This window comes from Triturus cristatus, chromosome 7 (assembly GCF_964204655.1).
Source record: "Triturus cristatus chromosome 7, aTriCri1.1, whole genome shotgun sequence".
NCBI lineage: Eukaryota > Metazoa > Chordata > Amphibia > Caudata > Salamandridae > Triturus > Triturus cristatus.
In genome coordinates this window covers 1,731,715,097-1,731,852,847 of record NC_140590.1, presented here as the reverse complement: position 1 = coordinate 1,731,852,847, position 137,751 = coordinate 1,731,715,097, and the positions used below count along the sequence as shown (strand labels likewise).

The 137,751-nt window shown below is 48.2% G+C and overlaps 2 protein-coding genes across 2 annotated transcripts; both read right to left on the bottom strand.

Annotated features, from left to right (window-relative positions):
* Positions 1 to 63,744: 63,744 nt before the first annotated feature.
* LOC146812928 (C-type lectin domain family 2 member E-like) lies at positions 63,745 to 89,969 on the bottom strand. Its single transcript, XM_085615231.1, has 6 exons — positions 89,903 to 89,969; positions 89,698 to 89,805; positions 77,350 to 77,567; positions 72,107 to 72,210; positions 64,703 to 66,235; positions 63,745 to 64,543 (listed from the first exon to the last, which is right to left on the bottom strand). The coding sequence occupies exons 1-5, from the start codon at positions 89,967 to 89,969 to the stop codon at positions 66,115 to 66,117; spliced, it is 618 nt and encodes a 205-aa protein (XP_085471357.1). The 3' UTR covers positions 63,745 to 64,543; positions 64,703 to 66,114.
* A 15,812-nt stretch (positions 89,970 to 105,781) lies between these two features.
* LOC146812927 (zinc finger BED domain-containing protein 5-like) lies at positions 105,782 to 123,079 on the bottom strand. Its single transcript, XM_085615230.1, has 3 exons — positions 121,427 to 123,079; positions 115,353 to 115,405; positions 105,782 to 105,857 (listed from the first exon to the last, which is right to left on the bottom strand). The coding sequence occupies exons 1-3, from the start codon at positions 123,077 to 123,079 to the stop codon at positions 105,782 to 105,784; spliced, it is 1,782 nt and encodes a 593-aa protein (XP_085471356.1).
* Between the last annotated feature and the right edge of the window lie 14,672 nt (positions 123,080 to 137,751).

The following is a 137,751-nucleotide window of genomic DNA, read 5'->3' as shown; positions in this document are numbered from 1 at the left end:
CAAAAATCAGGGGGAGCGTCCTAGAGCTATCTTGATCTTTGTTGGCAACTTTTTGCTAAGGCAGGCAATAATAGACCGTGCTAGACCTGACTCAAAACGGACCTTTGAGGGTCATACCTTCTTTGCTCGGCCCGATTTCTGCCACACGACGGTCGAGCGGAGGTGGAGATTACAGCAGATGATAACCCCATTTCAGGGGGAGGGCTGTGAAGCCTTTTTGATGTTTCCTGCACGGTTGAAAGTTATTACCAAGGGCAGAGCTAGAATGTTTTTCTCTGAAGTTAAGGCTCAAGAATATCTCAATGAGCTCAAAGAAATCAGGGGACAACGGGGTACAGGCTCTCTCACGCAAAGGGGCACTGGCGCTGCTCACTAAGGTCTAATGTGATTATCTATCTGTGATATAAAATATGATACAAAGTATGATTTGTCTGCTGGCCATTTAGTTGGCTATATAAGCTTCATTAAGGGATTGAATTATCACGATATTACTAGGGGTGATGGATAAAAGGGGTAAATTCACTCGGAATTAGAGGTTTGGAGAGGTGGGGGGGAGTCGGCGCTGTCTGAGATGTGTATTCAGCAGTCACATATAGGTCATGCCTGACCTATTTGCCTATAAGGGGCGCGGGGGGGTGGGGGAGGGTGTGGGTGGCAGTCAGGGGGTGGGGTGGGGCACGAGATCAGCACAAATTGGTTTTGTGTACTTTAAGGGGCGGGGGATCGAGGTGGATATTTGGAGTCAAACTATATCTAGAATAAATTCAGAAAGAATAAGACCAAGCTTGGACGTATTAAGGAGAAGCAGGGTGGGGTTTAGTGGTAAGAATGTTGGAAGGAAAACATAATGAGTTTACGAATAGGCACTATTAACGTCAATGGATTCAATGATTTGAATAAAAGGCAAAGGGCTGCAATTATGCTCAAATCATTATATATAGATATTCTTTGTCTTCAAGAGACGCATATAGAAGGCAATAGAAGTCACATCATGGAACAGCTGGGATACAAGCTTATGGTTAATACAACTCAGGGCACTCGAACTAGAGGGGTAGCCATTATGACCCGTAGGAGTGACATAAAGGTTATCAGAAAATCTGCCAACCAATGGGGACGATGGGCGATGGTTGAATGCGCTGTGGCTGGCAAAAAACGTTCTATATGTTCTCTATATGGATCAACTTGCGATGATCCGGAACTGTTAAAATTTCTGGATTCTGAACTTGCATTGTGGCCAACTCCAATGATTGTCTGTGGGGACTTTAACATTAATGGGCTGGGGGTGCATTGGGGCACCCCCGGAAGCAGATACAATGGCAGGAAAAGAAGGGTCTGCGCAGCTCTGACAAATATGATTACAAATAACTGATTCATCGATCTATATATAATATAACTGAAACCCAATGATCTCGGCAGTACGTATTTCTCGTCTCCACACTCGTCTATCTCGAGACTTGATTATTTCTTTATGTCATCTCAGCTTACTTTTAATTCTAGGATTGAGAAGCATCCCAGGAAACTTTCGGATCACAATCCGTTAGTTCTCACTGTCACTCTTTCTGGGGGTGCCAGGCATACTCGAGCATGGACTTTTGAACGGAGGCTCTTATGTGACCCAGAAAATGTTTCTCATATGAAGGGCTGGATAATGGAATTTCAGGATTTTAACAGAGGAAGTACTAGTGCAGGGATTGTTTGGGATGCTTTCAAAGCCAGAGTCAGAGGGGAAACAGCTAGCTACAGCAAGTTTCATCAAAGGAAAGAGGCACAACAAGAGGAGGTGGCTAGAGGTAACCTAATTAAGTTAGAGGAGGCATTGGCCATGGCTGTTAATGCAGGTAGCCCAACAGAAGATATTATTCTTCAGCTGGCTGTAAGTAAAGCTGAAGTGTGGGAAGGTATAGCCGCTAAAGCTGCAGAAACCTATTTGGCAAAAAGAGAGCACTGCCATGAGTTCAGCGAGCGTGTGGGGCATACTTTAGCAGTCAGGCTAAGACAAAAAGCCGCTGAAGGAGAGATAACTGAAATCTATGATGTTAATAGAAGCTTAATAGCTGATGCCCCTGGGCTACGAGAAACGTTTCGTCAATTTTATCAACAGCTCTATGGTAGAGAATCTATAGAGTCACTAATGGCAATGCAAGAATATTTAGATAAGATTCCCAAGCAGCGAGTTGCAGCTATAGATAGGGCGGCACTCGAGGAGATCTTAACACAAGAGGAAATAATAAATGCTCTGCAAAACTTACCATCTAACAAGGCTGCTGGCCCCTACCAGATTCCATTAGAGTTTTATAAAATCTTTATAGATATAATAGGTACAGATTTGATTGAGGTTATCCGGCAAGCTCAAAGGGGGGGTTCAATTCCAGAGTCTTGGGCCAGGGCGGACGTGGTGGTATTTAAAAAAAAAAAGGCAAGCCACCAAAGGAGCCAGGCTCCTATCGCCCTATAACTCTTTTAAATAGTGATGTCAATTTTTTTTCTAACGCTCTGGCCACGAGGCTTACTATCATTTTGAGTAAAACAATCCACCCCTGTCAACATGGGTTCATAGCTGGCCGCGGAACAACGCAGCATGTTCGTAGTTATTACTCTTTTTGATGCAACGGCGGTCTCAGGGGACCCTATGGCTGCTCTGCTTTTGGATGCAGAGAAAGCCTTTGATTGGGTCTCCTGGGATTTCTTGTGGGAAACAATGAAATGGTTTGGCCTGGGGTACGGCTTTATTAAAGCCATACATGTTTTATATAAGGCACCCACAGCCCGTTTAAGGGTAAATGGTGGCTATATGGCTTCATTTATTATTGAACGGGGGACTCGGCAGGGGTGCCCCTGTTCACCTCTGCTCTTTGCTATATACATTGACCCGTTAATCCATCTCTTTGAGACTAATAACGGAATCTCCCCTATCGTCTGCCAGGGTTATGAATCTAAAGTCCTCGCTTACACGGACGATGTGGCTATAGTTACAGCAAATCCTTCTACTGCATTGAGGGCGGTTGAACTAGTTGCACATGAATTTGGCAAATACTCTGGGTATGCACTGAATAGATCTAAAATCCAAGTTATAAAGAATAAGCTCGCTACTATAGATGATCCCCGACTTACAGAATCAGCAGTATATTTGGGTATCACGATTACGTCAGATCTGGGGAAACTTATAGAGAGAAATATTTACCCAGTTATAAAAAAAGGCGAGAGTTGACTTTGACAGAATCAACAATCTGCATTTATCTTTAGTTGGCCGCTGCAATGTGGTGAAGATGACGTTTATACCCAAAATTCTTTACCTATTTAGGGCAATTCCGTTGGAATTTGAGAAACACTGGTTGGTCACACTAGAAAGTATTGTAAATCGATTCATCTGGGCACATGGGAAAACAAGGAGGGCCCTCGGATTCATGTCATTACTATGGGAGAGTGGGGGGTTTGCGGTTCCGGATTTTAGATTTTATTATTGGTCAGCTGCTCTCCATTATATGAGTATATTATTTGGCACAACCACGGGGGACATTGAAGGGGGAATAGGGCTCCCTGATGTATATAAGCTGCTGTTGGGGGACCATGCAGAGAACTGTTTCATGAAATACAACGAGCCTAAATATTACAAAAGGACTAAATTCAAGACTTTGGTGGCTGCTTTTAAAATCTGGGTAGCGCTGAAAAATAAGACTGGATTAGGGAGGTTTAATTATTATACCCAATTATTCAAAAACCCTATGCTTCCTGCAATTGTTTCAGATCCAACCATGGCATAATGGTCGGAGAAAGGGATCCGGAAGGCTGGGGATCTTATACAGAATAATGGCTTCCGTCAGTTCAGGGATATTCAGGCGGAGTTTGGATTAGATAGAAATAATTTTTTTAAATGTTTACAGATACGTAGTCTTCTCAGTAAGAAGGTGGGGGGGCTTAAGTGGTTCGCTAAAATTAAAGTTATAGATATTATCAGGAGTAACATGAAGGGGGTTATTGGATTACTGTATGCCGAACTAACGGAAGTAAAACTAGACGATCTGGATAAGCATGCGGGGAAATGGTCAGAACGGGTAGAGGCTGAACCAGAGTGGTTCATGGAATCTCTTGAACTAGGCCAGGTGGCTCTTTGCTCACCTGGGCGGCAAGCGCAGCATTATAAGACAATTGTTTCACTCTACCATACCCCGGCAAGAGTATCACAGTGGAGGGGATCAGCTGGGATTACATGTCCTCGGTGTGGCTTATTAGCTGCCGACCTGGTACATATGTTTGCATCCTGCCCACACTTGGTAAAATTATTAGAGTCCATCACAAAATTTTTAGATGTATCGTTAGGTCTGAAAGTTACACTTACCCCTGCTCTGATACTTCTTGGAGTTAGTGAGCAGCAAAACCCGGCTTATCAATTTCTTTTCGTGGCAATGGCAGTAGTGCGTATCAGTATCGCTTCGGCCTGGTTGGATCGATTACCCCCTTCATTTCAACAGTGGTTTTCACGGTTACTATCACGGTTTATTATAGAAAGAGCTATCTATGAGAGAAAGGAGAAAAGGGCGAGAGTGATGGGGCGGCGCATCTGGGCCCCCTTAGCAAGGTGGAAGGAAGCATAGGGCTTAATATGCTGAAAAGCCTAACGGAAATTTCTCTGTATATCCTCTGTTGATTACTGTCTAAATTTAATATTATGCTCTCAATAGATATTGGGGGATAGAGGGGCTTTGTCATGGTTGTTTTTGGCTTATTTCTTTATTGTCGTTTTTGATTATTAAGAGTGTTAAGACATCGGCTCTCGCCTCACTATTACTGTATGTGTATGTTTGTGTGCTGATCTTTTTTTAATGTTAAAAAAACGAATAAAAAGATTTAAAAAAAGAAGAAAAATCTATGATGTGGAGGAAGCGGGAGAGCGTGTGTTGGTGCAGTTAGACATGGTTTGGGGAAGTCTGTTGCGTTGGCTGCACGTCCAGAAATAATTCTTAATGGAGCGCGTCAATAGTGCTCGTTATTTTACCTGTATTACCAATATATTTTTTAGGTCTCGCCTACGCAGAGCGCATGCGCTGCTAGGAGGAAACCTCTTGTAATCAATTTGGTTTTTGGGCCAAAAACGTGCACGCATTGCATTGCTTTCAATGACAACGCGTGCACGTTTGGCGATTCCCTTGCGTGAGTGATCTTTGAAACCATCTGTTTGTAATTAACTTTCAAACAGATGGTGCCCTTGCTCGCTCCCGCAAGGGATACGCTGTGTGTGCTCTGGGCCACATTCCCCCCACCCGTCCCACTTGGTTTATTGCCTCCTGTCACATGCCCATCCTCATCTTAACTTGCCTTCCTTCTCCCACGCTTGCCTTCCCCCTTCTTTCCGTCTCTCCTGCTCTTTCCCCTCGCTGCCTCTTCTCTTCTCTCCCACTCCTTTACTGAGAGTTTTTCTCTTGTCCTTTACTTTTGCTTCCCTTTTCTTTTTCGCTGCCTCTCTCCCGTTCCCTTTCTTGTTCTGTTTTCCCCTTTTTAGTTTCTTCTCCTTTCTCTCGTTACCTTCTTTTCCCTCTCTCTACTTTCTCTCTTCCTCCACCCTCTCTCTGTCTCTCTTCTTCCACCTCCTCTCTCTTCCTCCACCCTCTCTCTCTCTACCTCGCTCTCTCTTCCTCCACCCTCTCTCTCTCTCTCTACCTCTCTCTCTACCGCTCTTCCTCTCTCTACCTCTTTAACTCTCTCTCTACCTCTCTCTACCTCTCTCTACCTCTCTCTCTCTACCGCTCTACCTCTCTCTACCTCTCTACCTCTACCTCTCTACCTCTACCTCTCTACCTCTACCTCTCAACCTCTCTACCTCTCTCTACCTCTCTACCTCTCTCTCTACCTCCCTACACCTCTCTACCTCTCTACACCTCTCTACCTCTCTACACCTCTCTACCTCTCTACACCTCTCTCTACCTCTCTCTACCTCTCTCTACTTCTCTCTACCTCTCTCTACCTCTCTACCTCTCTCTACCTCTCTCTCTCTCTACCGCTCTACCTCTCTCTACCTCTCTACCTCTACCTCTCTACCTCTCTACCTCTCTACCTCTCTACCTCTACCTCTCTACCTCTCTACCTCTCTCTACCTCTCTCTACCCCTCTCTCTCTCTACCCCTCTCTCTACACTCGTCTCTCTACCCCTCTCTCTACCCCTCTATCTACACCTCTCTCTACCCCTCTCTCTACCCCTCGATCTACCCCTCGATCTACCCCTCGATCTACCCCTCTCTCTACCCACCTCTCTCTACCCACCTCACTCACACCTCTCTCTACACACCTCTCTCTACACACCTCTCTCTCTCTCTCTACACACCTCTTTCTTCCCCGCTCTACACACCTCTCTCTCTACACCTCTAAGTGGCAGCCGGAGCCTGATAGCACTGCTTGTCTTTAAAAAAAAAAAAGCATTGGCATAGCCAATAGGTCTCACCTTTGGGACCTTATAAGTGTTTAGTTAAATGTACAATATCCTTGGTGCAACAACATCAAGTGTTGCATGGCTAAACACTTAGAAGGTCCCAAAGGCGAGACCTATTGGCTATGCCAATGCTTGTTTTACATTGTAAATTTGTTAGATGTTGTGTGTAATGGTTTACTAACATCTCAGGACAGGCGATACTTTTTTCCCCCACACACGCATAAAATAAATGGATCTATTGTGTTTGGGCAAGTGGGTTGCTTTCAAACTTACCTCTAAAGAAAAAAACATTATGGACAGTGAAACGACAGAGCGTGTCATATTCCAATTACACATGGATATGTGTCGCAAACAGAAAAGCCATTTTATTACGGTTGGCTAAGTATAAGAGTGTTTTATGTTGCACTAAGAGCTAGGCTCTGATCAAAAGTTAACATTAACACACTACAAAATGCCATAGAGTTAGAAAAGCGGAAGAGCGTGTCACGGTGCATTTAGACTACGTTGCTGATGGAAACATAACGTATAGACCAAATTAAAAGTAGAACTGTATGGGAATTTGGATGAAGGTATGAATGGAAGCGCTAGGGCGTGTGAAAACTTTCCGCACATACAATATATAAAAATAGGTTGCTGTAAAACTCACTTTAAAGCAAAGCAAAATTCAGTGTAAATAAATATCAATGCTGCATGTGTACAATATCCCGAAAAGAAGGTGGTCCGTGTGTGATTTATAGATTACAAAGCACCGCCCTGCTAAACAGCAGCTAGCAGGATGAGGGGCGGGGAAGGGGTGGGTTGAGATATTCACAGGAGATACAAATGAGGTTGATGCCAGATTTTCAGTAAGCGTTTTCTCATGTGCAAGGAGGCATGGAGGCGCTATGAAGTAAATCTATCTACATACACTCTTCAGTGGAAAGACAGACATGGGTGCCTTTACGGAGTCATGGCTTAACATGCGGCAGACGGCACCAGAGACCCCTCCCTGAACAGCAGTACCAGGTATGAGCTGGTGGCTGGCTGTCAGCATCAGTAGTGACTATTCACCATTTTTAACTTGTGTAAGCAGCGCTGCAACTGATGCACGACAAGGGCAGCGTGCCATACTGCTCTAATAGCCCAAACCCAGCAGAGGGTAGCCCAATCTTAAGCCAGTAGTGATTCTCCAGGGAAGGAGCTAGAGAGCTTGTAATCGCATACCGATTCTGGCTCCCAGTATCAACGTGTGCTGCTGTGGTATTTTATGTTTAATTAGCCAAGCTCCTCCCTTCACTTATCAGCATAACCCGGTTGGTGATTATATTCTGCCAAATTACCTGCTTACCTTAAGGTTAGACGTATATAAATGACTGCAAGCCCCGCGAACAATGAATGAAGAGGAGCGCTAGGATCTGCATGAAACGACGAGAGCAGCATGCCACCCTGCTTTAATAGCCCAAAACCAGCCAAAGGGTAGCCCAGTCGCAAGCCAGTAGCGATACTCCAGGGAAGAAGTTCGAGGGCTTGGGATTGCACACCCATAAAGTGCTATGGTCGGGCAGCGCGTGTGTACATGGTACAATATTGTATGATGCATGTTCCCCTTGACCCAGTTTTCCTGTGCACTGCTGGCCGCCATTGTCGTTGATGAGGAGAGGCGGCGGAGGGCTGCTTAAAAAAAAAAAAAAAGGAAGCGAGTTTCTGAAGCGCGGCCTCTAAAGTGAAAGTGGACCACGCTGCAAATTAATTAAATAAAGAAGCAAGGATTCTAAAGTGGAATCGAGCCGTTCTGCAAATTAATTAAGAATCGCAGTCGCTAAAGTGAAAACGGTCCGCGCTGCAAATTAAGTAAATAAAAAAGCAGGGCCGCTAAAGTGAAAGCAGACCGCGCTACCAATTAAAAATCAAATACATTCATAATAACAATGTAAAAGCTGGAGGCATAGTCGTGGGTGGAATAGGGGAAGACCATTAATGAAAATAGTGCTCACCGACTAGATAAAGCAGATCGTGTAAGACCACAAGTAAAAAGTCCAGACGTTATGGGGGGTTACAAATGCAGACAAGGCGGTACCAAGGAGGGACTAGTAAGCCTATTCACAAATGAAAAGCAATGATTTGAAAGGTCAATAACAGGAGCCAATTGAAAAGATGGGCGGGAAATGGGCAGAGCTTTTATTCCATTCCTCAATACAGCATGCCACGCAGAGCAGCTGCTGAGGCTCAACCTAAAAAAGGACCAGGAATCAGGCCCGGAAAAAGCACTAGACCCCCGCAAAGGAGACCGGAAGCCAGAAAAACACTGCCCGGAGGAAAGCGGCACCGAAGGCAGAGAAACAAAAAGCAGAAACCCTAGCAATGGAGCACAGCACGCCAGGTCATGGCAGAAATCCAAGCAACGACAGCACAATGAACAGAGCAAGGGAGAAGCAGCCCCCGGGGGACAACAGCCAGCCAACATGGCAGAAGGAATCCACCACAAAAAGCAGCCAGCAGAGAAGCAAACACGCAGGCACCAATCCAGAGACCAGGGCACAGGCTGCAAGGCCAGACCAGGAACCGGCAAGTACGATACCACAGTGAACACACAGAACCAATGAAGACAAGGGCAAGCGTGCAGGAACAGAACGCCCACAGAAAGCACCCAGGCTGAAAGGGACACCAGGCCAGTCACAAGTGCCCCAGGCAAATCAGAACCGCCGCCCAAGGAACCGCAACGAGGAAGGCAGTTGGCACATACACCAGGACAAGCACCAAGGAATGAGTAGGCAAGGCCTCACTAAGGCAGCACAGGCACCAGAAAAGACAGGGGGACAGGTGGCAGCAGACCACCAGGTGAACCACAGGACCCGAAGGCAAACAACCTCCAGGAAAAAACTAGGGCCAGCCAAGAAGAGGAGCCAAAAGAAAACCCAAGGGAAGGTGGCAAGAGCACAACCTCAACTGCCAATGCAGGGGACATCCGAAGAAAACGGGGACCCCAATGGCCACTGAACAGCGCAGTACCCTCAAAAGATAACCAAAGGCGGACATGGAGTACACACAGCCCAAAGCCATCCAACAGGGCACAACTAGAGAAGATGACAGGTCAGGACATCATAGGAGGAAGTCACAGACACCCCCAACAACAACTGCAGAAACAACATCCAGGAAGACCACACGTCGAGACAACTGTACGTGGACAACTGACACACATTCCTGACTGACACAGCCAGAGGCGAAAAACCCCACCCCAAGAAGGAAGCCGGTAACACCCCACATGAGGTAGACTGGGCACGAGACCAGAGGACATGAAAAAGACCCAAAGGCGAGCCACCGGACATGAAGGTAAAAAGCGCCAGGAAAAAACAAGGAACAGTCAATAGGTGGGTCAAGTAGGAAGAACCAGACAGGAAAGTGGCAACAATGGGCACCCTCCAACCAGCGCACAGGGGATGCCGAAGAAACAGAACACCTCCAAACAAAAGAGGGAGAAACCCCACAACGGAGAATCCACCAGAGCAATGTGCAACAGCCCAAATAGACATTGAGGCACCAAAACAGGGACCCTGGCAGAAGTGCAGCAGCCTCGGAGACACCCACCGCGATAGCCCCCGGCAAGCCGAGATCAGCAGAAATGCAGGAGAAGGGTAGGCACGAGACACCACCAGGCACCCACCACTGGAGTCCCACAACCTGGGGACGCATAAGGTCAGCAACCAACATCTTGTCACACCGCGAGCAGGAAAGAGGCACCACCTCACCAGGCCAGCGTAAACAGCGATGGGGCACAGGCACCGCAATGCAAAGGAAGAGGTGCAAACCAGACAACAGGCACCAGGAAAGACATCCCAGAAGCAAGCACAAGCAGAATGATGACCAGCCAGGGTGACACAGGACGACATGAGGAGCCCATGCCCACGGAGGATGGGGAGCAAGGCACCAAAAACATGGAGGGCGGAGAGCACAGGCGACAAGGAATCCCAAAAATGCCACGGGGACATCAAAGGATGGAGCCACAAGTCCAGCAATCGAAAGGCAGGGAAGCAACCAAATAGCTAGGGAGCACGAGAATAAACACGGGCAGAACACGTCACAAGGCGCATCCAAACTCCAGAAGGGCTGAAACACAGCAGGCAGGAAAAGACCCAGAAATCCCAAAAGCGTCAGGCCCCAAGAAACCGCACACCCAAATACCAAACATGGAAAAGGCCGGCAGAAGGCCAAAGCCGCACAAGGAGGACACACAGCCCAACGAGGCAGAGGGCACAAAAAGCACACCAGAGGCTCCAGGAGATGCATGAACATCCAACAAGAAGCCAAACATCAAAGAGGCAGAGGATGCCGCAACCAAGACAGGCATCAGTTCCAAGCCAAGTATGCACGTCGGCCACAGAGACCCAAGAAGAAGCAGGAGCGAAAAGCAACAATGGAAAAGTTTGAAAGGGGCAGGGTCAAATGAACACAAACAAACAACACGCATCAAACAGAAGGACACCTTTAGACACAGGTGGAACAGCCGCCCCGCAAACAACCAGAGGGAGAAGGAGGACCAGGCGAGGTGAGAGGGACGAAGGGGTAAAGTGTGTGACACAAAAGCACACAAAGCATTATTGGTTGCTGCAAGGTCAAGGTGTTGCTGTCAGCGATAGCAGAAGAACTTGTAATGTCTGTACATTATGCACACCACAATGTCATCAGTGTCCAAATCACACACTCGTAACTTCATCATAAGGCGCACTTGTAATTTCATCATAGTCCATGAGGCACGCTTGTAATGTCATCATAGTGTACTCATGTAATTAGATCACTGCTCACAATGCAAGCTTGTAATTTCTTAATGCACCCTAGTAATGTCATCACCTGACACCACAGGGCAGGCACCAAAACAATCCAGTGCGTCCACCCAGGTGCTCAGCAACCCACGGGATGTCAAACCTGCCCCCACACACTGCTGCACTGCATGCAGGCAGGGCCAGACTGCAGGGAAAATTACGCCATGGAAAAGCAACATGACCACCCGCTGCAGAACGCCAAGGAGCTCCAGACACCCAGGCAACCAAGAAAGCGCCCTCCCCTCAGTCGGCCAAAGGTTAGCACAGCAGATCACCGGCGAGCAAAAGGGCAGAACGAGGTGGACCAGAAGTCACTGTAACACAAGCAGACACTCAGTCGACACCCACTGAAGCAGTAGACATAAAACAGGAAGCGCCATCCCACCGCAGCTGCACCGCAGGCCACAGGGAACCAGAACGCCGGGAGAGACCCACACGGCCTCTTGACCCCACAGGCAGTCCGTTCATGCCCTACGGCAGCAACTGAGGAGACACAGCATCTCCGGACACCAAGACACACCCCCATGCCAGCCAGGGGTAAGCCCCACAGACCCCCTGCCCGGTCACAAGAATATCAGATAAAAAACAAGCATTGGCATAGCCAATAGGTCTCGCCTTTGGGACCTTGTAAGTATTTGGCCATGCAGCTCATTGATAACACGATAACAAGTAAAGGCACTCTTAAAGTGAAAGCGGCAGTGATCAGAAAGTGAAAGCAGCCCCGTTCACAAACAATTAAGGCACACTTAAATGTAAAAGCAGCGCCCTTCACAAGCAAAGGTGCACAAGGTGAAAGCGGAGCAATCACAAATAATAAAGGAGTGAGGCCATGCTGTATGGTAAAGCGTGGTGCTCACCTCTGCCACTTCTTACATTTCGATTGATGTTTGCCCGAATGCCGTGTGTTCTTAAACTAGTGCCAAAATCTGTGCACGAATGACGTGTGTTTCTCGAAACTGAAAGCACCGTCATCTGGAAACATCAACATTCCAAACATGAGCCGAGGCAATATAAAGACAAGTCTAAATAAATAAATAAACAAGGAGGCACTGCAGTTGTACAGTTACACACACACACAAGTCGGGGAATGGCAAACAAAAATGGCAACTTCACACACTCACACAATCCCAATGTGTAAAGAACAGACACTACAACACAAGACCCCATCCATCACTACCACCACACCAAAGTCACCAGAAATGGAAGAGCACACTGATGGAGGCCGGCAGGCCCCCACGACACCCCCACCTAAGTTTCAATCCTTACCCCACCTGCACCGCACCCACGCACTTCCCCACGGTCTCCGGAAGTGAAGCCCCCCACAGTGAGGCGCCGGCAGGGGGTCAGAGACCAGGCTCACCTGAGGGTCCCGGGGAGCAGCATCTGGAGACAGGAGGCATCGGCCGGAGGGAGAGCGCCCAAGACGAAGGAGGGAGGGAGGGCTGAGAGCGGGGAGAGGAGTGAGGGAAGTGAAGTCTGTGAGGGAAGTGAACCGAGCCCCACCCTGTCTGACTCACAGCAGTGTCGAGCTGACCCCTGCCTGAACAGTACAGCACCACACGGAGTGGAGGAGAGGCAGGGAGGGCACCCGAGAGCGCAGAGTGGAATAGGGAGAGGGAGGGAGCGATTGAAAGAAGTAAAGAGAAGGAACATGCAGTTAAACAAGGTAAAGTAACATAATAATAATGTTTACTCCATGCGATTTCTTTATTAAATGCGTGAGACAAAAATGAAAGTAACGAAAAAAAAGCCGGGCCGCAAAAGTGAAAGCGACTGCGTTGTCATTAGTAACGTGATCCAAGGGAAGAATGCAGATGCCACAATGCGTGCTACTGCTCGCTCCCGACACCAAAACGCTATGGGAGGGAACATTTAGACAAAAGGTGGGACAAACACACGTCTTTGGCCAATTGCGTGATTTAATTTTTGAAAGCCACACTCAAAGGCCAATAGAATTTGACAACCAGACGCACAAGCTTTCTGAAAGCTTTCTGAATGTCTGGAGTGATTCCAAGAGGCCCTCTCCTACTGCAGCGTATGCGCGCTGTACTAGGCTGGACCTAAAAAAGGAGCTGCAACACCACAGTCAGAGAAGCCCTCACCCAGCAGTCACCTGCACGCCTGCCCCAGAACACCAAAGGCGGCAAGGCATAAAGACTGGGACAGCAACAAACACGCCAGTGCCAGGAACATCCAGCTGAGAAGGAAGGACCAAGACAAACCACAATCCCACCTGCACCGCGCGGCAGGGACCAGAGCTACTAAAATTCACTGAAGCAAGTGCACTGCGCCAGCCCATAGGATCACTTGGAGCAAAAAAAGGAACAGGAAGTCTGGAGGGAGGGGAACGATTTTTATCTATGGGAAAGGATTGTGATTGGAGGCACAGGGGCCTTAATATTTGTGTCATCATGGTGAGAGGGACAAATGGGTAATCATACTTACACACTCCTCATCCATGTATCCTCCCAGACCAATCCACTCACACTCTTAACTTTCAGTCTTTGGCCCCTGCACCTCTGCATCATTTCCCAACCTCCCACCCCGCTGGGCTGGGCTGGCTAGACCCACACCGTGGCTACCATCCCAGGCCACCCAGGAAAACCCAGTTAGATGTTTTGCTTTGTGGTAGGGTAGGAAAACACAGCATTCACCACCATACCATTTCTCCTATAGGGCCCCCTACATTCCATTTCACTCAAGTCAAACAAAGAGTGTTCATTACCTAAAAAGGACAAATAGACACCGTCTGAGCGATACAGGGACAGCTCCTCCTCAATGTTGGTGTGCACCATCAACCGGAAACCTGTCTTCTACAAAAAACTCATGTCTCTACTAACTTTGTTTTAGCTCTGCCCATCGCCACATGTTTCAAAGTCTCTCCCCACTCTCTTCTTGGCACAAATTTCATCCAGACTATACGTGTCAGCTCACAATTGCTTCAAATGCAGCAAGTTCACCGAATTAATTAAGCAGCACAAACATGACAACTGCACTAGATCGTTCTCACCTAAAAGTAGAATTAAAAGCTTGGAGGAAAGTGTTCCGCGAAAACCTCCACAAGGAACGGCACTTATGGAGCAAACTCCACGAGGAACGGCACTTATGGAGCAAATTCCACAAGGAACGGCACTTATGGAGGATACCTAGGGCAACATCCCACACTGATCAGAGCAGTGAGCGGGGATGTTCCTCATATCCTTAACATTGCATACTATTGACTTATTCACAAGAAAATTGTCTATTCTTGTGAAACTGCATTTTTATTTACTGTAAAAGATATACAGTTTTATAGAACCCATCCTTGCACGCCACACATCACGCAGAGCAAAACCCTGCTTTGAGTTCTTTTTTGCTTTCCCAACTCTACAAGGCCCCATTACCTGCTTCTTTGATGACCTAATTCACCATTCATAGTAGCATTAAAATACCCCCAATTACTAGAGGAGCTGCAGAATCAAAAAGAATCCCACTCATGGTGCTGAGGGGGGAAATTTCATCACAGTTTGGACCATAATACCCGGCGCATGTGATTGGGCCCTGCCCCAGCCTCAATTTGGCTGTCACCCATCTGCCCGGGTGATCGGTTCTGAATTCCATTCACTATACCTGAGCTTTCCCTGATGGTGATTGAAGCTCCCTTATTAGCCAGTGATTGATCCGAGCTCATGACCTTGTGCTCCCACACATGACCACTGAAAAGTGCCTTACACTCTGATGCAGTTAGGTGCGTTTCTTGCAAAACTATAATCAGGGCGAGGCTGACCTGCAGAGATCTACTGACCACCTGCTGCTTCTTCCTAGTAGGAAGCCCGTTAACATTCCAGGTCAAGAATCCCATTTCCCTCAGACCTTTACCCATCCCAACCATCTTGCACCGGTTGATGTGCCTCATGCGAAACTATCCTTCCCAAACTAACAGGCTCAGATATACTTGGCCGGCAGGCACCCCTGGAATGCCTTACTACTTTCTCCCTTATCCAGACAGCACACTCTATCTTATCCAGACAACAAATCAGACAATGAAACAAACAGGACGTTTTCTGTTTTTTCCCCCCTACTTTGCTCCCCACACAGAGCCAACCCCAGGTAACCCTACCACTATTTGTGATGTCATTTCACATGTGCCAATTCCGGTTACCACCGTAGAAAAAGAAGCAATAATCTACATACTATCCCTTCTAACTCTACCCCCCATGAAAAGCAAAAAAGGAAAAAAAGACAGAAAGACCATCCAATTCTGTACTAGCCTTCAAGCATAAAAGAGAGAAAAGGGGAGGAGGGGCCCTGGAACAAACCCCCCCTGTTGAAACCCCTGCATGCCTCTACCTTGCTGCCATGTCCCCTTGCCGCCACCCTCCCACCGCATACCAGCGAGCGGGGGGGCTAAAAGGGGACAGCCTAGTAGGGGTCATCCATTGTAACCATAGTTCTCCAACGGCTTTTCCGAACCCACTAAGCCGTGTGTGAAGTTCTTCACTGTGTCGCAACCAGGCGACCTCCATCCATCTGTGCCTTCACTAATCAAGACCCTATGCTAAGATAAAGCCGTACCTCAGTCTGAATGCATCTAACAAAAGACACTAGCATATAATAAATAAGGAGGTGTCCAAGCATCAATATGTACCAGGACCCCGGGTTGTCTCACTAACACTCACCCCTCTTTAGGACCTTCTTTAGGCCGCATCTCTCTATGCAGCATCTTGTGCACATCCACAAATTCCCCTCTCTATATACTTCCCTTTGTTGCACCGGACAAACTAGACCCAGTGGTTTTGCCAGCCCCATATAAGGTGACTTCTTCTTGTAATTAGACCCTTTCTTCCCTTCAACACCCTTTTTGGCACCATTTTCACCGTCACCACCTCTCACATTGTCCTTCGTGTTACCATCCACCGTTGTATTCAGAGCTGAGGACACAGGAGGGTTTTTGCAGGTTCATCTCTACTTTTCACCACTATTTTGACTACAAGGCACTGGTTTAATGGCTCTGAAATGCCCTGAGCCCTGATAATCAGGACTCTGTCCAAGTGCTCAGACCCTTAAAAAAGGTACATGTTTATTGAGGTTATCCCCAATTTGCATAGCTTAACTTACTTGTAAGTTCCTAGTATATGGTACCAGGGGTAACTAGGGCCTGTAGTTTGAAGTGAAGGGACCACAAAGCTAGGGAGGAAGCCCACAGAGCCCCACTATTGTTGGAGAATGAGGTGACACAAATTGGTGGGGAAAAAGATGAGGAGGGCGACAGGACTCTCAGCGACAGAAGAGGTGCAGGGTGGGGGGGGTGACAATCTCCTTGCCCCAAACACCAGGCCAACGGTGCCCTTTAGAGTAAGCAGTGTGAAGAGCTCCCTCTGTGCAGGAGATCACTTCAGGAAGAGGTGGCAGCCCTGGAGCTGGAGGAGACAGCCCTGGCCCTGGAAGGAAAGAAGAGCCAAGCTGGGCATGAGGCCCAAAGAGAATGGTGCAGCAATGAGGCGACTGAGGTATCTGACAAGGGTGGCCAAGAGGTCAGATTGCCCAAAGGGATTGTTCCTAGCTATGTCCAGGGAGATGACAGAGACAAATGAGTAGCACCTCATGATTGAGCTCTTAGGATGAGGAAGGTGGGTACACAGCACTGGGGGACACTATTCTGGGAGTTAGTGCCAGTAGCTGGTAGGGATAGGGTGCTCACATTCGAGGATGAGGTGGCATAATCCTATACCCACATGAAGGCAGCACTTGTAGAGGTGTTTGGTTTCACTCCTGAAAAGTACAGTCTTAAGCTTAGGACAACACAAAAGGGGACAACAGGGCTGACTTTGAGGATGCTTCTGCAAAGGCACTGGATGGTTGGGTAAAAGGGAACAGGGTGGGCACTCATGGAGGCCTGTACAATTGGCGAGCTCTACAATTTGGTGTTTAAGGAGCCATTCTAGCTTGTTGTTCTTCAGGAAAGTTACACCAACACCTAGACTTAAGGTTATCTAGCCCAAGAGAGCTGATGAAGATACCAGATGAGTGGGGCAGGACAAGACTAACCAATAAAATGCAGGGGGGTGATCCCAAGAAGTGGGGTTAGGCCCATGGAAGGCCCATTGAAGGGAGGGAGGTAGTAAGTCAACCAAAGAGGTTGCTTTAGAACCCCAAAGCCCTAAGTAGGGTGTCAAGAACCAGCCGACCTCCAGCAAGCAGAGTAGTGGGGAGCCAGAGTTATAAAAACTCTTGGAGAAGAGGTTGTGTTTTGACTGTCAGCAGCCAGGACATCACGCAGGAGATGCAGCATGCCCCACGGGAAAGGGGACCACTGGGGTGGCTAGTTTAGCCTTCAGTGAGGTAACCTCAGATTAGGAAATCCTTGTAGCTTTTAACTGGGAGAAGGAACGAATGGTATGCTGGTGACCCCAGAGGATGGTAGTAGGCACTTCCACCAGATCAGGTAAATGGGATCCCCACCACTGCCCTGAGAGACACTGGGACGAGTCACACAATGGTGGTGAACCGGTTAGTGTACCGAGACAAGTACCTGCTAGGAGGGGTAGTGGGGTTAAAGGTAGTCTTAGGGCAAGTGACTGACCAGCCTATATTCCTAGTGACCCTAGAAGTAGGGAGGTACCCTTACCATACATAGAAGGGCAGTCAATCCTGACCTACCCCTAGACTGACTCATAGACAATGACCGTGGCTTTTTGCAGGTTGACCCCCACTGTTTCCCCACATTTTGATTACTAGGCATTTGTGTATTTGCTCTGAAATGCCCTGAGCCCTGCTAACCAGGACTCCGTGCATATGTCTGACTCTTAAAAAGGCACGTTTTATTGGCTTATCCACAATTGGCATAGTTTAGCTTACTTGCAAGTCCATAGTATATGGTACCAGGGGTATCTATGACCTGCAAGTAAAGTGCTTCTTGTGGACTTCAGCACTAGTCGTGCCACCACGAGTACGGCAAGGTAAAACATGTCTCCCAGAATGCCACTGCTGACTGGAAGAGCAGCTTTAACTTCTAACTCTACTTTGTCATAGAAGGTAATGGCAAAGCCCAAACCTCTCCTTTTAATATATATAAGTCAGCCCAAAGGTATTCCTATTGAGCCCTGCGGCAGGGTGCGGTTTATAGAAAAGTGGAACATGTGGGTTTACATGTTCCAACGCTAGAAACCCTAGATTGCTGTTTTTTTCTGGAGAAAGGCTTGAAGCCTCATTCGTCAGTACAGGGTTGCAGGTTGACATTTTAGCCCTGCCTTCTACCGAATTGGACAAATGAAGTGCGCACTTCAACGTATCCAAAGAATAAGTGCACTAAATCAGACTTGATGGGTAAATCGAATTTAAACTCACTAATGTGCAAAGTACATCTTTATTAACTTGCCAATTTGGCTGCGCAAGGATTCCAGGGCCATTTACAGTTGCACACAATGACTGTTCACCCAGACAGCCTTCTGCCCTCCTGGGGAGATATGTGAACGACTCCTTAGAAAGGATACAATAGAGGCCTGCCATTGGAAGAGGTGTTACTTCTCCCTGGAAAGAGGCCACATAGGGTGTTAGCTCAAAAGGCATGCTTCAGAAGGGAAGCCGCCTTTGAAGCGCACATGGTGAACACACAGGAGAGGGGCTGCGCACTTGTTCAGGCAGACAGGCTGGTAGGGGTGTCAGAAAGGGGAAACCAGTTGCCAAACTATTTTGTCCATGGGCCTATAGCCCACAGGTAGTGACTCCCTGGGGTGGGCTACCAAGCTCAAGACCAAGAAAGGGGTTCAGCCATCTTGGAAGTGGGCAGAATAGAGCACTCTTAGATAGCTAGATGCTACACTTCACAGGAAGTTGTTTTCTGGCAGGAGGGATCATATTAGCCCATTGGCTAGCGGCCTCAAGCATTCCTAAGGGCACTTTCTGTTCATAAAAGAGGCACCCCTGGAGACCAGAACTCAGATCTTACTTGGACTAGAGAAGGGCACCAAAAAAGAACAGCCCTGCTCACCTTGCACCTGGTAAAGAGGCTGCACCAAAGTTGGACTGCACCTGCTATTCCTAGGGCAGGCAAATGAAAGAACTGTGTCTGATGTGTCCTGCTCGAGGAAAAGATGTCCACGGGATACAGCCAGAAAGAGAGACTCCAACAGCCAGGTGGCCAACTACCTGTTTGCAGCACAGGGCCACAAAAGCTGATGTAGCTTGCCTGACGAGTTGGTAGCCGAGATCAGTGGATCATTGTTACTTGCCTCCCATGCAGCCTACGAAACCAGGACCCGATGCTCAAAAGTTGCACCCTACTCTGCTGGGCCCTTGAGAGTTGTCAAAGTGCGGTTGGGTTGCCCAAAAAGAGAGTTACAGCAACAACAAACAAACTGTTAACTTCACTGTGCTAGGCACTGGTAGTCCAGTGGTAACTGTCCTTCTGCTGAACCTAAAAGGACGTCAATACCTGTGGCCAGAGTCATCTCACTAAGACTAGACTGAAGAGTAGCCCCAGGCTGACCCTAGTCGACCACACAGCATCGTCAGCATCCTGTATCCCTGTACCACTCCATAGATGTTAATGGCAACTGGTCACTAACAAAGTAACTTGCCTGGAGACTGTTTTTCTTGTAGAGATAACTTTTTCTTTGAACCTTGTTGGTCCCTCATAATGGGCTCTCTAACAGAGTTGGTCACCTAAAGTAACTCTAAATAACCACAGTTAAGTGAAAAGTTGTGATTTACTATCTTAAAAAACCTATACCCTTGGAACCATCTGACGGATCTTTTTCATTTTGGTGTCTATAACGCCATACAAATACTGTCTATTTGCATAAATTGGTGCCAGATTTCTTGCAAATCAAATTTCTTACTTCACTAATTGTTTTGCAGCTATTTAAATGCTTTACACTTGTTCCTATGTTGAAACCCAACTGCTCGAAGCCACAGCTGTCCAGAGTTCAGCTATGGGTTGACAAACAAAATCTGACTGGTCTTAAAGCAGTTGGTAGAGCATTACACAATGAGGTCCAACATCCACCCCATATCATACACGCCAATTCCTCACAAAAACCTTCTCCAGTGTCCCCCTTCCCGTATTTTCTAGAAGCATGCCTCCTTTGCCAATGCATCACGCACCCCACCCATCTGAACCTGGTGACTGCTTGCTGCACATGACCACCCACTTTCCATGCTCCCAACCCATTCTCTGTGTCTAGTTCTAACTTCCTTTAAACTCGCACTCCATTCCATGTCCAGGTCGACTCCTTTTATCTTTACCATGCCTCTTTTAAACAGTTCTTCGTTCCCAACCATTTCATTCGCTGTGACTTATAAAACAGGCACTCCTGTTCCAGTTAGCACTTCCCAATACCCTTCTTTATCACCTAAATCCACTGTGGAATACGCTTTGGACAACTTTACCACCTCATACTCCCACTCCATGATATCACCTTCTTCCTAACATTCTTCTTTATAAATGTCCAGCTCAGTTATGTCCAGGGCTCGAGTCGGGGTACCACGCGGGTGGACGGCGTCCCCACACTTATTTTACCGGGTGGATGCCGTCCCCCCTGCCCAAAAGCTGGCCGCATTGAGTGCTTCACCAACGTGAAGGAGCTGTATGGAAAGACTGCCGAGGCTTTCAAGATTGCCCTCTCCGAGGTGCGTATACTTTTACCACTAAGTATGGTGGGTCATGGATTACACTGGGAAGGAGCATGGCAGCTGCCAGGGGGCACATGGTGGTAGCGGGTGTACTAGGCTAAAAGAAGGCCCCTTAGGAAAGTGTGAACTGTGGCCAATGGCCAGTGCCTGATCTGGTGAATGTACTGTAGATTTTGGGAGAGCTGAATTGTACCTGCCCCCATCGCCGTGTAACCTTTCCGGGCCGATTCACAGAGCTTTTCACAGAATCGCTCCCAAAAACACACAGAGAATGGCGCTACATTCCACAGTGTGTTAACTTGCCCCCCCCCCCCCCAAGTGAAGCGGGTCTCCCTGTAATAAGAGGGGACTACCTTTCGTGACGTCACTTCCTGTCGTGACGTCACTTCCTGTGACCACCTAACTTGGAGCGTTCCCCCACTTCTTTTTTTAGGACTTGTGCCCTGGTTATGTCCAATTCGAAATCTCCCCCTACACTCCTTGTACACAAATTCATCTCAGGCAATTCACCATCTCATACCCCACTATCTTGCCACTACCACTCTGCTGCTTTATAAAGTGGAAACCTTGCATCAACTTCATTTTCCCAGGCTGTCAGAAATAGTGGTGGGTGGTGAACTCCGCTCCACCATCATAGTTTGCAGAGTTTTGCCAACTCCGCACTCCATTGGGAGCGCATAGTTCAGCAAAAAACTCTGATTCTGCCACATGGCAGAGTTTGCCCCAACAGCCCACCGCTAATTTCAGGGCAAAACATACATAAAAGCTTCCAGTGTTATGTTAATGGAAAAGCCATGTCTAAATGCATTAGGCACATAGAAACAGAGCAGTGGCCCTTTGACCCAGCATGCCTGATGAGTTTAAATATTCGTCATGCAACGTGATTTACGGCTTCCGAGCAGGAAAGCTGCGTGGACTCTTTCCATGAGCCAGACTATAAAGTGCAAACAGGCAAGTGTTTAAAATCTTTGAAAACAGTGTGTGGTGTTACTTCCGCGGGGTGGGACCTTGTCGTTCTGCATCTTTAAGATGTGACCCAGCATAAGTTGTGAGGCAATCTGCAGAAAACAAAGGGGTAACCCAGTATCCCTCAGAACCTGGGCAAGTATATAATAACAAACAATGGTTCTGTCGGGTGTAGCTATTTCTTTGTAATTTACAACGCTCATGTGAACCATGAATCAACTTATGGCGCAACAACGCTGAAAAAATTCAGCATTCATTTATGGTTAACGGAGGAATGATTTGCTTAGATTTGAAATTTTCAAACAAAAAGTTTAATTCAATGCAAGAATTCCATAAGAAAAGGCTGTTTAAATAATTCAATCAATGGAACGGCGCAAGTGATAAATTTTTACAGTGACAAGGTGAATAAAGTGCACAAGTGACAGAGTCAGTGTATAACATGTAAGTGACACAATAAGCGAATGAAATATATTTACACGTGGAGAATTTGAAAAAGGTATCCTATTTCAGAATGTATTACAAGTATCTCTAGCTCAAGGATTGATCCACATTCATTTTGTAAGCAAAGAGACCTATTGAGGATTGGACTTTCAAAAACCATTGACGTTTCGACCCTAACAGAAGCAATAATATGGAATTGTCAATGCAGGTCTTCTTCAGGACAAAATGATAATCAGACAGCCGATTCTTCAAATTGAATCAATGCCAAAGATATAATGTTGAAGGGTTAAACTGAATGTCCAGTCGACCCTGATTTCAGATGGGGCCCACCGTAAGGTTGATGTAATAAATATGAAACATGGTAACTAAAAAGGGATTTCTGTAACTCACAGTTCCGCAGGATCAGCTTTGTTAGGTTTCAGATATAAATTCCAAATGTACTTGAGAACGTTGGACTTGTAAAGCTCATTTATGCTTGCAAAAGTTAGAGCGCAGTTGCCTTCTATTTTTATGGCGTTCCACGATGTCACTAATAAATCGTGAGTCTCATGGAATGGCTCCTTCGTTGTTGCTGGACGGCAGGATCCTGCCATCGTACTTATTATATCAACCTTACAGAGGGCCCCTTCTGAAATCTGAAATCCGGGCCGGCTGACATTCAGTTTAACCCTTCAACGTTATATCTTTGGCATAGATTCAACTTGAAGAATCAGCTGTCTGATTATCATTTTGTCCTGAAGAAGACCTGCACTGACAATTCCATAATATTGCTTCTGTTAGGGTTGAAATGCCGACAGTTGTTGAAAGTAAAATCCTCAATAGGTCTCTTTGCTTCCAAAATGAATGTGGATCAATCATTCAGCTGGAGATACTTGTAATATATTCTGAAATTGGACATCTTTTTCAAATGTTCCACATGTAAATATATTTCATTCGCTTATTGTGTCACTTACATGTTATATACACTGACTCTGTCACTTATGCACTTTATTCACCTTGTCACTGTAAATATTTATCACTTGCGCCGTTTCATTGATTGAATTATTAGACAGCCTTTTATTATGGTAATTCTTGCATTGAATTAAACTCTGTTTGAAAATTTTAAATCTAAGCAAATCATCCCTCCATTAACCATAAATGAATGCTGAATTTTGTTTGTGTTTTTGCCCCATTAGTTGATTCATGATTTACATGAATGTTGTAAATTACAAAGAAATAGCTACACCCGAAAGAACCACTGTTTGTTATTATAAGTTGTGAGGCATGCACACACCTGGAATGCCACATGCACACAGTCCCCACCTCAACGTGACTCGGTGAGGCTAGGGTCCTCACAGACTGACTGATGAAGCAAGGGCCAGCCCAGACACGCCCCTAGGTCTGTTTCGTGCGGAGGAGTGGCCACCTGTGACGGACACACTTCCCTGACGAGGTGTTGTGCTGTTGCTTCTCCTGGCACTAATGTGCGTTTTGACCACTGAGGCACAAACAAGTCCATCTGAGCCCACGAGTGCCTCTTCCCAAGCCAGCCTGTGCCAGGGAACGAGCCCTTCCTTTTACCCCCACCCTAGCTACCTCCCAAGCAGTGAGCCATGAAAGCCACGGTCTGCAGCTAGGCCAGCGCATTCATCTTGTGCCCGGTGTGCAGCTGCACCAGCAAGTGCCAGTAGGAGGTGGTGAAACACCAGCTGCAGGGGTAATCAGCAGAAAAGTGCTGCTTTATGCACAGTAGTATAGAGTGACTAACGTAAATATTTACCTTATTTACGCGATATTTAACACATCAAGTAACATGTTAATTAGTGTGCCAAGTGTAGAAATCCCTGTGGACCTGCTTGTGACATTTGCAGATGGATAAGACTCTTTTTACTGTCTGCAGCATTCTTTCCTGTAGAATGTTTGATGGGGTTATGGATGATGAGTCTGAGTTCTTTGTTTGCCTCGTTTTCTCTGTGTGCACCGGTGCCCTGTTTACGGTTCCTGCTGTTGTTGAATCTCTTGGTGGAGTTTCTACCTTGGAGTAGGGCGGAGCAGAACTCTGTGGAATCCCACTGAGTTTTTATGCAACTCTGTGGAATTCCACATAATGCAACTCTGCCCACCCCTAGTCAGAAGGACAGTTCAGGATCATCTCCTCCCCCATTCAAACGGGCGACCTGAAGCCGCACAAAACTCCACCGGTGGCAGGATGCCTTCACTGGCCTCTAGTGTCTCCTGAAACCTTGGGTCACCCATGCCCAGAGTCTCCACTCCAATGGGCCCCATGAACCCATTCAAGCTTCTCTGAACCTTCACCACTATTCTGCCCTCCAGGTATCCACACCCAGCGACCTCTTTGTTCATCCTGAAAACCTACATTCATGATGCTCCTTTGCACAGCCTCCCCTCCCCCGCTGTACCTAAGGTCCCTCTCCCCCTCAACTACAGGCTGCATGCCACTCGCACGACTCTTCTCACTAACCTCCCAGGGCACCAAATCACCTGCTTCCAATACAATCTTCTTGTTATCTGTAGTTACCAGCCTTGGCTAGAAATAATCAACCAATAGTCTTTTGGCAGGTACCACGTAGGCCAACTCTGCACTTTTAATACCCTTCCTCTGCACTGGCGCCTGAATGATAAGTTGTCCTCGCCTGCCATACTTCCTTTACTAGGGCCATTCCTTCCTTCTCCTTGCCTTCTGGTTGTAACAGATGCGCTTGGCACCCCCTGCTGGCCCCAGCTAACCACTGCCCTCCCATTCAAGACCTCCCCCTCCCATGGTGGTCCATGTGGTACTGCCTCCTTTACTCTACGCCTGTGCTAGCTGAGGTGGCCTCCACGCGCTTTAAGTGATCTTCATCACTGGCCCTCATTAGAATCAACTGCTGAAGAGCCACCATCCTGACATGGCTAGCCTTTATCCATGACTTGACCCCTTTTAAGTGCAGATCCTGTCTGGATTCCCCAGAGGACTTTTTATTTATTTATTTTTTTAAAGAAAAAGTTAAAAAGTAAGACAAAAAAAACCAGTTCCCTTTTCTCCCTGAAGTGGTGGTGGTGGTGGACCACGGCTCTCTTTACAAATAACGCCCGTAGGCCCTCCTTTATGCCCACTCTCTTGGGAGAATCCGTGGGTTCAGGTGTAAGGATGAGACCTGAGTGTGGAAGAGAATCAAGGTCTGTCCAATAACCTTTTGTGATTATATTCACTTCCCATCTACACTGATCAATTCTTTGATCCCTGTGCCTACTGGTCCTGGATTGAAAGCGTTAGAGTAATCGTCACAATTTGTATTTCGATGATCCAGAAACTCTAGAGGGGTCATGAGTTTAGGCATCTTCGGCTGTGTTAGCTTTTGTTTACCTGAGGGAAGAGCTTAGAATTTCAGATGCCATTCAAGGCACCATTACTTTAGTTTTGATGCTGCGCTGCCTCACGGTGTCTTCCTGGTTTGAGGCCGCAGGGCTCTGTGCAGCGCGTCCTTGGAGCGTTTGTCTCCTAGCAGCAGCGTCTCAGTAATGTTGCATACCATGAGGTTATTATCACCTGCAGCGTCTCGAACGCTGCAGCTGTCGATGACTAGGGGACAATGTTTAGTAATGCTTGTCAGATTTCCTTCTATTGATTAAACTCTCCTCTTACACAAATGTAGATTTTGAATTGATCATAGGGGCTCTTCGAAACGCTTGACACACACGGACATTGGTGTTGTTCCTACCTGGTGCTTCTTCTTGGGGGCTGGCGAGTCCTCGTTGCTGCGCAGGCCCTTCCCCTCCCGCCGTCGCAGTAGTGAATCAGGCGACCGCTGAGCGGAGGGATCGGCGGACTACAATCCCCAGGCTCCTTTGCCATAGCAACCGGAACCGGACACCCGACATTTCGCGCCAGAAGGCGATTTAAAAATAACCCTGCCCTCCGCATCGCGGGACCGCGCGCGGGCGGCACCGGGCTAAGCCCGGGCAAAGGGCGGGCCGTCTGTGGCCGTCAGGGGCCAGAAGAGGCCGGGCTGGGCCACCCCTCTTAGCAGGACACTTTGTGGACTTTCACTTTTAACTTTGGCGGTATCATTTCATAGTAAGTGCTATTTTACAGTCGGTTATTGATTTTAGGTAGTTTATTAAGTTGATTTTTACAATTTATGCAGCATGTCTAAAACATCAGGGACCCCTCGTTTAACTGGATCTACACTCGACAATTATCTAGTCAAAGTTGTAGATAAAATCAATAAGGAACGTAGATTATCCTTAGGTTTGACAAATACTTGTGGTGCTGAGAAGACAAGCCAATTAGTTTCAGCTGAGATCCATCCATTGGAGGAAAGACAAACATTGGCACCTATAACCCCCCCTTCGAGTGTGAGCACCTGTATTATAGACTGTACCTCAGCCCCCCTATCCAACCCAGACCCGCTCGTGGATCCCGATATTAGTATATCTTCCAATGTTACGGTAGCTTCAACCCCTGCACCCCATAAAACACATAGAGTGCTAAGATCAGGCTCACATGCCATCAGATATGTTCAGCCCAAGAAAGGGGTTCGTAAAAGTAAAAAGAATACGACCATCAGTGTTCCACTTGAACATACTTGTTTAGATAATGGCAATAATTCCACACCATTGACATTAGCACCAGCACAATTTGATATGTTAATGGGTATGATTGATAGTAAATTAGACAAAATCATTACACCGCTTTTAGATAGACTTGAGGTTGTATCCAGGGAGGTGAATAGACTGGGCGAATTGCTACAACAAGGTCATATATCACGTATTAGCTCCCCTCCAATTGTTATCGAGGCGGAGACCAGGGGTCAAATGGCTAATACCGTGCAACAATCTAAAACCCTACAAACTTTTGGTCAACCTTGTATGAGTCATAGTTCTGAGAACAAGTTAATTAATGGGACTACACTAAGTGATAACCAGCGGGGGTCTGTAGGTAATGTAATACAACGTGCTTCCGAGGTTATCCATAGTGCTAATTCTGTTATCGGTCCCCCGAATAATATAACTACCGTTAATATAGCGACCCTAAATAGGCCTTTAGGAGGAGGGAGGGCTAATAATCCCCGGCTCCCCCAACCTAACCTGCCACCGGACTGCGCACCTTACGTGGCAGTTTTAACAAACGTGCCAGGTATCAGTCAGGATGGGTCTAATTACCCTGCGGAAACACATGATTCCCTCAAAAACAAAACTGTTGCCTGGCTAAATCGAGAATGTGGTTTTCCGGTGGCTAAGGCGGACCAGATTTTGACCACTATCAGAACAAAGTGGATTGGATTCTCCCCGAAAAATATTCCTGGTGATTGTGTCATCATTAATTTTAGTAACCCCCATTTAGCAACAACAGCATTGATTCATGCAATGTCCCGCCCTAGTACCAACCAGGGAATCGTACTTCGCCCCCTTGGCTTCTTCTATAGACAACAGATTGAGCACCCCCCGTCACAACAGAGGGAAAGGGTAACGAGGGGAAACGAGGGCTTTGGTCTGATCAACACCGAGGTAGCAACCGCCAACCGCTATCAATGTTTGAGCGGTTTGGACCAAAACGATTGACATAAAATGGGTAATGTCACAGGTTACATAGTTGATACCCCAGGTAACCCAGACCAACAAACAATGGACTTGATAAATGGTCGATCAGGGCCGTTGGCAGAAACTACGGTAATTCGTCTGCCCCCAGCCCCAACGGGAAACAGTAAAGGTAATACTATGCCGGAAGATGAGAAGCCATTGGCTGTCCCCTCCCACAATAAACCCGTTATAAACTTGGAGACAGGGGCACATTCCTCGTTTGATTGTCACATTGCAAGTTGGAATATTGCTGGGATTCGATCCAAAACAGATAGTTTGGGCTGGATGGAATTCATAAATCTTTTTGATATTATTTGTCTGCAGGAAACCTGGTGTACCGATTTTACAGGATATAATGGTTTTAATTCTTACCAGGTCCCTGCCATTGGCTCGGTCTCTGGCAGAGCCAAGGGTGGTTTACTTGTCTTGATTTCAGTCAAAGCTCCTTTGACTGTTATCAAACACGTACAAGTCGGGGTTTACTCGCAGATTTTATGGCTGCATATTAACGGAGGTAGGAATATTCTTTTAACAAATTTTTATAATAACTGTTTTAATGACTCCAGGGATCAGCCGGTCAAAGACCTCTCAAAAGCATTAGAAGAGTTCTATATAGACTCTAACGAAGTCTTTGACTTACTTCTGGTTGGGGATTTCAATATTACTACTTGCCCTTTTTACGAGGATAATGTTTGCGGTCTAGTGGACACTCACGAGGATGGGATTCTCCATTTTAAACATAACTACTATGGAGATGCCCTAAATAATCTCCTCGCTTCCTTTAATATGCTCATTATGGTCAATGAGAAAAATGCACAAGGGGAAATTTGTCCCACTTTTATAGGCCGTGGTTTGAATTCTGTAATTGACTTTATTTGTATTTCCTCGGGCTTGGAGATCCTGTTTAGGGCCCCAAAGGTAATAGACATTCAGTTAGGTGACCACAACTGTTTGGAAGTAACAGCTAGGTTGTGGGAAAAGGACAATGTCGTAGCCCCTGGTCGCTTTATTAATAGCATTGAGGTAGAGCGCCCCAATGGTATTAGACTTAGGTGGAAAGGGGACAAGGCTCTTATCACGTCCGATTCGATCATAACCAATTCCCTGCCACATATTACTGCGATACTTGAGGATAATCTATTTACCTTATCATCAATTGACCATTTTATTAGTATTAATGCGGCCATTGATTCTAAACTCACAGGTACTTGCAAACATATTGGGGATAAACCACGGGGTTGGTTTAATTCAGCCTGTACCTTGGCCCTGAAAGAGCTGAAATTGGCCCTATCTGTTAAACCTAGAGACAAGGGATTAGTCACAGACTTAAGGGCTAGATATAATGAAACCCTTAAGATTAGGAAGGCGGAACTTCGGCGAGAAGCCTGGGAAAATTTATCCATGGCTGCCGATACGAATAACTGTACCCTATTTTGGAAAACGGTTAATTCACCATTCCTTAAAGACGAAAAAATCCCAGACTTAAACTCTCACGTTATGCAGGCCGACTGGATTACACATTTCTCTAAAATATTTCACCCAGACGGTGGTGGGCAAACTTCAGGGAAACAATGGCCGCATATTCCATTAAATTTTAAGCTTGTAGAGGTTTTAGATAGTATACGGGACAGCAAAGGGGGGAAAGCACAAGGCCCAGATGGGGTTCCAATAGATTTATATAAACTAGTCCCAGAAATTTGGGGGCCTCTGCTTACAAATATTTTTAACGCAGCTGTTAAAAATAAGATGCCACCGACCTGGGAAGAATCTATTTTAATCCCTATATTTAAGAAAGGTAACCGCAGCGAGGCTAAGAATTATCGACCAATCTCACTGTTGGACTCTTCTGTCAAGGTTATGAGCCGAGTGCTTATGGTGAGATTGGAGGAATGGGCTGAAGAAAACGGCATTTTAGCCGAGAGCCAATTTGGCTTCAGGAAGGGCCGCGGAACAATAGAACAATGCCTTAACTTGAACCTATTGGTGGGTAAATATACCCTGGCGAAAACTGGCACTATCTATCTCTGCTTCGCAGATCTTAGTAGTGCATTTGATCTGGTGGATCATGGTATCCTTTGGGAAACTTTATTGGGAATGGGTGCCCCGGAGGGTATTATCTTCTTCCTAGCGCGCCTATACTCTAAACTAAGAGCCTGTGTCCGTTATGGGCCACAAGGCGAGTGTACACCTATGTTCAAGATTGGGCGTGGAATTCGTCAGGGTTGTGTGCTAGCCCCACTGCTTTTTATTTTGTTCATTAATGAAGTTGAATCCTTCCTTAAAACCTTGGCAGTGGACGCCCCCAAAATTAATAACGAATCTGTTCCCGTGTTACTTTATGCGGATGACGCGGTTTTAATTTCTCGAACACCATATGGTCTACAAGTGTTGTTGGAAGGTTTTATGCAATTTATTAAGGGTAGGAAGCTAGTCTTAAATAAATCCAAAACTTTTATTATGGAATGTGGTAATAGGATGAGTAAAAAACAACCCTCCTTTTTTATTGAGGGTCAGAAGGTCCAGGTTGTTGATAATTTCTCCTATTTGGGGGTCACATTCTCGAACAAAAATACTTGGACAACAGAGCTTAAGAATGTAAGGTCTAAAATGGCCAGGAGTGCCTTTGGTATTTTTACTATGGCAACTAAATTAGGCGATAGGCGGATTAAGGACATGCTTAAAATCTACCAGTCCCGGTGTGTCTCTATTGCGCTGTACGGAGCTGGCATTTGGGGCTATGCCTCGACAAGTAGTTTGCAGGTTGAACAGAACACCTTTCTAAAAAAACTCCTGTGTTTGCCAAGCTCTGTTTCAAACACACTTGTGCACAACGAACTGGGCATTTGTCATCTTTCCGATTCGACCCTGCTTAGACCTTTGCTCCTGTGGCGCTCTATTTGGTCTAAAGAAGAGACATCCATGTGTAGAGCAATTATCTCGGATTGTCTTAATCTGGACCATTTCACCAGGATCCCGTGGCTGAAGTATGTTATCGACAACTTTCGGGCAGTCTTTAACATAGACATCCTAGTGGACCATTATGCGGCAGAAATGTTGGCCAAAAATGATCTTAAGCAGCGTTTTTTACATGAGGCCGCCATTAAAAGACATCAGATTAGCTCTAACCTATCCACATATACATTTTATTATGACTTGAATGAAATTGGGGGTTTTCAACCTTATCTGTCACAAATCACCTGGAAGACACATCGGTTTGTGTTGACTAGATTTAGAATGGGAATTGTCCACAACCTTGTTGCCTTCCCAACCATGAATTTACATCCTGTTGGTCCCTGTTTATGTGACAATTTAACTCCCCAAAGCACTGTGCACTTTCTCCTACTTTGTCAATTGTATAAACACCTCCGGATTGCTTATTTGAAACCCCTGTTTTTAAAATTTAAAGTTAGAACAATTCGCGACTGTATGTGTTTACTTTTTAACTTACATCATCCGGTAATATGTTTTTATACGGCTACTTTTCTCCTTAAGTCCATTAACGCAAGGAAAAGTATGCTTTTTTAAATAATAATGTTTTATTATGATGAACTTTTCTGCCTCTGTATTTATATTATCATCTATTTTGTTGTATTGTGTGCTTTTATGAACTTATTATATGTTCGAATAAAGCCTTATGAAATGAAAAAAATGAATTGATCATAGTATAACAAACTATCACTTCTGGTTTCTTTCCAGGTGCTCATTGCTTTTTTAGCTATAAAAGACCAGACCTGCTTCAACTTGATTCACAATTATGTTGTTTCGCTGGTTTTCCTTTGCGTTCTGCTTCTCACTTCAAGATCAACCTTCTTTACAGGTAGGCCTCCCCGGCTTGGAGATAAATATTGAATCCCCGACGCACACTTATGCAGCAGCCGGGTCTTCTTGGTGCTGAGAGACTGCAGACAAGTTGTGGGTACCGGAGTCTGTCACCCACACCATTTGCTCTGCCTCATTGATTTTTCTAGGTTTGACTTCTAGTGGAGGGTCAGGTGAGCCAGATGAGTTATGTTCACTTGTCTAAACTAGCAGAAGGTGAAGAGGTCACTTATTGTAATGTTTGCCAAACGGTTTGCCCTGGGTACTGAAATGTTTAGAAACATAATCAGACTGTTGCCGCTGCTTTCACTCCAAGAAAGACTGGGCATATTTGGGAAGGAGGGATGCCCTTGAGGCTATGCTCAGAGGCAACAATTTATTATTGAACTAGAACACAATGCACCATCATGTGTGATCCTCGTGTTATAAGTACTGCAGAGTGATGGGGTAATTGAAAAGGATGGGCCTGTAGGGAATGACACACTTCTGCCTACACAAAATGTAAAGATTTGCTGGGTTTGTGTGTTAACTGTCCAGTTCAGCACCCCGCATAGAGTTCGTAAGTGCTATATAAATGCTGCAATACAATGGGGTGTAGTGGACTCTTTCTGCTATAGGAACACTTATGTTCAGAACGGTGATAAGGAGCACTCCCTGAAGGGTAAAGATACTGAAACATAGCGAGCCTCTCTCGTTCTGGGTAATGTATAGTTTTAAAACATGACTGACAGAAAGTGCCAAGTCAAGAGTCGCACCTTCAGACAGTGTAGGCGCTTTAGCCATCCTCACTGTATAAATTCGGATTTTTGAGACCATGATTAGAGTATTAAAGATGAAACTTCAGATCCCAGAATGCACCGTGGTTTAGAGTAAAAATCCAAGACCGCAGATCGTGTCATAAATTGTGGGGCTACCTGGAAGACTTGCTAGAGAAAAAAAGCAAATTGAATGGTTTTCTGTATGTTTTCTTTGTGGCAATTAATGGTAATGTAAATTTTCAAAAGAGGCGCGAGATTTACATCAGGTTTGTGAATCTACAACCGCCAGAGTCGGCTGTAGGAATTGGACGACCTTCTGTGAAAATGGGTGTCTTTACAGGATTAGGGTGTGGCCTATGGTATCGGGGGTCTCCGTATGCGCTGGGGGCGTGGCCTATGGTACCCGCGGGCCCCGCCCCCTGTGCGCTAGGAGCGTGACCTAGGGTACCCGGGATCTCCGTTTGTGCTGGGGGTGTTTCCTATAGTACCCGCTGGCCCCGCCCCATGAGCGCTGGGGGCGCGCCCTATGTTACCCGCGGTCTCCCTGTGCGCCGGGGGCATGGCCTATAGTACCAGCGGGCCCCGCCCCGCCCCGTGTGCTCTGGGAGCGTGGCCTATGGTACCCGTGGACTCCGTGTATGCTGGGGGCGTGGCCTATTTTACCCGCGGGCCCCGCCCCGTGAGCGCTATGAGGTGGCCTATGGTACCCGCGATCTCCGTGTATGCTGGGGGCGTGGCCATCGTACCCGTGGGCCCCGCCCCGTGAGCGAAGGGGCGTGGCCTTCGTTACCTGCGGTCTCCGTGTGCTCTTGGGGCGTAGCCTATGGTACCCGCTGTCTCCATGAATGCTGGGGGCGTGGCCTATTGTACCCGTGGGCCCCGCCCCGTGAGCGATGGGGGCGTGGCCTATGTTACCTGCGGTCTCCGTGTGTTCTGGGGGCGTGGCCTATGGTACCCACGGTTCTACGTGCACTGGGGGCGTGGCCTATGGTACCACGGTCCTCGTTCGCACAGTAGCAGTGAGCGCTCACAGTCCCTGCCTCCGGGCCTGTCGGTGACTGTGGACAGCGCACTGTCTTCGCCCGCTCCACCGCCGGAAGCGCTACCCTCCGAGGCGGCCCTAGGACAGAGCCCCTGCTCTCTGGGATACTCTCCGAGGCGACCCGCTCCTCCCTGGTGATTCACTGCTGTCACTCGCTGTATAGCGCTTCAACAAAACTACAGAAGGGCAGAACAGCACTAGAATAAATAATAGGCACCAGGTAATCCCACCCACCAGAAACCGATCCCTCTACCACTTCTTTCAATACAATAACGTACAACATGGGGGAAGTCTCCGGAAAGGCGGCGGGCAGAGAGCGAAACCAGGAATCTAATAAGCGCTATGGAAATGTAAAATGCAGAGAAGCTTTTATTAAGGGACGCGGCCCATATATTTAAGGGTGTGGCTTACAGTGAGCACAGCCTGCTTCCCGGCCAACAGCTGGGTGCCTCTCGGACTGTTTATTTAGAATACGCAGACAATAAACGAGCGTAAAAACAGCCATATCTCCTCATGCTTTGCTGTAGAATGTACATGAGTAACGACAGTTTGTTGTGAATAATTACAACTGGTGAAGTTTAAATTCTGAAAATATCAGAATGGAAATAAAACGTCACTGAACCTGTGAAAGTGAGAGTAGACTCGGAGTGCCTCAATCACTCACTTCCTCTCCCCTCACCACTTTCCTCTTCCGTCTCGCCCTCTGCGCCCCCTCTTCTCGCCACACCTTTTGGAAATCCTGCATCTTTATATTTCACGTGTCATCTCTTTCCTGCAGTGAAACAGAACTCCAATGCAAATAATACAATGACCTCGAAAGGACACATGGACACCTTCTGAGTAATACAGGGACTGCTCCTCCTCAATGTTGGTGTGCACCATCACCAGAAACCTACTTTCTACAAAAGATTCCTGTCTCTATTAACTTTCTTCTAGCTCTGCCCATCGCCACGGTTTTTCAAAGAATCCACACTTCTTCCCACAAATTTCAACCGGCCTATATAGGTCAGCTCTGCGGCTTCTTTGCCAGCTAAATCTCCTAGTTTTTGGTTTATCTTCATCAGGACTTTCTTTAGTCTTCCAGCGTTAAGTCCTCCGTTAGCTTTTACAAGAAGAACCATAGTGTGCTAGGTCCCAAGGAAGACCCTTAATGTGTGCCTCTTCCGTCATATTTTGATTTTTGCAAACAGGCCAACAGGTGCCGGACCGGGCATTCTTGGATGGATCTTTCGAGTCCCTTCCTGGTATCCCTGCCCATCTTGAATAGAAAGGTGATTCGTTCAGGATCTAGATTCGGGGCGAGGCAGACTTTATTATGAATGACTGCTCTAGCGCATTTGGCTTTTAACACATTCCTCACCTCCTTCTCCAGCGGATTCCTAATCCACCTCTTGATAAAATTGCCCACATGTTCTAAGGGCCCCCATTCTGCACTTCCAGAGTGTTTAATATTTTAGGGTGAGAACATTTCTTCCCCAAGGGGTTCCTAACACTATGCTTGGAGGCGGAAGGAACAACATCCCTAGCAAAGAGGTCACCCACCCCCTCATCCTCCTGTTGGAGGTCAAGTATGTATTCGTCATATGATTCCTCCTCATCTCTTTAACATTCATCCTCTACAAACCCAATTTCTTGAGTATCCATCTCTTGCGTGCCTCTCAGGACACGCATCTCGTGCATGCCGCATAGGACACCTCTCTTTTTAGGTAATATGCTGCATAGGGCACCGTCTTTTCAAGAGTATGTGAGAGTATTTGTCCTTTTCCAATATGCTTTGTCTTTCTTTTTTCTTCCCCCTCTTATCTCCATCAGAGTCGCACTCTGAAAGTGACCCTCTTTCTCTTTTGCATGACCTTATCAATGGTTTCTTTCACACTGCTCCTCATCTCATGCTGAATCAGCTCTTTAATAATCTCCTCACTAATTTTTCCTTCAGGGACCTCAGGAGATTCTCTCTTTTTCTGGCATATTGGTAATCGGAGGCAGATAACCTGAATAAAGAGGACTAAGATATCAGTATATTCTCAAGATAAAGTCAAGAGTATCCGCCTTTTTATGTTTTTCAGAAATTAGAGAGAAATTCAATAAAGAACTCTCCACTCAAGGTGTTACCAACCTCTCAGATGTTCGAAAGAAATACTGTAACTGTCAGAGCGACACATTACAGATCTTGAAAAAACAGCAGCTTGAAACCAATGCATTATAATTAGCGCTCCCGGTTTTCAGTTTTTACGGATTTTTACATATAAATACAGACAGAAAACAAGTTTTCCTTTATCTGTATTTATATATAAAAACGGGGAAAATACTAGTACATTTTGCTGTGCTGCCGTGCTCCAGCAGACCTGCCTACAGTAACACAAAATGCTTTTATTGATGCCCCAGCCATTTCCTGGCGCTCCGCTCCGCCCTTCGAGTGAGGTCTTCATTGACATAAATAGAATCACACCCCAACCATCTGGTGTCTCCCCCTCTTTAGAGGGTTGAGAGGTGTCAGCCGGGCTGAGACAGCTTCCAGGGCCGACACAGAGCTGCCAGCCGCACCCGAGTACTTCACAGGTCTTTGAAAGACCATGTACTTGTTAATGAGGCCTTGTTGTTCTTTCAACCCTTCTAAGAGCCCCTGCCTCTTCACTCTTTTTTCTTTTTTTTAGGTCAGTTCTAAGAGCACTTCAAGACAGTCTAAGAGGTAGTCATCACTTGCTTGCAAGAAGCTCTCCCGCTTGCCACCGTGGTCGAGGGAAGGAGTGCAGAACCTGGGTCTATCAGTTACAATAGCATTTTCTGTTTCAGACTGCATTTATTTTTTGCTGGTGGACAGCACCAAGCTGTCATTTGCTTACTTGAGTGACTGCGCCTGTCAGGCATCTTTTAAACGTATTCAAAGATGGGACTGTATTCAGTTCTGCAAATGTTTGCAATAGTGGTGCTCCTGTAACTGGAGAAGGACTTTCAATCTTAAACTAAAAAGTCTGCCATTACCTCTATGGCACCACAAAACACTTCCTACAGTTCCTGCGTATCCTGCACACCTCCAGGAACACCTGCCTGGTTCCCCAGCACCCTGCAGCTCCGAGTCAGACCTGGTCCCCCACAATCACTGCACTAGAATAGTAAAAGTAAAGTTTGCATACAACATCCCAAGCAGCTATGATTCTAGGGGGCGCCACCCACCCTTCACCGATGAAGGGACTGAGCACCTCGTTCTGTGATAAAGGACTCACGCCCTGCACTCTTCATGTCGGTGTAACAAAGGCACCCGATGGAGACAGTGCACAAGTGGACCCAGGCTGAGGTATAGCTCGAAGGCTGAGCAGAGGGCATTGGAAGGGACACTCACCTAATGCTGGGATGAGTGGCACCTACACAACATTAAGACAGGGCCACCCACTGGTCCAGAAAGAAAAATCTCAGGGGCAAGGTGGAAGCAAGGACCGCTTGCATGCTCAAGGGAGGGCGTGCTGATACAGTGAAGGGCAGGAGGGATCATAGTACAGGTTGCAGGGGGCCTCTGTCAGAAGTACCCTTACACTTGCATGCAATGTTCAGAGCCTGGAGCAGGCTGTGACCACCTGCATAGTGCATTTCGTCCCAGGGGGTAAGCTCCCCCACAGTGATGCCACTACTAGGGAAGAGGGAGGTATGGCATGGGTAGTAAGTATTGTAAGTACCCCTACGAGGAAGTCCCCTGGTGAGGGCAGTACCCCCCCCCCCCCCCCACAGAGGAGGCTGTAATACCCCAAGCCCATGCACGGTGCAGTCAATCAGCCCCCAGCCGGTGGGGTTCCCCCAGGCCCCAGTTGGACTCCCCTGGGCCACTTGCTGCTGGCCGAGCAGATGAGCATCATCGGCAGCCGCAAGAAGAGCGTCAACATGACCGAGTGCGTGCCGGTGCCCAGCTCTCCGAGCACGTCGCCGAGTTCGTGGGCCGGCAAGGCGAGTACCGGGAGATAGGCCTGCCTCTTCACTCTGCCGATTGCTGAAGAATTAGGCCCCCCCCCCAAAATTTTTAATAGCCCCCTACCCCCTAAAATTTCACTCTAGTTGCGTCTCTGAATGTGGGTCCCTTCCAAACTGTTTGATTTTGATTTTAATTAAACCCAGAGCTTCGACAAAGACTGGCAAAGGTGCAGCTCTGTTTATGTTTATCGCAGGTTTGAAGCTACCACCAACATCAGGGCCTTAGAACCGGCCAAATTATCTGTTTTCTGCTCATTTGTAATTTGCAAACACAGTGAACGCTTTTGGAAAGTCCTTCATATGTGTCATCGCTCACTTACGCCCTCATTACGAGTGTCCCAGTAAGTTCCAGTATCTGTGGTAACTCCTGTTACTGCACATATCGGATTATGAGTTTTGCATTTTTTATTGCATCCAGTACATACTGGTGGGATAGAAACCCATTAGCTGGATACATTTCGGCATGCCAAACCAGCAGACATTTATCAATGGGAAAATGGCAGGTGAATAATGGGACATGTAGATTTTGGCGTGTACACTCCAAACTTGCAATATGTGCCCCATTTTAGGGGCAAAACTCGGAATAAATGATAATTAATGCACGCAATAAATCCGCGCACCTCTGTGTCGGTTTTTATCTTCTACACACACAAAACATCAATCCTCATAATGATGGCCAGGGACAGCTTTAGCGCTGGTGGGGCACAATTGGGTTGCAGCTGAAGGCCGTGTGAGTTTCTCTCAGTGGGGCAGTATGGTGTTCAGTGGGGGAGAGGATGTGGCACTCTGCTGATGACAGAAACTGCATGGCTCTGAGATAAATGGATTGTGATAGCACTTTTAAGCATATTTGGGACATTCTGCAAATGGCACAGTTTTCAGATGAATGTATAGTGTTGACCAATAACAACCGAGCGCATGTGTGCATTGTCAATTTAAATAAATGTGGAAAAATACTAGCTGTAGCGTCGTCTTTTGCTTGCGGCAAAAATAAATGTGGACAAATACAGACGGAAATGGCAAAAAAAATAAATACCATAAAACCGGGAGCCCTAATTATAATTTAGGCTCCCTATCTTCCGTTTTTACTGGTTTTTTTACAGATAAATACAGACAGAAAACATTCATTTTCTTGTGTGTATTTATTTTGAAATGTGGATAAATACGGAAATTGGATTGCTTTTTGAGTAATTCTAAATACTGTCTGCCATGACTGCTAGGCCAAAAGATGTGTGGGTTGATAGAAAAGGGGGTAAAAAAATAAATAATTTTAGTGAAGAGGCTTTAAAAGCAGTAGATATGCACAAGGTTGATACTGAAATTTGCATATTTTCATATAAGTGCACTGGTTTATCTTCTGCAGCTGTTCACAGCACTGAAACCTGACAGACATTCAAAATGAGTGCATATTTATCAGTTAAATGTGGAAATATACCAATTTCAGCTTAATTTTTCAACAAAACCCAAAATAAATATTGATAAATACTGACAGAAATGGCACACAAAATAAATATCAGAAAACTGGGAGCCCTGATTATAATGGGACAATGCCCAAAGCAAGATGACAGTCAAATCTCACGTTGGGTCGGCTTCGCGCAGTTTTCCCCAATGCTATCCTTTAATCCGCGAGCTCTGCCGGATGCATCCTTTGCCAAGACCCATCCAGCAGGCTTCGGCAATAATGGGGAAGAAAACTGAATTCCCTTTGTCTGCCCGTCTGCCTAGGGAACCATTATGATAAATGGGATAACCCAGTGCACTGTCCATGGACCTGGGTATCGATCGGCAAAGACAACAAATGGTCCCAGACAAAAACTAAGTACAGTTGAGCTGTAGACAATTTGAATAATAAGACTGTACATCAAAATGTGATTCAATCAACACATGCAAATGAGAAGTATTTCCTAATCATTCCTCAAACATATAAGCACATTCCACTAAATAGCTCAAAAATAGAAGATACTCAAATTTACTTCAATTGCAAACATTCATTTATTTTATGTTGCATTTTTTCATCAAATGAAAAACATAGACAGATACATAGTGTTCAACAAAAAATTTCAAAGAGGTTACTCCAAGGTGGAGGAGGTGAGTAACAGTTAGTGCTTGTGTGTGGGATAGAAAAAGAAAAGGAGAGAAATCATAAGGAAACATCCAAGGGATAAATACCTTAGATTCTTAACAAAGAAGAATCTTGCTAGGTTGTAGGGCAGGGTGTGCCAGAAGCCTACGGCAGCCACACAGACCAGAAGCGGTCAAAGGCCACAAGGGGGCCTATTCCTGAGACTCCAACATAAGCAAGACAGCCACAGTGCAGTTTAAATGCGACCTTGCCTTCTGACAAATACGGTGAGAAAAACGAGCACCAGAAAGGAAAAGAGCAAGTAAGTGCTCAAACTAAACATAACATAAAGTGTATTTGTAGAGCGCACGTTCACCACTATGGGTATCTTGGCTCTGAATAACAGATGTTTGTTGTTACCCAACTCAATGATACTCATTTTATCGACCTCCGATGGATGAAAGGCTGAGTGGACCCGCCGGGATTTGAACCTGTAGTCCACTGAGCCACCAGACGCGACCTGTAATGTTGTTTAAAGTGCTGCGTGGAGTAGCATTAAAAGGATTCATGCATAATGGTAGCATCTGGTCTTGTAATGAAATCAGGTTGGGTCCCTCAGTTGGTTAAAAGTGCACATAAAATACTGTGCTGCATCTTTAAATGTTAAGGTAAGTATGTTTATCCTGTAGGATGTGGGAATCTGAATAGATGTGGATTTTTCTACTGTCTTCTAATCAAATAGGGGAGTGAGAAGCTCTGATCCATTCGGCTTCCATATTAGTAATCCGGGGATAATGGATCACTTGTCCTGTTTTTACCAAGGTCGGGGGTTCTTACTGTCTAAAAAACCCTCATTCACACGTTACTCGTGGTAGCGGTATATCTTGGTTGTCCGGTTTTGTTTCATACATGAAAAGCATCATTGTTGGGTCTTATCTGTGCTTTCCTCCACCAGGAGGGAGACCAACTGGTTATTCGCAGTAGTGATCACGGATGGTGATCAGGAGTGGTGAGGGTGGGAGTGGAGTGAACTTAAAATTACCTCCTTGCCCCTGTTTCAAATTTATTTAGTCTGGGGTGGGGCAAGATTAAAAAGAATTGTTGTGCGTGAATAGAAGGGCTACTGATCTATAGCACCTGTGTCAAGAAATGGGTGGTCGAGCGGTCGACCACCACTCCTGACCAGGAGACACGGAAGACAAATGACCACAGATGACGGAAGATGCAGGAGAGTTGACGGTAACCTTGTCTCTGCAGCTGTGAGGACCAGGCGATGCTGTGGAAGAACAGGAGCTGTTCACGAGCTGTCCCACAACGTAAGAACCAGGGGGGGCGATGTCTGGCGAGAGCACCAACAAGCCTTGGCAGCAGCAGCAGAAGAGGAAAACAAATAAGGTTCAGTGTCGGGACCAGCAAGGTTCAAAAGATTCGTCAAGTGCAGGAGAGTCAGAGCAGGTGAGATCATTAAGGGGAGTAATAATGGACCCATGTCCCTTAACAAACCTCTGTAGTAACCAGTCAGGTCCACAAAAGCTCTGACCTGAGTCTGGGTAGTGGGAGCTACCCAGTTCTTTATGGTCTAGATTTTGCACTCCAACGTTTGAACTTGGTCTTCACCTACCAGGTGACCCAAGTACACAACCTTACTCTGCCCTATCTGGCATTTTGTGGTCTGCCTTTTGCAGGTGCCTCTAGAACATTTCTGAGGTGGGCCAGGTGATCCTCCTAAGTGGAACTAAAGACAGCAATGTCATCTAGATATGCTGCACTTTAGGCTTCCAGACCCGTTGGGACTTTGTTCACAAGCCTCTGAAATGTGGCAGGTGCATTTTTCAGACCAAAACGCATTACAATAAATTGATAATGCCCATTAGGGGTTGAGAATGCTGTTTTTGGCTTTGCCTCCCCAGAGAATCTGATCTGCCAGCTGTCCGGTTAAATATACTCTGATACTTGGCTGAGGCCAAAGTATCAATAAGCTCTTCTGCCCTTGGAATTGGATGGGCATCAGTCCTAGTAACTCATTGTCCCCTGTAATCCACAAAAACCTAACCTCTCTCTCTTACCATCTTTGGTGTGAGGTTTTGGCACAAGGACTACTGGACTAGCGTAGGCTCATTGACCCCCCAACCCCTGCATCTTTTGGCCCTCAGTCCTGATGCAGTCTCTGACATGGTCAGGCTGTCTGTGAACGTTGTGTACAGGCAGACTATCACCTGTGTCCCCTTCATGGGCACACCAGGTGGTTTGACTGTGAGTCAGAGATAACGTGGTAGAACTGATTAAGAACTTTCCTGTGATCAGCTTGCTGCTGGTCAGTGAGGCTGCCTGCCTAGGCTACTCCATCAGTTGACCCATCAATAGGGTCCTGAGAGGGGAGATGAGGGAGAGGGTCACTCTCTTCCTCCTGTCCCTCATCAGTGGTCATGAGCAAGCTCATGCCAGCCCTGTCAACAATAGGTTTTAGGCAGTTCACCCGAAGTACCCCGTGGGGACTTCTAGGAGTACCTAGGTCAACCAAATAGGTGATCTCACTTGTGTTGGAGAGCTGCTGGGGCCACATGCTCCAACACCCACACTTTATGTACTGGCTGTTAAATAGCCAGTATAGCCATTTGGTCATGACAAGCTTTCTGAAGCTCCTGGCAGGCCTCAAGGTTTTTGCTGGCCTTCTTCATGTACTCAGCCAGACATAAACGCAGGCCAAGGACCTATTCCACAATATCCTGTATAGGAGGTTTGAGAGGTTGCTCCTAGCCCTCCTTAGCCAGACACAATGGAGCCCTAACGAGATGTCCAAACAGGAGCTTAAATGGGCAATAGCCAACCCCCTTCTGTGGAACCGTTCTGTAGGCAAAGAGAAGGCAGGGTAGTAAGAAATTCCTATTGTCACCTAAGCTTTTCTGGTAGCGCCATGATCATATTCTTGAGGGTCATGTTGAACCTTTCACAATCCCATTGCACTGTGGATGGTAGCGTCAATCAATCAAAGCATTTTTAAAGCGCACTACATACCCGTGAGGGTCTCAAGGCGCTGGGGGTTTTGGGGGGGGGGGGGATGCTACTGTTCGAAGAGCCAGGTCTTGAGAAGTTTTCTGAAGGTCAGAAGGTCTGCGTAGGCGGATGTGGAGGGTGTTCCATGTCTTGGCGGCGAGGTGGGAGACTGATCTGCCACCGGCGGTCACTCTTCGGCTGCGGGGGACGGTGGCGAGGGCGTGGTCTGCGGAGCGGAGCTGGCGGGTGGGGGTGTAGAGGGTGAGGTATGCTGGTCCGGTGTTGTGGAGTGCCTTGTGTGCGTGGGTGAGGAGTTTGAAGGTTATCCTCTTGTTGACAGGGAGCCAGTGCAGGTGTCTCAGGTGGGGTGTGATGTGGCTGCGGCGAGGGATGTCGAGGATCAGGCGCGCGGAGGCGTGGTCAACTTGTAGTTTACTCCAGATGCTGTTGTAGGGTTTAAAGGACCAACAATGTCTAGCCCTACCTTCTCAAATGGAACCTCAGCCACTGTAAGTGGAATTAAGGGGGCCTTTGTAGTGCTACCTGACTTAGCACTGGTTTGGCAGGTGACAGTAGCGACACAACTCCTTGGTGTCTTCAGACTTGTGGGGCCAGTAAAAATGAGGGACAAGCTTGTCCCAAGGCTTGCTTTGCCCATGATGTCCTGCAAGGGGAATGTCGTGCCAGGGAGAGAAGAAAACCTCTGAACTTCTGATGTATTACCAACCTCGTGGTAGCACAAGACTTGGGATCTCTACACTCAGAGAACACAAGCCCATCTTCCCAGTAGATCCTATGGGACCCACTGACACTCCCTGCTTCCTCAGCAGCAGCTTGGAGATCTTCAGTGAAGATGCCGCTGGCGAAGAAGGCGAAAGAGTCCGATGGAATCCAAGGGTGGTTTCTTGAAGAGTAGTACCTGCAAGCAGAGGGGACAGAGTCTATGCCACTCGGGATCGACCAGGAGGCACAGAAGACCAATGACCACCGATGACAGAAGATGCAGGAGAGTTGACGGCGACCTTGTTGCTGCAGCTGTGAGGACCAGGCGACGCTGTGAAAAGACCAGGAGCTGCTCACAAAGTGTCCCACGTCGGAAGTCGAGATCCAGGGGGTCGATGTCTGGCAGGAGCACCAATAAGCCTTTGCAGCAGCAACAGATGAGGGAAACGAAGAAGGTGCAGTGTAGGGACCAGCAAGGTCCAAGCGACTCAAGTGCAGGAGAGTCAGGGCAAGCCACACGCAAGCAGGGGAGCCCACAAAAAGGACCAACAGGCCAATGGCACAGGAGTCGCAGCAGGACCTCGAGCAGCTCTCCAAAGATGCAGGCCCACGGTGCAGAGGATGCGCTGAGGCGGAAGATCTTGGTGAGAAGATATGCTGGAGACTGGAGCTTCTTGGAGCTTGAAGATCTCTGGATAAGAGAGCCAACAAGCCTTGGCAACAGCAATGCAATGCACAGTGGTGGTGCTTCAGCAGTTCATACGAGGGGTACTGGCTTCAAACTTGCAGAGAAGACGGTGCAGGTCTCGAAGGACTTGCAGAGCCACAACCTGTGTTGCAGTCTGTTTCGAAGTCCGGAGGACGTCAGGAGTAGCAGACCGGTCAGCTTAGTTGTGGTGCCTGCAGATGCAGGGGAGTGACTCCTTCACTCCAAGGGAGATTCCTTCAGGTGTCTTTGATGTTCACAGGGCTGGAGAAGAACCTGGATGAAGCCCAGGCAAAGGCGACGCAGAAGACTGGCAGGAGGACAAGACCTGGAGCAGCAGGAGTCTTCCAGATGCAATCTCTGTTCCCAAAGTTCAGTTCAACCAAGTTCAAAGTGCCCAGACGGTTGAAGTGGTTTCGGATCTGAATCTTATCCCGCGATGAATCTGAAGAGCCACCCACAGTTAAGCTCTTAAGTACCCAAAGGAAAGGGTTGGGTTTAGAGCGATTCAGGGGTCCCTCCCAGAGGAGGGGCTGGACAGAGGGAAGGATAATTGTTGTAACCTTCTTGTATTGATTGCTGTACCCTACTCCCTTCCTTGGTTTCCTCATTCCCCTTACTCCCCTTCCTCCCATCTCACATTGGAACGTTCCACATGAGTTGACAGTAGAATGTTGATAATCTATGCTCAGTGAGGAAAGTGGATGACCAGAATATAGAAGCTTTCAACTTACCTGTGGTGGACCTTCTTTAATACTTCTACTTCTAACACTGGCGACCAGGATGGGATTTGAAACAATATTCCCATGTCCTTTGTCCAGTTTTATGCCAGAGCCGGCTCCCTGAACTGGTTTCAATTGGAGTATGCAAGGAGGGCACCAAATGTGTGCTTCAGAGCAGTCTGGTGGCGCCGGATCGTGCTCATTTCGATTCATAACACCTAACGGCTCACTTGTGATCGGCAAGCGCCTCGAACTGCGGCGGACGCCTTTGCCGGGATTTCCTGCTCCACCGCCGCCGCCCTTCATCCACGCAATGGAGTTACACCTTGCAAATTAAACAGCAACCGCTACCTCTACCCTTACCTCCCCGCACTCGCTAACCAGGCACTGTGTGTTTCAGGCATCGTCCTGATGATGATCTATGTATCTTGGTATAGATCGAAACGTCGTCGACTCTTTTAAACAGCATGCACGTTAAACTCATGTGTTGAAGCCAGTGCATTTCTGTTTAGTTCCTAAAAAGCTTGCCTCTCTTATCTGCATTGGCGTTAAGCTTGTTTGTTTTGCCTGAAAAATGTCTATATATATATATGCGATTGTCCTTAACTGTTCTTTGTTGAATGATACAGCCCATTGAGGGGGTATTCTTTCTCTTGGTGACCTGCCTACCTTGCTGGATTGAATGTAGTGGGACCCACCAGGAGAAGTTCTGTAGAGCACAGAGGGAGTGTCCAATCCTGGAGCGCATGAGGAAACCGACTAAAGCTGAAGAAGCAGGTGATGTCTTTGGAGTTCTCCCATTCACTAGAACGACAACCCCCTTTACAGTGAGACTAAGGTTCCTTCCCGTGGATGGGACAGTAAGGCCCTGGTGGTCTCCCAATGCTACAGGCACTTGGGCCAAAGCAAGACATTTGTACGGCTTCTCCCACACTTTTTGCCCAAGATGAGGCCATCCTCAGATACATTCTGCAGGACTTGTGTTACCTGCCAGGCCAGTGAGAAAACAGGGTAGAGGCTGAAAGTTCTCCTTCATCTCTTGCCTGTTGTTGGTACACCTTTTGAGAGGGTGGGCATTGACATTGTTGGGTCTATAGATCCGCAGACTGAATCAGGCAACAGGTTTATCCTGGTTCTGGTGGATCCTCCGGTAGGTACCCAGATGCAATCCCTCTGAGGACCACTACTACACCTGCAGTGGCAAAGGCCCTGATAGGGATTTTTACCTGAGGTGATTGAGAAGAAGGGTAAGGCCACCTACTTAGTAGACCTTCAGACCCCCAGACAACCCCACAGGGTACTTCACATCAATCACCTCAAAACCCAATTTGAGAGGTCCGAGATCACCAGATTGTTGGTGACAGATGAAGAGTGGAGTGAACCTTTCCCTGACCTTTTAGACTCTTAAGGAGAAGGATGGGTCTGTGGAAGGAGTAATCCTTTCTCCCACTTTACCTCCAAAGCAGCAGAGGGACTATCACCAAGTGTTGGGATAGTACTCCTCTCTGGACCCCTTATTGCTGGGGCTACCCACCTGTGTACCCATGATGTGAACACAGGGGACAACCTCCCTGTTAAGAATAAATCTTACAGGTTGCCAGATAATGTGAGGGCCAGCATCAACAGTGAAGTGTCTACGATGTTGGAATTGGGGGTGCTAGAACCCTCTAGTAGCCTGTGCTCCATGTCTGTGGTTCTGGTACCGAAAGCTGCCTCACCAGGCACAACACCTAAATTGAGGTTGTGTGTAGATTATAGAAGGCTAACTCTGTGACAAACACTGATGCTCATCCCATCTCCTAGCCTGCTGAGCTCATTTATAGGTTAGGGGCTGCCAGTACTTAAGGACCTTTGATCTTACATCAGGGTTCTGCCAGGCAACCCTAACAGAAGATGCAAAGGAGAGGTTAGCCTTCTCCACTCCAGAGGGCCACTACCAATTTCATTTGATGCCTTTGGACTCAAGAATACCCCTGCCACCTTCCAGAGGTTGGTGAACCAGGTACTTGCTAGTATGGAGGCCTTCTCAGCTACTTATCTTAATGAAATGGCTGTCTTCAGTTGCAATTAATAGGACCACCTTTTTCACCTTCAGAAGTGTTTCAGGCTCTGCAACAGGCAGGCCTGACTATCAAGGCCAGTATGTGCCAGATAGGGCAGGGGTGTACTTGGGACACCTGGTGGGCAAGGGTAAGGTGCAGCCCCTTCAGGCAAAGAGTGGGACTATCATGGCTTGGGAGCCCCCAGAACACAGACTGCGGCCAGACATTCTTGTGCCTCACTGGGTATACAGAAGGTTTTATAAGGGATATGACACCATTGTTGCCCCTTTGACATAGCTGGTGTTTAAGATGCAGCTCAGAAATGGGATTTGGACAGAGGCGAGCCAAACTGCATTAGCGTTCCTGAAGCAAGCCATGGGCATAGCCCCTGTGTTCAGGGCCCCTGTCTTCTCCAAGGAGTTTATTTTTCAAACAGATGCCTCAGAACATGGCACAGGGACAGTTTTATTGCAGCTAAATGAAGAGAGGCTGGACCAACATATAACCTTCATCTCTGGGAGGTTATTGCAGAGGGAAGAGGGGTGGAGTGGTATAGAAAAGACAAGATTGTGGTGTGGTCTGGGCACTGAAGAAGTTGAGGTTGTACCTGCTTGGTACTCACTTCCTGATTTAGACTGACTATGGGCCCCTCAGGAGGCACATGCAAATGAGGGGAGAGAATCCAACATTTTTTAGGTGGTCAATTTCTCTACAGGGTATGGACTTCAGGGTGGAACACTTACAAGAAATACTTGTGCTTTACTTTATTTTAGATATAAAAATATCTATTAAAAGATCACCTCAAAGTTACACAGCAAAACATTTTAAAAACAGAACCTTAGCATAAAAACAGTAATTAATAGAACTTCAAAACACAGTAAAAAACTTCACCAGTCTATCAATGGAAAAGGACTTAATGTGCAAAGTGCAATGACCGGTATAACATTTAAAGTGCATTTAGAATCAAGTCTTTGGCAAGGACCATGATTACTGACAATGGACCATAAAGTGACAGCCAATTGTGCAAAGCAACAGTCCAATAAAAAGGTATAAGCAGCAGTTGAGAAATCACAAAATAGAATGAAAAAGCATAAAAGTGAACCAGCCCGTAACTACTTAAGAGAGCGGTAAGCATTTCGTATGAAAATTGTAAAAGCAATGTTTAGACCTATGTTTTCTGGCATTAATGCTGCAATAATTGCTTGTCTGCACGTTCGGATTCCCAGCCTGTTCCACTCAATTTTCAATTTATGTCTACGTTGTGACATAAAAGATGGGCAAAGACAGACTATATGCTCCATGGTTTCGGGAGACAAGCCGCACCCCCTGCAGATTACGGCCTCTGACGGACGGCGCCAGACGGGAAGATCTTTTAGAAATTGCCATTCGCCTAGTCTGGCGGCCATAAAGCTAGTTTTTAGGTGCAAGGAGTAGGTGCAGGATAGGTAAGAAGCGGGAGCTAACCGACCATATGAGGACATTGTAGCCCAGGCGTGTCTGCGTTTGGCAAATTGGGCTTTATCAATAATCAGGGACCTCATGCGAATACAGTTCTTACAAGAAATAGACCACACCAATGCTGACGGTCTATCCAGGTTTTTCTGCCTTAGTGATGAGAGCTCCCTAGAGGTTGGGTACATATCTTCACTTTCAGCTGATGGGGGAACATATGTTAGACCTTTTATTCTTAGGGTGGTCTTCCACAAACCTTTTGCCTGCTTACCTCCATTTTTTGCTGTATCTTTTTGTTGGCCATAGGACTCTGAACGCCCTACTACTGCTACCCAGCACTAAAGTGCATGTGCTTTTGCCCTAAATATGGTGACAATTCTATATACCAGATTACCATATTTAGTTTACTTACAAGTCCCTTGTAAAGTGGTATACCATATACACAGGGCCTGTAATATAAATGCTACTGGTAGGCCTGTAGCACTGGTTGTGCCACCCACACAAGTGGCCTTTCAAACCCGTCTCAGGCCTGCCAGGGCAGGTCTGTGTGCAGTTTACTGCCACTTCGACATGGCATTTAAGACCACTCACCACGCCTTAAACTCCCCTTTTATTACACATTAGTCACCCCTAAGCTAAGTCCTATGGGCAGGGTGCTCTGTAAGTAAAAAGTAGGACATGTACTTTTTCACTGCTACCAGGACATGTAAAACTTAAAACGTATTTAGCTGTTTGTCACTGTGAGACCCACTCCTCGTATAGGCTAGCATTGGGAATTCCTTAAAACACTTAAGCTGTAATTTCGGTTTAGAAAGGAGTAGCTAAGTCAGGTTTCATATCTTTGGAATGGTAATGACAAATCCTCTTTACTGATAAAGTTGGATTTAACATTACTATTTTAGAAATGCCACTTTTAGAAAGTGGACATTTCTCTGTTCTTAACTTTGCTCTTTGTGCCTGCAGCCTGCCTACAATACACTTTGTTCGGGCTGGACTGTTTCCATTGGGCGCAGGGTCAAGACTGATTTGCATATGACTGGGTCCAAACTGGAATGGCATGGTGAGCAAAAAAACAATGGATTTAGGCCCAGATCTCTAAACTGGGGTGAATGTATGACATTGTTCTGCATTCTGTCCATCAATTGTTCTTTTTGCATTTGTCACCCCGAGTGGGACGGGTATGCCCAGACGTGGGTCCCATGCTCTCCATGCCACTGGAGTCAAGCTATCCTGGCAGATGAGGGCTGAAAGCCCGAAACCGGTCCTAGGATACTTGTTTCAGGGAGGACCTGGCCTGGCAGTTCGGGCTGGACTGTTTCCATTGGGCGCAGGGTCAAGACTGATTTGCATATGGCTGGGTCCAAACTGGAATGGCATGGTGAGCAAAAAACACGATGGATTTAGACCCAGATCACTGTACTGGGGTGAATGTATGATACTGTTCTGCATACTGTCTATCAATTGTTCTTTTTACAATACACTTTGTGGCTGTCTACAGGGAATGCACAAACACGGGAAGGGCGAGTGTGACAGAGCACTCGTCTGCATTCATCTACATTTGGATAGCCTTCATGGGCAGGAAGGTGGAGAGGGAGCTGACAGTTACATTCCAATAGGCTGTGTCCTATCCACCCACAAAGGGCTAATTACCCCGTTCCCAACAGATATCCTGGCAGAGAGGGTTGGGATGAAAGGGGTCCTGTGCACTTCAAGGAGCTGCTTTCAAGTCACCCCCACTTTAAAGGTGCATTTGGGTAGAAGTACTGGGGCTCTGAACATAACAAATCATTACTCTACTGGACCTGTGATGAACTCTTACAGGAGTAAGGACTGCTGTGCTACAAGGTTTGTCACTCTGCTTGGCTGTCTGTTCCAAGGAACTGTTTCACTGCAGTGCTGAGCTGCCCCTACTGCCTGTTGATCTCTTCCCTGCTGAGGACTTGCACTGGACCCACCTCACTTGAACATAGAGTGACACCATGGTTTGCCTCCTGTTTTCTGAAGTCTCAGGGTCATAAAAGACATGTTGCAAATCTCCTGGTGCTACTGGACTCTGCCATCTCTGTGTCCTTCCCTTGCCTGAGGTGCCCCCTGTAGTCATGGGCTGCAGAAGTGGGTTCTGCAGTTGTTTTGCTACAAAACAAACTCATCATCACTACTGCAACGATCAGAACAGATGCAGTGCTGATCTGAGGATATCTCTGTGCGGTTCGACGAAAAGCCAATCCAAGGTCATGCCAGCGAGGGCCGACTCAGGCGTAGCGCTTGGGTCACGATTGCGAAGCTCAACTTCGATGCATTGACTGCACTTCGTGAATCGGAACTGACATATCGGACTCATGACGAGGGTTTGCTCCATTCAAAGTACTTTGTTAGAGAGACCTGTTCTCAGAGTCATATACTATCAAATAATTCAGATGGTATTTTGCAAATTGTCTTCTTTATTGCTCAGTGCCTTACCTTTAGAAGCCAAATATGTAGAGTATTTAAATTGATTGTATCAAATATTCTATTACTCTTATCCCACATGTCTCCCTGAAAAAAAACAATTGTAACCCACTTGTTTGCAGCCTTGCCAGGAAAGGCCCCATAACACAAAGTAGAGGGTTTTCCCCTTGGTGCTCCTATAGACTAAGAACTCTGCCTACATTAGCCCACTGGACTGGGGGGGTCCTAGTGTCTGTTCAGGACCAGTGAAGCTGGCTCCCTTAAAGCCCCTAAGGACCAGCTGGAGATCTGGACTTTTGTGCCCCAGCAGTAGGAGCAGAGAAGGAGAGCAGGTACAAGGAGCCGGTAAAAACCGCTCCCTTTAGAATGCGCCACTTTGGAGGCAAGGAGGTGTCCTGAAATAGCTCCTGTTGACTAGAGCTGATCAAGAGGATAAAAATGGGCCCAAGATCTTTAAAATCAGCCCATCGGGCCCGAGATATCCACATTTGAAGATTCTTGCCCCCACCCCTGAGCGACACAGCAAGAGGAAGGAAGGGACCCAGGACCCCATCTCCCGGCACCTACTGAGCAATAGATTAGGGGGCGTGCCGCCATTCCCCCAAGTGGCAGTGGCCTCGCTCCTGCGCTTTAATTTTGTGGTTCGGGAGGGGGAGGGGGGATAGGGAGCCACCGCAAACATTTAATTAGCCTGCATGAAGAGGAGAGAGATTGAGGAGGACGGCTCCCACTCCGGCAAGGGTGGGGTGCTGACTGGACAGGACTAGGCTCCCAGAAGAGTGTGTTGGATGAGATCACACCCCTGTAAAAAAAAGTGGCCCTAGTCAGCAATATAACAAGCATTTACAATGCAATAGGTCTCGCAATGACATTGTTTTGAGCTATTGGCATTGTTTTTTTTTCCCTTCATGAAGCATTAATCAAATGGTTTAATGCAAAATGGCAATAGCTCACTTTGTTGTAATAGCTAAATCTATTGCATTGCATTTGTACTAGTGTGAGTTTTGCATTGTAAACGGTACTGGCTTTTATAAAAAACAAATTATCACATTTAATCTAATGCATTAAAAATGTTAATTCCCCAGACCGTGGCGCCGTCATCAAGTGGCAGGAAGGAAGCCTTGGTGGTTCCTGGAGGATTGTGACTGCTGCCTCCTTTTCATTGGCTGATCTTGTTATGCCTCAGTCAGGTAGAGGAGGCAGCAGTCAGTTACTCGTCACAAAGTAGGATGGTGTCTGTGAGACTGCTGACCCCATCCCACTCTGGGCACTTTGGGCTTCAAAATGGAAGCATCCAGGCCCCAGTCTATCTATGTTGCCCCCCTCATCATGAGGAGGAAGACCTCTGAGCACTTTTCACAGTGCTCTGAAATCTTAAGCCTGGCAGACTTCGGCTCAGGCAACCAGGCGACTGCGCATTTAGCGCATGCGCAGCACCTGGCAGCTTGGCCCACACATGAAGTGTCTGTCAGGCTGGATTTTTTCCCGCCTGACTCACACTCTTCATCCACCCTTAAGGACAGGCCTCAACTGCTTTATCCTATGGCATTAGCACCTAATATTGACAAAATAGGACCAGGTGGAACTGCTGTCATCCTTTTGAACATCCTTAACAAGGCCAAGCCTGTGTGTGACTAGGGGCAAAACGTGTTGGCTGCGATCTTCTGATACTCAAAAAACAGGAACAAAATAACTCCACCAGCAAATCTTTGATCTTGTTATCACGTACTTCTGTTGTATATATTGATTTGTTATGCTATTATTTAACTGGACATTTTATCTAAATAAAACCTTTCGAAGCACAGTCATCCCCTCTCTTGCAATTCACCCACAGGACAGAACAGAGTGTAAACTTCACTCACTTGTACTTAGAGTCACATGCTCCCATACATAAAGGTACCACTTCTAACATAGGCAGGAGCAGGGGATACTTGAGACACGTGCACATAGATCCGCACACTCTCATACAGCAGACATGCTTTCCTCGTACCCCAAACAGGTACAGCAGAGACAAGAAGCAGATACGCTTAGTTTAACTCCCACATTAAACAAGCACAGCCCAGGCAGGAGCAGTGTGTGCTTCGCTCACACAGAAAAATGCAGTTTGGGCAGCATCAGTGCAGGCTTAATTCGCCACACACAGAAAAAGCAACACAGACAATAGCGCATAAGCTTCAGCCACTAAAGCTGCATTACAGCACAAAAGTGCAAGCTTCCATTACTCTCAGGACATCATACATGGAGAACAGAACATTGCAGGATTGTGGTAGAATGTGTGTCTGTCGTGGGCTTCTTTGTCAGTGTCTGTGTGGTCTGTGCCTTGGTGTTTTTGTCCCACCCTTGTTGTGTGTGTTTCTTTGTCGACATATATGCCTGAATGCTTGAGTGTTGTGGTTGGCCCTGATTGTGTATTTTTGTGCCTTTGTGATTGTCTTCTTTGTGTGCGTGTTTGTGCTTGTCCATATGTGTGCATGCCTTTTGAATCTAAGCATGTCTCCGTAAATGTATGTTTCTGCGGTTTTGCATGTTTGTGTGTATAGTGTGTGTCTGTGTATATATTTGTGTGTGTGTTCGCATTCTATGAATGTGATGGTGTTGCTGTGTCTTTGCAGGTGTAAGCACTTGTGTGTTTCAGTAGCGAGCAAGAGTGGGCATGTGTCAGTGAGAGATGCACAGAGATAGATTTCTGCTTGCTGTTACGTCTACAGACCGTCCCATGTCGGACGTCCTTGCAGTGTCCCGGCACAGTGTTTGTATTCGCACGTGCCGCTTGTAATGAAAGAGTTCCAGAGGGCACCGCCTCTTGTTGCCTATGTCACAGTAGACTCTAGAGGCGTTAAAAATATCTGCTAGTGCCTTGGGCTTTCCCGACTCAGCCCCTTGGTTCGGCCCCGCACTCCCCAAGGGAAGGGGGGTAGTGGCTGGACCGGGGCCCTTAGTGGAGGACACCCCCAAGGAGCAGAACCCGGACAGTACTGGGTGGGGACAAGGGAATGACCGGTTACTCACCGGTAATATTCATTACTCCGAGTCGTAGCCCTCCCTGTCCCAGTCCTAACTACATGAGCATAGCTCCTCCCACCAGCAACTCCCAAGCAACTAAAAACCCATCCCTTCCCTCCAGGCCACACCCACACCCTAAGGCATATAACCATGTGACCCGCCCATCCACATCCTGTACCACCAAGCACAAGAAGCCGAACAGGGAGGGAGGTATGGGAACCTGGACTGGGACGGGGAGGGCTACGACTCGGAGTAATGAATATTACTGGTGAGTAACCGGTCATTACCTCCTCGTCAGCCCTCCCTGTCCCAGTCCTAACTACATGAGCAGATACCAAAGCAATAATCGGCTTCACCCAGTAGTACATACAGACGTAAACAGCACAAGCCAAAAGTCACACAACCTGAGCAGAACACAGCACCACGTCCCCAAACCCAGGAGACACAGATCCACTCACCACCCAATGAACATGGGACAGAAAAGAGCGAGGAGAACACCAAGCCGCTATAATGCAGAACACGGCCAGGGAAGCCCCCCGGAAGCAAGCCCAGGACGTAGCCACCGCCGAGTCGAGCCACCCTGAAAAGACCCAGGAGCCAACACCCCACAAGCCCAAACGCCGTCCCCACAGCCAACACAGCCACTGACAGCGAGCATCCACAGAATGCCCCGGACCAAGAACAGTCAGCCCAAAGGAAACAAAAAGGGGAACCCCCCCCATGAAAAAGGCACAGCAGGAAGGAAGCACCCCACCAGAGCCTGTCCAACGGCCAAACAGAGCAGCCGCACCAAAACTCCAGAAAGAGGAATAGGACAGAAAACCGGCCAAACCAGAAACTCCAACAAGGAGCAAAGGAACGAAAGACCGGACTCAGGAGGAAACAACTCCACAACCACCCGGACATCAAGGAGCCCACCGGCAAAAAGCCCGAACCCCGAACGGCCCACACAGCCGCCCACAGAGCTCGATGGGAGGACACAGCCAGACCCAAGTCGAAACCAACCTCCCAGAATCCAAGACACGCACCGGAAACCAACGCAAACCCCCCCCCCCCTGCGTCGCCCAGCAAACCAGCAAGTAAACCCCCTGACTTGCATAGGACAGGAGAGTCGAAGGGCGCCCGGACCGAGGAAAAAACCCAGCCACCGAAGGAGAACACCCCAAAGCCAATAGGGCCAGACACACCACAGCCCCAGGACACACGAGGCCCGACCCAGTCCGACCCGCAGCAGGACCCGTGGAGCCAGCGCAATCGGGGGGAAAGCACACACCAGGCCCCCGCACAACAGAAGGACCCGGCAACCACGCTCCAGACAGCGCCGACCGAACCAGAGAACAACCGCACCCCAAGGCGAACCCAGGAGAGGCAAAAGTGGGACCCCGAACCAGGCCAGGGACAGGCCCAACACGGATAGCGAGGGAAACACCCCGCGCAAGCGAGCCGCCACCGAGCACAAAACCCCCGGCAGACGTAAAGCCCAAAGGGACCACAAGGAAGAACTGCCCCCCCCCCCCGCATAACAGGAAAGCCGCCAAGGGAGCCAACCCTGCACGCCAATGGCGGAAGACAGCCGAACGAACCACCACGAACCTCAGGAGGACCCAAGGCAGAAAGAGGCCAGGCCAACCGAACCGACCACGGGACACGTAGAAAGCAGAGGCGGGATTCAAACCCAAGACCAGTGCAAACCTGCACCACCAGAGGCACCAGACTAGTCATCGAGCCATAGCTCCGTGGGCCAATGTAAGCACCGCAGGAACCAATACCACCACGGGATACAAAGAAAGCAGAGGCAGGATACGAACCCAAGTCCCACGAGAGACAGTGCCAGCAGAGGCCCACGACAAACCACCGAGATACAGCGCCCAGGACAAACAACTCCGAACAAATCCAAGAAAGTCCCAGGACCAACCGCTCTTCGGACACAAAAGGACAGCCCTGCAAGAGGATTGAACCACCAACCATCAGGGCAACCCGCGGCCAATGGCCACACCCCCCGGAAACAACAGCCGACAACCCAGAGATGCCAGAACCCAAAGCCCCAGAGCAAGACACACCAGGGGGAACAAGTGCCTAAGGGCCCCAGGAACAAACCCCACAGCAGCGGACAACAGCTGCTGAAGAAGGAGCCACCGGGGAGAAGAGGAAGACCGAGCCCCCAACAACCACCCCAGTGCGCGCAACAGAGCCAGCCTGCGGGGCACCGACAGGAATACCCTACCCGAACAGTAGTACCCGAGTGGTGCAAAGCTTGGAATCCTCCAAGCGTAGAACCGCCCAAACCAACGAAGGAGCCCGCAACCAACCAGGGAAAGGGCCGGAGCCGGAAGGAAAAGAGGATGAATCCACCAACCGCTCAAGGAAGGGAACACCCAGAGCCCCGGAACAGGCAACAAAACCACCAAAGGCGGCAAAACGGCAGCAAACCTACAAGGAGATGCAGACCGTCCAAAAGGCAATACCCAAAACAAAAGAACACAACACACACCGAAACGCAGGAACCCGCGCGAAGCCACGTGTACCGGCACATGAAAGCAGACGGCCCGGAAAACCAGATAAGCCAGGAACTCCCACGCCAACCCCCAGGAAGGGAAGAAACCACTGAAGAGACACCATCATGAAGGACCGAAGAGGCAGACACAAGGGTACAGCCGTCCTAACCAGGGCAGGACTGCAATCCCCATACGGGCCCCAGAACAGAACCAGGAACGAGTAAATGCCCCGACCGAGCCGAATCCACACAACACAGCGGAAAAAGACCCAAACACAGGGTAATAGAAGCCGACACAGTGTCTGAGAACTTGGAAAAGGGGCCGCACCGAACACAGCCAGTAGCCCAGCACAACCAGGAGGGACCAGAAGAAGAGAAAGCACCCCGTCGACCCCAGGACAAGAGGAAGGAAGGGACACCCAGGCCTCGATCCACACCATGATAGGGTTGGGCCGCCAAATTAGAATGAAATGCCGCCCAAAAGCCCGTACGCAATCCAACGGAACCCCAAACAGTATAGAGCCCGCGAAGGGAAGCTCCAACACGGTATCCAAGGCAAAAGCCCCAACTGCCACCGAGCAGCCACAGAGGACCCAGCCGCCAACGCCGCCGAACTAAGTTAATCGGAGGACAAAATCGCCAGGAAACTCAACTGCATTCCCAACCCGGAACAAATGATGGAGGGAACCACACCCAGCAAGACTGCACAGAAATAACTGGACAGACACATGAAGCGACTGAACCTGAAATCCGGGGCAAGCCGCAGCCTGAACCGCAAGACCAGAGTCAGCAAAAGACTGCACCAAGGTCCCCCATCCCGCAAGACCACAGGAGAAGAAGGAACTGCAACCACGGACACCACCAGGCTCAGAGAAGCCACACCAGCCAGCAGGGATCCACCAGCACTCCAGCCAGGATACCCCCAGCGAACTACCGTAAAATAAACCCTACTGCCAGAAACCGGGGAAAGGCATGTCTAACAACATACCCCCACACCCCTACCAGCACAGCACTCACAGAGGAGTAGGAAAAGGGAGGCCTACAAGCCCCACCAACTGGCGAGTGGCTAAAAAGTCCACTGACTAACCACCCACCAAGGGCCATGGAACCCAAAAGCGCCCAGACCACGGAGCAGAACACCGTGAAGGCCTGACCCCGCTCTCAACCGAAACCAAGCCCAGATCCACGCGGCAGAGGCAACCTGCCCCTGAACAATGGAAGGAGCAGCGGAAGACCCAGCAACCACCACCTCCCCAGTATTGCGGAACTCACTCACGCACAAACCACACACCTCCAAGATGTGAACAGCACAGTAATCCTTCCACAGACCAAGCAATGCAAGAACCATAAGGGCCAATCAGGGAACGCCAAACCCCACAAAGAAATAAACACCAGGTGATAAAGAAAGAGTGCATACACTAGTGACAGAAACCCACAAACAGCGATGCACCGGAATCCGAACCCATAAGTGTGGAGGAAGAGTCAGGAATCATAACCACTTTTAAAGAAGAGTTTGAAATTTTGCCATCTCATGACACTGTGACAGCGTTAGCGGGACTCGAACCCTTGTCCCGTGAGATCCTTTACAAGCACAGGCCTTACCATTGAGCTGTAGCTCCTGGATTTAAGACTACAGAGACTCAAAGTCCAGGAGGGACACATCAGAGACACACGGAACGACAAACAGAACGCACCCTCAAAAGTACAGGCAGCCCTCAACATGAGTCAAAGAGAGCAGTGTTCACCAGTACATGACCTGCCTCAATACCGAGAAGGGGACACAAACCCCTGAACTGACCATCGACAGCATACAATCACTGTAACTTGAGTTACCACAACGGATTGCCGCCGGAAACCAAAGCAATCCCCTTCAAAAGGGGCAGGGAGCGGCCCGCGGTGCATAGTCAAAGAGCGCGAACTCGACCTGAAGGTATCGGAGCGCGTTATACAGCACCGCAGTTACATTACACAGGCAGGCACGGGGAGACTAAGTGACTAGTCCAGAAACACAGCCAGGGGACGCAACCCGAGGCCCGAACCCTGGTTCCCCGCACCTAGTTGGCAGCGCAGCTGATGGACCACGCAGCCGCTGCACACAGAGTCCCGGCCACCCAAAGCACCGGCCCCAGGCCAGGGTCACTCTCAAAATTCCATCTCAGAAACCACAAGAATAGAAAGCAGAAATTAAAATAAAAAGGGAAACGTGGGCCCGAAACGAGCACAGAGCCCCCAAACACACCTCCGAGAAGGAGCCAAACCACCACGCCCCAGGCGCGCAGAGAAGCCAGCCGCGCCCAACACATCTCCCCTCCCTCCCCGGGTGTTCCCGCTAGAGCAGGGAACGTACCCGGAAGAGGGGAGGCCGCAGCAGGGAGCCACCACCCCACATCAGGCAGTCCGGACCCCCCAACCCCATGGTCCCGCTAATGCAGGGACTCAAACGTACATGAAACAACAGGTACTCAAGGGGATTAAAATGGCCGCCAAGCAGACCATCACACACACACCCGAAAGGAGGCCAGGACCGGCACCCCCCACGACGCAGCTACCAGGAAGTCAGTCCGCAGAAAAAACAAACAGGATGTGGATGGGCGAGTCACATGGTTATATGCCTTAGGGTGTGGGTGTGGCCTGGAGGGAAGGGATGGGTTTTTAGTTGCTTGGGAGTTGCTGGTGGGAGGAGCTATGCTCATGTAGTTAGGACTGGGACGGGGAGGGCTGACGAGGAGGTAATGGAGGCAGGGAAGGAGCTGGACCAGCAGATCACAGAGCTGGGTCAGCTCAGTCATAAATGTAATCTTAGGAGAGGTGGGGTGTATTTATGTGGAGGCGCCTGGCACAGGGCCCTCTTTCTCCGGGGAATTTTACAAGAGAAGAGGTGCTGCTGCTATAGAGTGTGAGGTGAGGGGGGGTTGGCAGGGAGCAGTGGGCCTTGGGAGGGATGAAGTACCGTTAAACAGAAGGGTAGGTGAGACGTGTGCTGCAGGTGGTTTATGGCTGGGCCATCAGTATTAAGGACACGCAGACAGCAACCTAGTTTATTTAAGTTTGTGAGAATGCTAATGTTGTGATAGGCGGAAATGTAGGATGTCACCACAAACGTATGCAAAAACAAAACGTGAAGGCAAGGAACATCTATACATAAAGACTATAGTGAACATAACCAGAAGAAGTAACGCGATGACGCCAGGGCACACGGAATTGCTGACACGTTAACTGTGTTTAATGTACAATGAAAGTGATAAAGTATACCACAATGCGCATGTACTTGTACAGAATTGACAGGATTCTGTAGCACTGCAGACACTGGTGGAAGTATAAGTGGGAATGAGGGCTTCATTAAGCGAGGCAACAACGTGTCCTACACCTTGTTTGGAGTCAATTCGGGGAATTGGATGGTGTTGTTTTGGGGGTGGGCTGGGTTGAGGGTGGCTGCAAATGGGCAGAGTGGTGGTAGTGGCACAGCAGGGATTCGGGTGCCATTCGTTGGCGAGGGATGGGTGCGGGGCTTTGGCCGCCAACATGCAGCGACGCGCAGGATATACGGTGGGGCAGAGGATGAGGATGGTGCAGAGCGGTGAAGTGCCAGTGGATGGCAACGGGGACACCAATGTGGATGGGGGGGTTTTAATGGTCGTTGCCCAGTGTGGCATGTGTGGGGGGGGCTTGGGGGTAGGGGTGGTGCTCGTGGGGGAGGTGGGGGCATCTCGGGATGCGGGAGGCTTGGTGTAGGTTTGCGAGCGGTTGGTGGGGCCCAAATGGACCACAGTGGGCAGTGGCAGAGACCAAATGGGGGAGCGATGTGGCCTTATGGGCAGGGTGGCCGACGGGAGTTCGGCTTGACATGCGGTGATCCTGGGCAAATGGGTCAATGTCCTCAGGCGACCACGGGCGGGGGTTTTTGGCCTGGGGCTTATGCACTGAGTATTGGAGTGGGGAGCGGCGTGAGGGGATGGAGGAGGTCCATTTTGTTCAGGTTGTGGGGTGGGCGCTGGAGCGCAGGGTTGTTGTGCAGGACAATAGCAATGGATGGCAGGGTAGAATGGGGAGCTGGGTGGGGGCGAGGCTCGGACCGGCTTGCTTTGCAGCAGGGGAGTGGAGTCTGAATCTTGGCATGGCTTAACATCCTGTGAGCCTGGGCTGTGATGTGTCTCCCAGAGTGCCGCAGGGAAGGTGTTGGTCCGGGGGTGACACAGCATGGGCAGCATAAGACACTTCAGTGTCGGGGCGGGTTGGAGGGAGACGGAGCGAGGGAGTGGGGGTAGCGGGGGGAAGGAGCATAGGGGCCCTCATTTTGCCAGCTTAAGACAGGGCAGTTAGGGTCTAATTACAAAGCTAAGGCGGGGAACCAGGTTGCCATGGAGGAGGTTTTCTAAGATAAGAAGTATGGAATCTGGCTGGTCAGGTTCCATTAGGCGGTCCTCTGCATCTAGAAGGGGGGCAAGGGAGTTGCGGCACCAGCCGTCAGGCATTATAGGGCGCAGCAACCGGAGAGCATGGGTTGGTGCCATTCTTTATATGGCGAGATTCCTTTGCACACAGGGGGCGACATGGGGGGAGGGGAAGGGGCACCAGTCCTGCACGGTGAGGGAAACACTGGGGGGCGCACATATGGGCACATACAGACTCCACCCCCCCCTTTGTTTGGTTCACAGCAGGCAGAAGGTGGATTGGAGGGATGATGACTGGTACCTGAAGATAGCCTGCACCATCCTGGGGGGGTACTATTACAAGGAGACCGGAAGTTAGGGGAGGCTCCACAATATCACTATCAAGTCAGTCACGGGTACATTAGGGCTCTACCACCGAAGGTACGGCGAGCAGCAATTGGCAGGGATAATGGCGGGGTTAGCCCAATTGATGCTCGCTGGCTGGGGCTGACCTACGGGAGGGTTGGCCGCTTATCGAGCAGAGCAGTGCCCCCAAGTGCCTGCAATTGTGGTGGCGCATTGATGTGGAGGGCGCGGATGAAGTGCTTTCGGCTTGCAGCGTAGAGTTTCCAAGTGGATAGTGTGCCGCCATGATGAATTGGTACAGGGCATAATTTTTGGTTTGCCAGCCGGTGTTTTGCTGTGGTACCGATGTGCCCATGGCAGAACATGGTGGGATGCGGTAAGGAGTGTAACGAGGATGCAGTGTCATCGGATGGTTGGGGGTGTTGTTGCGGCATGGCAGGAACAGTGATGCGTCGGGCGGGGGGGGGGACGATGGGGCAAGGTTCCATATAACCATGGTGCCTATGGTGGCGCTCAGGAGAGCTTGGCCTGGGAGGGAATAAGGACCGCGATGCAGGTGGACTGCAGGGGAGGCTGGAGGTGGTTTGCGCGGGTGGTTGGAGGCGGATGGGCACCTTCGGGAAGGGGTGGGGGCATTTGTGGCGCCAGGCAGTGGGGATGCACAGGTAGTTGCTACGGTCCTGTGTTGTGGGAAAGAAATAAGAAACAGCATATGGGCGTGGGGGGTGAGCGGGTGTGGTTGGGAATGTGGGGTGGGGGCAGGGGTTTTGCGCAGGTGGTGCAGAGCAGATAGTCACCTTTAAGGCTGGCATGAGGCGTAGCAAGGGAGCTGGGCGGTACGGTGCGACTGCACCCGAGGCCCGGCCAAGGTGTTACTTTGCGGACCAGGCAGTGGTGTGAGGCAACGGGTAGTCCTGGGACAGTCCCATACACACTCATTAGGATTAGAGGGAGACGAAAGCGCACCAGGGGGAGCGGTGGGGGGCAGGGGGCACCAAGTTGGCCAGCTGGGGAAGAAGCAGTGACTGGTCTAGTGCAGGGTTTGGGTAGGGCCGGGGGACCAGGCCGTCCAGGAGAGGGAATCTTTCAGATAAGGAGAACTTGGTGGGGCTGGCTATGAGCGATTTGGCGGTCCATCGAATCTGGTCTGTAGAGGGGTGGGGGCGAAGGGGTTGCCCCAGCAGCACTGCGGTGAGGGCTTCCCAGAGGGAAGGGGTTGGCGCCATTCCGTAGTGGCCAGAGTCCTTTAGTGTTGCAACAAGATAGCACAGGAAGATAACGTTTTAGGAGATAGACTCGGCCACAGCATTGGTGGTGCGTCTTGGAAATGTGTTGGTGACCTCGGAAATGTCCAGAGGAATTGCGTTGTATTGTTTTCCCTCTTTGAAGTGCAGCATGTTCTTGATGATGAAGGGACATGGAGGCAAGGTGTGCTGTGTTGAGGGAGTGTTTTTGAGGGTCAGAGTCTTAGTTTTAGTCCTGTGTGGGAAGCTTTTCCTAGCCTTGTCATGATGGAATGTATTGGACTGCCGCTGTTTCTGCTTTGCGGCCATCATGGGATGAGCATTTGGGCTGAATAGGAGACTATGTGTGGAGACTTTGTTGGTACTTTGAGATATGGTTGCAGCTTGTATCTGCGCCAGGTTACTGACAATGCATGATCCGGACAGTGGGGTTCTGTACAGGCGGGCTGTGGAGACTGTTGTGTTGTGAGAATTTGGAGTGTGGTGCTTTGGATTGGCAACATACATTCTGGAGGGTCTGGGTTCCGGTGCTTACATTCATTGGTTCAGTTGTAGAGGACTAGACTGCCCCGAGGGACAGAGGGTGTTGAGTCACGAGGAGGAGGACTTGAACGGTTGAGAGCAGTGTTTCAAACGTAGGCGAATAAATCAGACTGTGCTGTTTTGAAATACAACTCACAGGATGATTTTGCTGAGTGTGGCTGAATTGCATCACCCTTGTTTTGCGTGTACATCCAACATTCCATTGTGGGCCACGTGGGGAACCAGGAGTCCACGTTGTTCTCGTCGTTTTGAGAGCTGTTGCTGGAATTGCTGTGTCCTTACGAACGATGGCGGGAACTACAGTAACACTTGGCAAGCATGCCACGGGGGGCAGGAGACGCTGTCTGATGGTACAACGGGCATTTATACAGTAAAAGATGTGAGGGAGACCGAACTTAATTTGTACAGGTGGAGGCAGAGTAGACTGTCACCTTCGGGAGAGGGGTGCCCTCGAGGTGGGGGCGGTTCAGACGCATGGGGGGTATGAGGCAGGCGTGCACGCCCATTAGTCTCAAGGGGCTTCTGAAAGTTAGTTCTGTCAGTGCTTCCTTGTTACCGCCCTGTCTTCTTTTCGGACGGCCCATCCGGACTGGATCCTTTGATTCACGGCTTGTTGATATAACACGCCTCCGTTAGATAAGAAATTGCTTCACGACAGCCGTGAAGCAAACGATCCAGTCCGGATGGGCTTTCCCAAAAGGAGAAAGGGCAGTAACAAAGAAGCCTCATTTTCAATCGGATGCCACCGTTTACCATAAACGATGACACCATCCAATGAAAATGAGGGGCGGGGCTTCAAGCCCCCTTCCGAAATCTCCTCTCTAACAATATTTCTCGCCACCTGAGTAGCGCATGCGCGCTGAAACGCTAGGCGAGACCTAAAAATTAACGGCTCCTTGAAGGAGCGCCCCATAATGACCTGTGCTGGGCTTTTTCAAGTTACCCATTTTATTTTAGGAGGCAAGCAGTCACCCCCCAGTAACATTTCAAAACTAACCCTATGTTTCTAAAGTCACAAAATCTATGACCCACCCAGGATTCACCACTATGTAAAGAACTCATTAGGCTAGAACATTTGATCTTTAGCTGGGAGTGCAGCACCCTCCAGGGACTGGGTCTATGGTTGCATTTTGTGTGGCGTTAAGATGTTTGTACATATAAATATACATATATAAATTAAAAAATGCACAGACACATGTTCATTTCAAGTACTTTATTGATGGTATAATACAGACAGTGAGTTTGATAAATGTTGAAATGCTTTATTGACAATTGATGGTATTTATACATGGCTATGAATCACAATAAAGTACAGTGAATTGCTAGTGCTTTTTTACATGGGGATTATTTCTCTTTTAACTAGTGCCCTGGCTACAAAACCAACAGGCTTGCCTTGTATGTTGTTGTGAAGACCCCTGACAAAGCCAAAAGGCCTGCTTTATATACATACCCCCCTATATAGTGATCTGCTAGCTGGTGTAGGTGAGAGGGTATTGTGATTTTGGGGCCTATGACCCATTAGGTGATATCAAATGTCATCTGTTATTTTCAATCTGCAAGATGTATATATTTGTAAGTTAATGCGTAGTATTTAGTAGTGTGTGTAAAAATAAAGTTCTTTTACCAAAGAAAAAGCACTGACTGAACAATCATTTATTAGTGGTTCCCAAACTTTTTAGACCTACGACCATATATTTGGCCCAGCAAACCTCTGCGACCCACCTACCTTTAATGGACCCGAGTTGGGCTGATTTTTTTAATCCAACTAAAGCATTGGTAGTGCGCTGTCATTTACAGGCAGCACATTTTCCATTTAAATCGCGACTAATTTTCTGCAGACATTCAGTTTTACTGAAAAAACTATATAGCACACAAATGATGTGTGTAATTGGGTTGTATGTGAATGTTTATTAATTGTTCATTATAAGGTGAGATGTTGACGTATTTTTACCCTATTAAATCTGTTTTCAGCACACCAGAGATTTACAAAAAATATGCTTCTTCAATTTATATTTCCTAACTGTATACAGTTCATTTACAGGTATTTACATTTTGTTGTGTGTTGCAATAAAGAAAAGGGTAATCCTGCAGTCACTTTTCAAACTACCTGAACTCCAGATAGATTGTCACATAATTCATGTTAAAACTCCTCTCACTTTCCAATAAGGAAAAGTAAACACCAATCCCCTGTTAAAAGACGAAGCAGTCATTTGACAGAAGTCCTAGGCTGACATTCGATCTTTGTCTTTGATGCAACAGGAGCTGTGACTAGATAAACACACAATTTAAAGGCATCTTTACTGCTCCATTTTTTCCGACTCACCAAAAACCGGCTCGCGACCCACAGTTTGGGAAGCTGCTTAGAGTATCATTGAGTGCCAGTGAATGGTGAGTGCTAGCCCATTCTGCACCATGCCACCTCCCCTGAGTAGGCCTTGGACTGCTCTGCTTCGCTACCCTGAGAGTCGTGCACTACCATTGGGTCCTTGATTTACAATAAGGGTAAACTGTGCACCTGTTACTGGCGCAGGCCGCACATCCTGCACAACCAATAACACAATCTCTTACAAAGCTGAGAGACATCCTGCACAACCAATAGCCCAATCTCTTACAAAGCTGAGAGACAACCTGCACAACCAATAACACAATCCCTTACAAAGCTGAGAGGTAATGCAATGCTTATGACCTCACAATCTCTATACCAATAAATAATACCCAAGAACAAAATGTTAAATATCAACCCATAATTAAAACATAAATATTATATATATGGTCATCTTTTTCAAAGTGTTAAATATAATGTAGTATGTCATTTCATCTGTAAGATTATTCAACATTTGCGATTGCATCTTCACATAAAGGGGGAGATCATGAAGGTTTCATTTGTGTCCCAGTTATGGTGTACATGGTTGGTTATTGAGGTTATGTATTGCAATCCTAATCATAACTTGGAAATGTCAGGCTTTTTTCCAGTTTTAATTTGTAACCGTAACTGCATTAACTTTTTCTCAGTGCCATACAACTGTATAATGTAAACAAGTCATTAAAAAAATTATTTGCATATTAAAAAACATGTGTTTTTTGCATTTCCCAGGTTGCAAATATGCAGGAGACAGCATCTATAGTAACAGTCCAAGCGACGTCGAGTCGATGTTGAGGTCCATTTAATCATTCATCTGGACTTTATTAGCCTGACCTCCATTCTGGGCTGTCCACCTAATAAACTCATGTCATTTTGAGGCATGAAACGCCTGTGAACCAGGCTTAGCTTCGAAGGCCGAGTCCTCCTCACACCACACTGCAGCACATAACATGGGACGCAACTGTGGCCACACTGCGATGGCCAACATGGAACATAACTAAGGGTACAAATAGTTAATACCTTGTGGTATCACATCCTACACACTGCTGAAGGGCTCTAGCATCATGTTATGTGCTGTGACCACTGGGCACCTCTCACAAATCCAACATCCTTCCATCAGTACATTATCCATGGCAGACTTCCTTGACAGGGTCTTTGATAGTAACTCCACTTGCTTTTACGGAGGGCCGGACTATGTGCTTTAAATTAGATCTTTACGCAGTGTGCTGGTTTGGTGCAGATATGTCTCCGAAGAGAGGAGCACTTGGCGCTGCTGAAACCCACATGATTTAGATAGACGCAATCTGAGCCACCAGCTATCTCAGTCCTAAAAATAAAAAAAGTCAATGTTAGTACAATGTTTAAAATGATCACATTTTTTTTAACGAACAGCTACATGATATATGCATCCACAGTTACAGACTCAGGTTATACAACCTATTAGATACCGGCCATGCTATGGCATCTCCTTGTGGGGAAATAAGATAATGGCACAGGGAGGATATCCAGTGTGTAACTGGTCATCAAGCAGTGGCAGCAGGGATCCGGTCTGCCACACTAAGGGAGGAAGACCACACAGTGTAGGGCAAACGTTAACATACACAAGCAGCCTACAAAGCCCATAGGTTGCAGTAAAGGAATCGTCCTTGGTTCTCATTTGGTAAACAGGCCAGAGCAGCAAGGCACCTTTACCAGCAGAGTGGTGCAGGTGTGCGAATAGAAGCTACTAATCACCAGCCACAAACAAAACGTGAAATGTGAACACCAAGATGAGACAAGCATTGACAAATCCAATATATCTGCGCCTTTTTTTATTATACACAATTGCACACAGGCAAAAGACATTAAAAGCACACAATGTCTTGCACACACATGTCCACATCCCCCTGTCTCTCACATACATATACAAAACACTTTCAAACACACAGGCAAGCACAATGTCCTTACACATACCAAGAACGGTACGAGTTGAAATTGAGAAATGGATCCGCACTGTGACTGCTAATTGCTTGAATTCTTCATTACAGAGATAGGGATGGCACACCAAAAGAAGCCCGCAAACAATCACCGCTCTGTTTGACAATTTCCTCAAGACGCTCTTTGCCAACTTTATTATTGCTGTCCAGCACAAAAGAGCATCTTACACTGCAGTCAAACACAGGCTATGTGAGCTAAATCTCACTTATTCTCTTCTGTTCCCTGCCTGGCTTAGAGTGGTCCAAGGCAACAACTCACTTTTGTTTTTAGTATCCTACAACTGCCTGGGACTGGCTTGACTAATTTTACGATTCCAATTCGACAGCCCTGTCGGTGCCTGCTCCCCCGCCCAGAAGACACGAGGCGCTCCGGGAAGTGTCCTTGAGGAAGAATGAGTTCACCTGCCTCATAAAAAGGAGGATCGCCAGTCTGCGATTGAGGCTGGGTCCTCCCTCTGTGGCCCTGGTTCAAAGGGAATTCCTTGGAGTTACCTAAATTCTCTGTGGAATTCTGCTCTGCCCTATACACGCAGCAGACCTGGAAAGTTCCTGACCCCCAGATTGCCCCCTGCTTTATGGCTTACCTCAGTCTGCCGTGGCGGTGATCAGCGATGTTTCTCCAGTCCTTCCTGGGCCATAATGAAAGTGAAACCACTTCGCTGCAGGACCTGCGAGGACTGCGCATGCGCGATCATGGGAAGTGGAGACATTAAACCGGTCTTTACTCTCCATGCGTGCGCATGCACAGTCCTCGCAATTCCTGCAGCATAGGGGTTTTGCACCGGCAAGGAGACAGGAGGAGGACAACCTGGGTATGGAGAATGCCAGATTCAGGTAAGGAGGACTCAGGCACAATCTGTCTTCGCTAGGTCTGACCTGCCCCAGCATCCGTCTCCCTCACCAACCAAGCGTTGCCCCCTTCTCGCCCCTCAGCGCTTGCCCTGTCACCACCCATAATTTACTAGCACCTCTCTCTCACTGTTTAAACTCTGCAACCCTCTCCCTTACCACCACCCTTCATTCACTGTCCATGCCTGACAGTTCTTTCACTCTCCACCAACCCTCACTCACCACACATCCCTCACTGTCAAGCATTCGCAGCCCTCTCTCTTCTTCACGGTCTGTCCCCGCAGCCCTCTGCCTCACCGCACACCTGCCGTCCAACCCTTACTGTCCTCTCCCTTAAAACTAAGGGTGGGCGGTAGGGGCAAACTCCACCACGCAGCGGAATCTGAGTTTTTGCCGAACTCCATGCTCCCAACCTAGTGTGGATTTGGAAAAACTCCCCACACTCTGCTGGCAGAGCAGAGTTTGCCACCCACCCTTACCTAATTCATCTGTGCTCGATTTGCATGACTCAGCCAGTGAAACGGACTTCCATATCGCACACTCCGGTGCCAATATCGTGGACTCCCCCGGATGTTACTCCACAAACTGCTGATGACTTGATTTTACTAATGTAATTTGGGACGGGGCCCACATGTCTGGACCTGAGCTTGCAGACTGGAAACCTTTTTCCACATCCTAGTGTTTGCCCGGGAGCCCAGATTTGGGTGAGGGCAGGGGTCAGTTTTCAACCCCACAGAGTAGAAGTAAATGGAGTGGGCAGATATGCGTTGTTAGAGTGCATTTTAGATAGTTAGCCATTAGTAATGGGCAGCATATATCCTCCCAAAGTGGAAATGTAGCCTTTCTTAGCTGCTTGAAAAGTTCTCACTCGCTGGCCTAGGATGCCCTGAATATTGGGTGGCACGTCAATGGTCCAGCACAACAGCTTAAACCGTTCCTTTCCACCACCACACCATGCAGTTGTGACATCCACTTGACTCGCAGGCTTCAGGATTGGGTTCTAGAGGACATTTGTTGCAAGCATTACTCACTTTCCTGCAAATATTCTTTTTGTATTCCCTCCCCCCTTATAATATAGTCTATATGTGCACCTCATTGGAAGAATTTGTCTGGGTTTCAGGGACGGGAGAGTTAGGAATTAGTATTTAAAAATCCTTAGAAATTCATGGAAAAAAACAAAGGTTACAGGGACGTTATAGTTAGGCTGACATTTTACTCGTACAAAACAAGAGAAATTCAGCCATTATAGTTAGCTGAGCTAACTGTAACTCACAATCCCGCAATGCACTGCTTATGACATCACATATTACATCACTCATGACATGGTCAGTGACATCATTGATGACATCTTTAATGACATCACTGATGACATCATCCACAGCATCTGACACACCCACTCAGACCCCTATAGAATCTTTTATACACCCACTCTCACACAACCATTGCCCTGCATCCATCTGTAGCTCATTGATAGGGGTTAATTAGATACCCTCAGGATCCAAGAGCAGCTCATCATCTTTCAGCAATCCACTATACACCACATCCATTATGCAGCCACCATCATCTGAGCCCAGAGCGGCTGTCTATTTAATATGTGTTGTTCTGATATGCTTCCCAGCCCTCTTTCTTTGGTTCTCAGCCTTTACTTTTGTTTTTTGTGCTGCCATAGTGATCTAAGGCCCTCTATTACTCTGGTTTAGAGGAAGAGGTATGCAGTTCATATAGTTAGAAGGATGGAGGCAGAGGTTATGTTGGTAAAACACCCTTACCGTAAGGTGGAGATGGGGCGTCTCCTAATTTGGGAAAAGGGGCTTCGTCATAGGGCAGGCTTCTCGTCAGGCCGGTGAAGCAATGCCTGACGGGCACCCTATGAAGGGCTCTTTGTTGGAGATCTTTTTCCCAAGCTGTGAGGTGTGGTGCAGGTGTGGGGCCTCGTGGTGTAGATGTGGCCAGGGTGCGTGAAGGAGTGGTCTGGGACGGGATAACATGGGGAGCAATGGTGCTCCAAAATCAATTTAATCTGTGAGCCCACTGGCCCCAAGTAAAAACAGCAAAGGTGTCACCGCTGATATAATAGTCAGAGGTGGCTACAAGTTAGTGGTCAACATGTTTCTCACCTTGTGTGTCAGGGATCATGTGGCGATTTGTCACGACCAAAGGATATAACTATACTATCTGCACAGTGGTTGGTCCGGTGATTCTCTCAGGGGTGAACCATGCACTCAGAAACCTAGCATTGAGGTACCCGTTTATGAGATGGACCGACCCGAAGTGGGTGGTAATAAGACTCCATGGAGTACAAGCAGAGGGTGTAGATTACATTTGTTAACGTACGTTCAGACGAAATCCATTGTCGTGAACCTACCCATCACTCCAGCCGCTCGGACGAGTCTAATCCGTCTATTATTCTGGCCAGTTCCTTCAATGGTTCAGTATTGGCATCGTACTCTAATTCCAACTCTGAAGAGCATGACAGAGTGCTGATCTCTGAAAAGTCGAACAATGGTGTAAAAGAGCTGAGTCTAGTGTACCCTCTGCTTTGAAGCCATCCAGGCCACCCAAGAGGGCAGGTGCCTGGGGTTAAAAAATATCAGCTGTAACTTCATCCAAGAGGTCAGATGATGGCAGGAATCAACCATCCTTCATAGGTTGTTCACGTCTAGGTAGCACATGCCTGCCTGGGGTGCCATTCGGCACATCTTCCCACCCACCTGCCAGAGGTATATTTCTTTGATATTACAGTAGCGAGGTTAGATAGATTGACCAATTAGCTATGGGCTAATGGCGGCAGTTATTGTGTATGATACACTACAGTACTGTCCCTGCTAAATAATGCTGTTAAACTGCTCCGGGAATTCTGTAAATGATTATATTGTGTATACCTTAAGGAGCACCGGTGGATGGGGAGGGTGGGGGGAGGGGGGAGAGTTTGAAATAGAACAGCGTGAACTATAATTTGCTGGATAAGCTGCTGTGTTATCGAAGCTGCATGTGATGGTATTATTGGAAATTTAATAAAAATATTAAAAAAAAAAAAAAAATTACAGTAGCGAGGTTACGGTGCCTGACATGCACGGCTACAAAGGGAAGCTCCAGATTACAATGCATGTTGGCATGAGCTGGTCTTTCTTTATTGCCTTAAAAACACGATTAATAACAACTCAAGACTTACGAATGGCTGACTGTACAATCTCCGGGCTGCCAGAATGAGATTTAATAATTTACTTTAATTTCTTTTAATGTACTTAAATGTTCACCGATTCTGTATATTTAATCGTGTTACCAGACATGTGACAAAGGAATTTGTGTTTTTGCTTCTGCTGGAATTCCTACTGCATCAATGTATTGTCAATGAGCTGTAAAAGATAAAGCTTTCTTTTGATACTATCCTAAAAAAAATATGTAAGTACAGCCTGGGGGGTGCCTGGTTCCAGAAAGGGCTTCAGATGCTGCTTTTGGTGCTAAGCATCGCAAATGCCTTTGAAAACTGAGTTTCATTTTGACCTGCTGACGAGTAATCCAGATGTGAGGATGGCACAAACTATACTACTAAGAGCCTATTCCAGAGTGAGACACCACCCACTGATGAGGCATGGCTCCAGCCAATCAGCATTGAGAAAAAAAAATAGGAAGTGCAGAGTGAGAGACCCACACACTCAATGTATCCCAAGATGGAACCAGATGCCACCTGTAGAGCTATTGTTAAATGTTTGAATCGAGTATGGCACCTAGTAAATAATCTAAAAGAGGAGGAATATGCGGAAAGGAGGAGACTACGTAGAGCCATAAAATTGTAGTGTCAGCACGAACAGATCTGGGGATAATGAGGCAACTGAGGGTAAATTGAGGGGAAGCAGCAGGTATTCTGATATACATGTATTAGATGTTCTCCCTATTAGGAACCACTGAACACCCCAATGAGTGTGCCACACATTCGAGGAAGTATTCTTAAAATAGATTTTGTACCAATTTCAGACTAAGGTCACATGTCAACAAGTGGGAGATGAAATGTACAATAAGGCATGTGGAAGAGATGGTGACTCAACTACAAGGTAGCAAGCGATTTATTTTTAGATTTGCTCATGCACGCAGACACCGGCTCTGGAACCTTCAAAAGGTGTGAATGGTGTACTTCAATAGGAAAACACAGTGCACATCTGATAAATCATAGCACATACAAGAAAAACAGAGGATATCTGATCAGCTCCACTGATTGGTATGTACACAGTGCTACACCATGCTGAGAGGCTACAAAATAAATACTTCCACTGTATAAATTAAAAGGGATTTGGATTAAGAATGAGAAATTTTACCTTCCTAAAAGTAGTTGAATTTTACTAGGAGATTTTTGAGCTCACAAATGAAAAACATACCTATTGTCCATTGTGCTACCATCAGACCACGTCCATGGCCGGTTTTGTCCTTTTCGCAGGCCGACCCAACGATCATTTAACCCCTTCTTAGACCGGGCAAAATCCTAAAACAAAAAAAAGAAAAACACATGTAAAAAGTTGCAGACACTTTCTCGTTCCATGGGTCCCATTTTGTTGGTTCACATTCATTCAATTTATCTTTGGTTCTTGATATGCCACGTGAAGTCCATGGGCGGCAGAGTGGTTTACAACATAGCATGGTAGGGTAACCCAACCGATAATGGACAAACGGATACTAAAACATGAATGAGGTCCACGGGGCAGTAACAAGCCCATCGTCAAGGTTCTAGCAGGTAATTGTACATTACCAACCTGAACCATGACAAGTGACATGTACCGATTAGGTAAGGCCTTTAAGAAGAGTTTTCTGGAAATCCTACTTAATGACAGAGACTGGTGCTAATTTTGGCATAATTACAGTAAAAGCATACCACATCCATAATGCATTCCAGCATCACTATTGTATGAGAGTGGAGGACTTTCTGAACCGTGGAGTGTCCAACTTGAGCTTATACAAAAATTATTTAAGGAAGAGTACGAGAGCCTCCAAACAAAAGGTGTCAAATTGTGAACTGTTCCCAGAGAATGGCTGGAAATTTGAACTGGAAGAGTGTAAAAGTAAGTGTAGCCACCACTTGACATTAATATGATGTCACAGTTTTAACCAGACATCAAGGAGGATTCCAGAAGCTTTTAAAAAAGAAACTTGTCGGAATTCCTAAGATGTGGCACCCTTCAGCCATCATGGCTGAGTCGCCAAGGCTGGTGCCCCTTAGATACCGCCTCATAGGTTCAACCAAAAGAGGGCTTTGGTTATTAAACTCAACATGACACAGATGAATGGGCTTCTACTGAATAAAACAACACTGCAGATAGGGTCAGGAACCCATCTCCCTAAGCAAGGAAGCTTTTGCTCACAGATACATCATTTGACTTTTGATTCTGAAGGAAAGAGGTCTACACAAGGGGCCCTACTGCGAATGGTCCAGTTATTCTAATTAAGATGGTTGATGTGCAAAAGCAGGACTGCCTGAACTTAAAAGACTTCGTATAAGGCTAATAAAAACCCGACTGAGACAAGGTTCCAGGTTAAAACCTCATGGGTTTATTAAACAATATGAACATTACAGAAAGCAAAAAGTAATTAGCATAATAAAAATAATCAAAGTCTAATTCTAATTTCCTATTGACCAAGTCAGAATCAGCAAGAGGACTAACAAAAGGTCTGCCTCTGACGAAAGCTCAAGAAAGAACTAAGTTAAAATCAGTAAACAGACTGTCAGAGTCTGCCTACAAGTAAAGCTAAACGAGTTCAAATAGAGAGATTATTACAGAGTCCGCTCAGTTAGAAGCCAGGAAAGCCCTGGCTCATCTTGAGATGGACACGGCTTTTATGAAGTTTCAGGGTACAGACGCTACACTCATTAATGGTATGTGAGATTACATGACAGGGTTGGACGAGCAATGGTACAAACTCCTAAACCAGTAAGAGTCTTGTGAACAAGATACTTCAACACCTACTTCCCAAGGGATGTCATTGGTCAAGCTACCAAACTGAAGCAAACTGGCATTTTATGTATCAGAAATACAATGGCTAGCGCAGCCAATGAATGGCAAATACAGGCATCGGGGCAACCTTGGAGAGCTACAAAAGCAAAGAACATCCTGAGCATTTCTTCCTCGCGAGAACAGAAATATTACACTTTCTATTTGTACCAACACCACAGTTAAGGTTCATTTTCAATGATTTTCACACACATCTGTTGATGCAGCTGATTGCGGCCTAGGCATGCTAACTAAGGCATGTTTAAATTAGGTATTATTTTCTAAGATGTAAAAACTCTCCCACAATCCAGTAAAGAGAAAAGCTAACCTGGTGTGCATACCACATCCTGGGAGTAGTGGAGCGGCCTCCATACTCATGACTTTCGGGTGACCGAAAGCGGATATCCATGCACAGTTCACTCCTCGAGTTCGACTGACATTTCACGCTACAGAGGAGTTTGCAACTTTTGAGAACTGTCTTCAGTTGCAATGTGTCCTGGTGCAGATTGGAACATTGTGGCTCTAGATTCCTGGGATCACTCTGGCTTTAACTGCATTTTCTTTTCCCTTGATTCAGACCTTTAACTGTTATTTCCATGCTGGGTGGTGGGGGGGAGGTGAGGGCTGGAGAAAGGGTGGGCGGGGAGACTGGGGGAGGGTGGGGGGGGGAACCTGCACGGCGCATACAGGTCATAGTAGCCCCTTTACTCTTTCAGTTCAGAGTCTCATGGATCTTCCATAGTGTATCAGTTCCATTTAGGTTTCAGCTTCCATGAGAGTTATTTCACTCCCCAGGATTGCCATGTGCAACTCTTGAATTTGGAGGCCTTTTAGGGCACATCTTAAATACACAATACCAGATTTCAGACTGCTTCACCCTAATCCTGGATTATGCCACTATCATCCTGTGGGGTCCCTCATTAAGCTGCATTTAAAGGGGCAGCTCAATTCCTGAACCCTGGCCAGGCTTCTCAGTCACTTACAGCCTGTTCTCTGTCCCCTAGCGGTCTAAATAACACCCTTACGGCCACGTGACAGAAGCACTCAGCCACATTGGTCTGTTCATGGAGGCCCCTAAAGGCATGCGCTGATTGTTGCATCTGAATGGACGCAGGAGCAGTAGCGGCTCCTACGAGACGGGGTGGTAAGGCGGGGGGTTAATTTATAAAAATAAAAAAAAACACTTGCCAAAGAACGGCCAGCCAACTGCCACCTCCCCTGTGTCTGCTTCCTTCTTCCTCTGCAGTCCAGCCAGCAGCAGGAATCACCCGGCACACAGGCTCCGCTGAGCCAATCACAATGCTGCAATGCAGCGTTGTGATTAGTCTGAGAGCTGTGGATCTGCGCTCAGACTCAAGCAGGGAGCCTGTGCATGTTCCTCACCAGGCTGTGTAATGCATCCTGGTAGGAACATGTATAGTGCGCATGAACGGTTTGGTTGGCCCAAGAGGGCCGGCCAAACAGTTCATGCGCACTTTGGGAGTGCAAACCTCTCCTCCCCCTACGCTGCTCAGCCCCGACCGCCCCACACTGCACACAGGCCACTGACTGCATGCAATAGGAAAAATAAAACGGCAATAACGATCCTTCCTTTCCTTTTTGCGTAGTGGGGCAACGCTCCTCCGCCTTAGCAGAGGAACGTAGCAGTGATAGGCTGTCAGCAGCGCACCCCTCAACCTGCATTTGCACTTCTTGTGAGCTAAGAGATGAGGATGAGAATAAGACCGAGATAAGCACGGCTCGTAAAATGCTTGGTTACCCACTGGGTGTCTTCAGTCTTCTAAGACAGAGGCGTCAAATAGGGTTGTAGTAGTTTACAGAACAAGGTAGGTGATTCTGTGTGAAGCGCGTTCAATTGCAAACTAATGTCAGACGGGAAACAAAACCCTGCACCCAGAAAGGGTGCAGCGGTATTTGTGTTGCTTGTAAAAAGGCAAGAGAATGGTAACACCGGGTACAGAATTGGGGGGGGGGGCGGGGGCCTTACTAAAACCTACGGAGCAGGCACAAGAGCGGGTCACAGACTAGATAGTAGCGAGAGATAATATTACTTGAAGGCAACAGATGTATTGTTACCAGCTTCTATACATACAGATGGGAGGAGGACTTGTTAGGGGTATCAGGCAGCATTATTTCAAATGCTGTGAAGCCTTCCAAGAAGATATAAGAAATTGCAGCAATTGAGAAAAGATCAGATGGGTAATTAGAAAGAATTAAATGGGGTTCAGAACTGTAGGAAAATGGTTGCAGGTGGAGACCAGTTTGTTAGTTTGAGGCTTCGTGGACAGGGAAGAGTCCAAAAAGGCCAAAGTGCTTACTCTGTCTACAGACACGGGTCGGTCTCCTAAGCAGGGAGACAACCAAGCCAAGGGCCAGGTCCATGACAGGCCCCTCGGAACCAACACCTCAGGTTTACTACAGTTGAGTTTAAGTCTTCGTGAGCATCCGACTGAAGATGAAGAACATTCAGACATAGGAATGATGGTGCCAACCAGCCTACCACCCAAGGGTGTCATGATCCGAGCACGGATAGCATATTAACAAAATGCTACAACGAAAGGAGCAGATGACCATGTCCAAAAGAGCCGTAGAGGTTAGAAGGAGGTGAGCAAAGGGAGGAGTCCGAAGGAACACCACACTCATGGTCACAGATGGAGCACTGCCAAGGATCACTCAGAGCTCATCTAAATAATAATAATAGTAACAATAAGTGAGCTTGTAAAGCGCCTGGTTACACTCACTAGTGTGTCTCCCTGTCTGTAGCAGTAACTCTGAGAAGGTTAAGTGGTGAAACCTATCCACATCTTTTACTTCAGTGCATGGTCTTTGAGCCCATCCTTGTGGAGTCTGGACACCCTTCTTTGAGGGAGAACTGATGCAGGTTCAGGATACATTGTACTGAATCAAGACTGCAATGCAGCTTGTACGAAAAGTGCAGAACTAAAAGTACAAACATGATACAAGGATAAACTCCATACCGTACTCTGTCGAAACCCGGCCTGGGAAGTACAAATCTACCAACTTATGATTCTGGTTTACCGTGTGAGGTGGTGAAAGAGGCACTCGGCCCTCGACAATCCCTCAACCTCCTCTAACTGAGGAAAAGGGGCTGCCAATGTCCTGGGGTGTTTTCACACCCTTCACAGCCATCGGCTGCTAACTGCCGCCAAAGACAAGCTGGAAACCGCTTTGTGCAGCAGTTTCCAGCTCCTCCATGTTACCGTGAGATTTTAGCTCCTCATCGGGTGACCGTTTGAAGAGAGATGAAATCATGAGACACTGTAGTGGCACCCTGTGAGGTGGCAGGTCTGGAAGAGTCGTCTAGGACCCAATATGGCTGTAACTGAACAGGGTGTTCAACAATTATCACCCATCACAGGCAAAAGCAATAGTGGATGATAACCAAGACCAGAAGAATGCCAGAACTGTTCTGTCTTTATATTACACAACTAGAACAATACATTTGAAACTCGCCGGTAGACTGACCAGAGGACAAGCGTGCAGGACATCTAATAAATATTAAGATGGGATCTTGCACAGTAATTGGGTGGGGTGAGGGCCAAAGAACACTCATAGGTTATCCAGAGGCAGAAGAATCACAGAAGACAAGACTAGTACTGGACTTTCAAACAACTTACCATTTCTTCTCTGCTTTTAATCATAGCCAGATGGGAAGAGAGTGAAGCACATGTATTATTGGCGGATGTCCAGTTTCCTTCATCTTCAGAGACAAAGAAACACGTGCTCTTGTTCAGGAACCATCCATCCTCACACTGGCAGTGTATATGACTGCCCATGTCTTCTGCTGTGCTGCTCACATCATTTGCAGGGGAAGGCCCTGGGACGAGCTTTACAACTATTGAAAAGAAAAGGGAGGTAGCAATTAATAAACAAATACAACTAATATGTTAGCATTCAACACTATACTTCACTGTGCAGAGATCTCCGACTCGACCGCAGAGTCTCCTTATAGCAAAGTAAAGGAAACATGAAAATATAACTTGAAAACAATGAAATAAATTAATATAACTTCATTTTAGATGTTTTAAATTTAGAACAGAAGAATTACACCACTTAATTCAATTTTAAACAAATATTTAATGGAATGAATAAAATTTTTCTAAACTTTGATCAAAAATTAAATTCCCCATTTGATATGGGAATGTCCATGGACAGATATATTGGGGTACAATAGGAAGAATCATGGCGCAGGTAACAGACGTGGAGGTCTCTTGGAGCCAAAACGGTTCCTGTTACTGATCCCAGGGGAGGTGGCGTGGCCATGACATACCAGGACCTGGCTGGCGGCAGTGGTAGCCAAGCGTAACCTGGCTAGGAGTTGGGGTGCCCGTACCCTACCAAAGGTTGTTGAATGGAAGAGGGATCTAGACTGGTGCTGGTTGGCAGAGGCTGTCAGAAAAAATAGGAAAATATTTGGGGACACTGGCAGCCCTAGCCCCCCCGGAACCATAGACTTACTGAGAGGTTGGTGTCACATTGTGGGGGGGGGATACTCGCTTCAATAATAGTAAAGAATAGATAAATCGATGTTCGAAATATATGTACAATGGTACCTAACTGATATACTGCTATTATGTTGGTTACAATAAAAAGAATATTACAAAAAAAACATAAATATAAATATATTATGCATGAATTATTATTAAAAATGATGCCTAAAGTTACTTAAAAAATAAATTTAATTATATTTTAATAAAAAGTGTTCCATTAATTTTTAATTCAAAATCGGGTATTGATCTATTTTATAACCAATAAATGTTCTATTGATATATTTGAATGTTAAACTTTATTAGTTTACATTTCAAACTATTTTAAATAATTTAATTATTTCCTATGGAATTTTATTTTAATTCCCTGCATCTAATTATTTACTATGGGAGGGTGTAGCAATACCTGTGGTAGGTCATATGCAGTGCCCATCTTTTTTTTTTTTTTTTTTGTAGTAACTTACATTCGGATTTTGTCAATTTTCAAAAAGTGGTAAACTTACACAAAAGTGTAAGTTGCTCAAAAGTGCAAGTTACCTTTGTGAATTTGCCTCTACATATACAAAATTACAAATACCATCTCTCCTACGAGGGTCTAACAAGGAATGTGAAATTACAAATCTTCTATAGTCACGGTTTGTTGGAGGGAGTAACCAGCACCAAAACCCTTGCTTAATATCATAAGTGTGTGCCTCTTGCCACTAAAAATTCAAGCTCCGGCCGCTGTATAAATAAATAAAATGATCACCGATACATGGAGGGCAAGCGCTTTTTTGTGGCAGCACAGACCTGCTGCCCAATCAAAATATGTACTCAGTGGCTTTAGTGGTGCTGGATCTCAGTGCGGCATTCGACACTGTGTCACATAAGACACTTCTCGGATCCCTCGCAACCATGGGGATTGGTGGGAAAGCCTTGAAATGGCTAACTTCCTTCCTTTCAGACCGTACTTTCCAAATCTCTTCGCATCCTTCGAAATCCAAAATTTATCCTTCACCTCACGGGGGTTCCCCAAGGTTCTATCCTTAGCCCTCTCCTTTTTAACCTTTATGTTGCCCCTTTAGCCCTTGTTGCACAACGTTCCGGATTAAATTTATTCACTTATGCTGATGATTCCCAAATAGTTTTTTCCCTTTCCCAAGCAGACCCAACTCTGCCTTCTCCCTTACAGACAGTGAGATATCTGATTGGATGTGCCTTAACCTACTTAAACTTAACAGAGATAAGACTGAGGTTCTGGTGCTTGGCAACAAACCAGAACTTTGGAACCCCAGGCATTGGCCAGCTGTGATGGGCCCTCTCCCTACTCCCTCAGAGCACGTACGGAATTTAGGTGTTACGATTGATAACACCTTGTCCATGAAACATCAAGCAAATAAAGTTGCGGCTACCTGCTTTACCATCTTGCGGTGGCTCCGGAAAATTTTCTGGATGTTACCCACGGACGTGCAGAAGTCCGTTGTGAGTGCCCTGGTGACCTCGAGGTTGGATTATGGTAACATCCTCTACCTGGGGGCTTCCAGGGGAGTCACTCGTAGACTCCAACTAGTGCAAAATGCAGCCGCCCGCCTCTTCTGTGGCTGTAGGAGATTTGACCACATCACCCCCCGACTTCGGGAACTCCACTGGCTTAGAGTCGAGAGCCGCGTGAAGTTCAAGGCATTGAGCTTCATGCATAGGATCAGAACTGGGGTCGCTCCTGCGTACCTTCAGTCTCTTGTCAAACACTATGCTCCCTCGCGTTCCCTTCGCTCCTCCTCTCAGCATCTATTCTCTGTACCTAGGTACAGGCTTTCTAAAAAAGGAGGTGCCGCCTTTGCTAACCTAGGACCGCGACTATGGAACTCACTCCCCTTTGAAATTCGTAGCGAGAACTGTCATGCCCGCTTTCGTAGAGCCATTAAGACCTGGCTCTTCGACCAATAACTTCTGCTGGTGTTTGTTTAGTTCCTCCGTCTTCTAGCGCCGGGAAACCCTTTTGGGTAGCTGTTGCGCTTTATAAAATTATTAAATAAATAAATAAATAAATAAATAAATAAATAAATGTACTCCTGAGTACCAGCATGTCGGCAGAGCCAATACCCTCTCTTGGTAGGGCTTCTTAAAGTACTTTTAAGTTGTTAACATAATGTCTAGCACCAGCTGCACCGTCAAGCCAGACCTAAAAAGTGCAGTTTGGAAAATGGTCTCAGGTTTGGAGGTCATTGTGGCCCTTGCATTTCATTTTCAGCAGAGGGTAATCTGACCATATTTGAGGAGGGTCAATGCCATTGACGAGTTAGAAGTGGGCCGTTCTAGGGCTAAAGAGGCAATGTCCTGCGCGGAGGTGATCAGTTTCCCCGGATGGGATGGTCACTGTATGTAGGGGTTTTAGTTGAGACAAGGATTTGTAGGGGCTAAACCATGTCCGGTTGTTTAAATGTCGCCAGTTTTGAGATATTGTTAAGATCCTCAGAGATATGAAGGACAGATACTGTTTAATTGTAAACACAGAATTTATGCCTTTGGTTTGCTTCTGTGCAAACTGCTGCAGTGATGAGGAAAGGGGAGGGGTGCATGAAGGCCATGACAATTATTTTGAGTAGGGCCTCTGGCCTGATGGTATTTGTGAACTGGGAGATTCAGGGTTCTGGTATTTCCTTTGTGGGTTGATGTTGAGAGGTTCTTGTTGATATTCTAGGGCAGTGGTTCTTAACCTTTTGACTTTCGTGGACCCCCACTTAATCATTACTGGAACCCAGGGACACCCATTGAATCATTATTGGAATACGGGGGAACCCCAATTAGTTTTTTTTTTAAGCTGTGGACCATGGCCTAAGCATTTTTGATTATTTGAACCTCTAAGGAATACACTAAAAATACAGAAACAATCAATAATTAAACAAATACAAAAATGATGATTTTTTCACTAATATAAAAAAAGTTCATTTTAATGGGAAGGCTGGAGCTTTTCTAGATTGAACTGAGGTCACTCATCGTATGTGCTATATTCTGTTAACTTAAGTTTTAGCTTCCAATTTCAAATTCCTTTACTTTTTACAGAATACTTTAAAAAATGTGCATTTTTACGGTGAACAACCTTTACAACGCAACTGTTACAACGCACTACACTTACAACAAAATTTTTACAACGCAACATCCACTACAACGCATTCCATTACATAGCATGACACTACAACGCATGTTTAAAAACTACCTTTACAACACATTCCATTACATCGCATACTACCTTTACAACGCATACCATTACAACGCAATCCAACACTTACCCTACTGTTGCACCCCCTGGAGTTAGAATAGTAATTTTTACCCCTATACTATGCGTTGTAATGGTATGCGTTGTAAAGGTAGTATGCGATGTAATGGAATGCGTTGTAAAGGTAGTTTCTAAACATGCGTTGTAGTGTCATGCTATGTAATGGAATGCGTTGTAGTGGATGTTGCATTGTAAAAAATGCGTTGTAAGTGCATGCGTTGTAAAAGTGTGCGTTGTAACGACATACATCCCATTTTTACATTTTGCTTCTTTAGTAATCTGTTAATTTTTTTAAGCAGTTGCGGACCTCCTGAGTAGGCTGTGCGGACCCCTGGGATCCACGGATCACAGGTTAAGAACCACTGTTCTAGGGAAGCCGAAGTCACCAAGAAAATGGTTAGTGGATAACTGTTTAGGCATAATATTAGTAAGGTAACCGCAGTGTCCAAGGAAGGGAAGTTATTACATGGTGGGCGGAAGATGGTAAGATAATTTTCTTTTGGTTTAGTTGATTAGTGTTGGACTTGGCCCTTTTTCCCTGAATTTTTTCGTTTTTGCAGTGTTAAGGTGCAGGTGCTCCCTTCTCCCAAGATGGCTGCCACAGACCCCTGCTACTGCAGAGTGGTCTTTCATTGTAGCACCCTAGCTGCCAGGAGCTGGCTGGAACCCCACAACAATGTTGCGACACCAGCCCGCCTTTTTTGTCCCATAGGTAGGATGGGGAAGCGCCTGGAATGTGCTGGGACCTTCTAGAAGGGAGGTGTGGTTTTACTTTTGCCGCCTTGGCTAGAGGTCACCTGACCTAGGGCTACTTAAGTGAGGGAGGGAACTTTTTGTGGTGAGTTGGCCAGGGGGTAAAGCAGAGCGGGAGAATCCACGCAGGAGTGTAGGCGGTAGGGCCTAGCCAGGGACTTATGCCTCTGAGAGTGACAGGATTTAGGTGCTGCCTCTTAAGTGAGTGAGGGACCCTGTGAAACCCACTGATCTTGCCCAGCAGTAGGAGGACCCCGGACACCTCTGCCCAGCCTGACTAGGAAGGACCTAGTCGCCAACTCACTCCCTACCCCCCTTTGTAACAGAACCTCTTAAGGGCACCAGATACATCTGCGCCATCAAGACTTCATACAACAGCGGAGAACAGACGCTGAATGCTGACTGCGTGTCCAGTCTGAACCCTGAAATCATATGCCAAGCGCTGAGACTGCGTGTCCAGACTAAACCCTGAAACCCTATGCCAAGCAGATTGAGGAATCGCTGGGGATCGACCAGGTATTAGCGCTGTGACCCCTGCGCTCCCTGGCCTGGCCTGGGACCCCCGGCAGCGTGCTCCGCTGAGCGCGGAGCTCCCCAACTTAATTTGAGCCCCCCCTGTGGCGTGGAAGAGAAGCGCGCTCACCGCTGCGGCCCGGAGGCCGGAAGAAGTGCCCTTCAGTGTCACGAGGCCCGCGGAGAAGCCCGGGGCCCCGTCGCTGCCGTCGCAGCTGTGGGAGAAGGTGCGCGAGGCCGTGGACGAGTTCCCCCGTCGCCGCCGGAGCGGACGCCTTCCGACGTCGAGATCAAGGTAAGCCCGGAGGCTGGGATTGACCCCGGTGCGCCCCCTACTGGTTGGGAGCCACACCGCACCCTGAGCCCGGGTTCCCTCTCCGTGGGAGTCCCCCTGGTTACCACGACAGAGAGACCCCGCCGAGGGATCCTTTCCTTGTTCCCCCTTGACTGTACTGGAGCGTGGTGCCCTACGAACTGCACCGGAGCACGAGAGACTCGCTCCGCAAGACCCGTTGCGCTCCATGCTAAATGCTCCGTGTTGAAATATTCACTGCTACTGATTACGAGTAGCGCCCCATTCTAAATGCTCTGTGTTGAAGTATTAACTGTCATTGATTACGAGCAGCGCTCTGTTCCACATGCTCCGTTTTGAAGTATTAATTGTCATTGATTACGAGTAGCGCTCTGTTCCACATGCTCCATTTTGAAGTATTAATTGTCATTGATTACGAGTAGCGCTCTGTTCTACATGCTCCGTTTTGAAGTATCCATTGTCATCGATTACGAGTAGTGCTCTGTGCTAGATGCCCCGTTCTGAGGTAGTCACCGCTTAGCGCGCATAGCGCTGTAATCACCCCTAATGCGCTACAGGTAGCTGAAACCGCGGCAAGCCCGCGAGGTCTGTCCTGGCTCCCTGCACGCCCCCAGGAGTGGCGTTACGTTCCCCACACCCTACTAAGGGGAGTCAGACGCACGAGGGTGGCCTAGGGCCTTCAGCGAACCTACTAGTGAATAACGTGCTGGGGAAAGTGAAGCTTGCATGTACATCTCATTGAATTTATATCTCATGCAGTGCCGATATATTTCATGAATTGCATTTATAGTATGAACTGCATTTAGATCTCATGACTGGCATGTACATCTCAATGAATTGTATTATAAGCTTATGAATTGCACTGATATCTCATGAACTGCATCTACCTCGACCTGCTTGGATAAACTTGAGTATTTGCATAATTTATACAGTGTGGCGTCACTTATTGTGTGTGTTCCCCGTTCCATGAGAGGTGCGTGTTGTATGGTTGCTTTACACACAGACCTTTGGGTGCCCAGCCGCTCGTGTCACGTTACCGCCATAGGGACTGGTGACCCTGGTTTCCTACATTGTTGGCGAGCGGTGGGATCTTGGGACCTGTGACCATACAGCACCCTTCCGTGAAGCGGAGGGCGCCACAATTAAACGCCTATTTGTTCCAAAGCTCTGAAACCATTGATTGCTGCATTAGTGTTTCCACTGTCCAGGCTGAGAGTGCAAGAGTCCTGGTTAGCTGGTAACTGTCACCCAGATCCTAGGAATTTTCTCCTTAGTATCTAGGTCCCCACCTGCCAGAATGGAATTCCGGTTAGCTGACCTCGAGGGGTACACTGTAAAGCAACTGAGGGAGTTCGGGCAGGGGATGGGGGTGCCTGGGATGCGGAAGGCCAAAGGACCGGGACTCTGCACCGCCATTAGGGCATGGGTAGAGGCCCACCCAGAAGGGAGAGGGGATGAGGGACAGGAGGCGCCAGATGCACCTCAGGAGGAGAGAGCCCAGGAAGTAATCGACATATTAAATGTAGATGTGTCTGAAAATGTGCCCCCAGGGAGACGTTCTGGGGCCAGTAGTAGGACAGGGTCGAGAAGGAGTGCGTCTCCAGAGGAGTACGAGGACAGGAGGGAGGAGAGGCAGTTAAAGTGGGAGCTGGCCAAGTTGGAACAAGACAAAGAAAGGGAATTGGCCAAATTGGAACAAGAAAGGGAAAACAAGAGATGGGCAATGGAGGAAAAGAAGCTGGTGCACGAGCTTCAGCTAAAAGAGCTGGAGCTACGCGCCCTCCAATTGAACGCGTCCAATAAGGACGATGGTGGCAGCATATCGAAAGACCCCCAAGAGCCAAAATTACCCAAGGATGATATCGCCAGGGTGTTTGAGGAGGCATTGGGGTGTGACCCTGAAGGGGGTGGTGCAGGGATTTTCCAACCCAGCGAGGTGGGAGAGGTTGCAGATAGCCCAGCTAGGTCCCAGGAAAGTGAGAGGGGTGTTGGGCCTCACGACCTATCCATAGGAAGGAGTGAGACGGGGAGGTGTCCCGAGGTGCCCCAACCGCAGTCTCAGGGCCTGGAGAGTTCCATAAGTGAGCCCCAGGTTGGGAGCCTAGGCTGTCCTGATGTGCCGCACAGTAAAAGGGAGCCCCTAGTGTCAGGAGGACCCAGGGCGACTGTAACCAGCGCGCCTGAGGTTCTGGGGTTGACTTAGTCCTAGGGTTTAGATCCTGGGCTGGGATGCCAGGTTCAGGGGCTGCCTGACCTGGCGGGTGCGACGTCTGTTAACCGTGTCCCCCCAGGATTGACTTCCAGGGGTACTTTTCCCGTTGGGAGGGTGCGGAACTCTGGAAGAGGGTGCAGAGGGAGGAAGGTCTTGCCTCGGGCACCGGCACATCATAAGGGTTTAGACCCTAGGTTGGGGAACCAGTTGAAGGGTCAAGGCCCTGGACTGGGGAGAGAGTGGTGGTCTGTGGGTGCCTCGCATGGGAGGAAGGTGAGGAACCCCAGAAGGAGAGGTAGGGGGAGGAGAGCCTCGCCCCTGAAGGCTGGTCAGCCTGAGGGTGCGGACCCCAGGTGGAAGGACCAGTGGAAGGTTGGGACAGTAAGAAGGAAGAGAGGAGTGGTCAACGGGCACTACAGGCCTGGGGATACTGCCCCCCACTCTGAGAGACCACACGGGCCAGAGACATCTGGACGGCCCGGGGGCCAGTCCTGGCCAAAACTAGCTAGGGAGCCCCAGTGGGGTGGTTTCGTTGGTCCAGGGAGGTTTGAAAGGGAACCATCGGGTTCCAGAGTGGAAGAGAATCTGCAGTTGCGGGCCTGCGTCCACCTTTTCTCGCCCCAAGCAGGGAAGACCATCAAGGCATTGATCGGTCTACCCTGGCTTTTTGCTGGAAGGGGGTTATGTTGGACTTGGCCCTTTTTCCCTGAATTTTTTCGTTTTTGCAGTGTTAAGGTGCAGGTGCTCCCTTCTCCCAAGATGGCTGCCACAGACCCCTGCTACTGCAGAGTGGTCTTTCATTGTAGCACCCTAGCTGCCAGGAGCTGGCTGGAACCCCACAACAATGTTGCGACACCAGCCCGCCTTTTTTGTCCCATAGGTAGAATGGGGAAGCGCCTGGAATGTGCTGGAACCTTCTAGAAGGGAGGTGTGGTTTTACTTTTGCCGCCTTGGCTAGAGGTCACCTGACCTAGGGCTACTTAAGTGAGGGAGGGAACTTTTTGTGGTGAGTTGGCCAGTGGGGTAAAGCAGAGCGGGAGAATCCACGCAGGAGTGTAGGCGGTAGGGCCTAGCCAGGGACTTATGCCTCTGAGAGTGACAGGATTTAGGTGCTGCCTCTTAAGTGAGTGAGGGACCCTGTGAAACCCACTGATCTTGCCCAGCAGTAGGAGGACCCCGGACACCTCTGCCCAGCCTGACTAGGAAGGACCTAGTCGCCAACTCACTCCCTACCCCCCTTTGTAACAGAACCTCTTAAGGGCACCAGATACATCTGCGCCATCAAGACTTCATACAACAGCGGAGTACAGACGCTGAATGCTGAGACTGCGTGTCCAGTCTGAACCCTGAAATCATATGCCAAGCGCTGAGACTGCGTGTCCAGACTTAACCCTGAAACCCTATGCCAAGCAGATTGAGGAATCGCTGGGGATCGACCAGGTATTAGCGCTGTGACCCCTGCGCTCCCTGGCCTGGCCTGGGACCCCCGGCAGCATGCTCCGCTGAGCGCGGAGCTCCCCAACTTAATTTGAGCCCCCCCTGTGGCGTGGAAGCGAAGCGCGCTCACCGCTGTGGCCCGGAGGCCGGAAGAAGTGCCCTTCAGTGTCACGAGGCCCGCGGAGAAGCCCGGGGCCCCGTCGCTGCCGTCGCAGCTGTGGGAGAAGGTGCGCGAGGCCGTGGACGAGTTCCCCCGTCGCCGCCGGAGCGGACGCCTTCCGACGTCGAGATCAAGGTAAGCCCAGAGGCTGGGATTGACCCCGGTGCGCCCCCTACTGGTTGGGAGCCACACTGCACCCTGAGCCCGGGTTCCCTCTCCGTGGGAGTCCCCCTGGTCACCACGACAGAGAGACCCCGCCGAGGGATCCTTTCCTTGTTCCCCCTTGACTGTACTGGAGCGCGGTGCCCTACGAACTGCACCGGAGCACGAGAGACTCGCTCCGCAAGACCCGTTGCGCTCCATGCTAAATGCTCCGTGTTGAAATATTCACTGCTACTGATTACGAGTAGCGCCCCATTCTAAATGCTCTGTGTTGAAGTATTAACTGTCATTGATTACGAGCAGCGCTCTGTTCCACATGCTCCGTTTTGAAGTATTAATTATCATTGATTACGAGTAGCGCTCTGTTCCACATGCTCCGTTTTGAAGTATTAATTGTCATTGATAACGAGTAGCGCTCTGTTCGACATGCTCCGTTTTGAAGTATCCATTGTCATCGATTACGAGTAGTGCTCTGTGCTAGATGCCCCGTTCTGAGGTAGTCACCGCTTAGCGCGCATAGCGCTGTATTCACCCCTAAGGCGCTACAGGTAGCTGAAACCGCGGCAAGCCCGCGAGGTCTGTCCTGGGTCCCTGCACGCCCCCAGGAGTGGCGTTACGTTCCCCACACCCTACTAAGGGGAGTCAGACGCACGAGGGTGGCCTAGGGCCTTCAGCGAACCTACTAGTGAATAACGTGCTGGGGAAAGTGAAGCTTGCATGTACATCTCATTGAACTGCATTTATATCTCATGCAGTGCCGATATATTTCATGAATTGCATTTATAGTATGAACTGCATTTAGATCTCATGACTGGCATGTACATCTCAATGAATTGTATTATAAGCTTATGAATTGCACTGATATCTCATGAACTGCATCTACCTCGACCTGCTTGGATAAACTTGAGTATTTGCATAATTTATACAGTGTGGCGTCACTTATTGTGTGTGTTGCCCGTTCCATGAGAGGTGCGTGTTGTATGGTTGCTTTACACACAGACCTTTGGGTGCCCAGCCGCTCGTGTCACGTTACCGCCATAGGGACTGGTGACCCCGGTTTCCTACAATTAGTCACGGAGGGGAGCTGGAAAGATTAAAGTAACACAAGTTGCCTGTACAGGGCCATCTTTTCACTTGAATGATGGCAATTCGACCCCCATTTCTGCAGAGTGTGTCTTTATGTATCAGGACCACGCCTTGAGGAATTCAGCTACTGAAAGGCAGAGGATGTTGGGGAGAGTCATGTTTTGGTGATGAACAGGAGGCTTAAGGAGCAAGATGTGATCAGGTCCACAATTTCTCCGGAATGTGCAAACTATACCAATTGTAAGACCCCATTCAGGGGGCCAAAGTGCAGACTGGTCCTACTGGGCACCAACTGTGGTACTTGATGTTGTTTGCGACCCGTGTCGAGAGGTACTTCTTAATATGCCTGTGCAAACTAGACAAGTACAACCTTTTCCAACAGTGACTGATACATTACAAGTGAACGTTACATTACAACTTAAGTTCAAGTGAGTAAATTCAAGCCATATACGTCCTATGATTAAGGAGTGCAACTTAGCAACAACGTAGCCATCTAAATGTGCCTGATGGCTCCATAGTCTAAGCTGCTATATATGATGGTTTAATGGCTTCAATATTTGATTAAACTTTGACTACTGGCAGGGCCACTGGAATTCTGGGACAGGGGAGAGCCAAATTATGTGGCAGGGATGAGTAAATCATGCAGCAAGAAAAGGCAAATTATGGGGCATATTTTGTGATAGTATTATTTCATTGTTTTGTCATTTGTACACTTGTTACACTGTCTGGGCATTGATTGCACCTCATTAGTACCAGTTTTACAAATAAATGATTTTATAAGTTGCAGAAAGGTGATCAGTCAACCTTTGCAAAGGGCGTTCCACTGCACGGCATCAGGTGCAGCTGCTTTTTTTGTAACTTGTGAACGGGTTGAGCTAGAAACCATTTTTTTTGTTAAAACCTGCAAATTATACAGCCATATGTGGCAAATCTACAACTATACGAATAACACTATGCCCACACAATTCCATTGGCAATCACTGATAGATTCCCTCTTAATCTGGTGGGCATTGGATTAGAACATACGACTTTGTAAAGCATGTTCTACTTGCCCATGTGTATAACCTGGTCCAGATTGCCAAGGAGTGACCTTGCCGTGGCAATGAGAATGGATGACATTTGATTTGCTCTTGGAGTTCAAAGTGCTACAGAATATTTTTAAAACAATTAAATGCAGAATTTCACGCACTAGAATTTAAAGTCCAATTCACGAGGGGATAAACTGATCATGCTCCACTGTGGAGCTCTGTTCATTCTCTAGATTTGCCTGCATTGACTTTCATGAATTTCAAGGCAGACACACTACAGCTTTAAAAGAAAAAAATAATAATAATAATATTTATATATATACATATATACACACACACACACACACACATACACACACACACACAAAAGTGCGTTCACCACAGCACCCCACGCCCCTTTGAAGATCTTGCATACATGCACAACATGACCCTGTCTCCCCGTGGGAGAATATCCCACGCACTGTTCCTTCTTCAGGGCTGAAGCGCTGCTTCAGTGCTTCAAGGCTTTGGAACATGCAGGCTTCAAAGATTTAATTTCAGAAGTTGATATTAACTTACTCAAAGGGACCACGATGACGAGGATGACCAAAAACACCACCGCAGCAACAGTAAACAACCGCCAATGATCTTTGAAACTTTTTTGCAACTGGTGTGAAAATCTGCCAGCTGAAATAAAAGAAAAAAACACCTTAATGATATACGTTTATGGTGATTCCGTAACTTTTAGCAGTGACGCTGCCCTCATTTATTAGGTCTCGCCTACGCAGGGCGCAAGCGCAGCTTTGGGGACCTTTTGGAATTGCTCCAGGCTTTTCTTCAAACACGTGCATGTTTTGCACTGTTTGCTATTAGTCCTCGTGCATGTCTGGCATTTACCTTGCGGGAGCGAGCAGCGGCCCCATCTGTTAGCAATTGTCGCACCTGCTGCTACTCGCTCACGCAAGTTAAATGCCAGACATGCCCTCAGTGTCTACAGGCATTCAGTATCCTCTTACTAATGAGTTTACTGCCCTCTTCCCTGTCGGGGCACTGTTTTCTGTACAGGAGAGGGTCTATTGATGGCGCCGTGCAGATTTTAAGCACTGGCCACTAGATGGCAGCAGTGCATTGCCCGTTACTATTTGGTTTTTGAAACCATTCTTTAACATGTGCCCTGTGTGAAGTTCTGGGGCCGGGCCTATGGCGGGGCACTGGGCGCGCAGGCTGACGCAGCGCCGGGGACAAATACCAAACCACACCACTGCTCTGGTTGGCGACCTCGCCCCGAGCGGGCCGGCTCCCTTATTGGTTTCCGCAGGCCACGCCTGGCCTGCGGATGACGTGTGGTCACTGTAGCATGAAACACTAGAACTGTCAACTATTACATCCCTATCCAACTTCATCCAAAACAAACTTTTTCTTTCTTACTATACATGACAATAACATTACGTTCAAATGTGCACAGTCATATATGTGGTGCTACTTGCGTGCCCCTCGTCCGCTGCTCCTGGACACTCCTCAGCAGGCAAAGTCTCTCAGTCTTTGGCTGGGCCCTGGATTGGGTCTCAGGTTGTATCTTCTGGGGGAGCTTCTCAGGCATGGGCTTGCAGGGGGTCCGCCGGCTGGGGTGGGACTTGCCGGGGGACTCGCGGGGTTCTCTCCCCCCCCCCCGGTGTGCCGGGGGTGGGGTGGCTGCCTGTGCTTCCGTGGCTGTCCCCGGGTGGTCCTGGGGTATCTCTTTGAACCACGAGATGTTGCGGGACCCTTCTTCGCCTCCCCTTCGGGCAGAGACCATGGTTCCTTGATTGGCGGTGACTGTCCAGCTCCCTGGTTCGTAATTGGTCCTGAATTTTCCTCCTGGGCGGCGGTCCCGTAGGAGAACGGTGGCCCCCGGGCGGATTGTTCTCTCGGCGGCACGCCGCCGGTGGCTCGCGTGGTTGTTGCGGCGGGTAAATCTCGTCGGGGCCCATTGAGCATCAATGCCCACGGGCTTCTCTGAGTGGTGCAGTGGGGAGAACTTCTGTACTCTCGCAGGAACTCGTGGAGGCGCTTTTCTGGGTCTGCCTGTTCCACCTCGGCAATTCAGAACACCTTGTTCAGTGTGCGCATGAAACGCTCTACGTCTCCGTTGGCCTGCGGCCATTGGGGTGTTATGCGTCGATGGCGTATCCCTCTCTGTGCCAGAAAGGTGGCGAACTCAGCTCCCTGAAATGGCGGTCCGTTATCGCTGCGGATTTCCTCTGGGAACCCAAACATGGCAAATGTCTTTTCGAGGATGGGTGCCACGTGTACAAAGGCTGTGGACGCCACGACCTCTACTATGGGGTATTTTGAGAACCCATCTACTAAGACCAGGGTGTGTTTCCCCCCCGGGAAACTTCCGAAGTCGATGCTGACCCGTGACCACGGGGCCGGGCATGCGTCTTCTGTGATCACTGGTGCCGGCCGTTCTGCGCCCCCCGTCAATTGACACAGCGGGCAACGCCTCACGTACTCCTCAACAATCTTCTCCAGTTCCGGGAACCAGATCTTCTCTCTCATCCGGGATTTCATTTTCGTGATCCCTTGATGTCCTCCGTGGGCTATTTGTGTGGCCTTTTGTCGTAGTCCTTCGGGTATTACCAGCCAAGGCCCTCGTAGCAGGATCCCGTCCGGAGTGGCGCTGAGTTCGTGCCGGATCTGCCACATCTTCGTCGTCTGTTCCCTTTCTCCTGGACCCCAGGAGTTGGCTTGCCTCAGGAAGTGTGCCCATGACCCTTCTTGCACTGCCTTCAGCGTTCGGGTGTACACCCCATCGGTCAGGGCCGCCACTTTTATGTCTTCCAGGGTCATGTTCCGCGGGCAGGCTACTTCCGACACTAGCTGCACATACTAGTTGGTGTCGTCTTCGTCTTCTGACATGACCGTCTTGTCCGGATGGCGAGATAGGAAGTCCGCCGGGTTCTTGGCGCCAGGTCGGTATACCACTTCCATCTCGTAGGGCTGCAGTTGGACCGCCCATCTCTCGATGCGAGGTGGGGGACTTGGTGAGGTTCCTTTGAAGAGTGACACGAGTGGCTGGTGATCGGTCACCATCGTGAACGGCTGTCCTTTGAGGTATAAGTGGAAATGGTGACAGGCCCACTTGATGGCGAGGGCCTCCCGCTCTATCTGGGCATACCGTGCTTCGGTGGGCGTGAGAGACTTGCTGGCAAATGACAGGGCGACCCACCTGCTTGGTTCACACTCTTGCGTCAGCACGGCGCCAAGCCCAACGGGGCTGGCGTCGACCAACACCTCTGTCCGCTTGGTGGGGTCAAAATACGCAAGCGTCGCTTCTCCCAGGAGGGCGTCTTTGATACCTTGGAACGCCTCTTCTTCCTTCGGTCCCCACTGCCACTGGGCATCCGACTTGGTAAGGGCTCTGAGGGGCTCTGCCCGCATGGCCAGACCAGGAATAAACCTCCCGCAGTACTTCGCCATGCCCAGGAAGCTGCGTACCTCTGTGGGCGAGGTGGGCGCGGGTGCGCCTTTGATAGATTGCGACTTCCGAGGGTCTACCTGGATGCCTTCCTGATTGAAGACGTACCCGAAGAATTCCAGGGACGGTTGGAAGAATTGGCACTTCTCTCTGTGAAGTGTGGCCCCGTGCTCCTGGAGCCGCGCAAGAGTGCTGCGGAGGTGTCGGTAGTGGTCGGCCGCTGTCGCTGAATGGATGAGGATGTCATCACTTACGTTCAACACTCCTGGGAGCCCCGACAGCATCTCCCGTATGGTGTTCTGGAATACCTCCGCCGCCGAAGATATCCCAAAGTTTAGTCTTTTGTACCTTCGGAGTCCCAGGTGGGTGCTGAACGTCGTGATGTAGCGGCTCTCCTTGGCCAGCGGGAGCTGGTGGTACCCCGCGTTTAGGTCAATCTTCGAGAACCACTTGGATCCATTTACATCGGCTATAATATCATCCATCGTCGCCGTGATGTGCCGCTCCCTTTTTATGGCCTTGTTGGGAAGCCTCATGTCAATACACAGCCGTATCGCTCCAGGCTGTTTCGGTTTCTCTGCTATGACCATCGGGGATACCCACGGTGTGGGGCCCCATACTTTCTCAATAACGCCGAGTCTCTCGAGATTTTCCAGTTCTTTCTCCACTAGTGGTCGCAAATGAAACGGGACTCTTCTATGCCTCAACGCGACCGGGACGACTGTCTTGTCGATATGTAGCTTCACGGGGTCGCACTTGATGTGGCCAAGGCCTCGAAACAGCTCCGGGAACTGGTTGAGCAGCTCATCCACTTGATTGTTTGCACCCTGCGTGCGAACGATATTAACCCTAGGTCTTCCGCCGTGTGACTGCTTATGAGGGTGTCGGCTTCCCTGTCGATGACATGGATTGTCGTAATCACTTCGTGGTCATCGGCCTTGACGGGGACGGTCATCTTTCCTTTGAGAGGCAAAGGGGTGTCGGCTCCGTAGGCATAAATCTTCGTTTTGGACGGCTGCACCGGCGGGCGAGGCTTTAGGCGTCTGTACTGCTGGAGGCCCATTACATTCACCGTGGCTCCCGTGTCGATCACGGCGTGCACCTCCGTCCCGGCCACGTGTACCACAAAGGTCGGTTGGGGCCTGCGCCGTAACTTGAGTTCCCTCGCAAACGAAATCAGGTGTACCTCCTCCTCACCATCACTTGACAACTCTTCACTCACATCCTGGTATCTCATCCCTCTCGTCTGCTCCACTGGCAGCCTCCTTTCCGTTACAGACAGCTGTCGCACCGCCTTGGTTGGTGGCTTCCGGCTTTGGAACTCCCGGCCTCTCGTGCGTCTCCGGCATACTGACGCGAAGTGATTGGGGATTCTGCAGTTTGTGCACGTCTTCCCTTGCGCAGGGCAGTCCTTCGCTGCGTGCGGTTCGTACCCGCAATATCCACACTTTTGCTTCGATCCTTCTTGACGTGAGGCCTTGTGGTGGTCTCCTCGCAGCCTGGTACGGAGGGCGTCCGCCCGCTCCGTCTTGATGGTCTCCGTCTTCACTGGGACCTTGACCAGCGCTTGCTCCATTTCGTTGGCCCGGGCTGCCGACAAGTCGTGCGACCTTGCCAGAACTAGCATGTCCTCCAGCGTGATCTTCGGCTGGCGCAGGATGAGGCCTCTTAACGTCTTGTCTCTGCACCCTTGTATGAGCTGGGCGCGTATTTCCTTCAGTTGGTCGTCTTCCGTACAGGTGCTCGCCAGCTCACGCAGCCGCGCGTAGAACACGTCCATCGACTCCCCTTCCCGTTGCCGGGCCTGGCGCAACTTGAAGCGCTCGAAATCTGGGTTGAGTTGTGGATCGAAGTGGGCATCGAGAGCGGCCACTGCAGCGTCGTAGTCTGCGGCTGTACCCGTGTTGGGTAGATGCTTGAATAACTTGAATATTTCATCCCCTGCATAATGTAGTAGCAACAACCTCTTTATTGCGCTGTCGGTTTCTCTTGTGACGACGAAGTAATTGTTGAGGCGCTCAATCCATATTTTCCAATGAGGCGCCGTGGTAGCCGGGTCTTCCAGCTCGCTGAAAGGGGGTAGAACCCCCGACGCGGCATGTTGAAAAGGGGCATGGGCTGGCGCAGCCGCTTGCCCGGGTGCCGCTCCAGTGCCTGATGCGGCCGCCTGGCCATCATTGCTCATTGTGTCTGCTTGTGCGCTTGTGCAGGTGAGGTGGAGCCGTGAATCAGGAGGTATCACACCCCCCCCTGTGTCTCTGTATAACTATCCCTCCTTCTCTCCCTCGGGGCTGAGAGTGTGAGTGCCGGCTCTACCGTAGGGCGAATCTCCCTTGGGTGTTTCCCTGGGTACCGTGCCTGGCCCCTGTACCGCCTGTAGGTAGGAGATCCATTCCACGTGGCACCAGATGAGAAAATTATAGTCTATGGCACTGTCTTTGAGTTTTGTTTGCTGTTCTTTTTTTTTTTTCTTACTTGGAGCTACCAAGGCTTGATGGGACGCAGTGATTGCCTCCCCGCTGGTGGCAGCAGCAGCTCAGCAGGGAACACCGGCGCTTCGGAATCCGCCTGAACCACGGTGTGACTGGGAGAAAAAACGGCACTCGGCCGGCGGGTGCTCCCACGTGGTTGAAGGCTTCAGCCTCGTCTCCACTCCGCGCGCGGGGCACCGTCGCGTGGCTGGGGAAGATCGGGTGACGGATGCTGCCGGGAGAAGTCACGGGGGCACGCAGTGAATTCTGCCCCCACCCTCGTCGCCAGTGTGAAGTTCTGGGGCCGGGCCTATGGCGGGGCACTGGGCGCGCACGCTGACGCAGCACCGGGGACAAATACCAGACCACACCACTGCTCTGGTTGGAGACCTCGCCCCCGAGCGGGCCGGCTCCCTTTATTGGTTTCCGCAGGCCACGCCTGGCCTGCGGATGACGTGTGGTCACCGTAGCATGAAACACTAGAACTGTCAACTATTACACCCTGCGTTCCCGCTAAGCAGTCTGCCATATGCAGTGTCCATTGTGGTGGAATAGTAATATAAATACACTGCTATACTCGTGCAGGACACTTCCCGTCCACGCACCGCACTCAGTGAGCCCTGCGTCATTGGCACTCAGTGAGTCGAGTATCAGTAAGATGGCATTATCATAGTATAGGCTACCCTCGTTGAGTCCTAGATAACTGTTACATTATTCATAGTCCACACTATGCAGTCACTGAGCTCAGCGTCCATGTGAAAGTTTTGTCTACCTTTTAGAGCACTTTCAGTGAGTCATGTGTCATAAGAGGTCATTTTCGACCGATACACTATATTCAGTGGGATAATTGTAACCGGACTGCACACTTGCTCTTTACACCACACTCAGTGACTTCTGTGCAGAATGTATCCTTCATCCCTGGATCCAGCTCCAAGAGTTATGTCAATGGAGGGAGGTGGGGGTGTGGACGTATTTTCTTGAAAGTTATGCCACCCACACTGAGTGCAGTTTGAGCCAGAGGGTTAGAGCGCACTCTGCGGTCTCACGACATATACTCTTGTCTTTTCTGACAGAGCGGAAGAAAAGTGTAAACAGGGAGGGGGGAGGGGGGGGGGGGGGTTGGGAAGGGGATTGCCTGCCTGGACCCTGAGGTCTCAGCTGTGCCCGGCCAGTCTTGGGCACGCGGTGCAAGTCCTCTCCCAGCCTAGGCAGCCCGTCGTCCTCTCGAGCAGACCCCCCTTGTGCCTCTAGACTCTCCTGGCTGCCTGCCTCTTGCGCTCCTGCGGCATCCCTAGTCGGATTCTTTGTCTATACCTTTGAGTTAAACTATATTGCCATGACAACCCAAATCAGAGCAGCTTTGGAAAAGCGAGGCATAACTGCATCTGATATACAAATAGTTGGAGCTGTCAAAGAGGACCAGCTTCTGAATTTTAGGGGCATCAAGGATAAGAAGGGGTACATGTGAATAATGCCGCATAAATGTGCTGCATTTACCTAAAATAGTGCTGCCTGATAACTCTTGTCACCTTTAATATTGTATTTAGTTCCAAACATCACGAAGAACAAACGGAACACTTTCTCTCCTCGGGCTACCTCTGCATTGTATCCATGTCTTAACAGCTTACTCCTCCCCATCTCTCTCTGCGTCTATGTCTGCACCTCTCTCTTTCTCCCTCACTCCCTCTCTCGCTCCCTCACTCCCCCTCTCTCTCTTTCCCTCTCACTCCTGTTCCGGTTGTATTTCACTTTGACTGTCTTCCTTTCCCCTCTCACCTGCGCTCTTTCTCCTTCTTTGGCTTGTTCTCCTTCCTTTAGTCTTTGCACCTCTGTCTCTTTCTTTACATCTCCCGTGCACTGTTGTCCCTGTCACGCCCACTCGCTACCTCATCCTCATCTCGGTATCTCATACGAGTCACGGTCTCTCTCTCTCTATTGCATTCCCTCTGCCTTTCTCTCTGTTTCACAGAGTTTGACATTTCATTCCTTTCGCTGTGTTTCTCTCGCTTTAAGTTTGGCTAGTGCCCAGTGGCGTAACGAAAGTTGAGGGGGCCCCCCTGCAAAGTACACGGAGGGGGCCCCCTCCCCGGGCCACCACCTACCACTTTTGCAGAGGAGGTCCCCTGGAGCTTGAGGGCCCACCCTGCACCGAGGGGGCTGCGGGGGCTTATTTTACGCCACTGTGAAGATGCCAGACATGCCTCTTATTTCAGTAATGGACCTATCTCATTAGAAAAACAACAGACCTACAACTTCGGGCCACAAGACATCCACTTTAACACCAGGTAAAAAACAGAACAAATTCATTTTGCACTGACATAGCAACAATAATTAGCCCATAGTAAGATTATTCTATTTTGGCCACAGCCCAAAAAATAGAAAAACGTTCTCATATGCCCCGGCAGTGAGGTCTGTGGGACTAGCAGGTTTCTGTGCCCGGGGAGGTCTGTGGGGACTGGCAGGTTTCTTTGCCTGGGGAGGTCTTTGGGACTGGCAGGTTTCTGTGCCCAGAGAGGTCTGTGAGACTGGCATGTTTCTGTGCCCGGGGAGGTTTGTGGGACTGGCAGGTATCTGTGCCCAGAGAGGTCTGTGGGACTGGCAGGTTTCTGTGCCCGGAGAGGTCTGTGGGACTGGCAGGTTTCTCTGCCTGGGGAGGTATGTGGGTCTAGCAGGTTTCTCTGCCTGGGGAGGTCTGTGGGGCTGGCAGGTTTCTCTGCCTGGGGAGGTCTGTGGGGCTGGCAGGTTTCTGTGCTTGGGGAGGTATGTGGGGCTGGCAGGTTTCTGTGCCCGGGGAGGTCTGTGGGGCTGGCAGGTTTCCGTGCCCGGGGAGGTTAATGGAACTGCCAGGTTTCTGTGCTTGGGGAGGTCTGTGGGACTGGCAGGATTCTGTGCCTGGGGAGGTCTGTGTGGCTGGCAGGTTTCTCTGCCTGTGGAGGTCTGTGGGACTGGCAGGTTTCTCTGCCTGGGGAGGTCTGTGGGGCTGGCAAGATTCTATGCTTGGGGAGGTCTGTGGGGCTGGCAGGTTTCTCTGCCTGGAGTGGTCCGTGGAGATGGCAGATTCTGAGCCTGTGGAGGTCTGTGGGACTGGCAGGTTTCTGTGCTCGGGGAGGTCTCTGGGGCTGGCAGGTTTCTGTGACCGGGGAGGTCTGTGGGACTGGCAGGTTTCTGTACCGTGGGAGGTCTGTGGGGCTAACAGGTTTCTGTGCCTGGGGAGGTCTGTGGGACTGGCTGGTTTTTGTGCCTGGGGAGGTCTATGGCAATGGCAGGTTTCTCTGCCTGGGGAGGTCTGTGGGACTGGCAGGTTTCTCTGCCTGGGGAGGTCTGTGGGGCTGGCAGGATTCTGTGCTTGGGGAGGTGTGTGGGGCTGGCAGGTTTCTCTGCCTGGAGAGGTCTGTGGGGCTGGCAGGTTTCTGTGCTAGGTGAGGTCTGTGGGGCTGCAGGTTTCTGTGCCTGGGGAGGTCTGTGGGGCTGGCAGGTTTCTATGCTTGGTTAGGTCTGTGGGGCTGGCAGATTCTGTGCCTGTGGATGTCTGTGGGACTGCCAGGTTTTTGTGCTGGGGGAGGTCTGTGGGGCTGGCAGATTCTGTGCCTGTGGAGGTCTGTGGGACTGGCAGGTGTCTGTGCTTGGGGATGTCTGTGGGGCTGGCAGGTTTTTCTGCATGGTGTGGTCTGTGGGGCTGGTAGGTTTCTGTGCCCGGGGAGGTCTGAGAATTATGCTGCAGGTACTCAATTATGCAGCAGGAAAAGGCAAATTATGCGGTCTAATGCCGCACATTTTGTGATACTTATACTTAATTTTTTGTAATTGCACCTTTTAAGACTGTTCTGGCAAATGTTTCAACTCAGTCTCAGTTTAACAACCAAACAACAAGGAGTAACTGAAAGATGGCCTGTCAATTTTAGCGAAGGGCATTCGACTGTGCAGCAATGCATGTTGCTGTATTTTAGTAACTTTTAACTGTTTCAGCTAGAAACCATTTTATCTGCAAGCTGCAATTTATGTAGCACCACTGCCACCACAGCCCCAATCCTCCCCCTCTCTGCCCCACTCACACCCTGATGTCCAGTTCAGCTGGACCTGCCCCTTCAGAACCGACATCACTTGACAACTAGAAATCAGCGACAAGAAATCGGGTCAGTTTTGGGGGGAAATGGGTATCACTTTGCCTTGACAAAGTCGGGCGAAACCGGGAAACTTCTCCCAAAGTCACAAACTAAGGTGTAAATTCATAGGTGAAGGGTATATTTTCTTGCGCCCACAAACTTCAATGACGATTTTTGGGGAGGTTAATGGAACTGCCAGGTTTCTGTGCTTGGGGAGGTCTGTGGGACTGGCAGAATTTTGTGCCTGGGGAGGTCTGGTGGCTGGCAGGTTTCTCTGCCTGTGGAGGTCTGTGGGACTGGCAGGTTTCTCTGCCTGGGGAGGTCTGTGGGGCTGGCAAGATTCTATGCTTGGGGAGGTCTGTGGGGCTGGCAGGTTTCTCTGCCTGGAGTGGTCTGTGGAGATGGCAGATTCTGTGCCTGTGGAGGTCTGTGGGACTGGCAGGTTTCTGTGCTCGGGGAGGTCTCTGGGGCTGGCAGGTTTCTGTGCCCGGGGAGGTTTGTGGGACTGGCAGGTTTCTGTGCCCGGAGAGGTCTGTGGGACTGGCAGGTTTCTCTGCCTGGGGAGGTCTGTGGGTCTAGCAGGTTTCTCTGCCTGGGGAGGTCTGTGGGGCTGGCAGGTTTCTCTGCCTGGGGAGGTCTGTGGGACTGGCAGGTTTCTGTGCTTGGGGAGGTCTGTGGGGCTAGCAGGTTTCTGTGCCCGGGGTGGTCTGTGGGGCTGGCAGGTTTCTGTGCCCGGGGAGGTAAATGGAACTGGCAGGTTTCTGTGCTTGGGGAGGTCTGTGGGACTGGCAGGATTCTGTGCCTGGGGAGGTCTGTGTGTCTGGCAGGTTTCTCTGCCTGTGGAGGTCTGTGGGACTGGCAGGTTTCTCTGCCTGGTGGGGTCTGTGGGGATGGCAGGATTCTGTGCTTGGGGAGGTCTGTGGGGCTGGCAGGTTTCTCTGCCTGGAGTAGTCTGTGGAGATGGCAGATTCTGTGCCTGTGGGACTGGCAGGTTTCTGTGCTCGGGGAGGTCTGTTGGACTGGCAGGTTTCTGTACCCTGGGAGGTCTGTGGGGCAAACAGGTTTCTGTGCCTGGGGAGGTCTGTGGGACTGGCTGGCTTTTGTGCATGGGGAGGTCTATGGCACTGGCAGGTTTCTCTGCCTGGGGAGGTCTGTGGGACTGGCAGGTTTCTCTGCCTGGGGAGGTCTGTGGGGCTGGCAGGATTCTGTGCTTGGGGAGGTCTGTGGGGCTGGCAGGTTTCTGTGCCCGGGGAGGTCTGTGGGGCTGGCAGGTTTCTGTGCCCGGGGAGGTCAATGGAACTGGCAGGTTTCTGTGCTTGGGGAGGTCTGTGGGACTGGCAGGATTCTGTGCCTGTGGAGGCCTGTGTGGCTGGCAGGTTTCTCTGCCTGTGTAGGTCTGTGGGACTGGCAGGTTTCTCTGCCTGGGGAGGTCTGTGGGGCTGGCAGGATTCTGTGCTTGGGGAGGTCTGTGGGGCTGGCAGGTTTCTCTGCCTGGAGTGGTCTGTGGAGATGGCAGATTCTGTGCCTGTGGAGGTCTGTGGGACTGGCAGGTTTCTGTGCTCGGGGAGGTCTCTGGGGCTGGCAGGTTTCTGTTCCCGGGGAGGTCTGTGGGACTGGCAGGTTTCTGTACCCTGGGAGGTCTGTGGGGCTAACAGGTTTCTGTGCCTGGGGAGGTCTGTGGGACTGGCTGGTTTTTGTGCATGGGGAGGTCTATGGCACTGGCAGGTTTCTCTGCCTGGGGAGGTCTGTGGGACTGGCAGGTTTCTCTGCCTGGGGAGGTCTGTGGGGCTGGCAGGATTCTGTGCTCGGGGAGGTCTGTGGGACTGGCAGGTTTCTGTGCTTGGGGAGGTCTCTGGGGCTGGCAGGTTTCTGTGCCCGGGGAGGTCTGTGGCACTGGCAGGGTTCTGTACCCTGGGAGGTCTGTGGGGCTAACAGGTTTCTGTGCCTGGGGAGGTCTGTGGGACTGGCTGGTTTTTGTGCATGGGGAGGTCTATGGCCCTGGCAGGTTTCTCTGCCTGGGGAGGTCTGTGGGACTGGCAGGTTTCTCTGCCTGGGGAGGTCTGTGGGACTGGCAGGTTTCTCTGCCTGGGGAGGTCTGTGGGGCTGGCAGGTTTCTGTGCTAGGTGAGGTCTGTGGGGCTGCAGGTTTCTGTCCCTGGGGAGGTCTGTGGGGCTGGCAGGTTTCTCTGCCTGGAGTGGTCTGTGGGGATGACAGAATCTGTGCCTGGAGTGGTCAGTGGGGCTGGCAGGTTTCTGTGCCCGGAGAGGTCTGTTGGACTGGCAGGTCTCTGTGCCTGGGGAGGTCTGTGGGGCTGGCTGGTTGCTCTGCTTGGGGAGGTCTGTGAGTCTGGCAGGTTTCAGTGCCAGTAGAAGTCTGTGGGGCTGGCAGGTTTCTGTGCCCGGAGAGGTCTGTGGGGCTGGCAGGTTTCTGTGGCCGGAGAGGTCTGTGGGGCTGGCAGGTTTCTGTGGCCGGAGAGGTCTGTGGGGCTGGCAGGTTTCTGTGGCCGGAGAGGTCTGTGGGGCTGGCAGGTTTCTCTGCCTGGAGAGGTCTGTGGGGCTGGCAGGTGTTTGGGGCAGGATGCTGGGTGATCTTGTCACACCCACAGAGTCAGGGATTTGGAGCCATTTATGGACCAGAAACATTGATCCTTTTACTGCTACTGAGTGGAGTACGACGGCTTCAGGGCGGGAAAGTGCATGGAGCCCCCCACAGTTCAAAGGTCGCAAGTGAGGTAGGTTGTGCTGGTGTTAAAAAAAAAGTCCAGAAAGAGAAGAGAGTTACAAACGCTGGTGCCTGTTTCCACGAAAGTCACGTGCAACCTCTGGTAGAACATGCTTCGTAACATAGAAAGGCTGTAAATGTTATTTTTTTCCTTTCATATCAATGGGGTAGGATTGGTGGCTCTTTGTGACAGCAGTAAACAGAGGGGAAGTACATGGTATGCAGTGCCATGAGAATTATGCTGCAGGTACTCAATTATGCAGCAGGAAAAGGCAAATTATGCGGTCTAATGCCGCACATTTTGTGATACTTATACTTAATTTTTTGAAATTGCACCTTTTAAGACTGTTCTGGCAAATGTTTCAACTCAGTCTCAGTTTAACAACCAAACAACAAGGAGTAACTGAAAGATGGCCTGTCAATTTTAGCGAAGGGCATTCGACTGTGCAGCAATGCATGTTGCTGTATTTTAGTAACTTTTAACTGTTTCAGCTAGAAACCATTTTATCTGCAAGCTGCAATTTATGTAGCACCACTGCCACCACAGCCCCAATCCTCCCCCTCTCTGCCCCACTCACACCCTGATGTCCAGTTCAGCTGGACCTGCCCCTTCAGAACCGACATCACTTGACAACTAGAAATCAGCGACAAGAAATCGGGTCAGTTTTGGGGGGAAATGGGTATCACTTTGCCTTGACAAAGTCGGGCGAAACCGGGAAACTTCTCCCAAAGTCACAGACTAAGGTGTAAATTCATAGGTGAAGGGTATATTTTCTTGCGCCCACAAACTTCAATGACGATTTTTGTGTTTTCTGTAAAATCCGCAAATCAATATAAATCGCAGGTGAAACTGATGACACGCACTTTTAATCTTTAATGTGTAACATAACCCCCCCCCCCATATTTTCCAAACAACCTTCATGTACCAAAGGCGCCTTTCTTTTACTAAATGCCTTCACACTAAACTGGAGACCTTACGCACACAAGTGGTGGTCGCAATTAATTTTGGGTGAGGTGCACTTGTCTGCTGGGGGTGGCATAGACTGGGCAAACAGACAGACTCACCTGCGCCAGCCGCAGAAGATAGGGCAAACAAGGCTAGCCAGAGAAATAATTAAATTATGGCAGGTAGTCGCCGCCGCACGTTACCTCTCAATTGTCTCCACTCTGGGATGCCTCCTCGCTTCACCAGTCAGCAATGCGCATGACAATTGGTCACCAGCCCCACCCTAAGGGTGAAGAGTAAGACCGCGCAGATGCGGCGACGGAGACATCTGCACGCTGCGCAGTGTGCACCATTACCATTTTTTAAATGTTACCATTTAATTTATAAAGAAAAGTCTAGAGCAAGCATAAGTTACATAACCTACCTATATTAATTAATTACCTATCCCAGACAGTCACGGATTTGTGGTGCTTGCTGGCACCGCTGAGGGGGCCTCTGGAGCGCTGGGGCCCCCCCGCAACACGGGAGCTGTGGGGGCCTGTGTTACGCCCCTGGGGCCTGTGTTACGCCCCTGCTTATAAATCCACACTGCACAATTCAACTATAAATAATTTAACCCTACAACATTCCATACCACATAATTACAATCCAAAAAATACACATATTTCCACTTCACTCCATACCACATAATTCCACATCACAGAATCACATTCCACAAAACTTAATACCACTCCCAACCACATAATTACACTCCACTCTAAAACACATAATTACCCTCCACAAAATACAACTCTGCAACATGTTGCATAATTCCACTGCGCATAATTATACACCACACCATGCCACATAATTCCACACGTCACACAATTCCACAATTCATCCCCACACAATTTATCACACAGCATAATAACACTCCACACAATACCACTCAGCTCCACATAATTAACCTCCACATAATTATGCTCTACTCCATACTGCATACATACACTCCACATAAATTCAGTCTATGCCACGTAGCAACACTCCACATAGCTACACTTCACACCATGCCTCATAATACCACTCAACATAATTTCACTCAACACCACAACTTCCACGTCACACAATTCAACTCTACACATTTCCATTCCACACCACATAATTCACAACAAACTACATAATTCAGACTGACACCACAAATGCACAACGCACTACATACATCCAATCTACACTACAAATTCCACATCATGCTATAATATTTTAACAGCACACCACATAAGGAAACTCCACTACATACCACTCCACAACACAAAATACCATTCCAGATAATCCCACTCCAAGACACACAATCCCACTCCACTCAATACCACATAATTGCACTGCACACCATGCCACATTATTTCACTACACAGATCCAACCCACGCAACACAATTCCACAACCAACAATTCCAATCCAAACCATATATGTCCAATTGACACCACACACATTCCCTCCACTCCAAACAGAAAACGCATAGATAAAATACATTGTCCATTACAACATCAATAGCTCCAACTCTCACCTTCTGATGTGTCCCAGCAGATCCTGTTTCTGGAGCTGCAAACTTGCTGGCTGAAGTCAGCTCTGTGCTGCCTCAGAGGAGCAGTGCCTGTGGAGAATGCTGTCTCTGGGGCCCCACCCCCATCCTTTCCCCTGTCAGCTCTCCTCTGTGCTGCCTGCTGTCTCTGGGGCCCCCACCCCCATCCTTGTCCTCTCCCTTCGCAGAGGCAGTGCCCTGTGGGGAATGCTGTGCTGCCTCCTGCTCTCTCTGGGGCCCCCACCCCCATCCTTTCCCCTGTCAGCTCTCCTCTGTGCTGCCTCCTGCCTGCTGTCTCTGGGGCCCCCACCCCCATCCTTGTCCTCTCCCTTCGCAGAGGCAGTGCCCTGTGGGGAATGCTGTGCTGCCTCCTGCTCTCTCTGGGGCCCCCACCCCCATCCTTTCCCCTGTCAGCTCTCCTCTGTGCTGCCTCCTGCTGTCTCTGGGGCCCCCACCCCCATCCTTGTCCTCTCCCTTCTCAGAGGCAGTGCCCTGTGGGGAATGCTCCTGCTCTCTCTGGGGCCCCCACCCCCATCCTTGTTCCGGGACTGGCTGGTGGCTCTGACTGAAGAGATTGTTTCTCTTCAGTCCTGGGTCAGCGCAGGAGCTCGAGCTCCGTGCAAGCTGCTTTGTTAGAGAGAGGAGGCTTGATTTAGAGCAAGCCTCTCTCTCACAGCTCTCTTCATTTACTGAAGAGTGGGGGCCCCCCGCACCGCGGGTGCTGCGGGGGTGTTTGTTACGCCCCTGCTAGTGCCGGGACCTTGCTACAAAGCAACACTGCGGTGCACGCGATGGTAGTTTTATACCAAGTGGTTCAGACTAAGGCGGGTCGCTGGAAGGAACATCTAAAGTAGGGGTTCGCAGTGAAGATAGAGATTGTCCTGGGGAGAGGCTCACACGGAGGTCTGAGCGATAAAAGGAAGGTCCGAGCCCTAGGTGGGTGGAGCGGCACCAGGTGTTGCTCTGGCATCTAGGGGGCTTCCCTGGGGGAAGTGTTGCCTAAAGATATGATTTTTAGGTTTCACCTGAGCCAGCGCTTTAGGTTTCGCCTGAGCCAGCGCTTTAGGTTTCGCCTGAGCCAGCGCTTTAGCGCTGTTCTGGCGAGAGTTGTAGTAAGCGGGATTTGGAAGTGCAGATTAGTGGCTTTTCAGGCCTCCAAATACAGTGCATGTGCGCCGGGCGCGCGCACCATTTGTCAGCCTGCCTGATCACTTTCGCGGTCGCTTTGATGTTCTCAGTGAGCCGCGCGGCCACAGAGAACATCAAAGCGGCCGCAAAAGTGCTCACCATTTGCCACCCACTCCCTTATCCCACTTCCTGCTTGTTCTTTACAGTCGGATGCAGTGCGCATTGCACGCTTCCCAACAATGACACATTTTCAGACATCTATTTCTGCCAGCCCCGATCACTGCTTTGTCGCTTCGCTTCCATTACTGGCATTATTTTTAAGAGTGATGATATCTGGTAGTTCTTGTTGTAACCTGCAAAAGTGGTCAACAGGCGCAAACATGCCTGTTTATAATCAACCGTTTGCTAACAGTAAACCTTCATGACAACCGCTGCAAATTTACTCCTGACAAGGACAGAAATAAACCTGTTTTAAGGGTGGGAAAAGGAACCACCCCTGCCACACTCTTTCAACCTTCTAAACATTGGTGGGGGAAAGTTATTTCTTCATGGGGACAAATATTTTACCTGGGGTGAAAAAGTAATAAAGTATTCAGTGCATCTATTTATTTTTATGCATGCGAAAATCTAAACGTGCCACATTTAAGAGTACATGCATGTTGACACACATGACCGTTTCGACGCTCGCAGCTTCCCAGTGGTGCTTCCGGAAGTGCTTTACGAATTCCGGAAAGTTCGAAACTGGCTTCACAGAGATGAGTCTCTCCAGTGCTTGAAATGGAAAAACAGAAGTGCAGGTACGGACCAATGTATTTATATGTATGTAAATGCGGTTTAGGAATTCGGGTTACTCGGTTTTTGGCTTCACGCACAATGTCGTATTTATAAACACAGAGGATGGGAAAGATATCACTATAGAGATGGTGCATCCAAACACGAAGGCACAACAGCTCAGAAATGACGTTATTTCTATGTATCTTCTGCACGACTAGTACGTAAACTACTCCCTGCATATGATGATGCAATGGCCCCATCTTGTGGATGAATGATGCATACCAGAAAATGTTGTGTGGCGGGAATGCAAATTGAATTTGTCCCCTCTGCCGCTTGTGTTCAATTAGTACAGTTATTATTGTTTTAAAAAAAAGACAAATTTGGCATAAAAAAATGTCACGATACTACTGGTCATTTGCAGAACCCTGGGTACTCGGCGCCTCTTTGCCCCCGGCCTTTTCTAGTGGTGCCTTCGCGTGCTGGTGTGTGGTCAGGGTTGGATTGGGATAAAAAAACTGGCCAGGTACGCAAATAAAAGTGGGCCACATTTGCATATTCCTTTTCCGCTGAAAACTGCTTCGGTGATTTTTTTTTTTTTTTATTTTTTTTTTTAAATAATAAATACGGAGGGGGGTGGGGGGGTGGGGGGGAATGCACGGATTCGATTACTCTGGTGAAACACACCTGAAAATAAGTGAGGCAATTTCTGCTTAAGCCCCCTGCCCACGCTTAATATGCATACATTAATGGGCCGGCTCAGCGAGAGAAAGAGCGACACCTCCGCCCCTTCATAAAAGGGAGGTAATTGACGCTTACCTACCTCCAGAAAGGCCACTCAGGCACTCACTGGGCCGCTGGCGACATCAACCAACGCAGAAACCACCCAAATCCCCCCCCCCCCCCCCCACTGCAAAAAAAAAAAAAGAAAAAAGCAGCCCAAGGCTAGGGTTCGGATACCGGCCCCTCTGGCATTGCCTGGGTGCCCCGTTGCCAGGCGGTCACCGGCTGCGCTTCACTAACGTGCAGTGCGGCGCTCTGGTGACACGCCTGCAGTCGGCAGTGGTTTGTCCCATACCCCTGGGGTCTGGCACCCCCTCTTTTCCGTGCCTGCATCTGGCAGTGATGCCCCGCCAGCAGCAAAGCTCACTTGGCATGAAGTCACACACGGCAAGGCCGTGTGTACTCAGTGTGGCTCCAAGCGGCACAGCCCACGCAAGCACTGCTTTCCATGCCCTGAGCCACTCGCGAATATATATCTGGCAATGTTTGCAAAAAGTGCCCCCTCCCTTCAGTACACACTCGTATGGAGACGAGATCCACACCTTCTGCGTATTTTACAACTTGTTTACAATGCAGAGTTGCAGAGTTCAGATGAGAAGGGTATACATCCTTAATCTGTCGAAGACCTAGAAATCATGGCTAAATAAAGACATTTTGCCTGCAGGGTGCACACGCATGCCCTCGTTTGCTGACCGTGGGCTGCCATCCCTGTCACAGGTTTAGGAGGTAGAGCAGTGATGGCAGCGTACTGTGTTATTTGAATCCATAGTCATGACCGAACCTTTTAAAGTTGAGCCTACGAGAGCGTAAGCTTTAGGTTGCAGAAGACCTATTGTGAACCTTCACTGTGCTTACATACTGATCATTGCTTACCATTGGTTGGCTTTATTGTCACTCATTTGCATATTTCTTATTTGATAGCTTGCCTTCCTATTTTTGTGTTTGTCCCTCCCATTGGTACGCCTCTTTACGGTCCTTTTGATTGGCAGACTTGTATCCTTGCACTGCTTACATTCAGGTAAGTACTTTTTTCTTTTTCCTTCAGCACTCTTTGAGAGTGCATGTGTTTTTTACCTCTCTCCCCATGTAGTGCTTGCCTTCCCTCAAGCCCCTCCCTGCGCTGTGTTACTCCCAACCCTTCCCAGGCTGTCTGTAAAATCACAGAGTTGGTATTTTTGCCTGGCTATGGTAGAAAGCAGACTTTAAGAGTTGTTTCCGTTTTATCTCCTGCATTCTAAATATTGTATGAAAGCACGAGCTTTGACACACAAAGGCTTTTCTGGCACTGGGGGAAGAGCCATCTGCTGCACTTACTCAGCTGGTGTGTGAGACAGAAGGTGTACTTAGCATGATGCTTCTCCTTGAGGCCCATACATCGGCTCCCAGGGCTACTAGAGAGTAAGAAATGGCTGAATCTTATGGGAAATAAATTGGGCCCTGGGAAGCATTTCCCTTTACATTCTGGCACTTCCTTATTCTTTATAAATTCTGTTCAGAGATTCCTGAGGGAAAATAATTTGATAAATAACTCGTACCATTTAACAGTTGAAAACACTGAATTCAATGTATAGTTTTGTAATACAATAACCGTCTGCAGGTCGTCGTGCCAGCTCCCCCTGCGACAGTTCTCCTGTCCAGCTTTCCCGCAATCCACTACCCTCTGCTGCCTTAGATTTGTGCCTCCTCTGCTTGCTTTCTACAAGTTTTTTTAACCCACTTCTGCCCTCTATTTTTGCCTCACTCTTTCCTCTTTCTGCTCGTTTATGCCCTTTATTATTTGCTCTTTAGGCTAATTTCTGCCCGTTATTTTTGCTCTTTCTTTTCATTTCTAACCTTTATTTTCCCTTCTACTGCTCGTTTCTGACCTTTATTTTATCTCTTTCTGCTCTTTTCTGACCTGACTCATCGGGGAAATCACATCCACAGCACCCCGATACCCCTAGGGGTGACAGTGCTGCATTACACAAATGCTGGTTTATTGGTTCCCTCATTATTTGGATTTTTCTTTTCTTTTGATGTTTTTTAAACAATACTTTACAAACATTGGCAAAGCCAATGGCTTGGCACTTGCATTAGAAAGAATAGGCTTATTGGCTTCACCAATGCTTGTTATCTATGGCACTGGAATGGAGCCATACCAGCCCCACTTGGGTAAAGTTCCACTTCAAAGTGCGAGATATGTGCACTAACGTCCGTAGCGCATGTTATGCATGTACATGTATGCGGTCTTTTTGGTGCATACAGTGTGTAAGAGGGAGCCAGAGTAATGTGGGGTCACGGGTTCCATTCTGGACGCCTCTATGCTGTTCCTCTGCACAAGATGGAGGTGCAGTTGTTTTCTCAGACAGAGGGAGATTTATGTTGATATTAATGAAGCTAGAAGGAATTCTAGGGACTGAAGTGGGGACATGTGCTCTATTAGAAGTGTATTGAGGCCCCTTTGTTGAGGAAAGCTGCCGATTAATTACACTGAGTTCAGCTATTTGGCAGATGGTGGAGGTGAAGGGTGGGACTGCAGTCAATGCCGAGGGTGCAAGGGATCTTATAGTTGAGGCATCTTTTTATCTTCTCCAGGGTCTGTTCCTGGTGCGGAAAGCTCACACCTCTTTTTGCCTCTGTTGTGGGTTCTCCACGCTGGAGAGTATCCTGCTGTGAGGAGCATCATTCTACACAAAGGCTGTGTCAGAAGAACAACCTAGAGTACACTTGAAAGAAGCGCTCAAAACCCTTTCTGGGAGGCCGATGGATAATCCACACCCCCCATCTGCTGACCCACTTATTGTTCCAGTTCCAATGGTTAATTTGTTAAAAAAAAGAAAGTCCCAGGGCTCTTGTCTAGAGGCAGCTTGCACCAGCCCATTTCTCCTGTTAGCACCGCCGTAAACAGAACCAACTACTAACCATGAGAGTGGGGAGAGGATGCGGCGTAATAGCCAGCGCGGCCAACTTGGAGCTGGGGAACCAGGTTCGAGTCTCAGCGTTGGCATATAATCCTGCGATACTAGGCAAACCACTTAATCACCCTGTAAATGAATGTGCCCTTAACTCGTGCTTATGAAAAGTGCTGGTGCTGAGGATTAAGTGTCGGTGCTGAGCACCGTAAACCACCGGCTCAAATTAAGCACTGTCCAGTTTCAAGTTCTCTTTGACCAAGGAAAGGAGTGCTCTGCAGAGGATTCAGATGACTGCTGTGCAACCAAAGCTAGTTTCTGCCTGACAGCTAGCTTCCCAGCAGTAAGGGGGCATCACTAGAGCCTGACATGAAAGAAGGAGCTGTACTCCTGAATTGTCATTCCGGTCCCCCTTCCACACCAACTCACAGCTTCAGTTCACTCTCCTCAACTGCCCCGGTTTGCCCACCTTCAATTCCTGTCTCCCACAGCAGCCTCAGCCCACTCTCCACCCTGGTACCAGCCCCTTTATATAATTTCTTCAGAAGCAGCAGGTCTGGCCACAGGTATTCCCTCCCATCCTCGCTCCACAACAGCTGTTATGAAGGCCAGCAGGGCTCAGGTGCAGGGTTTTTAAGTACTGCTGGAGCCTGTGATCAATTCCCACACCTGCACCGCACCGTCGGCCTGCGGTCCCCACTTTATTCCCACACCACCTCAAATCCTCAGTTGCAGTATTTGACCTCAAAGCTTATTGTGCCTTCTCCCCCTACTGTAGCCTTTGCCCTCCTGTACCACATCAACTTTCCCTCCCGTTTCGGACCCACAGCCTAAGTCTGATCCCACACTAGCTTCTGCCCAATACTCCTTCCCGTACCATTCCACATCTCAGTAGATTTCCACTTTTGGACTAACCCCGGCCCTGTAGTTGTGGATGGACATGGATAGGTATTTAGAGTACTGCGGGAAGAGCAGATTTTCGGTGGGTTCATTTGTAGATATATGTGCATGTTCATAAGCGTTGGGTAATTTTATGCCGGCTGTGCGAGAGGCGCGTCTAAGTGCTGGATGACGGTGAGTGGTGTGGGTGGAGGAAGAACAGTGTGAGTGCATAAGAAAGGTGTGTGCTGTAAGTGTGGGTGAGATTTGTGAGTGTAGGGTGAAAGGTGTGTGTGTGTGTGTGTGTGTGTAAGTGCAGGGTGAGTAGTGTGCCTGTGCGTGAAGTGGGTGATCAGTCTGCTTGTGTAAGTGGAGGGTGAAAGTGAAGTGTAAGCTGTGTGAGTATTGGGTGAGCAGAGCACCCATGTTAGTGCAGAGTGAATTGTGAGCCCAATGTAAGTGTAGGGTGAGCAGTCACTCTAAGTAACTGACCATGCCATTGATGGTTGGGATGTAGAGTTTCAGGTGTAGCTAAACTTTTTGAGGTGTCAATCGGGGATTTAAAGGAGAATAAATAATCAGGTGATCCTATAACAAAATGTGAACCTTTTAGACATGTGTAAAGTTACTTTTCTAGAGGTGGCGAGCCGCTGAAGGCCAGAGACTGATTCTGAGCTGCGGCTCAGGAAGAGCTTCTTGGCACCTTAAGTCAAATATCCATGAGGCTTCCACCCTCCACCATATATCAGTCTATAAGCCCCTCCAACTTCACCTGGTGACTAAATTGTGTGACATCAAAGCACAAAACCTGGGATGAAATGTGGTTTACCGGTTTGCCAAAACTGTGTGACCTTAGGCAATTACCATATTTCCCTGTGTCTCCTTCACCTTTATTGTCACATGTGATAATGCCTTTAAAAAATAAACTCAGTTTAAGATGTACACTCTTGAAAAACCTCATTTGTATACGTTTTCACAAACTTCAATGTAGGTCTATGTGTTTTAAAACCCTGAGCAGGGCAAACGTGACAACTGACTGGCCTCTTGGTTCACTACGTCGTCATCAGGGGAATGAATGCTATAAAGTTTAGAAACTGTGACTTCTGATAATTGCCACTCAATGCAGCCAATCACTTGTGTTTCTGGGGTATGGGGGTGATAAGTGTGCCCTCTAGCGTGCTGAAGTTAAACGCTTTCACATTAAAGGAAGATACTTTTTGGATTTTGTTGAGTCTTTAGCACATTTTACTTGAAGATGTGATTTGCTTTTTTAGCAAATTTGGGTTGGGGGCTGCCCGAGATGGACATGCCAATGCCCCCACTCCTCTGCCTAATTCAACAGTCATTTTCCCTCCCCTGAGAGGCAGGTGGGGGCAATAGCCCCTCAGGGGCAGAAAGCACACTAGGCACCAGGGATTTTTTGTATGTATACAGGGGTGGGGCTGCCCAAAATGGGCTTGCCAATGCCCCCACCCCCCAAAACAAATTCCAGTCTTTCTGCCTCCAGAAGGAAGATGGGGGCAATAGCCCCTAATCTGCATTTTGGGGGGCAGAAAGCTCACGAGGCACCAAGGATTGTTTTGTTTATGGGTGAGGGCTGTCTAAAATGGGCATGGCAATGCTCCCAACCCCCCAAAAAATAGTCAGTCTTTATGCCACTCCCGGGAGGCAGAAGGGGCATTAACCCCTGATCCCGGGGGCAGAAAGCACACTAGGCACCAGGGATTGTTTTAAAAAAATGTATATAGGGTTGGGGGCTGCCCAAAATGGGCATGCCAATGCCCCCACCCCCCCTCCAAAAAAAAATGCCACAGTCTATCTACCTTCCCCAGGAGGCAGATGGGGGCATTAGCCCCTTATTGCCCATCCGGGGGCAGACAGCACACTAGGCACCAGGGATTGTTTTTTATTTTTCAATGTATATAGGGGTGAGAGACTGCCCAAAATGGGCATGCCAATTCTCCCCCCCCCCCACAGTTCCACAGTCTTTGTCCCCCCTCAGGCACATGGGGGCAATAGCCCCTAACTTGCCCCGAGTGAGGGCAGAATATACTTAGAAACTCTGCACAACTTATGGTGGAGACATCAAAATTACCAATTACAAACCGACCTGGTTTTGCAAGGGTTGGCATCTGAATTTTTAGCCCCAAGGTCGGTGGCCATCTAGTGAAACCTACCAAATCCACACATTTCAACTAGACACCCGGGGGAGGTCCAGGAGGGTATAGCTTACGTGGATCCCCCAAACTTTTCCTGCCCAGAATCCCCTGCAAACCTCAAATTTAGCTGAAAAAATAAATAAAAAATCATGTTTCTGTGTGGGAAAGTTGTGGGATCACCTGGTCGACACAAATTTCCCACCACCCAGCATTCCCCCAGGTCTCCTGATAAAAATGGTACCTCACTTGTGTGGATGTGCCAAGTACCCACGACAGGCAGGGGCCCACAATGTATTGTGGAGACATCAAAATGACCAATTACAAACCGACCTGGTTTTGCAAGGGGGCAACCTGCGTTTTTGGTCCCAGGCTCAGAGGCCATCCAGTGTAACCTACCAAACCCACACATTTCTGAAAACTAGAAACCTAGGGGAGTCCAGGGAGGTGTGGCTTGCATGGATCTCCCAACATTTTCCTACCCAGAATCCCCTGCAAACCTCAAATTAAGTTTTTTAAAAAAAATCCCATTTTAAACACTTTTCTGTGTGAGAAAGTTGTGGGATCACTGGGCCGCCACAAATTTCTCACCACTCAGTATTCCCCCAGGTCTCCCGATAAAAATGGTACCTCACTTGTGAGGATGGTCCAAGTACCCGCGACCGGTGAGCCCCTGTGCAAAACCAGGTTGTTTTGTGATGGGTAATTTTGATGTCTCCACAATACATTTTGGGCTCTTCCCTGTCGCAGGCATTTGGCCCACCCACACGAGTGAGGTACCATTTCTATTGCAAGACTTTGGAGAATGCGAGGTGGGTGAAAGTTTGTCGACCGACGCAGATTCCAGAACTTTCCATCACAGAAATGTGGGGAAATTTAAATTTTTTAATTTTTACAAAGTTTGTGGTTTTCAAGGGGCTCTGGGTAACAGAACCTGGTGAGAGCTACACAAGTCACCCCATACTGGATTCCCCTGGGTATCTAGTTTTAAAAAATGTAGAGGTTTGCTAGGTTTCCCTAGGTGCCAGCAGAACTAGGGTTCAAAATCAACAACTAGGCACTTTGCAAAATATGTGTCCGTTTTCACTGTAAAATGTGGTGTGTCCATGTTGCCTTTTGGCACGTTTCCTGCCACGGGCACTAGGCATACCCACACAAGTGAGGTCCCATTTTTATCAGAAGAATTTGGGAAATGTGGGTTGGGTGGAAGTTTGTGGACCCACTCAGATTCCGGAACTTTCCATCACAGAAATGTGGGGAAAATGTGTTTTTTTGCCACATGTGTTACAACAGTGCAGCCTCCAATACCATCAAGAAGACCATAAACAAACACTGGCGCATCTTAACGTCCGGAACATTAGACTAGCTAAAACCTAGGTTTGCCAACAAAAGAAGCAAGAATATACAGGACCTCCTTGTACACACAAGACCAGCACCAACACGGATAGAAAGTATCACCGTACTAACAACCTGGGGCCTGACTCCTGTGACCTAATTCCTTCCAATTATGGTCACCACAGCGGTATTTAACTACATCTCACATCCCTCCCGTTTACCATTCAGGATCGGAAGAACTGCAGCAACGCCCGCAAATGAGGTAAGACCTCAGGCCACTCTGCCTTTAATGCTACAACCCTCTCAACATCCATTGGTTTTTAAGAAAATACCAGCCATCAAAGTCCTTCTTTAACGTTCACTTAATATACTTGTCAAAATATTACTCGCAGGACTGTCAATTTTTCTGGTGTACCAAGGAGGACTTCAGCCTCCGACTAAAGATAGAATTTCTAAATACAGGATGGTTGTGAAAATTTACGCTCGTAACAATCAACACGTACCTCACCGTAATTATGGGGATTATTGTATGTTTTCTCTGTCACCACGGGAGGGCAGTATTTTCCTAATAATGACACCATATAAACATTCTCTACTATCCGAAGACACAGGGATCTGATGGAGAAGTTATCTATGAATACTATGCAAGAAACTATACTTGTTGCCACTTTAAAAACTCACTAGAGCAAAGGCACAAAAAATAACACTCACCTTAGAATCACTGAAGGACTTTATGCAAAATGTAACACTCACGTGTGTGCGAAAAATAACGTACTTAGTCTCATGTAGACTGATCACACTCGGCTAACAAAAATGTTCCTGAACCGTGTGGTGACGATTAACAACTTGGAACACACCATTCCCTTTGTCTCCGCAGTGCGGGCATTGGTTAAAAAGTACCACTATAACCACTGAACAACGATCCATACTGATGACATCGACATTCATATACATAATATAACCAACACACCTTCTGTTGAGGATGAGGTGTGTACTTATGGGAATACAAGACTTACCCTATGAAAAAACTCACCTCAGACTTTTCTGTTCTCGTTCCTTCTCCTTCTTTCCTGAAAGCTGAACATGCTTTCAAATTTACACAGAACTAATGTGTGTGTCATTATCTGGGATTTTTTAGAAGAAGCCAAACACTGCATAAATGATCGTGTTATGTACATTATTATGTTTTTCGTTTTTCTTTGTTAGTCATAGGCAAATGTTGCACCTATGACCGCGTCAGTGATGAGCTACCACGCTCACTGACAAAGAAGGGTAAGTGAATGTACTCGCCCTCTTCATTGCAGAGGTATTCTGAAAAAAGACCACCTTTCACACCAGAGTCCTGAAGAAGGCCACCTGACCTGCAAGAGCAACTCTTAGGAGGAAACATGTCGATCCCACACTAGGTGCTGTGGACCAGTTACTAATCCACTCAAGCGCCACAATTTCTTTTAATCATATCCCTTTCCTGAGTAATAAAACTTCTCTAAAAGGGATTAGGAGATATTTTTAATCACTAGTGACTTTTCATGACTGCAATCCACACAGACAGTCTCCCTCCTGGTGGAGGTTGGTTAATCAAATCAAATCAAATCAAACTTTATTCGGTTGTTGAGAAAACATCCATAAAAGCACAGTATAATACAATTATAAACATAAGCAGCTGATTAAAATTTTTCCTCAAACCGAATCTCCAAATAAGGAAGTAATCTAAACTCAAAATTTTGCAAGCTACGACAGTAGGAGGATAGTATACTTTTAAAAACAAGGAATATCCAAGGCCTATTACAGGGGCAGCAGATTCTAAAACCTCAACAGTCGAAAGGCCATTGTTCATCTCGAAAAAGATAGATCCCATGCTTACTCCAGGTTCTGCCTATGCTTAACAACCAATTTCAGGAAAACTGCTATCGATTTAGCATAAGGTTCAGCATCTAAACACAGAAGGGCGAGAAATGCTGGGCGACACCTACGTAGACCCATAACTTTCAAGATTGGAACGAGCCACTGTTTCCTCATATCTTGGTTAATCACTTGGACACCCGAACCCTCAAGTGATTACAACCCGATGACACTATCCAGTTTACCACATGAGCAGAGAAAAAACATATACCGTGCACTGTGAAAGTGTGGTTGAGGGGCTTCAATACAATATGCTTGGGACTCTGGATTGTTGACACTAGTGATTAATTCCACTAGGATTGTAAGTCTATTCATTTTGGAAGCTGAATGAATCTCTGCTTCTCTCTCCCTCATTGTAGGAGAGTGGAATCTGACTAATGGTTGCCCCCAACTTTTTGCCTGGTATTTAAGTGGTTTTTGACTAGTCTGGCTGGGATCCTGCTATCCAGGACCCCAGCCTATCTGCTTTCTCCCTAAAACTGTTGTGAGTACTCTAGGTACAAACATAATTGGATGCTGGGCATGCCCTACCAGTCCCTTGTAGATGGTACCCTAGGTACCCAGGGCATGGGTCCCCCAGTAGGCCTACCAGGGCTGCAGCACTTATTGTGCCACCCTGGGACAGCCACCCAAACTGACACCACCAGACCACTACTGTAGTCTGGGTAAGGTGGTGCTAGCACCCCTTACAGGGATGTAGGTACCCTATATCCCATACCATTACAACACATATACTCTCATAGGTCACCCCTATGGCAGGCCCTGGTAATCCTACAGGGCTGGGTGCTGAGGTATGTGTGAGGGGGGACCCCTACGTGAGTAGGACCTCTCTGCAACCTTCGTAAAATCGTTACTGGGTTGTTTGTAGTGTAGCCATACCATATACTCTTAACCGCATTATAAGTTATTGCGTCATCGCTGTAACTTGGGAATGGCTACACAGAACCATATCGTGTTTGGTGTCAAACATGAAGGAATCATACCCCCAGTCCAGCCATGGGCATGGGGGCACGATTCCCCCTTGCTAGGAGGGTGATATGGGACAAGCGGTAGAATTTAGACACCAATTTAAAAGTGCACATGTACCACAAAATGGCTACTGTCCGCCACCTACACGACTCTGGCTGGCTGTTGCTGGGGAAAACCCCAGCCTCGCCATCTGGACAATAGGGCTCCTGTGGCAGGGAGGTGCCAGCACCTCCCCAGACAGGATATGTGGATTGGAACAGGGTGGGTGCACCAAATGTCCATTCAGAGTTGCACGTAGGCAGCTGCAGAGCCCCAATTCTGCATACACCGCCTGGAACCGGTTCAGGGGCATCCTGCCCCTCGCCCAGGCGGGAAACACACAAAGGGGAGTGGGTGTAGCCACCCTTTCCCGCCTCTACTCTGATTGGTAGGCTCTATTTTGGACCATCCCCTAATCTTGGGGATATATGGGAATAACTTTGCCCTAGAGCCTTAGATTCGTACAGGACTTCACAGAACTGACCTTCGACGAGCTGCTGCCCAGCTGACTGAAGAAATCTCCCTTGGGATAAAGGAGTTATCCCCCTGCTTGGCAGGCACCTAAAAGACTGCAAGATACCCGGTTGGAACTTCGCTGCTCTCACGAACTTCGACGCCTTCCATCAACCTTGAGGTGGGTCTCCAGTGCATCCCAGAGTCCTGTGAGCGTGCCCAGCAAGTCTGAGCACCGTGGACCACGTGGGTGCCGAGATCCCTGCATACCCCGAGACCCCGGCCACCTCTTGCATAGCTCACGACCCCGACCAGTGGGGAAGTTGTGCTTTGGCCCATTTCCGAACCAACCTTCAAGCAGCATCCGTGCCAAAACTCAGCTCCGGTGGCCCGTGGGAGCCCTTTTACGCACTCCATTTTGCTGCCCTCCGCGGTCCCTTGTCTCTCGACTTGTGGGCCCTGACGGAGGAAAACCTACCTTTCCAAGAGTTCCCCTGGTTGCTCCAGGCCTGCTCTACGCTCCCTGCAAAGGTGAGCACCCTCAGACCTCGTGGGTCTGCACCAGCAGCTGCTTTGTTCATCTTGCGTGGGTTGCGGTTGCCAATGCTTAGTGGATCCAATCGGGACACTAACACCGCAGCGACCCTCAGCCGACGTGGGACAGTCGCCCTCCAGAAGCTGGCCTTCCTTGAAGCCTCCCGGAGCCCGTGACTGCAGAGCCCAGCTGTACCTTCCACACCTGAAGCACCCGACATCCACGAGCTCCTTCCTGTGAGCTCCCTGGTCACTGTGCTGTGACCCAGACTCTGTCCCCTCTGCTTTCAGGTTCACCTTTATCTTCTCTTCAACTTTAATCTTCACGACTTCAACGACGCTTTCAGCTAGCAGCAGTTTGGACTACTTTTCCATAGAAAATCAGCCCGCGACCCGACACCAGAATCGACCTATGCACCCGGCTTCCCTGGGGCAGGTAACAGTGGTACTTCGGTACTCCCGTGGTGGTGGGCTCTCCAAAGCCTTAAGTCTCAAGCCTTAACTTTGTACTGTTGTTAGAAGTGTCCTTAAACCTTAATTATTCAACCGCGACATTCTCCATAGGCTAACATTGCGATCCCGGTAGCAGCTTCTCGCACTGCACACGCCTCCCGTGGGTCCCCTTCCTCTTAACTGTGGGTGGATTCTGAAGGGGCAAGCGATCCTGAATGCCCTAGGCATTGCCTGTAGAATTGTCGTGGTTCTTATACCACTATTTTAGTATATGGTTTGGTCCCCCCCTGGGGCCCATTGATTTCTGTGCTATTTATTGTGTTTATAAATGCTTGTTTGAAGTGTAACTTTGCCACTAGCCACATAAAGTGACTGTGGGATTCTGTCTAGAATAAATACATATATTTTATATATATACCTGTGTGGGCTACTCTTTCATTTGGATATTCAAGAGGTTATTATGGTAAAACAATAAGCTTAACACTCCTTCAAGACTTAGCCTGAAGGCTGCTCTCCACAGCTACCACTAGGATAGCTTTCTTTAAAGGTTGTCTTAAACCTATCATCAATAAGAGTCGAATTGGACTGGTGCAAGGTGTCCCTATAACTAGGAACAGCATATGCCAGGCCAACTTCTCACACTCATACTTACTTAAAAATAGAACTCACCAATTAGAAATGATCAATCATAATCTTGCTGTGAAATGATTGTCACAAAGGAAATTAAGGGATTGTTCTCAAGAAATCAACAATGATGACAGACTGCCATTAAGTGGAGACAAAGTGAACTAACTTGTCAAGCGCAGCGCTCAGCCATCGTCACTACTGTCTTTGAGTGCGTCAGGTTTGTTATAAATGCCACGGCCTGATGAGGGATAGGTGCACTTGGTACAGCGGGGTTATTTCCTGACTGGGTGACTGTGAACTAACCGCTGGGGAAAATTATTAGCCAGAAATAAGCCTTGGTAATAAACAAAATCTGAAATAAATGATCAAATGATAAAAACAATATTAGTCAAATAAATTTAGGGGACCACAATGGAGCTAGGAAAAATCCTCAAGAAAGTACTTGAAAGGGAATATGTAACTGTGGCACTTGGAGAAAGAACAATATACTTTTGGCACGATTTTACACAGTTTTTATTATTATTTTGTTTTATACAGCGGTAGTATTATCTTTTCTCGGTGGTCGTCACAGGCGGAAACGTTTGACTTGGTCCTCTTTTTCTGGTCTCAAGTCGTCCCTCGGGAAAAGAAAATAGGAATGTATGAGGATTTTGCCCCCTGCTCTTTTAGTGTAGGGAAAAGGAGTGAAGGGATGTGTTCGGGTCACCAATTGCCACCCCCAGTGTAGCTGCTCTGAAGGTGCCAAATACTATGTCTGCTGCAATATTTGGCCTTTCCTCCTTGCTTTAGAGAAACTCTAACCTCCTCCCTGCTACACCGGAGTCTCTCCGGAACCCCTCTGGAAGATAGCCTGGAAATGGGCACAGACCTCTGATAGCCACGCTCCTCCTGGAGCAAGACGGGTCAATCCGTGGTGCCGGATGGGGTCCGGCTCCATCTCTTTCTCGACTCTCGGGGAATTGGCTTCTGCTACACGGGTCTCTGCTCGGGACGCGACAGAGTTCTCTCTTCCTGTGTCTACTCCGGCGTTTCTCTCCACCCCGGATGCAGTGTTGCCAGATTTTGAGACCCACCCCAAGCCCAAAGCTGCTCAATATAAGCCCAATCCAGCCCAACGCAGATCAGTTCCAGCCCAAAAACCAGGCCAAATTTGAAACGCTCAAATTTGGCAAAAGTAGTCTTCAGAAGACATTTTAAGGATGTATTTAAATTCTATTCAATATATAGATAGTGGGAGGTTAACTGGGCACCTGTTTTAATAGATACTAATTAGACCACTTAAGGCACGATACCTGAACGAGACTGAATTTTGCAACTATACACACGACGACAGACCGAGATTTTGGTTCTGTCAGTGGACGACTATTGAAAGCTATTAGAGCAATATATGAATATCTTCGCTAATATACGTTCTGGGTTGGAATTATCACCACATTTTAAATAGAAGAGGACAAGTGACATTAGAGCCTTGAAAAAGTCACAGGTTAATATTCCCCTGTGGCGATGAAACACGTGTTGGCTGGCTAAGGACTTGTACGAATAAAAGAAAAAAGAGGAAAAGAATAAAAGAAACAAAGAACCTCATCACTGTTTGCTTTGTGAGTAAGTGGACTTACGTATGCTACTGCTGTCATTTGTTTAGGAAATAGAGTAACATGTGCTGGGGATTTCAATTTCCTGTCTTTATAGCTTAGGCCAGTGGTTCCCAAACCCTTGACTCCTGAGGACCCCCACTGAATCACTACTGGAGTCCGGGGACCCCCAAGCAATTTTTACAATTTAAATTTCAAAAAATTAAAACAATAATTCGCAAAAAATACACAAACAAGTACACACCAAACAAATACTTGCATTACTAGAGCTTTTATTATTTTATCTTGAAAAATATGCAAAAATTAAAACATTTTAATGGGAAGGATGGTGCTGCATCTCGGCGACTAACTTTTCAATGTTTGGTTTTATTTCGGAAAGTTGAATCCTTAGGTCAGATTCTACATTTTGCAAGCGATTTCTGTTCTTATTTTTAAGGTACATAAGATTTGAGAAAGTCTTCTCACATAAATATGTGGTGGGGAAAGGAAGTAAAACCTTAAGTGCCTTGTTTGATAATTCAGGATAATCAGTTCGTACTTGCAGCCAAAAGTTTGTCAGACTCAGAGACTTTTCCTTGAATTGAAGTTTAAGTGCACTATCTGTAGAGATTTCAATCAAACCGTTTTCTTCAGATGCTGTCAGCCCCATTAAATTGTCAATATCTACATTAAAAGGATCTTTAATCCAGTTTTTGCTTTCATCCGGAAGTGGAAAGTACTGACGGAAACTACACCGCATATCTTGGAGATGCTGGTTAAAAATTTCTAAGACTTTGTTCGATAATTCATCATCAGCAGATTCCAAGAATGTCTTCAGGTTCTGAAAAGAATCAAAATGTCTTTGTGTTAAGCGACGAGCCCATAAGTCTAACTTTTTTATCATTGCCTCAATCTTGTCTTCAACATTAAAAATTGTGATACCTACTCCTTGCATCCTCAAATTGAGTGCATTTAAATGTGTGAAGATGTCTGCCATATATGCCAGCATAGCTAACCAATGGTCATGTAAGCGCTCACCAAGTGGAAATGGAGATTCCAGTTCAGTGACAAAAACTCTGATTTCATCTCTTAATTCAAAAAGGCGAGACAAAACTCTACCACGAGACAGCCATCGGACTTCTGTATGCAGCAAAAGCTGATGATGATCACTATCCATGGACTGACAAAGCTGTTCAAAAAGCCGTGAATTTAGTGACCTAGCTTTGATAAAATTTACAATTTTGACGGACTCATTCAAGACCTTTTTTAATTCCTCTGGTATCTTCTTAGTGGCTAATGCTTCTCGATGAATGCAACAATGATGCCATACAACTGAAGGGTTAATTTCCCTTATTCGTGCTACAAGTCCAGTTAGTCTCCCAGACATGGCACGTGCCCCATCTGTGCTGATTCCTATGCATTTGGACCACTGAATTCCATTTGATGTCAGAAAGTCATTTAAACTGCTGAAGACCTCTTCAGCAGTGGTATGTATCAAATAACGACAGAACAGTAAATCCTCACAAATGTTCCCCTCAAAATCGTATCTAACGTAACACAGGAGATGAGATTTATTGGCTATGTCCGTACTTTCATCTACTTGTAGGCTATAATGCAGACTTTTACAAATTCTTTCGATCAACTGTTCCTTCATGTTGTCTGAAATGTTGTCAATTCGCATTTTTACACTGTTGTTAGATAATGGCACCAAATGTAAATCTTTTGCTGCTTTTTCTCCAATCATTGCTGTCACCATGGCTTTAGCAGCAGGTACTATTAGTTCTTCAGCAATTGTATGCGGTTTTCCAGCTTTTGCTATGAGCATGGACACTTCATATGAAGCTTTCAGAGCATTTTCATTAACGGAGCCCGTTGCAGTTTTCTTAATTATTTTTCTACTTTTTAGGAGCTCTTGCTCTTTATTCTTGAAGAATTCTATGGATTTAGTCGCATGCTCTTTATGCTTGGTTTCCAAGTGTCTTTGTAATTTTGAAGGTTTCAGGGCCTCATTTGACAAAGTTTCATAGCATAGCATGCATTGTGGTTGCTGTTCATATTCTGAACCTGAACATGTGAAACCCAATGATAAATATTCACCATCGTACTTGCGAAACTTCCTTTTCTTTTCACTTAACTCCCTTTGTTTTGAGCATGATGGCCCATCATTGATGTCTTCAGTGGATTTTCGCTTAAGGTTAAGCCAGCGATCCATCGTCGTTATGTTTTTTCGGATACCCACAGCTGACCAGCATATATTGAATCACATTCGGTTATGTGGAATAATTTTCTAGCAAAGCTATTTGGAAAAGCACATATTTAGACCTTCACTACTTTACCTACTACAGGCTGCCCTCGTCAGATGTTTCCAGACTACATATGCTTTGACGTTGAGAGATTAAGCAGCACCTGTAAGAAGATTTTAACACTGTATGAGCACTGCTTTCAAGGAAAAGACAGAGGACACTAGCAAATCATATGCATGGATATGGCAATTTTATGTATTGTGGGTTCAAGATAATTCCATTTGCTCAGTTTAATTAAACATAGCTCATTCACTGTGAAAGCAGTCCATTGTTGATTGCACAGAGAGGTTCGCACAATAGTATGGGAAAACATGACCAGGCTTGGAGTTAAGCGAGAACACTTCAGAAAGTCATTTTGTCTGCTACACACTGGCCGTAAATGTGTTGAGGTTGTGATTAAATTCAAACCAGGATGCCACAGTTTCCTATGTGGCTTGCTGGCAGCCATGGCACATGGCATGAGCAGCTGATGTGACACCGAGAATAGTAATTAAATCATACAAATACATGCCAACATTTTAGAAGAGGAAAGTGGGTTATTTTAAAAAATATATATACTTGGGAGAAAGCATTTCCTCCTTTCACATACATTGAAGAAGAGGAAATGTCATGCGGGAGACAGCCTGAATCAGGTCTATTGGAATGTATGACTGCAGTGGTGCATTTAGCAGTACAAGGCTTCTGCTCTCAGCCATACCAAACACAAGGAGATGATGGACGGAGTGCTGAAACTTTTTGGACACTCCCATACCCCCCCAGTCACAGATCTGGGTTGAATCCATCATCGTTCTTTAGCTCACTTCGTCACCCCAGTTAGGACCCATTTGCATATGACTGGGTCCAAACTGGAATGGCATGGTGAGCAAAAATACGATGGATTTAGGCCCAGATCTCTGTACTGGGGTGAATGTATGACATTGTTCTGCATTCTGTCCATCGATTGTTGTTTTGCGCTGTTCTCTTTCACTTCCATGAGGCTGATAACATAAATAAAAAGGAAACACTTTTTAAATGCATGCATACGCTTTTAACATATGCATATTCCATCAAGGCAGGGCTGTGTCTCCTGCGGGGGAAAGTACTCAGTGTATGATGTGACATTGTGATGACAATCACGCTGCACCTGCTTCGGGTAAATACAGTTTTCAGAATGAGGATTATCAACATCATTACACGCATTGATTGCATAATGTGCCATGCAGAAACCATTTTAAAATAAACCATTTTAAAATCAATGCAATAATTTGGAGTGGACTATACTTGCAGCCACACTTTTCATGAAACCAACCCTGACGGCGGGAATAAACCATAATGTCACTGCTACTAGCACACAAGCTGATCGCTCGTCACACACGAGAAGAATTATAGAAAGGCTGCTGCTAAATCATAGCTGCCAAGGTTTCAGATTGCGGTGTGTGATATTGTCATAAATACAGTGTAATTATGAGTGACATTTCAGTGACTATGAGTGACACTTGCTCACAAGCAAAATAAAGCAATGAAGATGAGGGAAACATAAATACCAGAAAATACACCAATTTGAGCAACAAGACAGGCTAAGTTAACTGCTTCAAAGCATAAGAAACAATTCATTTATCAGACCACATTAATTCCCAACTTTTTTCTGTCGCGTTTTACTTTTCCAGCCAGAATAGCGTTTTAATCAAATCCATATTACATTTTCATGCTAGCAGTTAGTCATTTCACTTGTAACACTAAAACACTGAGCTGCCCTGCGCCTGCAGATTTACTGTGTTTGAAATATTCAGATCATGATAATATCACTCTCAACATTCTACAAAAGGAGTGCATGAATATGCCAACATTAAAGTAAACAGACTTTGAGAGCAGCAGCACAATAGCAGTCTGTACACATTGCACTGACTGAGGAGCAAGCAGACAAGTCATAAAGTGCAAATAGGTACAAGTTACCAGGCATACGCAAATGGTCACCAAACTCAGACTGAGTGATCATAAGCTAGAAACAGAACCCTATCAAACAGATCTAATGAGAGAGGGCAGAATCCGCCAGCAGCTTGACCTGCAGGAACGTCTGAGAGGCCTTTTTTCCAAATCTGTCCTGAATAAAACCTTATTTGTTACTATCCTCAATCTGAGACGAAATTTAAATCAAGCAAGAAAAATGGGGCACGATAAATAGCATCTGTTTTGAGTTTTTGGAGGCTAACATGCAGACTGTGGTACTTTGGTACTATAAATAGCACACTTTTCCCCTGTAAGTTTACGGCAGGTTTGACCGTCCTAAATCTTAAGAAGGGTGCAATATTTAACATACCTGGTAATTACATACGCAGTGAATACCACCCAATCACTGCGCAAACAGGGCTTACCCAGAGGTGGGACAATTCCAACCAAATTGTAATGTATTTAGTAAGTACCAGAGGCGCAACTGGAGCCAAATTTCGTGGGGGGCAGGGGGCTAAGAAAACATTTCGGGGGTGGGGCTGAATGTTAAGCAAAAGGCAGAGTGGAGCTGCAGGGTCTATTAGAAGGGGTGAAACAACAGTAAGGCCTCATTAACGTGCAAATAGTCTTTTAAAGACCTGTCAAGTGCTCAGGTGCGGTCGCATCCCAGGCTGACACACACACGACATAGGCAGAGTGGAGCTGATTTGGGGGTGGCTGAATCTAGTTTAAGCAAAAGTCAGAGTGGAGCTGCAGGGGCTCTTAGAAGGGGTGAAACAACAGTAAGGCCTCATTAACGTGCAAATGGTCTTTTAAAGACCTGTGAAGTGCTCGGCTGCGGTCTCATCCCGGGCTGAGGGCTGACACACACGACATAGGCAGAGTGGGGCTGATTTCGGGGGGGGGTGGCTGAATCTGGTTTAAGCAAACGGCAGAGTGGAGCTGCACAGGGCCGGCTTTAGTGCTGGTGGCGCCCTCTGCAACAATGTTTGTTGACGCCCCCCCAATGACCACCTCCACCACGGATTCTCTCACTAGCACCCTTTAACAGTGACCAAGTCTCCATAACCACACACTCTCAGATGCATTGAATTAATACGAGTGTAGGCCCGGGTGTCCGAGCACTTTGCATCACACACACATTACACAGAGACAATCAATCATACGTGTGTAAATCAGTGTATAGGAAATATTACATAAGAGCCAAAGGACTGAAAGTGTAGGAGTCACATGTCATCCATACTGGTAGGCAGTATAGTTTAAGAGTGCTTGGTGTGGAGAAGCACAAACTCAGAGTCGAAAAAGAAACAGCATAGTTGGGAGTTTTCTTTAATAATAAGAATCGATTTCTAGCCAAATTAACCCTTTTTGCAACATTAATCAATGTTCTAATATTGTATACTTTGCAGTGTGTATGCAGTGCAGGATGAAAGTTAATAGCTCACTATTCTATGTTAGGAATTTAAGTTATAAATTGCAAGTAACAAAAGGATGTCTCTTTTGAAAGCAGTAATATTTGATCTGTTTATCATACCCACTCTGTAATCTACTTGGCACACGTTCTTTGCAGCAGGCATATTAACCCTCTGCACTAACTTCACAGAAGTCAAAACCTCAACTATACAAAATGCTCATCTCTCTCCAGGAAGATAATTAATCACAGGAGTTTTCTTGACATTTATGTGAGGCCTGGTAATTGCCGGCGGAAATAAACGCTGCAGCAGGTGCTTCTAATCTAAAAAGCATAATAAACTTTCAAACACGGACCCAGGAAGCCAGCGGCCAGTGCGGTGGCACCGGTCGCACCGCCCTAAAGCCCACCGGCCGCTGGCTTCCTGGGTCCGTGTTTGAAAGTTTTTTATGCTTTTTAGATTAGAAGCACCTGCTGCAGCGTTTCTTTCCGCCGGCAATTACCAGGCCTCCCATAAATGTCTCGTAACACCCATTGTACTCCCGTTGTGTGTGTCGGCCCTCAGCCCGGAATGAGACTTCACCCGAGCACTTCAGAGGTATTTAAAAGCCCATTTGCACGTTATTGAGGCCTTACTGTTTCACCCCTTCTAAGAGCCCCGCGCAGCTGCGGGGCTCTTGGAAGGGGTGAAACAGTAAGGCCTCAATAACGTGCAAATGGGGTTTTACATACCTCTGAAGTGCTCGGGTGAAGTCTCATTCCGGGCTGAGGGCCGACACACACAACGGGAGTACAATCGGTGTTGCGCGACTGGTACACCCGGCCTACACACGGCGTCCTAATTCCCCTGGCCGTGCCCAACAGGTGTAAATGTAACATTTTTAAAATTAATTATAAAGAAATAAACACTCACGTGCTGTAGTAGTGGTCCGAGGTGCCGGAATGCAGGTATTTAGCGAGGCGAAGCGAAGACAGGGCATTGGGCGGCAAAATGCTCCTGGGCTGGCTGCAGACGCGAGGGAAGACGCACTTCCGTGGGAGCGTGCGCGTCTATAAAAAAATAAGCCAATCACCCTTCAGCTTCCCCGGCCTAAGCTGAAATGGTGATTGGCCCGCTTTTTTTTGGTCCCGCCGCCCCTGCGCTGTCATTCACAGTGCTTGTATGCTTAAATGCTTCTAAATATTTAAAAATAGCTGACTCGAAGGCACTCCAGTTCGCGGACCCCATAGTTTGGGAAATGCTGGCTTAGGCCACAAGTTTTGGGGAGGCCGGGGGTTCTCTCCACCCTACAGCATATGCACCTTAGTTTGGCGTGCGTGCAAATCCTGCATTTCCGATCCGTGGTGAGTTGCACTAGTCCTGCTTAAACAAGGCCAATGGAGGTACCAATGGGTGAGGCGGACTGGCCTCAAGGGACCTGTGACATCAGTGACAGTCACTATTGCTCTAGGGTGTGCTGCTTCATAGGCCTACCTGCAAGACTGGAGGTGAACTTCAGTCTGGATTGTGGTGGACAGACCTTCAAGTTGCTATGACGACAGAGCTTCAAAGCTCTAGCTAGGGTTTCTAAGGTCTATCATGGGAATGTGCTTCCTCAGGAGAGCGGCCTGGTGGACTTTTCATGAAGACTGAACCTGGTTCCCCAGTACCAAATTTGGCAGCTCTGGCCATAGTGTCACATCCTTTGTCCCACTGAGAGAAACTAGCACTGCCTTCAGCTACATCCGAATTGTGATCCGCATTAAAAACCTGGATGCAATTCAATTCAAATTATGCACAAGAGCAATATGCTGCCTGGAAATAAAGTTACAACATCCTGGAGCTTCATACAGAACGCAAGATTAAATAAAGCATGTGAAATGTAAGCAGAGCAACATGGTTATTACCTGGCTTAACACTTTTATACTCATTTAGAAATCAATGAGTGTTTTTGCCTGAAATGTTAAGCACGTGACTACAGGGCCCGGCAGGGACCCGTTTCAATGTCCATTGCTTAAATCCTTACAAAACATAAGTAGTACGGTTTAAAAAGACAACATCCCTGAACACAGAACAGTAGTACACATTTTGTAAACTAAAAATAAGGAAAAGAGCTGATAAGAATCACAATAAAGAACTATACACTCCAGTCAACCAGGTATTGCAGAACCTCCTGGAATGGTGCACTAATACACCCAGGGAAAACAATGTTGTTCAAAGAATTACGAGAAAACTAAAGTAGCGCTTCAATGGCAAACTCTGTAAAGTGGGCTAATGTGTTTGTGTGAGAATAAAAACAATCTGGCAACTTTGCAACTGCTGTGTAATGCCACGGATTATCTCACGCTGCGCCTGCAATGCAACTCACCTCAGGAAAAAGATGTTTATATTTACACCATTGATTAATCTATTAAATGGATTAAAGACTTCTTAAAACAGGTATAATTACGGACCTTAGACTAGCAAAGTCTCTTAAAATATGTTCAATAACTATCAACTAGCATTTGTTAGTATGAAAAGTTTTAAAAAACTTAAGCCCCCACTCAAAGGCCAATAACGCTATGGAAAATGATTAAGAATAAATATTTAATCACAAATAGTAAATATATAGGCTACTGTGGTATTTTACAAATATGAAAACAAGATTTGTATCGTCTTTCAGCTCGGAAAAGCAGAAGCAAATGAAGGGTACTTATAAAGGGAACCATTTGTTATCACCTTCATATGCGAAACATATCGTCATAAAATGCTGAACGAACACGCACTAAACCACCTTAAAAGAAACATTGTCAGATTCCAAATGCCAATCACTGAAAACTCAAGTTTAGCCAAAGTCACTTCACGTGAAGCTGCAATTTAGACCTTACATATTATCAGGCTAACTACCCTCCCCTCCCGGGTGTCATTCGCACTAGTTCACATGGGGGTACAAGGGTGCACGTGCTCGCTCAAGGAGCTCTTTTGTCACCTGCCATGGTGACTACTACTACCACCAACGCAGAGAGCCTACTTCGTCCACACCACCTTGGCAGTCCCTACATTCCTTACCTCACACTCCATGGCTTCGCTTCAACTCTCAATATCATATCCTGCCGCTCACGCACCACTTCCTTCTAATGCACCTGCATCTCCGAGTACGGTGCGCACCCGCCCGCACCAAAAGGAGCGTGTTACGTCAGTGGCAGGCCCTGGCTGGGTCAGTCCTCCTCCAATGAGTAGCACTGCTGAACTGATGTTAGCGCGCTCATTTGCCACATTGGACCTTCTGCGCCACTGTTATAGGCGCACGCCACAAACTCATCGTTGTCGGTGCCGCCCACAGCCAGTAAATTGCACACACTGGCCTAAATACAGCCCAAAAAGTAGCCCCCTGCCAGGTATGAGCTTTTCCTTGCACAATTGGGAAAAAAGTCGCCCAATTGTGCGGGAAATAGCCCAATCTGGCAACACTGAATACACTTCCTGGTAGTGTTGCCTTTCAAAATAAAGGCAGCAGCCTGAGTTCGGAGCCGTGGGTTTTCTTTCCTAGTCTAGCAGGCATCGCCACGGCCACCTCATCTCTGGTGATGTCACAACGGTGACGCTACCACCATTCGTCAGCTCGGAGCTAAGCAATAGAAAGATACTCTATGGATCTTCTGTGTTCTTTGTGCTCACTTTTCTTTCGTTCCTCTCCTCTTGAAATCCAGCCAAATATGCCCCTCTCTCGTCTATTTCTGCTTACTTCTTACCAGTCTGCGCACGAGACGCTCGTTGGTTTCTCCCTGTCTGTTCTTGTTTTTAAAACACTGTACTCATTTTATTATTTTTTTGCTCCACCTATCACATGAACTTTAACGGATTGTTTAAATACATATTAATTTACGGGTCAAATGCATTTTCTCCTTACAAATTAATTCAGCAGATTACCTACCATCTAACATTAAGCGAGAAACCCCGGTATTACAAGCGCTCGCCATGACGTATTTGCTTGGCTTTTTCTGCCGCCCTCGCCTGCTAAAAGGTTTCTTGTCTTTATGGGGCCATGTGTTTCAAAAACATGGCCCCATAAAGATGACAAACCTTTTGAGACCAAGGTAATTCAGGCCAGCCCGTCCAAGTGGGACGGTTCAAAAAGCCAAGCAAAGATGTCACTGACACCTTTTTTCCAATGGCTGGCCACCGTTTAGCATAAATGGTAAAGCCGGCCAATGGAAAAGACGGGCGGGGCTTAATGTCTCTTACAGAAAATCCCTCAAAACATTAAATCACATGCGCGCAGCTACGCAAGGCGAGACCTGATAAAGCTCGCCGGGCGAGACTGCGCATGCGCGCAGCTACGCCAGGTGAGACCTAAAAAGGACATTAAAATGGGTCCCAATCAGGCCCTTTATTCATGCCCTTAACTTTGTAGCCCAAAACACTGATTGACTTTTGATAAATAAATGTAAAAATGTTAACCTCTTCAGTGCCCATGACGAGATAGTCTCGTCATGGAGCATGGTCGCGCTGTACCCATGACGAGACTATCTCGTCATTAACCCCACCCACTAATGTAACGCCCGGCACAGGAGGGGGAAAGGGCGTGGCACAGAAGGGGTTAATATCAGCGATTTGATTCCTCTTTACATTCCACATGTTTCACTTACTCTGTAATCCCTTGGAGTGTTTTTTAATTCCAAGATAGTCTGTTTCTGTATGTTTTTGTCATGTAGCATATTACTCTTGTATAGTGCCCACTCTGAACTGAGGCCCTCTATGTGTTTTTAACGAACTACAATGAGAGTTCAGAAGTTGAGGCGAAGGCCTGTTTCTTACATTGCCTGTCAGTGGGTGAGAAAGGTGTTTTTAAATACTTGCTCTTCCATTGCTTGGCCTCTCTGCAGAGGCCAAAGAACAATGATAAGGTATTCCAGTTGCATCCGTGATTCTGTGCACATGTGAGTGAAGGAGTATACAATTGGAAATCACAAACATGTAGTTTGAATGTTTAAGTCACACCCTTAAGTACATGCCCCTCTTGTCCTCCTCCCTGCTGCCCCCTCCTCAACTCCACCCCCTTTCTAAACCTTACCCCCTCCCTCCTAACCACCTTCCTCAACCCTACCCCCCACTGCTACCCACTCATCCTACCCCACCCCTCCTTCCCCCTCCCTCAACCACACCCCCTACCACTCCACTCTCCCTTCCTAAACCCCACCCCCTACCACTCCCTCAACCCCACCCACCCCTCCCGACCTTCCTCAACCCCACCCCCACCACTCCCCCTTCAACCCCCCCATCAACCTCACCCCCACCAACCTCACCCCCACCACTCCACCCCCTCCTTCCTTATCCCCACCACTCCCCCGTGGGTGTAAAAATGTGTAATTGAGTGCTACCTAGACTCACCTGGCAGAGCACAGAAAAATCTTTTACGTTCCCCACCATCAGCGCAGGTCCCGTTCACGATCTCCACAGGTAGAGCGAGTGGGCGTTCTTCGTGGGTCCCCATGGCCGACCAATGAGAAGGACTCAGTATTCAAAAGTGCACCAGAGGGGGTGGTGGCCGACGTGAGACGGACTGAAGCCTCCGCGGCTCCCCTGGTTCTCGTACTAGGTAGAACGCGAAGTCGGGTTTGCTGCTGGGTCACGCTGAGCAGCGGGTAATACGTTTCAGGATGGGGGCGGAGACCTCCAGGGAGGTTTTGCTGCTATTATGGAAACGGCTCATACGTGCGCATGAGGAGAGGCACTCACAGGCAACCATTTAGAAGTACCCCAGCAGCACCGCCTTCCGTCAGGAAGGGAGGGGGTGCTGTGGTACTTCAGTTTCATAGTGTATTCTGAAGAGCGTACGTGCACTGCCCGCAGACACTTACATATCATTTTGAACATATCTTAATGTCTGAAAGATTCAGTGCAAAACACACAAGAATTAATGTGCGCATTGTGAGGCTACAACCCCCCTAACACGGTGGAAATCGGTCAAATATGAAGCTGATTAAAATTAGCGAGAGCACAACGTTAAAGGAGTATTTCATTTTTTTTATTTTATTTTTTGTTGCATATTTATATAGCGCAAACTCGACCCTAAGGTATTGGAGCGCTGTACATGAGCACCGTATTTACATTACACATTCAGGCACGGGGAGATTAAGTGATTCGCCCAGAGTCACAGGATGTGGACGCGACCTCGGGGCACGAACCCTGGTTTCCAGCACCAAAGTCGGCAGACCACATCCCCGGAAGGGGATGTGGTCTGTCGGCTGCGCTGCCGACTTTGGTGCAGGAAACCAGGGTTCGAGCCTCGAGGTGGCGTCCACATCCTGTGATTCTAGCAAAGGCCGCCCCCGAAGGGGGCTCGAGGGCCAGCGCCATAATGGCCACCTGAGCCCAACAAGGAACGGAACTGGTTCTCGCCAGCGAGGAGTGCCGCAGGGCGAAACGCCCTGAGGCCCCACCCTCCCCTTCCAAGAACAACAGGAAAAGAGGAAGGGGGGATATAAGACGACGCTCCCCCTGGGGCAGTCCACTTGCACATCACGGGAGCTGGGGGAGCGGCGCCAACGATTTTCAAATAGCCGTTTTTCCCGCGGCTGCCGTCTCCACCGTCGGGACCCAGGAAACAGCGAAGAAGGACCCCCGAGCCAGCAGAAAGAACCAGGAATCCAGATACCATGAGAGAGGTGTAGGGAGTCAGAGGACTGCGGGGCCCCCGCTGGGGCATGGCTGGACGGAATGGACCGAGGTCGAGAGACGCAGTAGCGACCCCCAGCACCCCAGGCAGCAGGCGAAGACGATGAGGTTCTTGGCGCCAAAAGCAGTCGCAGGGTAAGGGCTCAAGCAGCGAGGAGTTAGGTAAAGTAGACCATAATGGCAGCGGTTGTTGCTGTGGGCTGGAAGCCCAGCGTCTAAGGGCTGGACTAACGCCTCATGGCACCGACACCACGGCGGGTGCCACCTCCTCAATTTGCTCCGTAGATGCGGGTTTGTGCGGTGTCCGCAGAAGGCGTGGGTTTTGGTCTAAAGTGAATAGGAAGGGTAAAAAATGCCAGGGAAGTGTATCTTGGTGATTGAGTGAGCTCGGAGGGTTGCGAATGCCATTAGCGGGGCACCCCCCCCCGCTTCCTTGGTCCATCGTGGGCAGTCCGGTTGCCGGGTCGCAGTCATGGCGGGCCTGGCATCAGGTGCGAGCCTTCCTATGGTGTCCTTCGAGGTTGCTGTAGGGGGGCAGGTGAGGCGCATCCCGGTGGGAGTAGGGTTGGGAGGCGACCGACGTATCTAATATCCTTACAGTGAAACATATCTCTTGTATACAGAGACTAAACAAAGTTAAAAGCATGCCTATCTTAAGTGCCTATGAGGTGATAACAAGCTTCGGGCCTTTGTTTCCCCTCCCTTGCATTTGCATCCATTATCAAAAGAGGCAGTCCTGATCTGAAGTTCCGACTCTTACTCATTCAAGGCCGAGCAGCTAGTGGACTGAAGTGCCATCACTCATGGTCAGAAGTGCAGCATTCTGTGCAGTACCCGTACCACCTTTCATTGACGGCGCAGCAGTACTGGAGAGAAGTGTCAGCCTTTTACTCTGCAGGAGAAATGTCGGTGCTGAAGGTACACAGCACGAGTCTCCATCTACAGGAGAACCCCTGATTGTACAGGAGTTCCCCTAGACGTATAGGACTCCCTAATATCTCCCTGGTGCTGGAGAATGTCCCTGACCTCACAGGAGTCCCTCAAATGGACAACAATCTTAGCCACAGCGGAACTCAATACCTGTTCTAAAATGGAGTCAATTACCCCGAAGGCTTGTCATACCGCGGGCGGCTGCGTTCCCTGTCTGCCTCTCGGCCCCGCACTCCTGCCGATACAGTACAGGGCGCGACACTCAAAATCAAGACTTTCCTGTCGTTCAATATTCTGTCTCCTTCCCCCCTACAACACCCTCCCTTCACATCTATCCCACCCAAGGCCTTTCGTCGTTATCAGCAGCCAGCTAGAATAGCAAAGGCCGCCCCCGAAGGGGGCTCGAGAACAAGGTTTGTTTTCGTGGATGAACATTATGCATGATTCGAGTCCACCGGAGCGCTTGTGGCATACATCAGAGCAACAGCCAGGCGCGCAGACAGAGGGTGGAAACTCAGTCGGCATACTAGCGGCTCAGCGAGTTAAGCGCTGCTGCCCGGTGTGACCTGTAGGTCACGAGTTCTAATCCTGGCAAGACAGAGAAATGCTGTTGATGAGCACAATAAACGTTTAAGAAATCTTAAATCTCCAAAACAAACGATATGCAGCAAAAGAGTGAGCGTTCACTGAATAATCCCTGGTAACGCAAACGGTAATTAAGGTACAAGAGATTACAAACAGCCTGTGATTCTGGGCAAATCACTTAATCTCGCCGTGCCTAACAAAAAATAAATGTGTCCTTAACTGTTCATGAAACCTTCAGAAATGTCTAACCCAACGCACAGTTACAAGATATTGTCTGTACCACTAATTTTGGAGACAATAAAAAAAATACAAAAAAAAAAAAATTGCTCTTAAACACAGTGAAATTTCGTCCTGGGACCAGGGTGCATAGAACGCCAAATGCTGCCAAGAGTTTAAAAAAATAAAATAATGAACACAGGGGTGTGGCTGAATGGCTAGGGCAGCCCACTTTGAAACCGGGGATCCAGGTCAAGTCTCGGCGTCTGCTCAAAACATCCTATGATGCTGGGCAAATCACGTTACATCCCCGTGCCATAAAATAAATGTGTCCTTTTTGTAAGATAGCATGTGTTCAGTGAAAGCGCTGTAATATCTTCGTGTCGGGCCTGCGCTATATAAAAGTGCCAGAAAATAAATAAATGAAGTAAAACGTTTCGCAGACGGGGTAGCATCGCCCACTATTTAAATCCAGTGCGACCAAGTAGTGCAACACCTGGCAGGAAGTGTGTTGCCTATAATCGCTGTGCTTCCCAGCCTTCTGGTGCCTGTGACAGAGTGCCTTTCCAGTAGGTATGGACCAGGCACCCAGAAAGGGAGGACTGTGCTGAAGTTACACAATGCTTGGGTTGACATGCCTGCTGCAAAGACAATATAACAAGCAGATCACGAGGGCAGGGCAATGTCAGCAGGTCAGTGGGGTTACCGTCTGTCGTCAGACTTCCCACGTTTAAATTGCGGTTTGCACTAAGCTATTAACTGTGAAATAACTGCGTGCAGATTTCAAAGCATAAGATCGGAGCATATGTAGTGTTGCCAGTTTGTCATTCTGTGAATGTCGCAAAAGGGGTCAATTGGTGTCAAAGTGGTTCTGATTCAAAGAGCACCTCAATCCATTGCGTGACATTGTAAATTCACAGTTTGTGCTGGTCCAGAACAAGTACGCTTCAACTATACTGCCTACCTGTAAGGTGCAGCAGATTGTGGGATGACAGAGCTCTTAAAAAAAAAAGAAAAAAGGGAGGTTCCAAAAAGCGATAGTTAAACACAGTCTGGCAACATCAGAATAATACACACTCCTGAGCAGGACTGACCAGTAAGAAGATGGAGGTCATCTCACCTGCCACATTAGGACGGTAATCTAACTGGTAGTCCGAAAATAGCAGTACCATGTATGCGGGTAACAGTAAACATTGGTTATTCATCACCAAGTTTCTCTTGGGTGCAAGGTGCTTGCATAAGATGGCGGCTCTGAGGGATTTAAAAAAAAAAAAAACGGGTCAAGAGCCCACGAGGGGTGCCCATTCAGAGGGCAGGAACAAATCCATCATCGTTCCATATACACAGGCATGTGCCCTGCGCTCTTGGCAGCGCTAACTTGGGTTTCACCCCCGGGAGTATGAAATAAATACCGTGGAGTGGGTAGTACAGCCTGGCAGATACTAATCGGGGTAACTGGTTGCACGGTGGTACTTACCGGGGGGAGCCCTCCAGGGGCATTGGCGAAGTAGAGGATGTTATTTAATGAATGTATGCTGTATCACTCCTCCACAAGAGGTATCTGACTCTCTCTCAATTTTGATTTCATGTATGACCCATGGCGGGAGGAGATAGTACTGAAGAAGGACACAGGTGTGCCAGGGCATTAAGGGCAAAGATGGAGCAGAGCACATCATTGCGTTTGTGGGAAGATTGCCCTCGGAGCTGACCAGATGTGGGGGGAGCCGCAGGAAGGCGTAAGCCTCCCTGGCGGCGTGGCGGAAACAACAAGTGTATTGGTTTTGTATGGGAGCACACCGACAGGGCGGTGTGTAGAAGGAGGGCCACTCACTTTGGGATGCCGCACTGAGGTCCCCCCCTCCCCTTCCAAGAACAACAGGAAAAGAGGAAGGGGGTATACAAGACGACGCTTCCCCTGGGGCAGCCCACTTGCACATCACGGGAGCTGGGGGAGCGGCACCAACGATTTTCAAATCCCACCCACCCACACCTAGGGAGCAGCAGCGTCGCAGTGCTGACAAAAACGAAAGGAACTACGGGTACAAGGGTTGGATCTGGAGACACACCGACGGACGGTGTGTGGGAGTAGGGCCACTCACTTTGGGATGCCGCACGACAGGGTAAGTTGGCCGACAAAGGGGGTAGGTAATGGAGACGGCGCTCGCAGCCCAGCCCCCGCCAGTCGGCAGGGCACAAAACAGTCGTAACAAGGTAGCGAGTTGAGGCCTAACTCCGGGTGGAAACTGCCCCCACGCAACGAGAGCGCACAGAGAGTGCAAATCCAACGGCGGAAACAACAAGTGTATTGGTTTTGTATGGGAGCACACTGACAGGGCGGTGTGTAGAAGGAGGGCCACTCACTTTGGGATGCCGCACGGCAGGGTGAGTGCGCCTGACAAAATCGGGGTAGCAAACGGAGACGGCGCTCGCAGCCCAGCCCCCGCCAGAAAGTGGGGCACAAAAGAGACTAACAAAGTAGCGAGTTGGGGCCTAACTCCAGGGAAAAGGCTACCCCCACACACAAAGGGGCGTGGTAAACAACAAAGAACAATCTACGAGCTGTCAGGGTGATTTACGACCCTAGGAGTTGCAAATGAGCAAAAGACAAACCAGTGATTTATGGCCAGCCGATGATTTATGGCTGATGATTTATAATGCTCATGCAGAATGATTTATGACAGCGGAATGATGACAGATTGTGACAGAATGATTTATGACATACCGATGATTTATGACCCATGATTTATGGCTGATGATTTATGATGCTCATGCAGAAGGATTTATGACAATGAAATAAGGACCAATTGTGGCAGAATGATTTATGATACACAATGATTTATGACCCATGATTTATGATGTCCAGCTGACAATGCGTG

Bases quoted from the DNA above. Each gene is read 5' to 3' on its own strand.
- LOC146812927 (XM_085615230.1), bottom strand. From the start codon at position 123,079: ATGGATCGCTGGCTTAACCTTAAGCGAAAATCCACTGAAGACATCAAT. The intron at 115,406-121,426 runs GTACGAACTGAT...TAAATTTGAAAG, and splicing joins TGACAAACTTTTGGCTGCAA to CATGTTCAGCTTTCAGGAAA. The intron at 105,858-115,352 runs GTGAGTTTTTTC...CCACTTTTGCAG, and splicing joins CGAGAACAGAAAAGTCTGAG to GTTACAACAAGAACTACCAG.
- LOC146812928 (XM_085615231.1), bottom strand. From the start codon at position 89,969: ATGCACGTGTTTGAAGAAAAGCCTGGAGCAATTCCAAAAGGTCCCCAA. The intron at 77,568-89,697 runs GTAAGTTAATAT...TCTTTTCAATAG, and splicing joins CGTCATCGTGGTCCCTTTGA to TTGTAAAGCTCGTCCCAGGG. The intron at 72,211-77,349 runs GTAAGTTGTTTG...TTTTTGTTTTAG, and splicing joins TTAAAAGCAGAGAAGAAATG to GATTTTGCCCGGTCTAAGAA.